The sequence below is a fragment of the Cynocephalus volans genome, chromosome 1, assembly GCF_027409185.1.
Source record: "Cynocephalus volans isolate mCynVol1 chromosome 1, mCynVol1.pri, whole genome shotgun sequence".
NCBI lineage: Eukaryota > Metazoa > Chordata > Mammalia > Dermoptera > Cynocephalidae > Cynocephalus > Cynocephalus volans.
Genome location: NC_084460.1, coordinates 51205451 through 51331233, shown reverse-complemented (window position 1 = coordinate 51331233; position 125783 = coordinate 51205451). Strand labels below are relative to the sequence as shown.

At 49.6% G+C, this 125783-nt stretch overlaps 3 protein-coding genes across 7 annotated transcripts in view; all 3 read right to left on the bottom strand.

Moving 5' to 3' along the window:
- Nucleotides 1-61194: 61194 nt before the first annotated feature.
- Nucleotides 61195-78610, bottom strand: RBM38 (RNA binding motif protein 38). 3 transcript variants are annotated; one of them, XM_063101318.1, is made up of 5 exons: nucleotides 78181-78610; nucleotides 77308-77431; nucleotides 76757-76811; nucleotides 64850-64919; nucleotides 62781-62966 (listed from the first exon to the last, which is right to left on the bottom strand). In XM_063101318.1, exons 1-5 carry the CDS (start codon nucleotides 78415-78417, stop codon nucleotides 62871-62873), a joined length of 582 nt encoding a protein of 193 aa, XP_062957388.1. In that variant the 5' UTR covers nucleotides 78418-78610; the 3' UTR covers nucleotides 62781-62870. The 3 variants fall into 3 exon arrangements, with proteins under 3 accessions (XP_062957383.1, XP_062957388.1, XP_062957394.1); XM_063101324.1 differs by having other exon boundaries at nucleotides 64850-64901; XM_063101313.1 differs by lacking the exon at nucleotides 64850-64919 and having other exon boundaries at nucleotides 61195-62966.
- Nucleotides 78611-94318: 15708 nt separating this feature from the next.
- RAE1 (ribonucleic acid export 1) lies at nucleotides 94319-119636 on the bottom strand. Of its 2 annotated transcripts, XM_063100992.1 has the most exons (12): nucleotides 119485-119636; nucleotides 116682-116778; nucleotides 116005-116109; nucleotides 113918-114010; nucleotides 111454-111540; nucleotides 110361-110447; nucleotides 110175-110246; nucleotides 109057-109164; nucleotides 99052-99158; nucleotides 98890-98965; nucleotides 98137-98331; nucleotides 94319-94772 (listed from the first exon to the last, which is right to left on the bottom strand). In XM_063100992.1, the coding sequence occupies exons 2-12, from the start codon at nucleotides 116769-116771 to the stop codon at nucleotides 94686-94688; spliced, it is 1107 nt and encodes a 368-aa protein (XP_062957062.1). In that variant the 5' UTR covers nucleotides 116772-116778; nucleotides 119485-119636; the 3' UTR covers nucleotides 94319-94685. The 2 variants fall into 2 exon arrangements, with proteins under 2 accessions (XP_062957062.1, XP_062957067.1); XM_063100997.1 differs by lacking the exon at nucleotides 110361-110447.
- A 5361-nt stretch (nucleotides 119637-124997) lies between these two features.
- SPO11 (SPO11 initiator of meiotic double strand breaks) overlaps nucleotides 124998-125783 on the bottom strand; it is a 14140-nt gene continuing 13354 nt past the window's right edge. For both annotated transcript variants that reach the window (XM_063115473.1, XM_063115474.1), the window contains 2 exons: nucleotides 125641-125752; nucleotides 124998-125117 (listed from right to left, as the gene is read on the bottom strand). In XM_063115473.1, the coding sequence (XP_062971543.1) occupies nucleotides 124998-125117; nucleotides 125641-125752 (232 nt within the window). The remainder of the gene's footprint in view (nucleotides 125118-125640; nucleotides 125753-125783) is intronic.

The following is a 125783-nucleotide window of genomic DNA, read 5'->3' as shown; positions in this document are numbered from 1 at the left end:
CACAACACTATGGTAAGTGGAAAACCACTTGTCATAAGTAGCATTAGATAGGTAGAGAGATAATATACATATCGTATATACTGATAATGAATATTGTTGTTGTTAATACTGTTGGGCATTCGCTCTGTGCCAGGCACTGTTCTGATACTCTACACGTCACGTCATTGAATCCTTGCACCAGCCAGCCCCTGAGGGAGGCACAATGTTGTCCCTTCGTACCGTTAGCCTTATTTTATAGATGAGAAAAGCAACTCAGGGCAACAGCCCCTTGAAAAGACACGTCACTACTAAACCCAAAGGCAGGGACCACCTAAACTGGCCTGGTGCACGTGGGGAAACGCCTCCAGTGGACTTGAAATCTGAATTTGCTTCATGCATTCATTCATTCATTCCCTCATTCATTTATTCAAGTGTTCACTGAGTCTCTTCTGTGTGCCCCACCCTGGGGAGGGGGCGAGGGGGATCCTGTCCCCGCCCTCGTCGGTAAGACTGGTCTGGCATTACATGGTGGGTGCTTAAGAGCCACAGTGGTGGATGGGGACAGGCATTCACCAGCCCAGGCCGGGGGGGTGATGCTGGACCAAGTTTCTACACTTTAAGGGATGAATAGGAGTTAGGTGAAATAAGGAAAGAGAGAAGTGGAACCTGGCAATCCAGGTACACTGAAAAGGTGGGCAAAGTAAGTTTCATGTCTTCATTGGATAACCCTATTGTTCACACACTAGGAGAAGAATTTCACTTCAGTTTCCTCCTCTGTAAAGTGGGAATAGTGGTGCCAGCTTCATAGGACAACATCCATGTACATGGTGCCTGCCAGAGAGTAAATGCTCAAAATATGTTACTACTAATAATGACTATTTCTGTTACTGTTTTTAGTAAGTGGTAGTGCTTTCCATTTAGCACAGCAGTGTTGTAAAGTTTATTTTTTTAGTGCATTTGATTTTTTTAAAGCAAGTTAAAAAGCAACGTGTTCACAATTCAATGTAAGTCAGTACCGTATGATCATTTTTGTCCTCATTTGCATGTGTCCTGGAATTTTACAAACTCAAAAAAATTTCTACCTAATTCCGCACATCCATTTTGTCTTCCCAATGCTTTATTTAGAAAGAACAGGAAAATCGAGACCATTCTTTTAAACTAATAGCAATTCATTTACTCTATGGGAGATTGAAATTCCTCAACCTTGTAATGCACAATATTTTGTAAGTAGCACACAGCATGGGACTTTCTAAGTCTGATCTAGACAGGCAAAACATTTTTCTTTCACAACCGAAGTTTCTCTTAGCAATGCAACGTGGCTTCAATAAAACAGAGTACCCTGACATCTGCATCCAGTCCAGCAACACCCGAGCCGCCACTGGAAGTCCCCTGGTCTCCTGAGAGGGGTGCCGCAGGCCTTGATCACGCTCCCTCTGCTTCCTCCTCCTCCCACTCTATTTTCCTCCCCTTCCTTCCTCCACCCCCCACCAACTGCCCCACACAGCTTAAAGGTGGAGCCAGAATTTGAACCTGGGCAGAGTGATGCCCAAGCCCACATGCTCAACCGCCCATGACCTGCTCTCCCAGCCCCCTTCAGAGGTCGGGTGCTAATGCTGGGACTCGGGCGAGGCAGGTGAGGCGCTTGCCTTGGGCACAAAAGGTAAGGGGGAGCCAAAAAGCTCATAAAGTGTCGTCAGGTGGGAAGGGGCTCCTTACAGACATTCAGAACTAGTTCAATTTGGAGCATAATTGCTAAATGACAATTCTGTTTCTGAAAACGGATCCAAAGTGTTACCTAATATACACCCAGGGGTTCCTTCCCGTGGTAGGCAGAATAATTTTCCTCTAAAGATGTCAGCCCTACAGCTGCACGAACTGAAGTCTTCCAGCAACCCACAAGAGCAAGAAACGTGTTCTCCCCCAGAGCCCCCAGAAGAAACACAGCCCTGTGCACACCTCGACTTTAGCCCGGTGAGGCCTGTGTCAGACTGCCGACCTCCAGAACTCTAAGAGAATACGCCTGTGTTGTTTAAACCACTAAGCATATGGTCATTTGTAATAGCGACAGGAAGTGAATACAGTTCCCATTTTGCTTTTGTTCATAAAATATCAATCATTTGCTAGTGGAGTAGGCATTGGTGAGTGGCATGCTGAGCACTAGATAGTCATTTAGTCCAAAGCCTACACCAGAGAAGGAGGGACCCAGCTTAGGGAAGGAAGGCCATTTCCCAAGGGGGATGAAGCCTGGTCAGTCAGACACCAGACACTCCCTGCCCAGGCAGTATCCACCCGTTTCTCTACATCTTGATAGAGTCTTCGGCTAAAAATGACACAATTCTTAGACCCACAAAAGGATTCTACTCAAACAGACACCAAAGGCCATTATATCTCACTTTAGTGATTTCGAAAATGAGCAAAAAGAGGCCCAGAAGGGTTAAGTGGCTTGTCCACGCCACACAGCTGATCAATCGCTTTAAAACGAATGATGCTGTTAAATCAAGATCCTGCCCCTCGTCAGACATACCTTTGAACAGATCTGATCTGGCTGATTCTAGCAAAGACAGTGGGCTGTCCCCCAGTGTTCATTCCCCTCGTTTGCTCCAGTTAGAAGATCCTCAATTTTTAGCTGGTTTTATTGCCACCCAAGATAGAGACTGTAGACTATTAATATTATTTCTGTTCCCTAAGATCCATTAACTCAGTGATTTCCATGTTTGGCTGTGCATTAGAATTCCCTAGGGAACTTTTAGAAAGCCTAGTGTTTAAGCTGCACCTAGACCAATTTCACCAGAGCCCCTGGGGTGGGGCCAGCTCAAGATTGCTAAAGCTCCCCAGGGACTCCAGCCAGCAGCCAGTGCTCCAAACCAGGGCATTATCAGAGAGCCAGAGCTCAGGCAGCCTGGAACTTTCCTCGGTGCTTGGGATAGACAGAGACAGGACAGAGACAGAGAGCTGAAGTCAAGGGCTGTGGTACAGACCTCGCCTCCCCAGCATCCTCCATAAACAGAGAGGAAAAGAGGGTGAAAGTGGAGATTGTGAAACTGTTCACGAAATGTGCACAGCTGCAACAGTGGTCCATTGCTGCCCGCACATCCGCTTCCTGCTGCGGACAGCTTAGGGCTGCCTGGACGCTTCTAGAAGCTTCCACCACTCCAACAATCCTTTGCAGTGACTGGTGGGGGCTCCTTAGACCAGTGCAGGGTGGACTCCATAGTTCCCTTTTCTTCTCTCTGCAGACTTCCTGGGATGTTCGAGCTCAAAGCCGAGGGCTTCTGATGCTCTGTGGGTCCTGGCTGCCTTCTGAGTGATGGCTGTTGCTTCCTGCTCTTTATTCTGGAGACGGGAAGCCACTGCGGCCGACATCTGAATGTTCTGGTAACGCAGATGCAAGGCCAAAGTGCAGTGTTGTTATCAGCGGTGGACAACAAGCCATGGCGTTTATTAAATGTATTGATCAAGTCAACAGATACATCCAGGGGACCCCCGACCCTTGGTAGAGCACAGTCTCAAAGCAGAAAGAGACTGTAAAGAAATAAGTGAAATGCCTGGTGGGGAAGTGGTGTCCTGCTGTGGAGAAAAACAAGGCAGGGGTGGGGGTAGGGAGTGCCTGGCGGGGAAGGTGGGATTTAGTAATGGTTTCTCAGGAACGATGAGTCATGTGAAGGGCAGCACGTGCAGAGGCCCTGAGGTGCGGGTGCCAATGTCCACGATGCTCATGTCACAACATCGCCCCGAGGTCAGCAGGATGATCGCTCTGACTTCACGGATAAAGAGGCTCAGGGTCCTGAGTAATCGGCCAAATTTAGCTGTCAAAGTGAGAGTCCCAGCTGGGATTCAAACCTGGGCTCCTGTAGCCCCACAGCCCAGGTTCTGCGCCCCACGCGCTCGTGGTTTTGTTTTGTCTCTGCTGAAGTCTGCACTGGCCCCTCTGCGAGTTAATAAGCCCCACAACAGCCCTCCCTGTGCTTCCCTGGGAGGGTCCGGCAGCCCCATGGGGGAGGGACAAGGGCTCGGCTGAGCCTGAGCCCTTGCTGGGAGGCAGAGGCTGGTGGGCCTTGCTCTCATCCCATCCAGCATTCTCCAGGGTCTTTCCATCTGCAGGTGTCCTTTGGAAAGTACAGCCAGGGCTGCCACATCTTCCTTCATTATTCCATCAGAAGGGCGGGGGACAGGTGAGCTTCCCGGGTGGACCCTGCTCTTCTTTATTTCCACTGCAAGGACAAGAGATGTTGCCTCCTCCCCGAGGGTCCCTCCCGGCCAAACCTCACAGAGCGATGGGCTTTCTACTCTTGAATCCCCCCAAACCAGGATGTCTTCTTGACCCTGGGGGAGATCCCACCTCTGGGGGCTGCTTGGCCCAGGGCCTCCCACTCAGAAGGCAGACACTGGGATGGAGGTGGGGGGCGCTGCTCCCATTGGCCTCAGAATTCTGGACAGATGGCCTTAGTAGGGAGGCTAGAGAATGACCCAGCCCACCCCCCACCCTCACCCCACAGGACATCACTCTGGAGATTAGAGGGGAGGGGCCGACCCCGTGGCGCACTCGGGAGATAGAGGGGAGGCCCTGGGAGTGCTGCGACCCCAGCCCCACCTCCACCCTGACCAGCCCTGCCATCTCTGATTCATTTGTTAAAGGAAATGGAGTGAGGCCAGCCCAGAAATGTAAATCCTTGTCACTGGCTCCCACCCCACCTGCAGTTTAGATCCCAGAGCCAGAGAGCTAAATGACTCCCACTCCAAACCCCAACTGGGCACCTGGCGGGCTGTGACAGCCCCAAAGATGAGGGGCAGATGGGAACAAGAGAGAGAGGAGAGGGGAGGAAGGAGAGAGAGGGATGAAGAGGAGGAGAGAACAGGAGAGAAAAGGGAAGGCAGGAAAGGAGGGAAGAAGGGAGGAGGGAAAACCAGCTGTGTCTCTCCCTCCATCACCCCAGGGATTCAGGCTTCTCTCCTGCCCTTGATGGAGGTCCTTAACTCAGCCCCTCAGAAGGACACCAGTGGCTGCAGCCTCCCCTTCCTGAGCAGGTGACAGGAATGGGAGGCCAGGGGAGGCAGAGCAGCTCCTTTGAATATGCAAAGAGGCTCCTGGTCCAGAAGGGAGACCAGGCTAGGGTCAGGCAGATGTTGGTGCAGATGTTGTGGGGGGTTCAGGGATCGCTGAGCTGTTTGTCCTCAGATTCAGGCAGGCCCTGACTGAGGCCGGCTGCTTGACCTTGGAGCTAAGCCTGCCAAAACATTTATGCTGCTTCCAGGAACCTTGCCTAAGGAGAGAAGAAAGGAAGGAGGGAGAGAGGGGAGAGAGGGGAGAGAAGGGGATGAGAGGGGAGGGGAGGGAGAGTGCAGAACTGCAGAGCTCTTCAGGGTAACAAAATAATATTTAAAACAACTTCAGTAGTTACAGGGGTGCTGAGCTAAGAATGCAACGTGGGGGATGGGCTCATTTAACCTCATCCTGCACTAAACCCTTCACATACATTATCTACCAGAAACCACACTACCACCTGTGAGGTACTCTGCCATTTCACAGATGGGGAAACTGAGCCTCACTAGTAGGAGAAAGAACACTGTGAACTCGAGAAGCCCCTGGGAACTTGCCACCATGAGCATCTCGGGACAGTGACAGCCACCTGGGCATGTGCATTAAAAGATCCATTATTCTCCCTGCAAGTTAAGATCAGAGGTGTGGCACATGGGTGGGACAGGAAGGGCATGTGTAAAACTGTACACAGTTGTACTATTGTGATGGGATGACACCTCATTCCCCTTTATTAAAAATGTCCTTATATTAGCTTGTAACATTTTTTAACAGAGAAAAAGAGAGCCTCTGAGAGACTGAGTTTGCTTAAAGGGAGAGGTATTTACACAGAAGGGGGGCTTTTCACCCAGATGAGATAGGATTTTTAAACGGACCTCACACCTCATTTTACATGTGAGGAATCGGGGTGTCCTTCTCCACCTGCTAGTGTGTGGCAGTCTTCCTGCCAAGACCCTTCTCATGCAACCAGACCCACCTGGAAGGGGCTGCATCGTCCCAGGGCCATGGCTCAAGCAATGGCGAGTGGCCCAGATGAGGGCCTGGAGGCAGCAGCAGGGGCCACACTTGCACATGAATATTCCCTGTTATTCTTACATATTTGCAATTTTTAGAAACACTCTTATTTGCTGGAAGATCTTTCTGCAGCTGGGTTTGCCTGTGGGCCTCCATCTCCCCTCGGGATTAGATGCTCCAGGTTCCCTTGCTGATCCCCTTGGAACAGGGTGTCTCCCCATGGCTTTCCATGACCCAAAATAGCCAGAAGCAGGCTATTTTTAAAGGACTCTGATAGCAAAGATCTGAGGAGTGTAGCCAGCCAGGTCGGAGCTAGAGTTGGAATCTTTTATCATCCAGCCCTGAGCCAGCGAAGAGGGGGTGACGGGGGCATTTGAGAAGCCCCAGAATGTTCCCTCTGGTGACTGACTGTCTTAGGAGAGTCATAGTAGCCTATGGCAGCTATAAATAGCACATCCTGGGCAGGTGGGGGCCACGGGCAGCTGCCCACAGGGAGGAAACAGGTCCCTCCTCCCACCAAAACCCCACAGTCTGAGCTGTTCCTGCCCCAGAGCCTAGAGGCCCATTTCCCTGACATTTGCCTGGCAGTTGCCTTGGGTCCTTAGTCAAAATACACGCAAATCCAAGTTCTGTGCCCCAAGGTTGACCCTTTTATAAAAAATAAATTTCATAGTGTATATTTAAGGTATACAACATGATGTTATGAGATCCATACACGTAGCAAAATGGTTACTACAGTGGAATGAATTAACATATCCATCATCTAACCTAGTTACCCACTCCCATCCCCCATGGCAAGAGCAGCTATAATCCACTGACTTAGCAAAAAAGCTCTGAAAAAATACACTATTATTAACTATAGTCCTCACATTGTTCATTAATTAGATCTTTCCACTCATTCTTCCTACATATTTGCTACTTTGTATTCTTTTACCTACATCTCCCCACTTCCTCCCCCACCTCCATCCCGATGCCCCTGGTAACCACCGTTCTATTCTCTATCACTAATATTTTACTTTTTTTTAGATTCCACATATAAGTGAGACCATGCAGTGTTTGTCTTTCTGTTTCTGCTGATTTCACTTAGCACAATGCTCTCCAGTTTCATCCATGTTGTGGTAAATGGCAGGATCTCCTCATTTTTAAGGCCAAATAATATTCTCTGATACATATGTACGAGTTTCTTTATCCATTCTTCCATTGATGATGCCTAGATTGTTTCCGTATCTTGGCTATTGTGAATAATGCTGCAATGAACATGGGTGTGGAGGTATCTTTAGAGGTGATCATTTTATTTCCTTCATGTGGACACCCAGAAGAAGGATGTCTGGATCATATGGTAGCTCTATTTTTAATTTCTTTAGAAACCTCCATACTATTTTGCATAATTGCTGCTCCAATCCACATTCCCACTGACAGGGTACAGGGGCTTTCTTCTCTCCACACACTTGCCAACCTTGCCTTGTCCCTTGTCTTTTTGATAGTAGCCGTCTTAACAGGTGTGAGGTGGTATCTCATAGTAGTTTTGATTTGCATTTCCCTGATGTTTAGTGATGTTGAGCACTTTTTCAAGTACCTGTTGGCCACTTTTATGTCATCTTTTGGGAAATGTCTATTCAAGTCCTTTGCACATTTTTTAATCGGATTATTTGTTTTCTTGCTATTGAGTTGTATGAGTTCATTATATATCTTAGCCATTAACCCATTATGTGATATATGGCTTATAAATATTTTTTATCAATCTGTAGGTTGCCTTTTCATCTTGTTGATTATTTCCTTTGTTGTGCAGAAGTTTTAGTTTGATGTAGTCCCATTTACTTATTTTTGTTTTTGTTGCCTAAGCATTCATGTAATATCCAAGAAATTGTTACCAGGGCCAGTGTCAAGGTTTTCCCCTGTGTCTTCTTCTAGTAGTTTTATGGTTTCAGGTCCCAGGACAGCACACCTGAACTCTGTGCCAGTCTGCCCACCTGCACCTGTCATCTTTTGAAAGAGCACGTGGGGTAGGCATGACCTCCGGGAAGTCAGACAGCTGTTTGTGCCAAGGTCTGATTTCAGCAAGGAAATTGGTCAAGTCAGATTGCAGGATGTCAGAAAAGTTTCCTCAAAAAGCATGTAGCAAGTGAGGTGGAGGTGAGGGCATCACACTGTCCAGGGATGCAGCCCTCGGGAAGGCATCAGAGGAGCAGGAGGACGTCAAATGCAGGAAGATGTCATTGTGTGCTGTCTACAGACTCAGGGACTTTGCCACTTCAGCTGAGATGGGGATGTGAATTTTGGTTGAGCAATAGGTAGAATAATAACAATCATAAACATCATGGCACCTGTAACTACCAAATTATGTAATTACCCAATCACTACAAACTAGGTTGCTCGAAACACTCTCTCACAGTTCTGGAGGCCAGAAGTCCAAAATCAAGGTGTCGGCAGGGTCACACTCCCTCTGAAGTCTCTAGGGAAGGATCCTTGCTGGTCTCCTCCAGCTCCTGGTGGCTCCAGGTGATTCTTGGCCTGTGGCCACACGGCTCTAGTGTCTGCCTCTGTCTCCACACGCCTATGTGTCTCATCTCCTCTTTTCTTCTAAAGACAATTATCATTGGCTTTAGGGCCCACCCTAATCCAGGATGATTTCATTGTGAGATCCTTAATTACATTTGCAAAGATACTTTTCCCAAATAAGGTCACATTCACAGGTTCCAGGTAGCCACCCTCATACCCAATCCCCATCACCCTCCCTCACAGTTAACCGAAGGGTTCACTTTGGTGTGGTGACTTCCACAGCCCTGAGATTGAGTGAGATATGCGTATAAAGGTTGATGCGTGTGTGTGTGTGTATCCATCAGAAGTACGTACTATTTTTGTTTTTTCCAGAATTGCTTAAAAGTAAAAACAATGCCATGTGGATAGTATTGTACCCCTTGCTGATATAATGGGACCAAAAGGACACTTCACCTCTGTGGTCTTCTTTCCAAAAACCCAGAACCCTGGTCTAACCATGAGAAAAATATCAGACAGACCAGGATTGGAGGAGGTGTCACAACACTTCCCCAGGCGGTCAAGATCATCAAAAGCAAGGAGCGATGGAGAAAGTGGCACAGACCAGAGGAGCCTAAGGAGGCACGAAGACTAAATGGGGTGTGGTGTCCTGGAGGGGATCCTGGAACAGAAGACGACCATGAGCGAAAAACTGGTGACCCCAGAGAAAGTCTGGAATTTAGTTAATAATGTAGCAGTGTTGGTTTCTTAGTTTGGGCAAATGTCCCCCAGTCATGTAGGATAACATTTCTAAACAGTCAAACCAACTGAGGGGCGTACAGGAGTGCTCTGTACCATCTTAGCGACTTTTCTTCAAAGTTCAAGGGCACCTTTTGAAGTGCAAAAAGAGCCTCAGGGAGCTTACATGAAGGTACTTCAAAAAGATTGTGAAAAAATGGAATTAAAAGACAATACAAATCTTTCCACGAACTTTTTGAAGTACCCTCATATATACAGAAGCATATAAAGCAAAAAATTGCAATTTCCTTTCCAGTCCTCCTAGCCCAAACCCCACTCACCAGTGGCTCACAGTGAGGTGTGTTTTTTCCTTGCTTTTAGGAGTTCTTTTAGAAGGATCTTCCAATGCCAGAAGACCTGTCTTTGGGGAGGAGTCCTGGATTGGGGGGTCCCTGGAAAGATCCAAACTTGGTTTTACAGAATTTCAGAGAACATAAAACCCACAGGGTCTGAGCAGGCACCAGGCCCTCTGCCTCCTCACACTACCCCATTGAGCATGAACTGTCATTAGCCCCATTGTCAAGAGGGGGAAACTGAGGCCCTGGGGCCCAAAGTCACAGCCCACAGTGCTGGAGCTGGGATTCAGGCCGGAGCCACCCTGTCTGCCTGGGGTATAAGCGCTTTCCCTCCCTTTGTCTCTCTCTCTCTCTGTCTCTTTCTTCACAAAAGTAGTGTGTTCTCCTGTAAAATGTTCAGACAACACACAGGAGCAAAACAAAGGCAAATCTCTCCCCCTCCCACCCTCATGGTGATGATTTCTCCACCTGAGCGCCCCGGTCCCCTACCCTCTCCCCCCGAAGCTTCCAGCCTGGTCTCCTCTGAGCCTCCCGCTGCTGACGGGGAGAGAGAAGTCGCTGGGTCAAGGGGCCCTAGGGAGCCTGCTGGAGATGCTGATCTGAGCCCCTTCCCCAGAGGCTGCAGGCCCAGGAATCTGCTGGGGGAAGTCCTGGGTGACCCAAGGCAGCCACCCCAGGCCCCGACCCCCACCCGAGGGACGCCACAGGCTAGGCAGCTCTCCAAGCGCCAACTGCATGGCAGCAGTGTTGATGCCGCTGGGAGCCGGCTGGGACCTGCGGCTCAGCACAAGCACCACCAGAGCTCCCGGGAAGCAGGGGCACCCACAGCTGAGAAGCCTGCTCAGACCATCTCCCCACAACGAGAGGTCCCGGGGCCCATTTGAGCCAGGAGACAGGGCTGGACCGGGGCAGGAACCGTCCTGTGCAGAGACCCCAGGAGGCTCCACCACTGGGCTCAAGGATGTTGAGGTCTCACCTTCAGCCAGTCTTTTAATCAGCAACTTCTTCTTTCCATCCCAGAAAGTGGCTTTAAAAAGCTCCCTCAGAACCCAGCTGTGGGAATGCTGGTGCGGTCAGCCGCTCATGTCCCAGTTCTGCCAACCTGGACGAGGCCATGGGGGATGTGTGCCGAGGCCCATGCCGGCTCCTGTTGCTGACCGCACGAGGATCCCACTGAATGTTTGTGGGAAACCAAGTGTTCTTCCCGTGGTGGGCAACCTTAGGTCTGGGACCAGCGTCATAATTTGCAGGGCCAAGTGAAACATGAAAACACATGGTCCTGTCCAAAAGTATTAATACTTTGAGAGGGAGACAGCAAGGCATTAGACCAAGCTTAGGGTCCTTCGGAGTGTAGGGTCCCATGCAGCTCCCTATGAAGCCAGCCCTGCTCAGGGGTCTGTGCCTTCAGAGAGCACAATCTGGAGACCGCTGTCAGTAGATGTCTTTACCCCAGCACCTAGCCTCTCCAGCCTCCCCCAGGAATCCCCATTGGTCAAAGTGCAAATCGATCTAGAGGTCAGAGTGGCCCACACCATTATCAAGAGGAGCAGTGGGAGGAGAGGAGGGGGTTCTGAGAAATGTCAGATTGTCACCAGGCAGCTACAAGAGATAAATCAATCAGTGACCAGTGTCTGGCAAGCTGCCAGACACTCACCATGAGGCTACAAATGGTACTTCTCTGCTTCTCGTGATCCTGGAAGAAAATCAGCTCACAAGCAGGGAATGTCCACTTCATTCTGGGCAGGGGGTGGCACTATGTGCATTCTACACATGCTGCAGGATGGAGCCCAGCACTGGGAGGACTCTACAGCTTAGGGAGACATTCCCAGGACAACCCTGGGACACCTCTGGCCAATGGCAGCCAGGACCACAGGCCCTGAGCCCCCAGACTCAGGGTGTGCACTGGGGAAGGCTCCTGCCTAAGGCCCACCCCAGGACCTGGATGTCTTCAGATCAGGTATATGGGAGAAGAGGAGGAGGCAGGCCCCTCAGCACAAAGCAATGGGACCCAGGCATGGGTGACACTGGGGAGACAGTGACACTGGTGGGTGGGGAGACAGTGGCAGGAGGGGCAAGGGAGTGCAGGCGAGGGATTAACTCCTCACCTCGCACCTGAGCCAGCCGAGGTGGCTGCAGATAGAGACCAGGTCTCATTTGCAGGGTGTCCAGTCCACAGGGTGATTACAGACGGACAGTACCTCCCATCAAGTATACCTCATGCCATGTAGAAGTTCTCCTAACAGTCACAGTGACCAGCCACATGCCCACTCCATGCTGCTCCATGCAGATTCAACTAACCTGGCAACTGATCTGTGACATGCTACTATCAATACCTACATTCTACAGAAGAGGAGCCTGAGGGTCAGAGAGGAACCACCTCTCCGCGTTCACTCAGCTGATCAATGTCATGTTCAGGTTCCCATCTTTGAACTGAGGGCATTGAGGCCCAGCAAGTCCACCTTCTCCCTGGCAGAGGCCAGCAGGGCTCTGTATCTCTCCTCCTACTGCAACCCTAAGAGGGCAGGGGCCCAGGAGAGGTGCCTGGGGTAACAAGGACACAGCAGCAGGGGCAGGAGGCATCAATTGACTCTATTTTTCTACGTCAAGTGAAATTTTATGTTCTGCAGGGAGATGTGGGCTCCCTCCCTCACTGCGGGGCCGGCTTCATGGGTGTGTGGCCTGCACAGTCACACAGGTCCTGAGCTCAGAAGTGTCTGCCTCGTGTTAATGCTCTCCTATCACTGTCTTGACATTCTTAATTTCTGAACCAGGGGCACCCCAAGTTCATTTTGCACTGGGCCCCAAAAATCATATAGCCATCTGCCCCTACTGCCTCCAGGTAATGTGAAAACCCAGTATCCTGCCCCAGGTGGAACATTCCAGGTGCCAGCTAGTCTTCACTCCACACCAGCCATCGTTGAAGGCTGGCGGCCCCTAACGCAGGGCAGATTTGCAGCCTCTGGCTGAGCTGGGGCTGGGCAACCTGGCAATAGCTGGAGCCGTGAGACTGGGCTCTGGCGTGACAAGGTGCCCTACGGAATCAGTCTCCCCAGGCATAGATCCTGCCACCTACGCCACCCACTGGAGGATTTCACCAGATCCCCAGTCCGGGGAAGTCTCCTTCTCCCCCAGAGACTGTAGCATTCCCTCTGTTCCCCCAGTATGCATCCCCACATCTCCTGGAAACAGCACACAGAATATTCTTAGAGGACCCCCACCCCACTTGAATCCCTGTAGTTTGGGCAGGGAAGGCTCCACTCCCAAAGTCCAAGGGTGGACATGTGACTCAGGCCTGACCAGTCAGCTTATTCCATCCCTCCTGGCCTCAGTGATTGATTCAGGGATGAGAGCATGACCCAAATGGACCCAATTGGAGTTAATTCTGTGAAACTATTGGGAAGAAAGAATCTAACTTGCTATTGGAAGGGGAGGTGGCAAGAGGTAAATCTTGACCTGTCAGGGGCTGACTGGAGGAGAAGGCAGAGCCAGAGAGAGAGAGAAATCAAGACCTGATGGCAACATTTGAGCTCCTGGATACAGCTGTGCCTAAAGCCAGTAAGAACCTAGAGTATTTCAGTTGCATAAAAATTGTTTTCCTTAAGCCAGTTGAGTCAGGTTTTGGGTCACTCATGACAGAAAGAGCTGTTATCAATATGCTATCTCCCTCGGTTGCAAAGATTACAGCCACACAGGAGTGAAATCTACACTTGGTTCCCAAACACAGTACCCAGGACTTGCAGAAATTCCCAAAACTGGCTGAAGGAAGGCTTTGGAAAGGAGCCATGCCTTTTGCTAACTTTTCTTTCTAAGGCTGAGAGTCTTTCCAAAGAGAGTCTTTATCTTCACTTGCAGCACAGAAGAGCCCCCATCTCTTGGGAGGCAGGATTTTAAGATGGCCCCAGAATCCTACCACCTGGTGTAGGCACCCCGTATAATCCCATTCCCTGGAGTGTAGTTGGGACTGTGAATATGATGGAATATCACTCCCATGATTAAGTTACTAATGTAGCTGACTTGCAGCCCATCAAAAGGGAGATGATCTTGGGTGGGCCTGGCCTCATCAGGTGAGTTCTTAAAAAGGATGAGCCTTTCCTAAAGTCAGAGATTTCAAGTGGGAAAGGGCCTAAGGAGGGAACCTCATGGGTAGAACCTGTGAGCAGTCTCTGGAAGCTGAGAGCAACCCCCAGCCCACAGCTGGCAAGACAACAGGGACCTCAGTCCTACAGCTGCAAAGAAATGTTTCTACCAACAGCCTGAGGGAGCTTGGAAGGGGGTTCTTCCCTGGCTGAGCTCCAGATGAGCATGAAGCCCAGCAAACCCATTGATCTCAGCTTTGTCAGATCCTGAGCAGAGGATCCAGCTAAAATGTGCCAGATCCCTGGCCCATGGAAACTGTGCGATAGATAATAGACGGGTGTTCTTGAAGCCACTCATTTGTGGGCTTTTGTTACACAGCCTAGAAAAGCAATCTACTGCTCCTCCAGCACAGCCTGGGAGCTCTTGTCGGCCACACTCAGAGGTCAGATAGATCAGCCGAACAGCTGGCTCCTCCACCCTCTCTCCTTCAGGGATCGTGTGGTATAGTCATGAGCTCTTGGGTCCTACGAGCAGATCATCTGGGATCTCATGCCAGTTTGACTGCTTGCTAGCCTCGTTTTCCTAATTTCCAAAATAGAATCTGAGAGAGCACTTACCTAATGGGTGTTGAGCACTTGGAACAATGCCCAGCACACAGCAAGTGTTTGGACAGTTATTTGCTGTTGCTAATGTTGCTGTTAGGGCTGTCATCATTCTAGCAAAATACTTCAGCACTCAGGTCAAGTAGCCTATGTCTCTGGGTTGGAGATCCAGCTATGAACATGGGCATCCCTTCAGCTCTGTGAGCCTCCATTTCCTCCTCTGTAAAATGGGATGCTAAAGAGACCCAGTTCCAGGGTATTTGCAGAGTGGAGTCCTGAGCCACTGTAGCATGGCTAAACTTACTGCCGGCTAGGTCGCAGGGCTTAGTCACAGAAGCTGGTGCACAGAGCTGCCCCTCTCCCCAGGAACATGGCAGGCTGCAACACAAGGCACCCGGGAAGCCTCAGTTCTATACAGTCACAAGAGATGAGGAACAACTTCCCAGAAGGATTTCAAACTTAAATCCCATGGTGTATCTGGGACATGCAGAGACACAGAGCTTTCCATCTAGAAGATTCATGTTTTTTTCCTTTCTAGAACAAAGGGTGAACTCTGCAAGTCCATCAGCTCTTCCCAGTTGACAAAGCACTTTCCCCTGCACTGAACTCAGCCTCTACAAAAGCCTCCCAGAGTGATCCTGACTCTGTAGGTAGAAACCTAGGCCCCAAGGGGCAGTCCCTCACCCAGGTCTCCCAGATGAGAAGTGGCGGAGCTGGGATTTGAACCTAGGTCTCCCTGACTCCACGGCCTGTGCTCATGTCCCTCATAGAGCAGCATCCCTACATTCTAGTAAGGAAAGAAAGTTAATCAAAAATAACAAAGGAGTCAAGTATGTCAGATGGGGATGCATAGTACGGGAAAGGTCAAGTGTTTATGGGGGATTGCAATTGTAAATAGTGGGAGGGAGTCGTCAGTGTGCACCTTGCTGAAAAGATGACATTAGAACAAAGACCCAGGAGGTACAGGGAAAAGATATCATCCACTTGGGGAAGAGCATTCCAGGCAGAGGGAACAGGTAGTGCAAAGGTCCTGGGGTGGGAATATGCCTGGCATATTTGGGGAGCACCAAAGAGGCTGGTTGACATGTCACCCTGGCCCGCCTCTGCCCCAGGAACTGTCAGCTTCAGGCCCTGCTTATATTCTTGGGGTTATTGTCTGCCTTATATTCTTGGTGGTTCTTAATTTAAATTCCCAAGAAAGATTTTGATTGGCTTGGTTCATCTGTCAGTGCCAATGATCAGCTGGACTTGGGTCAGGTGCCCACCCCCCGGTCCAATAGCTGTTCCTGTAGGGGTGGGATTAAGTGGCACCAAATATGGCTGTGGACCTGGTAGCAACAATTGCTGTGTCCAGTGGCTCAAGTGATTGGTTTATTTTCTTTACCAGATGCCAGCCTTCCTAAAATAGCTGATTCACCATCAGTAATGTCTCCTGACCTCAGGGCACCATCCCAAACCTTCCCCTCCAGCCAGACCCCTCTCTCTACCAGCAGATATTAGTGACTGGCTACTATGAGTCATGCCCTGTCATTGGTGCTGGGGGTACTGTGGCAGACAAGACAGGCAGAGTTCCTGTATCCTGGGATGCAGAGTATCTGTATTCTAGCAAGAGTCATACAATTGACAAATAATTGCAGAAATGATTGTTTAAATAGATTTTGGCATGTGCAATAAAGGAGAAGCATAGGAGCTAAGAGAACTTACAACAGGAGGACAAGCCCACGTTGGTGGGGACAGGGGCAATCATGGAAGGCTTCCTGGAGGAGGTGACAATTGAGCTGCTAACTGAATGATGGATCCCAATTAGTCAGGGAAGAATGACAGAAGAAAACAGGACCAGCATTTCCAGGAGAGGAAAGAGCACATTCAAAGGCCACCAAGGTTGAAAGGAGCTCAGCACAGGTGAGAACACCAAAAAAAGCCAGTGTGTGGCCAAGGTGTAGTTGTGGGGAGGGGAGGGAGCAGCATGAGGCCAGGCTGGAGAGTAATGGGGGGACAGAGAGCACTTTTCCTTATCATCTTATTTCTAAACCCATCCAGGGCTCAGCTTCCTTGGCGAGCAGAGAGAATGAGTTTGAGTGTTGAACCGCTGACCTACCCACCGCCCGTGCGCAGAACCCCTCCTGCCAAGGGCCCTGCCCAACAGCAAGGAGACCAGGGCACAAGCACAGCCCCTGCTCTGAGGCGGAGAAGGCCCATCAGAGTCAGTAGCAAGTGTCCACTCACTCCTGTCCTTCCATGAGGCACTAAACTACTTTCAGGTAACTACCACCATCTCTTTGCTGGGTCCTCCACATGAACCCAACTTTAACCGGGGGCACTCAACCCCGCTGCACATTGGGATCCCCTGGAGAGCTTTTACCACCTCCTCTCAAATCTGGATTTCTCAGGGTGGGTCGACACTCCTGCAGGATGCACAGGTGTTCCAAAATGCACCTGGTGAGGCCTGGGTTCTGCCCTCCTGCCACTTCTCTCCTCTGTGCACCTCGTCCTCCATGTCGCATCCAGGCCCGTGGTACTACACACCATCGCTAGGACAATGACTCCTGGTTTCTACTGCAGCTGGACCTCCCTGCTGAACTCCAGACACGAGGGTCCACTGCCTTCTCAGCATCTCCACACAGGCACATCATCGCCATCTCAGTTCCTAACACTTCTCTGCCAGGGCGAATAGTGCCCCCAAAAGTCATGTCCACCTAGAACCTCAGAAGAGGGTCTTTCTGATGTCATTAGGTAAATTAAGATGAGGTCATTTTGGATTAAGGTGGGCCTTAAATCCAATCACTGGTGTCCTTGTATAAGAAAGGAGAGACACATGCGCGGACTCACCCGGGGGAGCCACGTGAAAGTGGAGGCAGAGATGGAGTGACAGCGTGCACGGCCGAGGACTCCAAGCATCACCAGCAGCCAGCAGAAGCTGGAAGATGGACAGAGAACAGAATCTCCCTCAGAGCCTCCAAAAGGAAACAACCCTGACAACACCTTGATTTTGGATTTAAATTTCTGTTGCTTTAAGCCACCCCACGTGTGGTCATTTGCTAAGCAGCCTTTGAAAACTAACACCACATCTGAAGCAGAACCAGGGATTTTCTCTCTCTTACCTGCGCCTCTCCCACCTCCCACCTCCACGCAGCCACTCCAGCCCTGTTCAGGCTGGAATCTCTGCACTCATCCTCAGCTCCTGCCCTCCCGCCTTCCACATGCAACTGTCAGTTGGTGTCATCCCTGAATCTGGCCACTTCTCACCGCCTCCCCATCTCCACCCAGGTCTGGCCACCGTCTCGTCTCCCTCTTCTGTCCTCCCTGCATCTGTCCTCACACCCCAGGCATCACATTCTGACTGGCCCTTTCATTCCCCATCTCATTCAGAGTCGATCCAGGGTCCTCACAGTGGTGCACAGGCCCTGCCTGACCTGCCCACCCCTCCTGCATGACAGCCACCTCTACCCTCACCCCTCACCACACTCCCCCTCATTCACTCCGCTCCAGCCACACTGTCTACCCTGCTGCTCTCCCTGCTCCAAGGCCTTTCCACTGCCCATTCCCTCTGTCTCCCAGAGCCTGGCTCACCCCCTCTCTTCATTCTGGTCTCTGCTCAAATGTCACCTCCCCAGAGGCTTTCCTGACCACCCTAAGGCCACCTCCTGTCCCATCACTGTCCAGCCCCTTGCCCATTTACATTGTCTCGTTAGCCCTTCCACCTGCCATAGCTGATACACCATGTGCCGTGGATTCATTACCAGCCTCCCCTCTGACCTGGAGCTACAGGACGTGGGGCTGGGCCTGTCTGTTCACAGCTGTGCACCTGGGCCCGGAACCCGGCATGTGAGGCAGCCTCCATAGATATTGGCCAAGAGGCTGGCCGGTTAGCTCAGCTGGTTAGAGAGTGGCCTTGTAACACCAAGGGCAAGGGTTTGGTTCCCAATACCAGCCAGCCACCAAAACAAACAAACAAACAAATATTGGTTGAACACATGGAGGAGCAGGTGGAGGGGTGATTGCAGGGACTAGTAAGTGAACGAAGAGCCCGCCTGCTTTAATTGCTCGTGAGCACTGCCCAATTGCAACTCTTGTGGGGAGCAGATAAGAATGTGGTTTCTGAAGTTCCGGTTCCACGTTAGAAGTGGAGGGCTCCCTGTGACCTCTGTGGCCGGGGCAGTGACATCCCCTCTCACAGCCCATGGAAGGACAAGGCTTCCTCAAAAGAGGCATCAGGACTTAGAGCGCACAGGGAGGTCAGGCCTCAGTCTGCCCCCACAGGCTGTACGGCTCTAGGCTTGCTGCCCGACCTCTGCACACCTTGGTCTTCTTATCTACAAAATGGGTACAGCGACAATTTACCTGGCTCGCAAGGCTGTTGTGAGGACTAATGGAACTCAAACACGTCCAGGTTGAGAAGAGCCCCTCATAAGTGCTCAGCAAGTGTGAGCAGGTGTTGTCACTGAAACAAATCAGTGGCACTGTGGAGAAGGGCAGTCTTCTGCCAATATCCTCTACCCCTTTCTTTAGCCAAGGTGTAGTTTATGATTGTCCCCACCTGGGCATGGCCCAGACAGAGCAGGGGACACAGCAGAACCATCAGCATAACATCCCAGAGTTGCGGCTACAGTGGGTCCGTCTGCCATGTCGATGCCCCACTTCTGGGGTCACTGCCTGAGAGGAGCCATGGCCCTCCCCCTTTCCTGCCCTGAGCAGCCAGGCCTGGAGCGTCTCCACCCCCACTGCCAGCTCCGCTGAGGAGAATAGAGTGCCCGGGCCCAGGCAGGGGCCAAAGGAAACACAGCCCTTCAGGGAATGCAGAGCTGAGGGACGCCTGGTCTGGGGGCTCCTGTAGATGGCCCCAGGGCTGACTGGCTGGGGGTGCTGGGCCCATCCTGGGCTCATAGCCCTGCAGGGCCATAACCTCACACCTCTTAGCCGGGGCTCGACGGAGCAGAGGGGTCACGAGTATTTCTCACAGACAGTGGAGTGTGCAAACCGCATCCCAGTCTCCACCGCTGGCACCTGCTCCCTGGGTCCCCCATGCCACCTCCTTCTCCCTCTCTCAGGCTGGGCCCATGCTGGGAGTCCAGTGTGTGGGTGGCCCATTGCCTGGGCGGCCCCCTCACTCTGGCTGTGGGCGGCCACTGAGGCATTTCATCACCTGCCCCTGTGACATGCCCAGGCCTCGGAAGCTGTGCTCAGTGCCAACAGAGGAAAAAATGCCCACGAATGTGCCAGTGAACTGACCGAGGCCAAGTCAAACTCAGGATCAGACAAACCTTAAGTGGCTCCCAAGCAAGGAACTTAATAGTGCAGCACCACGCTCCCTCCCCTGCCCAGGCCCTCCTTGCCCTCCCTGCTCTCCCTACAGCCAGTTTGTCACCCAGGAGATATGATTGCCCCCCATGATCAGGCAAGGCTGGTGGACAAGGCTGGCCACGCTAATAGCTGGATGTGGGCTTGTCATAAATGAGCACTGAGTCCATAAGAGCAGCGGTCTGATGCAGGCCAGCTTATCGGCTGGGCCACAGGGAACCAGAGAGCCAGGCCACAGCCACACAGAGAGAAGAAATGGAGGCCTGTGAGAGAGGAAGGGATGGGGTCAGCGGGGGTCACTGGCAGCTGCTGGGTCTCAGTTTTATAGTTAACTGGGTGGACCCCTCCCCCTGTATTACTTAATTCTCTTTCTGTGTCCCTGCTGGAGGGAGGTTCATACCTTGGCTGCACCTTGGAGTCACTTGGGGATGCCAGGCCCCAGCCCAGAGATTCTGGCATGATTGATCTGGGGTATGGCCTGGGCCCGAGGATTTTTGAAAGACCTCTTTATAATTCTAAGGGTAGCCAAGGTTGAGAACACAGGCTCCAGGTTTAGGAGCAGAGCTGCGGCCGGTGCCCACCCAATTGCAAGCATCACAGACACTAAGGTGTGAGCAGTGCTGGGAGTTGTGCAGTTCACAACCCGTGCAACTGGACAGAGTAGACCTGACGGGGGCAAGGAAGAAACTGAGTGTCCATCCCCTTTTGTTAATACATGACACAGAGGTGCAGGTTCAAACCTTGGTCCTACTGTCTATTCAGGGAGTTTATACTCAGTGCCTCCTGTGTGCCAGGCAATGTGCCCCCTACCCCATTCATGGTGATGATCGTCATGGGTGGGAGACAGATAATAATAAACAAATAATGTCATGTATTAATAATAACAAATTTGATAAGTGCATATGATAAGAACAAGAAGGTACATGTGGTGGCAGAATAATGGCCCCCAAAGATGTCCACCCCAGTCCCCAGAACCTGTGACTATGTTAGGCTATATGGCAAAGGGGAATTAAGGCTGCAGATGGAACTAAGGTTGCTGATCAGCTAACCTTGAGATGGGAGGTTATCCTGAATTATTCCAGTGGGCCCGGTGTAATCACAAGAATCCTCCAAAGTAGCACCGAAGCACCGAGAGTTAGAAGGGAGACGGCAGAATGAAGACCCAGCCGGTGTTCCTGCTTTAAAGATGGAGGAAGGAACTGAATTCTGCCAACACCCAAGAGAGCAGGAAACGTGTGCTCCCCGGTGCCTCCAGAAAGGAGCATAGCCCACCAACACCTTGATTTGTGGCTGTGTGACACCCTGAACAGAAAGTCAGTTGAGCCCACCTGGGAGACTGCTGGCAAATAAACAGGTATTATTCCAGGTCACTACATTCGAGGTCATGAAAAATAGAAAACATACAGTAAGTATCTGAAAGGAGAGCGTAGTCCAGCTTGGGAGCTGGAGAATGCTTCCCAAGGAAGTGACATTTGAGGTGGGACCCACAGGCTGAACAGGCCTGGACTTGGCAAGGGCGGGAGCAGAGGGAACAGAAAGTGCGAGGGCCCCGAGGCAGGACAAAACCCAGTGGGGACGTCTCTGTCCTTTCCAAGTCTCAATTCCTCACCTGTGAAATGGGAGTATAACAGCATTCTTTCACTGTGAGGGTGAAATGGGCAGGAGAGCTGTCCAGCAAAGTCACTAGCCGGGTGGGATCTACAGTCAGATTAGACCTGAGTCCAAGCCTCGGGTCTTGAGGTGACTGCCTGGGTGACCCTGGGCGGCCACTTCCCCTACCCAAGTCTGTTTCGTCATCTGCCCACCTGCTGTGAGTCTTAGATAAGATCGAGTCTGAGGCATCCTCAACAAATGCTGACTGTTGTCATTGTTGTTAGGAGATGGAGCCTCAGAGACAGCAAGGAACCCACTCAGGGTCACACAGAGACCTGGTGGCTGAGCTGGGTGGGAAATGAGTGTCCTGTCCCTTGGCCTGGACTCTGCAAAGCTTCTTAGTCTGCAAGGCCAAGGCCAACTGGGGAAGCATAATTCAAGCCAGGTGAGCTGTGGCCCAGCATGGCTCAGGAGAGCTCTGTGTGTGTGCACGTATTTGGGTGTGTGTGAGTGCCTGTGAGTGTGCCCGTGGGTGTGCACGGGTGCGAGCGAGTGTGAATGAATGAATGCATGTATACCACCCCCCAAGTTCGCACTGGGAAGGCCATAGCGGAGGCCTGGCCGCTCACTCACAAGTCAGCTTAGCTCCAGACAGACAGCCATTGGCCAGGACTGGGAGAAGGGGGAGGTTTAGCTGGAAATTTGCACCAAATTAAGTGTTAAAGCTTTCAGATGTATGCACTTGCAGCTGTACTTGGTATTCCGGATGTTTTAGCTGATTCTCAGTGGCCACGTCTGACGTTTCTACTGGGATTGACACCCCACTCCACCCCGGGTGCAGGGTGAACCACCCACACAGTTCAGGGCTCTGCAGCCCAGAAGCAGAAATGACTAGGTAAACCCCACCTCCAGGAGTGGCTGTACCCTTGGAGGAGAACCCGAGGATCCTGCCCCTGCCATGCCTGCCCAGTGGAGGAGGCCCCTTTCCCATCCAACCAGACCTGGGTTCAAAACTTTGTAGCTTTATGTCCTGGGACAAGTAACTCATCCTCCTGGGCCTTTCCCCCTCTCCCCATGGTCTCCCTAAGAAGTTTTGTAGAATTGCTGCAAGGATGAAGTGCTCATAAAGAACTGCCTCAGGACTGGCATTTAGTAACCATTCAACACACGTGAACTGTTAATTAGGATTGAATATTATTATTAGGAGCTAGTATGTGAGACAGGCTGAGGTCCAGTTCCCCACCCAACCTAGTGGGATATGTCTCCATTCACAATTCTGTTGATAGCAAGAAAAAGGAACTGATGCCATATTCATCAAATATCAGAACTGTGGCCTGAGGTTCTTGCCTTGTTATAGGAACATAGACCTGAAATGGCATTTGTTGCTGTCATTATAATATCTGTTCTCCATGAAGACAGGACTGTATTGTCTTTTGTCACCACTGTATCCCCACACACCTAATGTGGCACTGGCACATAGTAGGTGCTTGGCATTGTTGAATGAAAGACTGAGGACACCAGAATGGCCTTCATTCAGAGGACAGACAGACAGCAGTGAGTCCTTATGCCTGGTAAATTCAGTCCTGACTAAATGGGAGCTTTTTGTTCCTACTACTGAAGCAGAGGGTGGACGAAATATTTACCAAAAGACTCTCAGTCCTGGTGGGTTACTTGCAACTATAGGTTCTCATTTTAGACAATGTTTCTCCAGATAGCAGCTGACCCTCTGGGGCATGTGTCATAGAGACAGTGGGAGAGGAGCAGGAAGTGAGCCCTCCCCTCAAGGAATCAGGAAAGCTTCAGTTTTTGAGCACTTTGCAAGGGCACTAAGCTAGCAACTTCATGTACATCACCTTGTCTAGTTCTCACGACAGCTATATCATTCACACGTTACAAATGAGGACACTAAGTCTCAGGGAGGCTCACATGTACGGTACAGTGGTTTAAAAAAATGACTCCAATTCTCCATCCCTCCCTGTATTCACAGCCCTTGGCAAAGTGACTTTGCAGTTTCCCCCCGTCAAAAGGCAGAGTTTATTTCCAGATTTGTGAATCTGAGTTGGTCTTGTGATTTGCTTTGGCCAACAGAAATGCTGGAAGTGATGGTGTGCCAAATCTAAGACTTCAGACAGCCTCACATTCTCTCTCTCAGACCCCTGTCTCCTCCAGGAGAACGTGTTTACTGGAGAATGAGAAACACATCACCCAGCTGTCCCCATCGCCCTAGACGGTGGTCAGAAACAGCCTCCAGCCAACCCAGCATGCATGAGGGATCCTGGCTCATGCTAAGTTATCAACTCTCCGAATCATGCTGTTTTAAGCAACTAAGTTTCGGAAGGATTTGTTACATAGCAAGAGCTAATTGATACACTCACACTCTTACAAGTGTTAAAGGCTAGGTCAGGACTCAAACCCAGGTCTGCTGGACTCCAGAATCCACAGCCTAAGCTTCCATGTTCTGCCACCTCCCAGAAGGGGAAGGACTAGAACAGGGCCCAAAGCTGTCAGAAATTCCTACCCTTGTTTCCCACCTTCTGGGGAACATGCCTAATCGCTGCTGTGTCCTGCCTGGGACGCTCCTGCCTGGGTCTAGCCCTTTCACCCCTTCCGTACTAGGGTCTGCTTGGGGTCAGAACACAGGCCACGGCCTCATCTTTCTCCTTGCCCTCCACATCAATCAGTATGATCCCCACCCATTTGCAAAGTTCCTTCAGAACGTTGGCAGAACTCAAGGTTTCTACAGTTCCTATCAGCAGCCATGACAAAAACCAGCTGTGAAATTTAAAAATAGCCTCTGCAGGTGGCCAAAGATGCCAGGTCTCTGGCTCAGAGAGGAGAATCCAGCCCCAAGGTAGGGCCACCATCTCCAGGGAGCAGCAGCTGCCACATGCCCTGGAGTCCTCTGGGCCAGGCCCAACAGGCTGGGGCAAGGGCTTGGCTGAGCCCGAGTCCCCGGAAGCAAAAGCTCCTCCAAGAAGCACAGACAGAGAGCAAGCCTTCTCCAAGAAGTTGGTTGGAAGGTAGCAGAGTATAGTTCTTGTAGGTTGAGGGAAACTAAGCTGGGGGTGGGGTGAGAGGTCCCACCCAAGTTCCCAGAGGAAGGATTTGAACCCAGTTTTCCTGGCAAATGACACCCCATTCTTCCAGCATCCTTACAGGCCAACGGCTGTCACACACGTGCCATGTGACCTTGACCTTAGGTAACTCATGCAACTTCGCTGAGGCTTGGTTTCTGCATTTGTAAAACAGAAAACCGACCTAGCTACATGCAGGCAGAATTCCCCTCCACTCATTTCCCTCTGTTTGTTCTCAACATCTAGCACTGGCTCTGGCATGAGGTCCACGCCAAATAAATCTCTGTTGATTAATTAATTGAAAGGACACATTTACTTTAGAGACTAGAGATCTGCTCAGAAGCTCTCTGGTTGGTTGTCTCTGGGAACATATTCCTTCTCTCTCCACTTCAAAGAAAGAAACTGCAAAAGGCAGGCGATGCAATGGGCATGCACTTTATGTAAGAAGGATGAGGGGGATCCCCGTCAGCAGACCCCTCCACTTAGAGAAAAAAAACATTTTTCCCATGTGAAAAAAAGAAAGAATGAAAGTGAACTTCCAGGCTTTCCATTAAGAAATATTGAAGGACTAAGTGTCTTGCTGGTGCTGACTCAGCCCAGCACTGACTTTGATGAACACAAACTCCTGGTCCTGATGGTGCTGGCTGGGAAATGTCCTGCTTTTCTCCACCTCTGCAGGGAGGTCCTTTGTTGCTTCTGCACCAGTGCTGTGCCAGGCTCTGGGACACCTGAGAAGGGGCTAAGCTCAGTCCCCACTCTGAGGGAGCAAATGTTATGTGGGGGATCTGGAGGTTTCCAACAGAACAGCTGTAAGTTCCCAGCAGGCATGTTCAAATGCCTGGTGGGGGGATGGGGGGGGGAGTCTGAAGATTCCAGAGAACTTTCTGGAAGGGTGGGGTTGCCTCTAGCAGTGTGTGCCCTGAAGACCAGAGTCAAAAGGTGGTGGCCATCTGAGGAGCCCCAAGGAGAGGCTACAGGCCACAATGGCCCTCCCCAGCCCCTCCCGTCCTCCCCATCCCAGGATTCCAGTGGAGCCAATCCCAGCCATCCAGGAGGTGTCCTGGTCACAGACAGCCTCACCTGCAGTGTCCCAGCCAGCAGCTGCCCACCTGGCTAAAAACAGAAGCAGCACTGGCCTCTGGTCCGTGAGAACAAGCCTTACCCAGTTTCAGCACAGCTGCTGGGAGAGGACTTTTATTAGGGGGTGTGGGTCCTGAAAAGGGGCTCCTGGCTGCTTCCCAGACTGTGGGGTGCAAGGGTGCCCCTTCTATAGATTTCTACAGATCCTTCCTGCCCATTCTGCCACCACAGCTGCTGGACACTGGAGGCCCCCATGAATCCAGGCTGACTGGAGGGTCTTGGCACCCCTCACCCAGAATCGAAGGCCAGGCTGGAGTGTCCAAGGGACCCAGACTAGGTCACACACATGTGAGCCTCCAGGGAGAGTACCCCACATTCAGAAGGGATCCCTCTTGGTTTAATGCCCTGCTATTGACATCTTGAAAGTCTTAAACCTCTTGAACAAGGGGTTACTCATTTTATTTTCGAATGAACCCCTAATTCTGAGAGAGGGGCTCTGAGGGCCCAGCAGATGGGCCCCATACCCTCCCCAGAAGATTCCCAGAACCCATGAAAGGGCTTCTGAAATGAGCAGCCACAGAACCACAGATCCCCCGCAGATCCCCTCATGCCCACACAAGGGCCAGGGCTACACCCTCAAGTGCGCTCACGTGCACCGGCTCTTGGGCCACATGGTCATGTTCCACGTGGCAGTGCTCACAGAGGCTCCCAGGGGCCTCACATATTCACTCACACGTGTTCACACATGCAACAGCTGGTCACCCCCACCCACACACTTCCTGTTCTGGGAGTGGCTGGGGAGACCTCAAGGAGCTACGCCATCACCCCTAGGATAATGAGAAAGAGGGGGGAAGGTGGTGAAAAGCTGGGGAGGGGATGACAAGGACAGAGGAAAGAAGGGACCCCCTCCCTCATCTTCAAACAGCACCTTGGCCCCTTGAATCCCACAGCCACCTTGAAATAGGGTTTGTGGTATACCCATTTTAAGGATGGCAAAACTAAGACTCCAAGAATCAAAGTTGCTTGCTAGAACCAGGACAGGCAACATGGGAGCTCCATGTCCCATAGTGGCTCCTGACCTGACCAGCCCCCAGCCCGTCTGGCCCCTGGGCTTGTCCTCCCCCTTTCCTGTCCCCGCCTCCAGAATGTTTGCTCCCTGGGTGCTGCTCAGGCTGGTTTATGGGGTGGGGGTCCTTCATTTCTGGCCAGTGCTCACATCCTTTCCTTTCCCTAAACACAGTTTGGGGAGGCAGGTCACTGCCCAGAGGCCCACAGTTTGCTCTTGAGCACTCTGTCCCCCTATCCAAGCCCCTCGGCCAGCCTTGCCCTTTGACCCCACAGACCAGGCACCAAGAAGGGGCTGACTGGGGTGATCCACAGATAATGCCCAAATCAGAACACCCTGGGGGGTCATGGGAGAAGAGCGGGTGAGTGTACCCCGGGGATGGGGCAGATCAGTCCTTGGCCTAGCATGGGGCTCCCGTGGCTGTGGCAGGAGTTGCAGGAATTTTCTCCACCTCGTCTTCTCTCAAGGTTCTAAATGGAAGCTCCTCTCGAATGCACCCCTGAAGAGTCCACTGATGCTTCTCAGGGTGGGTTCTCCTCCGAGCTGCCAGGACGGCGGTTTGCGGGGTCAGCTGGCTCAGTGGCAGGACAGCGCAGGAGGTGAACAGGCAGGCCAGATGCCGCCCGCCGCCTGCCGGCAGCTGAGCCTGTGCAGGCCTAGCTGCCCAGGCCTTATTTGGTAAGAGCCCGAGCTGGCCTGGACACCGGGGCTGCTGTCTTTTGGGACAACAGAGGCCCTGGGCAGGCCCAAGTGCCCGCCTACTTGGTCTCCTCCTCCAGCCCCTTGGCCAGAAGGCGATGGATTTGGAGGCGGGAGATCCCAGGGGTCAGGCCAAGGCAGTGGCCTCCTCTGCCAAGATCCCAGCCCAGGGAAGGGAGAGGGATTCCCCGGCTTTTGCCTATATAAGGCCGAGGAGAGGCAATGGGTGCTGGGGACAGGCCCACAGGCCCCGGAGGTATTTTCTGAAAAGGGTGTTTAGTATTGGGCGCTGAGACCTTGGACTCTTGTAAAAACCTGGCAGGGAAATTGTTTGACAGCTTTGACAATGTGCTGGAGGCTCTGAGGGGTGCCCACCCCCCAGAGCAGCTGGGGGCTGGGACATGTGACACGTCAGCTGCCTGCCCTGCAGTGGGAGCCGGGAAGCCAGGCTCCTCCTGGCGGGGGAGCCGGGCAGCGGTGCGCAGGGAGGGTGGCAGGCTGCCCCTCCGGCCTTGGTTGCCCCGTCTGTGTGGAGGGCGCCCAGTGGTGCCCACCACACGTGGGGGGGCCTGAGAATGCAGGGAGGAAGGTGGGCGTGGGGGGGTGCACCTGAGGTTCCCATGGGAATGCAAGTCCCCGAGTCCTACCACCTGCCAAGTGAGGTGAACAGACTCTGTCTTTGTCACCTCAGTGGTGCCTCCCAAAGACCAAATGTCACCCGGGGGCACTCGGCTCCTGGCTGAGGCTTACCAAATCTTATTGCCAGGCCCAAGTCTGGCTGCCTGCTCCAAATAAAAGCAAGCCACTCAGAAGTCAAACGGTAGTGATAATGGAAGTCAGCTTTAATTCAGGAGTAACAGTGACCTGAGGAGGGATGTTAGGCTGACCCATCTCTCCAGTAAGCCTGAAGGAGAACAGCCAGACCACAGCCATCTCCAAGACTCAGATTTATGATTTAAAGAGGGGGTTGAGGGAATAGAACGTGGGAAATGAAAAGCGGGAGGGAGGGGGTCTTGAGCTGCGGGGGCTCCGTGCAAGAAGCCAGGTCAGGTTCAAGGTCTCGCCAAGGCTCCATCTGGTTTCTGCTCTCGTCCTTGTGGTTAACTCAGGGTCCTGCTAGAGGGGTGGAATCAGCATAGCCTCACTGCTGTCTGCCTTGGTTTCTCAGGGTCTGGATAGTATGTGTCTCGTAGCAAGTCTGCAGCTCCAAGCTGACCAGAAAACAACTTTATATTCACATAAATAATGCCCTCTTGTCCCATAACCAAGGTTCAAAATATTAAATAACCATGGGAAAAGAGGGAACTCAGAGAAAAGCTTGCTAAGAAAAAAAACTGTGTCCTTTTAAAACCTTTTAGAGCCCATTCAGTTTTAGGTCCCAACATGGCTTCAGTCCTGCTCACTCCAACTGGAGGAGTTGGATGTTCCTCTCGCTCTGCTGACAGATGGGGAAACCGAGGTTCAGAGAAGGAAAGGGATTTAAGACTCTGGGTTCTTTCTCCAACCCACTGGGGACCTCCACAGGCCAATGTTCATTTATCCATCCACTCGATGCCCATATCCTGAGCTTTGCTCTGAGCCAGGCACCATCCTAGGTCCTGGGGCATCCACAGTGAACCAGCCAAGAGCTGACCTGTCCCCCTGGAGACAGGGATGTCCTCTCTGGGTATTGCTGGTTACTGTTGCTTTCCTTACACTGAGGCCCAAAGATGAGAAAGGGACAGTTGTGGGAAAGAGGAGATGACGCTCCAGGCAGAGGAAACAGCACATGCAAAGGCCCTGAGGCAGGGAGAAGCCCGGCCCAACCTAGGCCAGCCAGGACACCAGCGAGGCTGGAGTCGAGTGAACGAGGGGGAGCGGAAGGAGATGCAGTCAGAGACCACAGAGACACAAGAGCGTCAAGGGCCTGTCCGGGAGTTGGGTTTTATTCTAAGAGCAGTGGAAAGCTGGGTTTAAATCAGGAGACTTGACAATATAATCACATGTGCTCTGTGTATCAGACGTCTACCCTCTGCTAAGTGCTGTATGTTCATTTTCCCATTTGATTTCCCAGCATCCCTGGGAGGGGAGTGGAAGCCTCAACCCTATTTCACCAAAGAGGAAGCTGGGCTCCCAGAGGTGATGTGTTTTGTCCTGGCCACTAATATGGAATGGGACAGGGATTGCTCACTCAGTTCTGTCTGGTGCCAAGGCAGGCCCAGTACAGAACCCCACAGGAGGCGGGGCTGGAGAGGAGCAGCACATGTCTCAGGGTGGCAATGCTGTCCCCAACCACCTGCTATCCTACCCACTACTCCTGCATCCCCTCTTCCCCATGGGTCTCCTGCTGATATGGTGACCAACTTGCCCCACTTGGCTGGGACTTTCCCAGTTTTAGATCTGAAAGTCAGTCTTCCCAAGAAACCCTTTAATTCCTGGCAATCCACAATGGTTGTTCACCTGCCCTGGCTGATACCACCAGGAGCTTAGGGAAAGGAGAAAAAGTGTCCAGGTACACTCCCTGCCTAATTCTCCCTACTGCACACCTGGCGCCACGCCCACCTCCACCCAGACTGGGAAGGGGCCGTGGAGAGGAAGGTAAATAACAACCACGTGTGGCCCACCCCAACCCCTTGCCAGCCAATGCCAGGGCAATGCCTTCCGCTATGGGCAGTGCCAGCAGAACAAAGGGAGGGTGGGGACAGCCAGGGAAGCAATCGCGGGCACAGGCCCGGGAACTGGCCAAGCTGGCAGGGCTCTACCTCCAGGCGGAGACTCCGAGACACACACGCCTGCCTTTGAACACAGAGGCTCTGTGTTGAGTGTCTTCTGGGCCTTGGTTGCCTGGTCTATAGAATGGAATCAGTAACAGGAGATCAGGAGAGCAACAGTAACCAGCAATAGCCAGGGGTTTGTTGGATGCCAGGCTCTGTGTTAAGAGCTGTGCCAACCATTACTTCCTGGAATGCTCAGGGACCTTGGGAGAAAGAGCTGTTATTCTTAGCAGACAAGGAATAAAGCCCAGAGAGACTGAGACAGCTGCCCTGGGTCACACAGCTGGTAACCACAGAGCAAAGGTTTGAGACTAGAACCATCTACTTCAGACCCCTGCCCAGCAGGGCACTCAGGGCTCTATGGGGTGGAGTGCAAAGGCTCTGGGGCCAGCCCCCAAGGGCCCAACCCCAGGCTCCATCAACTGCAGGTCCCTGAGACCCCAACAAGTAGCTGAACCTTTCTGGGCCCGTTTCACACCTATAAAGTAGGGGAAATGGTGGTGCCACCTCATGGGGGTGGCCATTTCCTCAACAAGCATGTATCAGGCGTCTGCACCATGCACTGTTCTAGGTGTTGCGGGCACAGCAGAGAACAAAGCAAACAGAATCCCTGTGTGGAGTTTATGTTCTGAGCAGTGGGGAGATGCAGACAGAAAATAAACGTCTGCATCAGGGGAGGAAAGAGAATGACGGTGGGCTCTCTCTGCTGGGGAGGGCAGGGCAGGCCACTTTGAGGAGGGGACATTTGAGCAGAACCTCACCGTCCTCTCCTGCTCTGCTCTCCAACACTCTGACCCCTGCCACACTCGCTCTTGGCTGCCCTTTCAAAAACCATTCCCCATGTCTTCCTTACCACCAAAATGTCAATAGAGTTGGACCAGCAATGTGCCTTGCCCTAGGGATGAATCGTGGTTGGTCTAATTATAGCCATCCCACCACCCCCTGCCAGAAACTTGTGTTCCCAGCAGCCCTTGCAGCTGGTGGCTGCCATGTGACCCCATCCTAGCCAATGAGATAGAAGCCTCTCTTTGCCATCCTGCTTGTGCTGTTGCTGTGAGGGCAGGAGCCCATTTTGTGCCCACGAAGCAACCGGCAAAAGGACTAAAAGCCAACACACTGAGAGTGGCTGAGCAGAACTGTGGAAGGAACCTGGTGCTTTATGAATAAAGAAAGGTGGAAGCTGGGGACAGACCTGCATGATTAGACGGGTGCACAGGGGAGAGAACAGGGGAGTGGAACTGGGCTTTTGTGCTCTGTCCAGGTATTGTCCATCTGCCCCCACACGAACCCCGGAGTGACAGGGACAAGAAACACAACTCCTGTCAAACCAGGCTCCTTAAAGGGAGTATTAGGATACCCCAGATGGAGGTGACAAATGCCAGCCTACGACTCTCAGCATCTTTCAATCACACTGTGGGGATTGGGGTTGAGAAGGTCTGTTTCCAGGGGAGGGGCCTGGCCTGGATGCAGGGGAGCTGGGCCCCCCAGCGGGAGGCAGGATGGTACCTCACACCTGCCCAGGGAGCCTCCATCTGGGGGCTTTGGAGAATTGTGAGGAGAGGAAGGGACCCCTGGGATCCCCATGGAACCCCTCCATCTACTTCCTTTTCCTTTCACCACTTTCCGACCCTTTCCCTCAGGGTTCTTATCTCCTTACCCCAAGCAAGTAAACTAACAACTACTGAATAAATAAATTGTTAGCATGTGTGTGCCAGTTACTCTCACATGTAACCTTCCACCAACCTGGAAGGTAGTTGCTGTTACAGAAAGAGACTGAATCGTGCCTTCTAGAGACAGCCTTGTGGGGAAACTGAGGCTCAAAGAGCCTAAGTGACTCTCTATGGCCAGGCAATATGGGTTTTGCAATCAGAAGAGCTGGGCTGGAGTACTGGCTTTGGCCCTGGCTGGCTGTGATCAGGGGCACACCGCTGGCCCTCTCTGATCCTCAGCCTGCTCATGCACATCACAGGGAATGTGATAATGGCCGGCTGCAGAGGGCTGCTGAGGAGTAAGAGGTGATGTCCACCAAATGCCTACACAGGAAAAGATGGTCTATACCCGGGGTCACCAAACTGTGAGTCAAATCTGGCCCAACATCTGAATTTGTAAATAAAGTTTTATTGGAACAGCTGAACATGTTCATTTACATACCATCCATGGCTGCCTTTGCACCATGATGGCAGAGTCAAGTCATTGCAGCACACGCCACGTAACCCATCAAATGGAGAACATGTACTGTCTGGTTCAAACAGAATGAGCTTGTTGACCCCAATCTACACCCGCTTCACCTCGTGTGTGGTCCACACTCCTGCAGTATCAACAGCAGGATTAAAAATGCAGTCTGGGCTGGCCGGTTAGCTCAGTTGGTTAGAGTGCAGCCTTATAACAGCACGGACAAGGGTTCACATCCCTGTACTAGCCAGCGGCCAAAAAAATAAACAAACAAACAAACAAAAACTGCAGAGTCTTGGGCCCACCTCAGACCAGCACTGGAGCATTTTAACAAGACAGCAGCCCTGCAAGTGACTAACAAACAGCCAGGGTAAGAACTCGAGCACTAGGCAAACGAAGGGGAGAAGACATGCGAGGGCGACTCAGGAAACGGGAGAACCAAGGGCAGCCCACCCCTCCCCATATGGAAACCTCAGCTCAAGACAGGAGTGGGAGAGATTTGCATTAGCTCTGTAAGGAGCTTGACTTGGGAGGTGGGAGGAGGGAAGAGAAGGGGAAGGGTAGGGAGAGGAGTGAGGTCAGAGATCCCAGAGACTCAAGAATCAGCCACCAGGGACTGGGGACTAAGGACAGCATGGGAGCTGGAGGAGCTGGTGAGACCCACACCTTTCAGGACCCTTGCCCATGGTTCCCAAACTTCACCCATTTGGGGGCCACCTCTATGACTTTGACCATCTCCATCTGGTCTATCATTTGCTTCATATTTTTCTTTAAAATGACTCACCTTGTTTATTTATTTTTTACTTAAAGATACTTATTTTAAAAGGAAATTCTCTAGAACCAATGTAAGTGAAAAACCAGTATCACTTACAACTAACAGAAGATAACTCTAAAAATAAACACAATGAAGATAAATCCCATTTAATATTTAACAGTATTTAATATACTGTTGTCTGCCCAGTCTGTGAGCCCAAGGCCCACTCTTTTGGTTAAAAGGGGAGTAAATTGTAAAGACACAGAGCCCCAAGATCAACCAAGGATGGAAAAGTCCATGGCCTTTTTTAGGGGTGGAGAGACTGGGGCCCTAAGGACAGGATTCACTGTTCCCATGAGAGTTCACTGCATGTCAACACTCACACCAGCCTCAGATGTGCCACCAAGGTGTGTTCCCTCTCGTCCCCTTCTCAGGAGGCAGAGGATCCTCAAGCTCTGCCCTGTGCCAAGAGCATCTCCAAAATTTCCTCTTTAAGCTCCAGTGCCCAGAGCTATCGCTATCCTTCCAGCACCAACGGCAAGGCCCCTGGGACGTCTGCCCAGAAGGAAACACTGGGTTTTGGGGCATTGGTTCAACTGTTCAACTCCCATTAAGGCAGTGTGAAGGGTGTTGCCTCTGTTCCCTGAGCAAATACAGGGCATGTGTGCTGCCCAGGACTGCGGGCTGGGCCTGGACTCCTCAAGACCGGCCACCAACGGCAGGTCTCCAAGGAAGGGGCTCACCCGCATTCCAGAACCACAGGCCAGGGCATGCCTGCTGGGCAGCAGCTCGTATTTACCACCAGGCAGGAGGGGAGAGAAGCTCTTTTGTTTTCCGGTAACATCCTGGTGACAGCAAACCCCTACAGAGCTGCACGTCACCTCTTCAGTGGATGGCTCTGCCTCCATCTTACCGAGGAATAGGGGAAGGGAGCCCCGAGCCTCAGGTGGGGATGCCTGGGTTCAAACCTCAGCTCTGCTGCCTACCACCTGAGTGACCATGGAGTAAGGATGGGAAGCCACACACCACCTGGTCTTCTGCAAAATGGGGCACTCATAAAACACATATAAGGATCAAAGAGTTACTGTGTGTTTGACACTTCAAATAGAGGGAGCACTCCACAGATGTTCGCACAGAGTGCCTGGGGTTTTATTTTTTCCACCTCCCTCTTTTAAATAATGTCACCAGGAACACTTCTGTCCTTGAGGATTATTTTCTGGGGTGCAGTACCCACTGCTAGATGACATGCCGGGCCAGAGGACTGCTCGGGGCATGCATGTTTTATGTGGACAGAAAGATCTTCAGACTCTGAATCGGATTACAGCATTATGTGTTATTTTCCCCGCATGCTGCCAGCACTGGGCATTAGCACTTTATAATTTTTTTCTAATTTGACCAGCATGTAAAGGGGCTTTTGTCTGCATTTCCTTCTTGTCTACAAGACTGTGCATTCTTACATGTAACAGCTAACTGCGTATATATCCTCAGGGATAAACGGTTTGTTCACCTCCTTTGACTGTTTCTTAAGTTGCATTGGTGACAACCCCTCAGGCTGTCAGCTGGCAGTTCACACTGGGAGTATCTTCTGAGCAGAAAGGCGGAGGGGAGAGCTTGGAGCTGGAAAAGGTGGCGACAGCCTCCCAACCCTCCCACACTGTCCCCTGCTTTCCCTTCTCCTGAGTATCTTGGAGCCTGCCAGCTGAGGAACTCCTTTCCCGGGACTGGGATTGCAGGCACATGACAAACTGAAGTGTGCCAAGGGTGGGGATAAAGAAAGGAAGGACCAAAGGAATTGATTGCATTCTTGGAACAACAGGCAGGTCAGCGAGGCACAGGTGTGGCCGGCACCTTTCCTTAGTCCAGCGACCGTCCTCCCAGCTCTCCTACAAGCCCCTGTTGAGGACAGAATAAATAAACCACTCCATCAACTTATGATAGTGGGATAATTATATCCCTTTATTCCTTAATCACTCAGGCACCCAAATTCTATATCAACAAGAAGCCCAGAACCTCTCTAACTCTGAATCATAAAAGGACCCCAAAGTCTTCCTGAACCCACAGACAGAGGGAGGTGACAGTCTGCTGCCAAACTTCACTGCTGCCCTGGCATCTTGCCCCCACATGGGGGCGCTGTTGAAAATCGGTCTGGAACAGTCCTGTGGACACTCGTCCACTCTGCAGTGGTGTCTGTGCTGGCTGGACCCTTGTCTTGGAGGTCACCACACTTGGGACTTGAGTTTACAGCTCTTGTGGACCACTCCTAAACACTCTGAGTAAAATGCTGAGTCACTTTTCACTCTCCCTACAAATGTGCTGGGTCTCAGCACCCAGCACAGCATTGACCCTGCACAGAAGCCCCCCAGATGATATCAATGCCCCCACTTTGGACAGAGGAGACAACTGGTGGCCCCAAAGAGTGATTTTTCAAAGCACTGTCTAGTTTCCGGCCAATTCAAGTCTGAAGCCCAGTCTGTGGACTCAGCACCTTTGCCTTTAGAGACTGCCAGTGACACTCCTTTTCATGACCCACAAAGCCCTGCAGGATCTGACTCACCTGCCTCCCAGGCTTCATCTCACTCCTCACCCACCTGCTCCCCACCCAGCCCCTGTTCTGTTCTCAGATGCACAAACCATCTGCCTGGAAGCTGCCTCTCCTACAAAATTCTCCCCGGATCTCCCCAAGGAGGTCACTCATCACACAAGCCTCCCTGAGGCCTTTCCTGAGCTGTTCCCTCTTACACTCTTTCTCAATAATGCATGCATAACCATCAGAAGTCAGCCTGTTCTGTCAGCTCTACCTTCAGGACACACCCCGGATCCCTGCCCTCTCCTCCCCTCCACCACCAGCACCTTGGTCACCACCACCTCCTCCCAGCAGACCAGGCTTTCTCAACCTTAGCATCTTTGATGTCATCGTCGGGGTGGGGACTGTCCTAGGCACTAGAGGGTGTTTCACAGCGTCTGTGGACTCCATTCACTAGATGCCTATAGAACCATCTACTTGTGACAACAAAAGATGTCTCCAGACATTGCCCGATGTCCCCTGGGGAGCAGAATTGCTCCCTGTGGAGAACCACCACTCCAGACTGTTGCAAAACACCTCCCAGCTGGCCCAAGATCCCTCGCCTGACCCCTTGCCCCCTCTCTTGAGGCTGCAGCAGGGGTGAGTTTTAGAAAACCAAGGTGGCTCATGTCACTCAAGGTCCAAAGGTGTCTGGTGGCTTCCCTTGATATTTGGAATCCACACCCGTCTCCGTGGCCCACGGGGCCCTGCCTGACCCCAACTCCTCTCCAGCTTGCTGGCTCTGCCACCCTGGGCACACCAGCCCTGCCGCTGGCACTGGCACCTGCCTTTCTGTCTGCCTTAAGCTATCTTCAGTCTCTCTTCCCAGTCCAGGCCCTTCCACAGCCTCAGGGTCCAGCAGAGGCACCTCTGACCACGCTCCTGGAGTTGTTCCCACTCTGTATCCTTCTCGGTCCTACTCCTCGATGTAGCATCCTCATTGCTTTCTCTTAAATTATCCAGTTTCTGTTTTTTATTTATTTACATGTTCATTTCCATCTCCCCCATTGGACTGTCAGCTCCATGAGGGCGGGGACTTTGTCTCGTTCACTGTTGTATCTCCCCAAGTCTAGAACAGCACCCGTGGCATGGGAGACGCTCAGCAAACACTGGGTGCAGGAATAAATGAATGACACGGAGGTGGCTTCTCTCCTGGCCTAGAGTGCATCCTGTCCACCCCCTGGCTGTGGTGGGGGGAAGGGAGAGCTGCAGGAATCCCCTCGTGTGGGCCCCTGTGGGCCTTGGGGGTCCCACACACTCCCTGTGACTTGCAGGCTCCAGGTTCCTGGGAAACAGGTGGGAGCTTCCCTCCCCAGGGCCAGAAGCAGCCACAGGCCCAGCCACACCCCAGCCCTGGCCCAGCTCAAAAGTGAGGCCAGGGTCTAAATATAGAAGGCGGGCTGTGAGAGGGCCGGGTTTCTTCTCTGGTGAGAGGAAGTGGTTGCTCTGATTAACACCCTGGGGTTTGTTTAGCCCTCCTTGAAACAGATCCCCCCATCACCCCCAGGGGAAAGGAAATGTGGTGAAATGAATTCAGACAGTCAGGCCTTCCGGGCCTTCCGGCAAGGCCAAGAGGCAGCACCCAGCGGTCAGGCAGACTCCGCTGCTGGCTGGGGGTGGCTTGGGACCTGGCCCTGCCTCATGTGGGTTGTGTCCCCTTGAGCGAACCCTAACCTCTCTGGGCCTTGGTTCTCAAAGAAAGGGGGTGGGACCATATTTGATTTTCAAGATTGGTGTTGCCTGCTATTGCATGAATCAGGAGCTCTCTGAGTCTCAGTTTTCCCATCTGCAGAATGGGTTGGATCATTGGGAGGATTCAGTGTGGCTGTGCTTGTCAGCTTGCCCAGGACAGGGCCTGGCTCGGGAGGTGTTTGCTTCTGTCAGATGTTGTCAGATGCTGTTGGATATTGTTGTGATGTTCAGGCTCCTGTGCAGGATGAATGGAGAGCCCCATGTTGAAAAGTTATGAAGAATTTCAAGATGGTCACGGCAGAGCATGAAACCCGGTGTGAGGCCCTCCCGGGCCCTGTGACTGCACAGGCCTCATGCCCTGAGCCAGCCCTGGCTACCACGACTGGCATGACTCCTATCAGAGGAGCTTCGGGGCTCCCCCACCCCCACCCCCACTCCTCTGTTATGGTTCCGTAGATGGTTCCACTTGAAGAAGGCACCAAAAATAGTAAAAAGGTGATGGCCAAATGATGCTTAGCAGGGGATGGGTGGCACAGGGCTGAGAGCAGGGGGTGGGGGAGGTATGCTACTCCTTATGAGAATGGGATGACCCTTATCAGTGGACCTCAACTTGTCATCAAAGCCCTGCACACAGTACAGTATCACTTGCACTGAATGGCACACATGAAACAATGCCACGAATTGGCTGTAACCATTAATATGCAGGTGAAAACCTGACGTTAGCTGGCGGGGGGGCCGTTACAGCACGATGCAGCTGTATGTGTAACATTTTGTTTATTAAAAAATAAAAAAAGAGATTTGTGACAAATATGACAAAATCTTGCTAATATTTAATTCTGAGCAGTAGGGGCTTGCTTTTATTATTCCCTGAAGTTTTCTGTATCTTTTCATTCTAAAAAATAGACTTCACTGCTTTAAAAAAGCTTGAAAGCCAGTGAATTGGAAAATAGCTGTTCTTTTGCTAACATCGTGTAAGGTGCCTAGGAAATGCACACGCATTAATTGAGCACCTACTATGTGCCTGGCCTAGGGAAATAAAACTGAGCACTCTCCCTCCAGGAGCCCAGAGCCCAGCAGGGGGGAGAGAAAGGGGCATGCTCATCCTGTTCTGGAACCCACCTGCAGTGGTGCCCCCTGGCATGGGGCTGCTATTTTCCTGTTTTTACGAGATATGTTTTCCTCTTGCAGAAGGATGGCTGCAGCCTTGCAGAAATTTGTTTGCGGGCACCAAGGGCTGTCGTGTCAGGGGTGGCATCCACAGGTACATTCAGACACAGGCACAGGTGGAGAGGGAGCCCCCTGGGCTGCCCAACCACTGCTGAGCCCCTTAGATGAACAGTGAGAGGTCGCACTGCATTTTCTGCAGCTTTTGCTGGCAACCACAGGGGTCTGTGCCCTTGGGCAAGGAAGCAGCCTCTTGGAGCTGTCACCCTCCCCTGGGGCTTCAGCAGCCTCTTTGACAGATGACAGGCAGAGGATGGCACCAGGCAGGGCAAACCCTCCCCTTGCCCAGTCCAGGGCTCACCCTGAAGGGTGGGGCAAGCCTGACAAGAGCCTTCACCCAGACCTGCTTAACCTCTGTCTCCTTTAACTTTTAATTTCGAAATAACTTTAGACTTACAGGAAAGGGGCAGATTAGTACACACAGTTCCCATGTACCCTTCCCCCAGGTTTCTTAATGTTAACATCTTACAAAGCCTCAGGACAATTAACAAAACTAAGAAATTCACGTGGACACAACGCTAATAACTAACCGATAAACATTGTTCAGACCTCCCCAGCTTTCCCCTGAATGTCCTTTCACTGTTCCAGGATCCCACAGCAACTGGGGCAGTTCCTCGGTCTTTCCTCCTCTTTCACGACCTTGAAAGGGAGGGATGCTGCTCCTTACAAGAAAGGGATGACTTTCGTCGTGGACCTCAACTTGTCATCAAAGCCCTGCACACAGTACAGTATCACGTGCATGCGAGCTGTTTAAATGGTGCAGACAAAACAATGCCACAAATTGGCTGTAACCATTAATATGCAGGTGAAAACCCGAGGTTAGCCAGTTGGGAGGGGCTGTTACAGTTGAGGTATTTTGCAGCCTGTGCCTCAATTTGGGTTTGTCTGATGTCCTGTTATGTTTTAAAATGAGATATAATTCACGTTCCATAAAATTCACCCTTTTACAGTGTACGACAGAGTGGTTTTTGGTATGCACGCAAAGCTGTACAACCATCACCCCCATCTAATTCCAGAACGTTTCCATCAACCCAGGAGCATCTGGCCCCTGTACCGGCCTCCTTCTTTGTTCACATCTGGGTTACTTCCTTTCTCTTGCCCTGTCCCCGTTGCTCTGTGTATGTGTCCCCATCATTCTGTGCGTCTCCATTCCTGTTTTATTTTCGGTTTCTGTTTGGGTGGCTGCTTCAAGTCACTCCGATCTCTCCATTTTTGTGTCTCTGCATCTTGATTCTCTGCCTCTGTTTTCTCCCTTCTTCTATTTTGCTCTGTGTATGTGTGTGCATCTCTCTCCTTCTGAAGGGGACACAGGAAAAACCCAAGAAAACAAGTGAAAAGCAACGACAAGCCATGCTCAGTGCTTTGAGGAGCCAGATGGTGAGGGAGAGAGACTGTTGAGGGCTCCCCGCTAGACGGGCAGTCACGGAGGCCTCCTGACGAGGTGATGCTGAAGCCAAACCTGACAGAGAAAAGCAGCCAGCCCTGCCTGGAAGAGCCTCTGGGAGACATCCAGGCAGGGGCAGCAGGAGCAAAGGCCCTGAGGCAGGAAAGACCTGATGAGGGCAAGCCAGGGAGAGACGAGGAAGCTAGAAGGAGATCCCTGTGAGCCAGGGACCGCCAAATTCTTCCCCAGGCTGGGCTTGCTGGCACTGAGGCAGGAGCCCCAGCCAGCGCAAGGTGAGGCTTGTGGGGAATAGGTCACAATGAACCTCAGAGAGCGCTCCAGCCTCTCCCTGGGAGGCCAGGCCATGTGCTCAGCACTGGGGACCCTGAGGCAGGCACAACCCCACCTCTGCTGTGGAAGAAGCCCTCAGCGGAAAAGCGCAAGCCAGGCTCAAAAGAAGTTTGTGTATTGATTTATTCAAGAAGCACGCAGTGAGCACCTGCTGCATGCCAGGTAACGTGCTGGGAGCCAGAACCACAAATGGGCATGGGCAGTGCCCCGACCTCATGGGGCTCAGAGTCTGGAAGGAGAAGCAGCCGCCCACTCATCCACCATGTAGGGCAAAGGGGCTCGAGTGCAGATGGTCACTTATTCATCCAGCACACAGCTATTGGCACCCACTGTATGCCAGGGCAAGCACAGATGACAGGGGATGGTCCATGTTCACAGCACAGTTTCTAGGGTAGAATGACATGTGTTCAAGCCCCAGCTCTGCTGGGTATTAGCTGAGTGGCCTTGGGCACATCATTCACTCTGTCTGAGCCTCACTTTCCTCCTCTGTAAAAGGGCTGCTGTGAGAGCTAAAGGAGAGAATGTCTGTCAAGCGCTGAGCCCCGCCTGATGCACGCAGCTGAGTTTATTAGCCTGACGACCGACTGCTGCTCTTCTCGGCTGGTGGCGAGGGAGGAAGAGTAGCATGTTCAGCAGCTGGACCCTGGCCTGTGTCCTTAGGTCACTGAGGGTAGCCCCAGGCTGGCTGGCCAGTACCCAACATCCCGGTGGAGTCTCATTTGTGATGCAAATGGCTGGCAGTGGCTGGGAGAGGGCCGTCCCCACTCCAGACCCAGAGCTTTTGTTCTGAGCAGAGCTCAGGAAGGGATGGGGGGCCACCCCAGCCAGCCCCAAGCGACCTTTCCGAGTGGGTTAGGGGTGAGCAGGGACCCTGAGACAGGGGTGACACATTCCTGGGGACTGACATGGAGGTCTGGGGCCACTGGAATTAATGGGAAAGTATTGGCTGGCAGAGGGCTCAGTTCTGCTGGAACCCAGAGGTCATCTCACCAGGCTTTCTCCCTGGATCCCTTGGAAACCAGGGCCACACCAGGTCACATTCATCACTTCCTGGCTGGACCTCACTGGGTGTCTAGTCCCTCCTCCATTCCCTGCCAAGCTGCAGCCAAACAGACCTTCTTTCCCCGACTCTGTGCACCTTGGAGCTTTTCTAAAGGCTGTTCCCTCTGCCTAGAATGCTGTTCCCTGCATCGCCAGTCTTTCTTTAGGTTTCAGCTCAGATGGTTTATCATGAGGCTATTGAAGCTTTAGCTTAGGGGCAAGGCCCTGGCCCTAATTCTGTATATATAACTATATGTTCTTTCTCTTAACAACTGAACCCAAGATTGTCTAAACTTCAGTCCCCATAAAATCAGGGTCTGTCCCCAGTGGCAGGAAAACATCCCCTGGACATTCCCTCTGGCTGCTGAATAGTTGAATAGGTTATGTTAGGTGATTCATTCATGATGTATTTACTGAGCAGCTATTATGTAATGGGTACTTTTTAATGGGGGCTAGTGGCAGTGATCAGAGCACAAGTGACATACAAGTGAGAAGTGGCATGCAAGGTAACCACAGGCTGTGAGGTGTGCTGAGAGCTGTAGGGAAAAAATGAAGCAGATGGGGGGGAGGGAGCTGGGATTTTGAATTGCGTGGTGAGGAAGCCCTCAGTGAGAAGGTGAGACCTGCAGGGGGAAAGAGGTGTGGACACCTGGGGGAAGAGCATTCCAGGCAGAGGGAACCACCACAAGGGCAAAGGCCCTGAGGCAGGAGCATGCCTGGTAGGGCTCAGCACTTCACTGCTACCTTTATCAGACTGAATTAAATAATTATTCCAATGATGACTTACATCTTTTCTGTCTTCCCTTCTAGGACCTTATATTTAGTAGGTGTTCAGTAAGTCAATGAGGAAAGATTGAATGAATGAATGAATTTACTTTAAAGAAGAGGTGGGGTTGTGATGTCATAATGGAGCTCCCCACCCTGAGGCATGACTGGCCCTTGCTAGGATGGACATCTGTCTCCAGCCCACCCTACCCCCATAGGCCCACTGTTTCTGTCAATGCCCCTGGGAGTCTTGTTGGGGAGCAGGGAGGAATTGTGGGGGTGGGGTAGCAGTGAGGTAAGTGTAGTGATGGTCAGTGGGGGGCGGGGGCGGGGGCAGAAAGGCTGCTTGAGGGCTGCACATCAGGAAGGGGGCTCCCTTCCCTGTCTCCTGGGGACCTGAGCTCTGTGGGCACGTGCAGGCAGAGACCTTGGCATGGGCCTCAGTGTCCCAGGATAGGAACACCAGGCAGCCTTCTCTGTGAGCCTCAGGCAGCTGGCCTGAGCAAGTGAGAGCAGAACAGTAAAAGAAGAAGAGGGGACACCCCATGATGACCTCCATCCAAGGCTGGTTTGGGGCATATGCGAGCCTCCTTTGGAGACTCCAGAAATAACCATGAAAACATTTCAGGGGGTCACTGATTTTGGGAAAAGAGTCAAGGACGTGTGGCTTAGGCCCCATTCTGTTACCCCCTTCTCTGTACCCTCCTGGCAGTGCTGCGTGAGGACTAGGAATGAGGATGCGGATGGAACCCCTGCATACAGCAGGTGCTCACTGAGAGATAATGCACAGACCAGCACATGCAGCTCTGTTCCAGGTGATTCTTTCCCCCGTCCCCTGAAATAGCGCAAGACTGGAAATGACTCTGTCTCCATCCCAGCAGACAAGGAAGCAAGTCCACCCCACCCACACTGTGGAATACCCTTGGCTGATGGACGAGTGGGGCCCGCTCTGTGTGTGCTCCAGGGGCACAGCCGAGACACATTCAAGGGAACAGAGGCAGGCACCTCACAGAGCAAATGACATGAGCTTAACTTGGTGGAGAATACACACATATTTGTGCAAAGTGCAGTGTGTCCAAACCGGAGGCACTGGGTGCCTCGGGGGAAGAGAACTGGATAGAGACAGGGTGGGAGGGAGACTTTCCCCTAGAGACCCCTTGATACCTGTTCAATACACAGACAAACAGCAGCTGAGTTAGTTACCTGTGTAAAAATGCCATCCCCATTAGGAGCAGGAAGCAGACAGCTGGTGGCTGGAGAGCCCAGGAGACTGAGGTGCAAAGGGGGCAGTTATGGGGTTCACCCTTCAGGGGGACTTGTCTGTCCTTCCCCCTTCTCACTAAGTCAATCATCCCAGCAACCCCATCTCCACCAAAGAGCAATGATGCTTCCCGTCCTCTGGGAGAGGAAGCTCTCAGCGATACAGCCTGCAGGGCTGGGGCTCCAGGTGGAAACCTCAATGAGGTGCCAAACGCTATTCTGGGAGGCTGGGCGGAAGTGAGAGCCCAAATCACGCAGCTGTGGGGACTGGGTGACAGCTACCTGGGAGTGCTCCAAGTCAGCCCCATGCCCCCAACCCACAGGAAGCTATTCTAAAGCCTCTGCCCCTGTTTCTGTTTTGCAAGAGGGTGGGGGGATAGGAACTCATTCCCACCTGAACTCCTGCCCTCCTCTCCAGATTTGACCTCCTCTCCCTGCCCACACTCCTGCCCTCCTGGCCTTTCTCATTTCCCCAACCTGGCCGAGCATATCTGACCCCAGTGCACTTGCATGTGGTGTCACCTCCTCTGGAATGCTCATTGTATGATTTCTCCCCAGCAGGCTTTCAGCGGATCCACCTCTCACCTGAACCCTCCTATCACTCTGCATCATCGCACTTGCCCATTTCCTTCCCAGTCTGTCACTTGGTGATCTCTCTGCTTGTGCTGCTGAACAGTGAGGTCCTGTGAGGGCAGTCGCCACATCCGCCTTTTTCACGGCTGCAGCTCCAGTGACTGGCCCAGGGGGGAAGCTTAGGCATTATTTGTGGAAGGAACAGGAGGACAATCTTTTGTTCTGAGGCTTATTAAAGGGACAGCCAGAGTCCAACCCAGGATGGGGAGTTATAGATCTAAAAGATAGCCTGCCCTGCTTGGTAAAGGATGTAAACTTTGTTTTAGGGGCCAATAGGAAGGAGGCATATCTTCATTCTTATGGACTAGCCCAGAGGGGAGGAGCCAGGGGCCATCCATAGTGCCTGAGCATAAAACCAACATAGGCTGAGAACAGAACTTTTTAGCTGCATGAGCCAATCGAGCCCAACTATTCTCCAGAAAGAGGTTGGGTCAAGTCTAGATTCTTTCCATTACAAATGACAGAAAACCAAGTCAAACAGCTATGATGGGCAGAGTAATGTCCCCGACTCCAAGACACCTATGTCCTTGTCTCTGGAACTTGTGACTATGTTAAGTTTTATCTCAAAAGGGACTTTGCAGCTGTGATCAACATTATGGACTTAAAATAGGGAGATTAGTCTATATTATCCAGGTGGGCTCAAGCTAATCCCATGAGCCATTCAAAGCAGAGAACTTTTCTCCAGCTGGAGGCAGAGAGAGGCAGTCAGGAAAAGAAAGTCAGAGAGATTTAACCTACCATTGCAGGAGGGGCCACATGGAAAGCATGAGAACGAATGTGGCTGCCTCTAGGAGCAAAGACCAGGCCCAGCTGACGCCAGCAAGAAATGGCAACCTTAGTCCTACAAATGTGAGGAACTGAATTCAGCCAGCAACTAGTGAGCCTGGACATGGATTCTTCCCCAGAGCCTCCAGGAAGGAACTCAGTCCTGGTGGTACTTTGATTCTGGCCTCTGAGAGCCCAGCTGAGGACCCAGTTCTGTCATGCTGTACCTGAAGTTCTGAGCTACAAAACTGTAACATGACAGGTGAGTGTGGTTTTAAGCCATAAGTTGGTGATGATTTGATAATTGAAAACCAATACACTGGATTAATGAAAAAAAGAGAACAGACTGGCTCTCCCGCAGCTCTAGCTTCAGGAATGGTTGGATCCAGCAGTTTAATCAGGACTTGATTTCTCTGCTTCCTCTTAAGCTGGTGTCACACCCAGTCTTCATGGGGTCATGCTGGCAGCTTCAAGCTCAAACTCCCTGGGTTAAAGTCCATGGAGAAGGGGCCTGCCTCTCTCCCAGCCACCCCAGCATAAGCTTCATTGTATCCCTGGGTCCTGTGCCCATTCCTGAACCCAATACTGAGTCCAGTGGCATGCAGTGTTTTTATTGGCCAGGTCTGGGTCATATGCCCACCCTGAGGTGCCAATGCTGGATGTGAGGTCAAGGACTGGGAGTAGGGAAGGGAAGGTCCCCAGGGGAAACCCTGGGCATAGCTACAGGGAGTCTTGTAAATGGCCTCTCAGGAATCCCTGGAGCAAAGGGGCAGGTGGGAGGTCCATGCTCCAAGAGAATTTGCCTTGTTTTACTTTCTGGAGGCAAAGTGCTCTGCAGGGTGGAAGACCACCCCCAGTCCATCACACCCCCAAGCAGGCCCCACAAATGACTCCGAAGCTTTAGAAAACTCCCAGCCCAGCCTCTGGCCAAGCAGAGCCTCATACCACAGTCCGCTGCCCTGGCCACATTTCCAAACTTGTTCTCTAACAAGCAGGGAAGCCTTTTGTTGCTCTGAGCATGCTTTACTGGAACACAGAATAAATAAACTGATATGTATACCATGGCCCCACAGGGTGGCCACTGGGCTCTGAGGCAAATACGGTCAAAATGAACTCTGTGGCCCTTGGAGGAGAGCAAGGCTCCAAGAGGAGCCTGAGGGGGCTTTCACACCCCACCCTCCCTCGGGCATCATTGAACTCTCTGGAAGACTCCCCACGGGCGGGGACAGATGTGTGAGGGACCATTGCAAGCCTTCCTCCACCAGGGCCACCAGCATTCCCATCAGCAACAGCCTGGCCTGTCTGTGTCCTGCTCTGAAGGCCACAGTGACATGAAACCGTCTTCAGCCTCGACAGACATGTCCCGTGAACAAGAACAAACTTCAGCTGCATTCCACTTCTAAGCCCAAAACCTAGCCTGTGACTACTGTGATCCCACCTGTCCTGACCCATGACCCCCGCCTCACGCAGGCTCACACGTCCCACCCCCCCTTGCACGTCTGATGGCCTCCCCAAGACAGAACTCTCCTCTCCCGCCCCAACCCTGCTTCCATCTCCCGAGTCAAGTCAGGGGCACATTCATCCTTCTGGTTGCTCAGGCCAGACAACTTGGAGTGGCCAAGTCACCAGTCACTCTCCCAACCTCACGTCCCATCTGCCAGCTGAGCCTGTCATCTGTCCCTTCACAATAACCCCCCTAATCTGAGCTGTTCCCACCCCCTACCATTGCCATGCATGGCCACCATCTCCCCTTGCCCTCACTTTCCTGCTCCTGGTCTGTTATCCACCTAGCAGCCATGGGGGTCCTCTAAACAATGAGCCATTTCACATTGCTCCTGTGCTCAAAACCTCCAGTGGCTTCTCTTTCTGTGCAAGAAATAAACCCACACTTCTTCCCCTGACCACGAGGCCCTATGTTATTGGCCTCTGGTTTCCCCTTTGACCTCTCCTACCACTCTCCCTCCAGCCACAGTGGACTCCTCTCTGTTCCTCCAATATGCCCAGCAAGCCCCTACCCCAGGGCCTTTGCACATGCTGTTCTCTCTGCCTACAAGCTCTTAGGCCACATATCTCCATGGCTCACTCCTCACCTCCTTCCAACCTTCATTCTAAAGTCACCACCTCAGGGAGGCCTTCCCTGATTACCCTTCAGAGACGAGAAGCAAGCACCTGCTTCCAGGCTGTCCTGCCCCCTCTGCTCTGTCTTGCTTCCCAGCTCTTATCACCATCTGACATACAATTTTGAGTTACCTGTTTGGGAGAACAGATGCTCCTTAAGTACAGGAACAGTGTCTGTTTTGTCATGGCTGTATTCCCAGTCTCTAGAACAGCGCTGGTACATTGTACGTGTTCAATAAATATCAGTTATTTTCATTTCTATTTTTATTCTTAATGGTGTGCTAAGATGCTGGCTCCTCTGCAGCATCTCTGAGCGACTTGGGTGGGAGTCCTGGGGTGACCAGAGCACCATTGACACTCATCATGGTCAGTTAAAAAAGGAACCAGAGCTATGCCTGGCCTGTTCCTCTGCCTTCACACCGCTGTCCCCTGGGCCAGCCCTGGAGGCGTGAGGTGAAAGTAACACCCGAGATAACTGCACCCTGTCTGCAGGAAGTGGGCCCAAACCATCCATCCCTCTGAGACTCCAGCCAAAGTGGGAGAGTCTTCCAAAAATTGCTCTCTGTTCACCCACTGCACACCAGGTCTGTGTTGGGAGTTTCCAGGGGAGCAGAAGACAGCAGAAGGCCAGAGACATAGAGCCCAGTAGACCATGCTGGAAGCCCAGTGGGGAGGAATTAATTCTGAAGATAAAGTTTTAGGGAACATAAGTGCCGCATTTGAACTGGGCCCTCAAAGGTAGACTTTTAAGACATTTTATGACCTTTCTGTATTGTTCACTCAATCTAGAAGTTTCTTCCCTACATCTCTCAGCCATCTGTTTCAGTTATCTGTTGCTGCACAACAAATTACCCCAAAACTTAGTGGCTTAAAACAATCACCATTTTATTAATGCTCATGATTCCATGGTCACCTGGGCTCAGCAGGGTGGTTCTTCTGCTCATGTTGCTGGCGGTCATCTGGGACTCGGCTGGGCTGGAGCATCAGGGCACATTGGCAGGGATGAATGGAAGGTGGGGTCCTTCTCTCTTTCTAGGTAGTCTCAGGTCCTACTCCCTCTCCAAGTGGCCCTCCAGGTGGTCTCTCTATGGGATGTTCCCAGCATGGTAGCTGGACTTTCTCATAAGGTGGCTTAGGGCTTCCAAAGAGTGGAAGCAGAAGCTGCCAGGCCTTATCAAGGGTCAGGCTGAGAACTGACATGCCTTCAATTCTGTTGCAACTGGACACATCAGTCACAGGACAGCTGGGTCCAGGGGAGGGACACTAGGCTTCTCCTTTTGATGAGGGGAGTGACAAAGCCTATGCAGCCATCTTTAACCAGCACACCATCCTGCAGGTTTCAGCAAGGGTGGCACTTCCTCCAGGAAGCCTTCCCTGACTAGCCTGGTCCAGGAGAGGAGCTCTGCCATAGACACCCGGGTTCCTTTCCATCAGAGCACAAGGCTCCCTTGGTAATGGATCATCCACTAGTATGATTATTGGCAGGGCAGCCCCTTGTACAACTCAGGGGCCCTACCCACTCTGCCTTCTGTGTGAATAGTGCCCCAGAACCCCTCCACCCCCCAGCCACGTGAATGCTGCCCCCAGGGTTGTGGCCCTGCATATTTCACTAAGGTCTGCCTCCCCAACCATCTTCCCATACAAAGTCCCCCACTTAGCACTCTCCAGCCCAGCTGAGAGCCCCCAGCCCTTCCTGATCACCACTCCCCTCCTGAAGTCCCCCAGTGGCTCACCTCCTCACAAGGCCAGGGTGACCTAGCCCTGGGGACCCCCCTCTCACAGTCATTCTCTCCCTGCTCTCCCTGCCATGGCCACACTGGTCAGCGTGTGCCTTCCTTGTCAGGGCCTGTGCACAGGCTGGCTTTGTGCTTGAACTGGTCCCCAGCTGGTTCTTCCCATGGCCAGTGCGGTTTCATTCTCCTGGTCTCTACTCAACTGTCACCCCCTCAAAGAGGCCTTTCTAAAGCGGGCCCACCCACCAATCCACACACTTCCCACCCACCAACCAGCTACCAACCTTCCGCCAACTTACCTACCAACCACCCATGAACCCAACAACCAATCCAACCACCAGCCCAATCACCCATGCAACCACCCACCCAACCAACTCACCCAACAACCACCCCCTAACCTACCTGCCAACCCACAGCTCTCACCTGCTATTATTATCTTTCACACCACCTGCTGATTCTTGCCCAGTGCCTGTCTGATTCTGTAATTATGTGAGTTACTTCTGTCCTTGTTTGTTGTCTGCCTCTCCCAGTAAACCAAAAGCCTGATGCAGGCAGGAATTCGGCTGCTTTGTTCCCTGCTGTATCCTCAGGGCCTGAACAGCTTGCACACAGTAGTCACTAATACATACCAGTACAGCGAAGGCAGAAATGGCCAGTGGGCTGTGAGCTACGTGGGTAGGTGCAAAAGAATGTTGAAAACAGCAAGATCACACTTAGAAATATTTATGAAGATGTCACTCCATAGCTAGGGGAGAAATCTGGAGCAATAACCCCACACATTACCTGCATGGGATGAGATTAGAGGGAACAGCCCTCTGGACTGTACAAAGTTCTGTGAACTCCCAGAGTTTTACTGTGAGATTGTATTTCTCTTTAATCTTTATTATGTTTTACAACACACATTTGTGGTGCCACAGTCTAACGAAGATGAGTATAAAGCAAAAAGTCCACATTTGCCAGACACAGCTGCCCCCCCGACCCCAACCCATCCTGAATTTCCACAGCTCTGCATCAGAGCCCCCTGCCCTGGGGTTAAACCTGATGTTTGGGGGAAGAGTTTGTCACTGTGTACAGCCACAGGCCACAGAGCCAGAGGCGAAGGGTCAGGCATCAGTGTCAGGGGAGGCCTTGCAAAGGACTGAACCCCCTCCCCAGTTTGGTTAAGCTGGGAGCTGAGGCTGCTGGTGTGGCCTGGGGACCCGGCTTAGCACTTCCTTCCTGGTGAGGGCCGTGCCTGGCCCTGGTCACGGCCTCTGCCCCTGAGTCCAGCCAAGTAGAGACTTTGGGTACAAACAGCGAAGAGGATGAGGCTCTCCACCCTGCATACCATTCCAATGAGAAGAGATGCTAAGCTATACACAAGTGCAGGTGCACCCACACATTTCTCATCTTCCCACAGTGACTTTTGTTGCTGTTTTGGAATATTCTGTTACAGTTTTTTCTCATTTTCTCAAATCTCCTGCCTTGCTGGTTTCTTAATACCTGCTTGGTGAGGTGTTTCTGGTAGGGGGCAGACCACACCTTCTCCCCTAGCCCTAAGCAACCACTACTTTAATTTCTGTCTCTATGTATTTGCCTATTCTGCGCATTTCACATGAATGGAATCATATAAGATGTGCTCTTTGGTGTGTGGCTTCTTTTATTTGGCATCAAGTGTTCAAGGTTCATCTGTGCTGTCACATGTCAGAGTTCCCTCCCTTTTTATGGCTGAGTAATATTCCATTGTATGAATGCAGCACATTTGGTGTATCCATTTTTCCAACTAATGAACGTTTGGGTCGTTTCCACTTTTCGTATAGAATAAATAGTGCTGCTAAGAACATTCATGTATAAGTTTTGGTGTGGATGTATGTTTTTATTTCTCTTGGGTATATATATATATATATATATATACACACACACACATACACACAAACACACAAACACCTAGGAGTGCAAGTTCTGGGTCGTACAGCAGCTCTGTGTTTAATCATTTGAAGAATCCACCAGACTGTTCCTTTTTCCATTCCCACTGGCGGAGTGCGAGGGTTCCAATTCCGCCACATCCTCCGGTACCTTTTTATTCCAGCCATCCTAGTGGGAGTGAAGTGGTATCTCATTTTTTGGTTCGGTTCACATTTAGTTTTTTTCTTTTAAACCAGTTTAAATCATAATAAAAATCAATCCCATGCTATACTTGGGGAAGAATTTCAGAGCCCCATAAAGGAAAGAGAAGGTGCTCCCACCCCCCTACTCTAACCAGCTGTACCTCAAGGGGATTAACAAAAAAAATCTTTTATATGAAACCATCAAAATCCTAAAACAAACAAAAAAAAAAATGTGAATTTTTCATCCAGCTGCAGAGAGCAAGGTCTGTTTTCACTGCTGAAGAAACTAAGGAGAAAAACAAGGGGAAAACAGACAGATAGAAACATATTAAAAAATTAAAAGGAACTAAACACAGTGATTCTTAGGCCAGGCTTCACATTAGAATCTCCTAGCATTTTAAAAAAATACCCATTTCAGGCCCTTCTTCCAGAGACTGGGTCCCAGGCATGGGGGCCAGGCAGCACCGTTTTTACCAGCTTTTTAGTGTTAGGGGCCAGGTTCTGAGGGGCAGCCAGAACTGGGAAGTCCTGATAACAGGGATTGTTCTGGGTGGGGCTGCGGGGACTCTTCTGCTGCTCACTGTAGATGCCTCTGTGGGTCGGGACCGGCTATGAGAGTCTGGCTGGGGTTAGAGCCGGCAAGCAAGAGGATGTTATTGATGGTGACACTGGTCCAGCAAGACCCCGAGATCTTCAGACCTAGGGGTGGGGAAGATGCCAAGTTTCCCAGACTGACCCACTCAACACAAAAGGATCTGGAAACAGGAGAGGGAATCTTCTCAGGACAGGGCAGGCCAGGACAATGAAAGCAGCGCTGACAATGACAACAGGTGGCATTCCTTCAGCTTCCACTTCATGTCCCATGAGGCACTATGAGGCTTTGTTATCCTCTTTTTACTGATGAGGAGACTGAGGATCAGAGAAGGTGAGTGATTTGCCCAAGGTCACATAGCTTGTAAGGAAAGAAACAGATTCAAACTCAGATCTGTCTGATTCCAAACCCTTGAGTTATGGTCCCTTGCACTAGACCATCTCCTGAGGCAAAGCTAATTTTGGAATTGGAGTCTGTCCTTCCCATCATCCCTCTTTCCCTTTACCCAGCCCTCCGTCCATCCATTTCTCCATTCACTTGTCTATTTATTCTCCAAGCATCCCTCCTTTCCTCCATCCATCCCTCTTCCATTTCTGCATCCATCTGTTCTTCCTTCCTTCCTTCCTTCCCTCCTTCCATCCCTTTCTCCCTCCATCCATTCTTTCTTCCCTGCATCAGTTCACCCCTCCCTCCATCCATCCATCACTTAATTACATGAATGTCCTGTAGTCAGCCACCGAGGGGGAGAAAACAAATGTGTGTCTGATGTGGCACCTGCTCTTTCTGCCCACTTCATGCTCTCTCATGGCTCCTACGTGACAAACGAAAATGCCCACCAGGGCTTGAGAGGCACAGAAAGGACTGGTGGGACTGCGGGAAACTGGAGAGCAGGTATTTAATTGTTGCTTGAGGGAATGTGGGCCCAGTGTTGCCGGAGAAGCTTCTGTTTGTAGCTGCTTTCTCCTTTCCCCAATACTCGGTGACCATCTCCTCGTGTCAGTAAATATAGTCCCATTGCATTGTTCTTTGTGGCTGCATGGCCTTTCTCCTTGTGGATGCACCACAGTCCCTGTCACCAAGTCCTCCAGTGGAGACCCCAGCAGCAGGTTAGAAGGGCAGCTTGGGCATCAGACTCCCCAGGGTTTGGACCCCAGCTCTGCCAGCCACTTGCTATGTGACGACGGGCAAGCTCCTTGGTGACTTTGAGCCTCAGGGTCTGCTTCTATAAAATGAGTTGTTACATGGATTCAGTGAGCTGTTGTAGGTGAGTGGTGGGCCCAGGGCCTGGCACAAGCCAGGTGCTTGTAAGTACAGGCTTCCGCATCTGGCCACACAAGGATGAAGAGCGCAGCTGCTCCACGCCCCTGGCTACCGTGCAGGCTTTATCAAACCTCAGCTCTAGACTCAGGACTCTGGCCTTTGCTGGCCGTTCCCTCAATCTGGGCCTGTGGGAGCCAAGCAGGCTTATGTGACATCTGCCTCTTCCTTGGCTCAGAAGGTCACATGCTTGCAAGCAGGACAGAGGCTGTCCACACTCGTTCAGGGCCATGCTGACCACTGGGGACTAGGGCTGAGGGCCCGGCTACTGATGTAGGATGGGGGAAGCCCAGGGTCAGGCTGGGGCCAAGGCCCACCCTCCAGGAACGGGGCTGTCAGGCCCAGGGAGGAGGTGGGGGGAGCAGGAGGCAACCTGGACTCACGCCTGTGACACTCCGGGGCCAGGCCCTGACCCTGTGATGGCAACAGAAATAGCAGCAGCTGTTGGGAAAGAGGGATGAGCAAGCCAGGATGGGGCAGGGAGACAAGAAGGTCCCAGAAGGCATCTCCAAAGGTGACATTTGAACTAGGGTTAAAGGACAATTAGGGGAGAGACAAATCAGAGCAGGTACAGGGCCAGTTTGCACCAGCCAGGGAGGCTACAACTCCAACAAAATGGGGTTTTATTCCAGGGCTATGGGGAGTCAGAGGTTTTCTGCCAGGAAACAGTATGTTCTGAGTCACATTTTAAAAGATCAAGTGGGTTACTATAGACAAGAGACCACAGGGGCCAAGAATAGTGCTGGACCCTGCCCAGCTCAGGCTTTGTCAGAGGAACCTGAAAGATCCCACAGAAGCTGGCCGAGACACACAGAAATAACCCCACCCTGCTAGTGTCTGCAGTGAGTGCACACGAGTTAGCATCAGGTAACCAGAGCGGGCTGGTTAGCTCAGTTGGCGAGAACAGTGCTGATAACACCAAGGTCTGGGGTTTGATCCCTGTACTGGCCGGCTGCCAAAAAAATTTTAAAAATTAAAAATCAAATAACCAAATGTTAAACTTCACTTTCCAGTTTTTATTTCTCAGCTGTCAGCAATATAGAACCATGTTAAGAAAAAAGTAAAACCCTCCTGCAGTCCTACATTATTGACATCTGGTCTATATCCTTCCTGCCCTTTTTGTATATATAATGTTGATTATTTCAATAAATTTCCTTTATATTGAAATATTTTCCCTAGCAGTGCTAGTTTTATAATTTAGGAAAAAATACGTTTATTTTTAATTTCTTTAAAAATGCCCCCATTACTGGGGCAGGGAAGCCAGCAGGCGGCATATAGAACCGATGCACCAAGCTCAGCTGCCTGGTGGGCTGGGCTGGGGAGAGGAATCGCCATCACTGATCTCCAGGCCACTGTGCACCCCGATGTGTACGCCAAGGCTTGGGGCACAGGCAGGACAACAGGGCTGATAAGCAGAGCCAGGCACTTATCGGCCACAGCAGGAGGCCCAGGAGGTGTCTGGAGGGCCGGGTGCCCACCCCATGCCATGCCCTGTGCATCACCCCACCTCAGGCCCACTGGGCAGCTGCCCCTGTTATTCTCACTGCATTGCATGGCCCCATCTGTGAACTGGGCACATCCACCTCCCACAGGCTGCTGGGAGGGTTCAGGGAAATAATGGATGTAAAGGCATTATAAGTGTTAATGAATGTCAGTTTTCCTGAGTTCTGGGACTTTGAGGACAACCTCAGTTCCAGAGGTGAAAGGCTAAGGCAGGTGGGGTGGGGTTGTCTCATGTGATTGGAAACATGGGTCCTTCATCCACAGGCAGGACCCCGAAGGGCAGTGGGTGGGTGTCACAGAAATCAAGGTGGTTTTCTCACCTCCACCCTCCATCGCTCACCTGCTTTTTTCTGCTGCAGGATGAGAGAGCCAGAGGTGGTCGAAGCACCTGGCCTTCCCACTGCACCAAGGTGGCCTCTGCCTGCAGCAGGCCTGGGCTGGGGGTCTGAACGTCTGAAGGAGGCATGGCCAGGGGGTGGAGGGACTGAGCCCTGGCCTGGATGTTCCACCTCAAGCTCCGAGAGGCCATGTAGCCAGAGACCAGCAACACAAGTGTTGGAGGAAGACAGGCCAGAGCTCAGAGCTTGGACCAGATACGTTTAACCACCACCTCACCTGTCTGAGCCCGCCTCCCCTCTGTGAAATGGGACTATTTGGTACTAATGAGGAGGAAATGAGCACACCAGGAAATATCAAAGAGCACTTCCTGTGTGGCCCCAGACCCAGTGTCCCAGGCAGGGACCATGAATACAACAGCACTCTGGGCCTCCAGTCCCTCAGGAGCGTGAAATGCCATGTCCCATAAGGACAGTTTACCAAGCCTGCAACACGCTGTTGAGGCAGAACTTAGCTGTTGTCACAGAACTGCTTCCAAGAAACCAGGCAACCTCAGGTCAAGTTTGGGAGTGCTCTGAGCCTCAATTTTCTCACATGTGAAACGGACATAATGATGGACGCATCTCAGCCTGCTGGTGTGACTGTGGAGCAAGATGACCTGTGCAGGCCTGGTCAGGAACGGTCTCCACAGAGCCCCATGAGAATGGGACATTACCATCATGCCTCAGTAGTGATGGAAAGCATCACTGCTTGAAGGACCTGAGGTGGAAACTGCAAGTTGTCTGCACAATGGACTACTTGGGCTGTTGCCTCCTTCTTAGTGACAGATGGCTTTCTGTATTGCAAGTAGCTGTGTGCCCAGCCAAACACCTGCATCCCCCACCCTCCCTTGAAGTCAGGTATGGCAATGTGGTTAAGCTCTGGCCAGTGAGATGGAAAAGGAATGTTGTATGCAACTTCTGGGAAGGCTCCCTGGAAGTCTCAGTTTGAGGTACTCTGGTCTTCTCCCTTCTTCCTTCTGCTACCTGGAACTTGGATGCGATGGCTGGAGCTCCAGCAGCCATCTTGGTCCATGAGATGGTCTTGAGGAAGGAAGCCATACACTAGAATGATGCCCTGGGAAAATAGAAGGATCCTGAGTTCCTGATCACTTGTGGAGCTCTCATCCAAGCTTGGACTGCCTCATTCAGACTTCTTTTACATGAGAAAAATAAAAATAAATTGGAACTAGCCAAGAACCACTATTATTTTGAATTTTCTATGCTATGTCACTGAACCTAATCCTAAGTAATGCAGATTCTTTGAGATTGTATATGTCCAGAGTCTTGGTTGAAAGGGACATAAAAACCAAATTCAGTAGGCTTAAATAGAGAGAAATGCATCAGCTCTTGTAGCAAAGAAGTCCAGGGTCTCGCTTCAGGCATAGCTGGATCAAGGGATCTCAAAGATGTCACCAAGACCCTCTCTCCACTCCTCTCCACTCCTCAACTCTACTTTCCCTTGTGCAGGCTTCCTTCACAGGCAGCCTCTCCCTAAGCACAAACTCCTCCCTTTCCCCAGCAGCTCCAGGCTTCTCTGCTCTAAGCATGGCTTCTCCCACAGAAAGATAGTTTTCCTTCCCCAGAGCTACAGCTGATATCCCAGGAATGACTCCCATTGACACAGACTGGGTCACACACCTATCCCTGAGCCACTCACTGGGGCCAGGGGAGTAAAGTATGCTAATTGTCCAAGCTGCAGAACCAGGGGGTGGAGGTGGTCCCACTGAAACACCTGGCCCGAGGGTGGGGCAGAGCAACTCCCTGAAGAAAAACCCGGGTGCTGTTACCCAAGGAAGCAGGTGGACACTGAGCAGGCAGGACCTACAGGTGCTACCCAGAGGTCAACCTAATCTACACAGGGAAGAAACAGAGGCTCAGAGAGGGCAGGAGCTAGGCAAGGCCCCCTGACCCAGGGCATAGGGAGCAGGCCTGGGGGCGGTGGCGTGGAGGTGACGTCACCACTGTGTGGCTCCCTCCCATGGGCCAGGGTGGCTGTGGCTCCCACACCCTGTCCCAGCCAGTCCCTTTGTGATTACAACCCCTGAAGGGGAGTGATAGCCAAGTGGCCTTGGAGAAGCCCCTTCTTCTCTCTGGGCTTCAGTTTGCTATCTAGAAAGTAGGGTCATATGTGGCTCCCATCAGTCAGGGATCACCGGCCATTGCCCCTCCCCAACTGGACATCTCCAAATCAATGCTGCTGAGTAGGGGTGGGGTCTTGGGACCCTCTGGACCTTGCGTGCCTCCCCCGACACCTCAACTGGAATCCCCTATGGCTCACAGGGCAGCCATATTCCCTCTGTTCCTCTCTGGGCATCCTCTCCCACCCCGTCCTCCTGCCAGCTCAGAGGGGAACAGCTTGGAGGTGGCTGACCCCTGAGCAGGTCCAGCTGGTGGCATGGCTTTGGCCACAGTACTGAGCCTCTCTGAGCCTTGTTGCCTCCTTGAATGGGGAGAAAACAGGAGCTGCCCAGGATTCACGGGACTCAGGGGCACCTCCAGCCTGGGAGGCAGTGAGTGCCAGCCTGGCTGCAGCATTGTGCCCACTCATGGTGGTCTCAGCCGCGGGTGCAAGCCCCACAAGCAGCAGTTTATCCCAGGAAGCCCTGCATGGAGCAGGGACAGGAGACCGGGAAGAGAGGGCATGTTACAGAGCTAGTCATCGTCAGGAGCAATCGGAACTCCACCCCGCTGGGGATACAGGAGCAGGACAGAGTGATCCCACTATGGGAGGGAGCCGGTGTTTCCCTGCAGCTCCCATCCCACGCTGCTGGAGGCCTGCTCCACCAGATGCTAATTCCCCGGCCCTTCCTGTCCACCTGTGCACCTGCCCAGCTCACTCCAACAGCCAGAAGGAAAACCCTAAAGCAGAACCGAGTGTGCCAAGAGGCCGTGGGGAGACTGATGGCCCACGTCTGCTGCCACCACCCAGGCTAACTGGGCCAGGCATGGGCCACCTTCCCTTTCTGACCCAGCACAGACCCCCTCTCTCTTCACCTCCCTGCCCCCCAAGCCCTCCTGGCCCAGCGGGCCTGGCTCAGGCTCCACCTCTCTCTTCCCCAGGTCACCCCACCCTCACAACCATGGCGGCTGCTGCCACGAGTGGCCCACACATGGTATGGAGCCTCGGTGGGGGTGGCAGCTCCAATCATGTCACTGCACACCTGTGTGTCTGGGTGTGAATGTACTTGTGTGTATATATTGGTGGGTGTGTGCACACGTGTACCTTTGTGTGTCTGTCTCCACATGTGTACACGTGTGTATACCTCTGTGTGTGCCTGTAGATGTGTGTGTGTGAGGGTGTCTGTGTACGTGTGTATATGCTGTGGTGTGTGTGAGTCGGTGTATACGTGTACAAGTGTGACTATGTCTGTGAATGTCTGCATGTGTGTCTGTGTAGACATGTGCATGGGGGTGTTTTCCTGTGTATCTCTGTACATACGAGAGTGCAAGTGGCCATGTACAGCCTGTACATGTATGAGTGTGTCTGCACATCCATGCGTGTATATCTGTGTATGCACGTGCATGTGTGTCTGTGTCAGTGTCTCTATGTCTATGTGGTTGGGGAAGGGAGAGTGTGTGTTAATGTGTGTGTATGCACATACACGTGCATGTGTGCATGCATGCTTGTGTATGTGTCCGGCCCTCTGGGTATGTGTGGGACCAGGGCCAGGGGCAAGGGGATGATGCACGTGAGGAAGGAGCCCCATGGCAGCCCAGCCCCAGTCATGGCCCCAGGGCGCCTGCTGCATGCCAGGCCTGGGCTGGCTGCTAGGGACCCAGTGGAGTGGAAGAAAGTCCCTGCCCTCAGGATGATCGTGACCCCTTGCACAATGAGGCTCAGGGAGGAAGAAGGCCTGGCTGAGCTCACCCTGAGGGTCAGGCCCACACCCTTCCACCCCAGGGCAGGCCACCTCTCACTGCGCCTCCTAGGGCCTGGCCAATGGCAGCTTCACTCCTCGGTGTCTCAGTTTCCCCATCCGTTAAATGGGGACCTTGCTGGTAATTGAGACCTCCCGTGGAAAGCACCTGGCACAGAGCCTGTCCCGGAGTCAGTGGCCACAGATGTTAGCAGCCGTGGCTACTACCGTTATTTATGATTGTTATTGCCATCACTAGTGGCCCCACTCTGGGTCCTTGACGCACTGAGCTCGCCCCTGTGCCCACTCAGCACAGGGGGCTTCCGAAATTTCTCTCCTGTGCTTGCCACCATCCAGAGCCCTCGATCCTGGGACCCAGGAGAATGTTTTCAAGGCCCCGAAGCCTTCAAAGGCCTGTCCCAGAGGCTGCCACCAGCTGATAATACAGGAAACACGCTGACTGCGAGTGGCCTTCTCGATAACCCTGGCAGCGCCTGTGACCCCCTCCCTGCCCTCAAGCCCTTATCAGCTGCAGCAAATGTCTTCTCCCGTGGGCTGCGAGCCCATGCTGACCTCCCTGACCTCTTGCCAGTGTTTGCAAACTCAGCCACAGCAGGCAGGGGGATGTGGGGCCTGGGAAGAAGAGCAGACCCTGTAGGATCTCACCTGACTTGGCCCTGGGAATCCTGATCCTACCCTGGGCAGAGGCTGGGGGTCCTGGACCACAGAAAGGGGCTATTCGCAAATCTCAAGGTCAAATTGATTGAAAAAAGCCAGAGGAGGCCCTTTGGGGACCCCCCAGGGACAGTGCAGGAAAGGTTGCCCCAGGTCCACCCCGACATCCCATCCCTCATCAGGGTGACCAGTCTTGCTTCAAAGCCAAGGGCTGACCAAGGGCTGACCATCATGGGTGGATTCTGAGGTCACACCCAGCTGGAGCAGAACTGGCCACACATCTTCCTGGCTGTGTGGTCTCGGGCAAAGCACTTCATCTCTCTGCACTGTTTCCTCCTCTGTGGGATGGGGAAGCCACTGCCGATCCTCTTGCCACGGCTCTGCAAGGCTGCTCTTCTCCCCATGCGTCTCTCTTCCTGTTCCCTTTGGATGTCCCTCTGCCTGTTCCACTTGGATATTGAGGTGACTCTGGTCTCTGTCCCCTTGATCCATTCCCCTGCCCAGCTTGTCCCAGCTCAGCTCTGCCCGGCATACTCCACCCAAGTGGATGGTCCTAAAACTCCCGCTGGTGTATCCTGGGGCTCGTCCTCTGCCAGAATCGGCTGAATCAAGTTCAGACTGCTTGTGGGCCTCAGTTTCCCAGTGGTGTGTCCGGCACAGCACTTAGGTGTGGGGGACATGGCGGGAGACAAGGCAGAAAGCCCCTGCCCTCCTGGGGTCATGTTTTAATGGGGGTGGGTCAGGGATAGAAGGGGAGGTAGATGAAGGGAAGAGTTGAAGGAGGCGCTGGGCTGGTAAAAGCAAGAAGTTCGTGGCAGAGGGACTGCAGCTCAAAGGCCCCGAGGGCAGCCATGCCCGGTGTGTCCTAGGAGCAGCATGGAGGCCAGCGGGGGCAAGAAGTGGGCACAGTGACACCTTCATCTTCTCCTTGCGGGATGAGGGTGACCATGAAGGTTCTGAGCTGAGGGAGATGTGACCTCATGTCCTTGGCTGCGTGTGGAGAACAGACTGCAGGACAATGGCAGAAACACTGAGGTGGCTACTGCAAGGGTCCAGGTGAAGGGAACAGACCTGTACTGGAGTTGGGGGCAGAGGAGTAGTGAGAAGGGGCCAGATTCCAGACAGGCTTAGGAGGCAGAATCTTCTGGACCTGCTGAGTTGGATGTGCCAGTGAGGGGAAGTGAGGCGTTTGGGGCGACCAGTCTGGCTCAGCCACCGTGCATGGCATGAGCAAGGGAGCCGGGACCCACTGCATCTGCTCACGGGCCATGCTCTTTCTGTGGGGTCAGGGGAGGACAAGCCTGGTGTCTGGAGAGCGGCTGGCCCAAAGGAGGTCAACCCCACAACCTCCGAGCCTTTGCTGAGACACGCCTCTCACAGGGAGCGTCCACTCTGTTCCCCCTAGACATCAACAGTTCCTAACAGCCCTGCCGTCTTGCCAAGCTCAGCTACCCTCGTTGCCTTCTCCCACCTATGACATCCTCCTGTCCCCTCCCCCACGAAAGCACCCATTACGCTGTGCTGGGCCTGAGGGGGTTCGTGTCTATGCACTAGAATCCCTCCCCAGACTGCGTGCTCCATAGCAGGGCTGTCCCGGGTCCCACCTGCCTCCCTAGCTCGAGCCCTGCCACCACCCTAAGCTCATCTACCACCTTCCCCTCACTGCCCCTTCTCCAGCCACACTGGCCTTCTTGTCGTGTGGACCCCACCTCAGGGCCTTTCCACTTGCTGTCCCCTGCACAGAACCCTGTCATTCCCATCACCGTCACATTTCTTCCCCAGGGACGATTGGTATCCTAGACCATCTGTTTGCTTGGTGGGTATGTCTCCCCCACTAGATTGCAAACCCCACAAAGCAGGACTGTGACTGGCTCATGACTGTCCCCAATGAAGGAAAGGGTGAATTAACATCCTCTCCAGCCAACGCCTCCTCTGTGTAGCCCCTGTGGTTTACTGACCCCTGAGTTCTGAGAGATGCTGGCACATCCCTGGGTGTGGGGCCATCCAGCCCCACACCTCCCTGAGATCCTGCCCACCTGCTGCCAGCATCCCTCAGGCAGCTGCCACAGACACCTGCCCTTCTGCCCTCGCAGCAGCCCTTACTCAGGGTCTTCTGGTGGCTCCCCCCTTCCTCTTGGGGAACTGCCCCCAGTTCCATGGGGTTCTGGTGGAGCTGCCAATCACAATGGCATGTCCTGCCCCCACCCCAGCCACTGCTCACAGAACCTGCTCTGAGAAGGGGCCTACATGCACCTGCGTCCTTCCCTGGGACTTCTAGCAGACTGCCTGATGGGGACGCACCTGGGGTGGGTCCCCAGTGCAGGTACAGGGGGGCTGCATCTGTCCTGTCACCCTGATGTCCAGTGGCCAGCAAAGGCTGGCACAGGGCAGGTGTTCGCTGAACAGTTGCCGGGGACCCCCGGCTCCCAAGCCAGGAGGCCAGAGGCTGAGTGTCGCCCACAGTCACTGTGGGATAAACATGACAGGCGAACTTTCTCTTTAAAGAAAACAAGTTTTATTTTTATAATCAGAACATTCTAATAAAAATATTATTATAACATTAGCTACCTGTATTTTCTGGGCCTTTACTCTGCACCGGGCGTGCCCCGTGACACCTGCACGCTCAGCTCCCTGAGGTAGGTCCGAAGGAACACCCTGACCTGCCGCCCCCCCCGCCCCAACGGCTGAGCTGAGCAGCCCCCAACTCCCCCTGTAGGAGGCCCCACCTCACCTCAGCCCCACAGAAGCCCAGTCACTTCTCACCTCCCCCCCAGTCACTTCTCACTGGGCCCCCAGGAAGGCAGGGACCTGTCTCAGGCTGGTATACAGCAGGCAGCAACAAGAGGGAGAGGGCAAGGGCACACAATCCTGCAGGGTCTAGACCCAGAGCAGCATGAAAGCCTCAGCCCTGCTCTCTCTGCTTTTCCACAGTGGTGGGGGGAATGGAGAAGAGGGGCAGACAAGCATCACAGTGTCACAGTGTTGCAGTGACAGACCCGAGACAACCCATGGTTGCCGCCGGATACCCTGTGCCCACCCAGGCAGGCGTTACCAGACAGTTGCCCCAGGCAGGCCCACAGGGGCCTCCTGTCTGCGGAAGCCCACCCTACCGAGGGGCTCCTGGCCCATGCCCGGCAGACGGCAGACGCTTCATTATACAGAAATACTGTCGTCATCTCCGCAGGGGGATCCATCAACAAAAGCAAGTCTCAAAGTCAAAAACAGGTTTTGGATTCTTGGTGGCGGCGGTCTCTGTTGAAAAAATAGACTGAAATTCTGAAATCGTCTTAGTAGCAAAACAATTACAAGAAAAAAGTTGCAGTGCTTTGACTGAGAGGGATGTTGGCGCTGACCAGTCGCCAGTGGCCCTCCCGCACCTGGGAGCTCTGGGGCACGAGGAAGCTGCCCCCTGCAATAACTTAGAAAATGAGAATTCAACACGGAGAGTTTCCCTGTACACCCGACTGTGGCTCACAGCTTGTGCGGAAGGAGTTAAAATAGTCAATTCACTTCTCTTTTAGATTTTCCTGGAGTAAGGCATCTCTGCTGGGGACAAAGTTTCTGCATGGCTGGAGGGTGGCTGGAGTCTCTGAAGGTCTGGGAGGGTCCGGGAGGGACCCACCCAGCTGCTGTGGTGGAGACAGGCCTGTGGGCACCTGGAGTGTGGACAAGGACAGGAGAGGTGCAGAAAGAGGGCTGCCAGGTGTGTGAGGAATTTGGGGTTGCATCTTTAAATAGCTTCTCGGACGTTCTTTCTTCCTAAAGTCCTCCCTCAAATGATGGGACCTAGATTTAAAGAGAAGCAGTCTCTTGGATATCCTGGGTACCCCAGGGGTCTTCGGAGGCACAGGTGCTGGTCACCCCTGAAGCTCAGCCTGGACAGCCGTGGGCCCATGGTGGCTCAGCGGGTCTGTCTGCTGTGTGGGTGACACTGTCACTGTCCCTGGAGTAGAATGCCCCTCACTGCATCCTGTCGGGCTGCAGCTGCGGCGCCTGGTACTGCACGAAGGTGGTGCCTGTGGGGGCCGTGGCCGAGAGGGCCTGCGGCACAGCAGCCGGGTAGCTGTAGCCCACGAAGCTGGCAGCTGTGGCCGGTGAGGCGGCATACGGGTACTGGTCATAGGTAGCAGGAGGGTACTGGGCGTAGGCTGGGCTGGCCGGTGTGTACTCAATATAAGGTGAGGACAGCGACGGGATGGGGGTGGCTGGGATCACCACGCTGGGCTGGACGATGGCTTGTGGGTAGATGTAGTGGGGAGTAAGCCTGTGGGACCAAGCAGAGAGAGTCAGGGGCAGGGACAGAGTGGAGAAGCAGCTGGCTCGGTGGTGACCCCGCTGTGTGCCTCCCCCGAGTGTAAAACGGGTGTAGCAACACCACCACAGCAGATGCGCTCCTACCCCAGGGCCTTTGCACAGGCCGTTCCTCTACCTGCAACACACTTGACCCACCTATCCACAGGGCCCTCCTCCCCTCCACATCTTCTCTTGAGGCCTTCCCAGACTGCAATCCCCACCCCAACCCTAGATCCCACACCCATCTGTCTCCCACAGTACTGACTACATGACTTGGGAGGGCTAGAGCAAAAATAAAAACATGGGTCCCCTGTTTAAAAGATTAAGAATTTCAAGACAGTGAAAGCAGAGCCTCAAATCAAACATGGGGCCCTGTGCCAGCACCCAGGTGTCATGACTGTGAAGCCCACCCATCCCCCCTGCCCTGCTCATCTTCCCAACATTTGCCACCCACCCAGCAACACCCTGCACAACCTACTCATTTACTACATCTGTCTCCCCCAACTAAGATGTCGCTCTCATGGAATTTTTCTGTCTTTCTCTGCCAGCACAGAATCTGGCTCACAGCAGGAGCTCAATGAATAATTGTTGAGTGAGTGAATTCATGAATGATGGAATAAAAAAGTGTGACAATGATGGTGGGGGCGAAAAGAAAGACAACAGCAAGGGGAGCCGCCCTTGGTAACACCACCAGCCAGAGACTGCCAAGCGCTTACCAGTGCCCTGCAGAGCGAGAGACATTTCCCAGGCAGTAACTGGATCAATCTGCCCCATTGAGTTGGTCTTCCCATTATTATACCCATTTTACAACCAGGAAATCTGAGCTTGGAAGAGTCAGGTGGCCTAGCCCAAGGTCCTGCAGCTGAAGAAGCCAGGGCAGGGAGCCCGGCAGTGACCTCAGAGCTGTGCTCTGACCCCCGCCCCACAGGCTACTGTGGAAAAGGATTAAGGAGGCACTGCTTACTACAGGCCTGCTGTGGGCTCCCTGCTGTGTGTGCAGCACACCCAGCCCTCCAGGGTAGGGAAAAATGATCCCATGCTACAGAGGGGGAAACGGGGGCTCAGGGAGGCAACGTGGGGAAGGGGGACAGATGGAGGGCTCTGGGGGCAGCTGCCTGGCAGGTGCTTGCTCTACCAACCAGCCACTGGGAGGCCCTTGGCAAGCATCTGAGCCTCTCTGAGCTCACGGCCTGTCTGCAGCAGCAGCGCCCACCGCAGCGGCATGGGGAGATGCTGCGGAGTGTTGGGCACGGAGTGACCACGTCAGGGCAAGATGCAGCTGCCATGGGAATCAGCGTCTCCTCTTCCTCCCACGCCGGCGTGGGTTACACAAGACCTGGAACCTCAGCTTCCTTCCGCACCTGTAGAACGGGCCCAGGTCCCTGCCCTACCCCCACTCCAAAGAGAAGCTGCTCTGAAAGAAAAAGTAAAACATTCTCCCAGTACACTCATCCGCTTGGCAGGGACAGAAACTGGGGCAGCTTTTTGGAGAGCATTTTGGCAACACGCCGGCCACTGAAAATACATGCTCCCTCCCCTCCAGCCAGGCCCCCTCAGGGTCTAGGGAGCCCTCACTCCCAGCACAAATATCAGCTGATCCCAGCAAGACCTCCAGAAACAGTGAAAAACCAGCAAAAACCGAAGTGTCACCCATGGGGGATAGAGCAGTACCCAATGTCTCTCCAGAGAGCAGAGATGTGAGAGAGCCCCATCCTTCTCCCCACCACCAAGCAGCAGAGTTTGCTTAAGCTAAAACAAAAAAAACCCACGTATTTATACCCGTGTTAAAGATGGATGAGGTTAAATCTCACAAAATGATCATCTTTACGGGCCTGAGAGATGACATGTCCTCACCTGGTGCAAGGAGAGGAACAGAGGAGAGGGCTGCAGGGACAGTCGGAGGGTCCTGTGTGGGTGTGAATATCTTTAAAAAGAGAATGGGTTTACGTGCATAATTAAAAACAAAAGGAACACTAGTAATAATAGTCAAGAGGTAGAAACAACCCACATCACCATCAACTGATGAGTGCGTAGACTAAACATGGTCTATCCATGCAAGGAATGTTCTTCGGTCAAGAAAAGCAATCAAGCACCATGCTACCCCGAGGATGAACCTTGAAAACATCACGCTAGTGAAAGAAGCCAGTCACAAGGGCCACATATTATACAAGCCCATTTCTACGAAAGGTCCGGAGCAGGCAAATCCATGCAAGTAGATTAGTGGTAGCCAGCGGATGGAGGAAGGGAAGTGCCTGCAATGGGCTTCCTTTGGGGGTGATGAAAAAGTTCTGGGATTAGACAATGTTGATGGTTTATAATTTGTGAAGATACATAATGCCACTGAATTGAACACGTTAACATAACTAAAATGGCAGATTTTATATTATGTGTATTTTACCACAATAAAAACACACAAACAGATCAGTAGCAAAATGTGAACCATTGGATGATGGCCACTGACGAGCCACCGTGGTGAGGTGGCAGAGCTGGGGGTGGATGATGGGGTGCGGGGACCCTGCTGTTCCCACAGATCTGGCAGCCAACACCTGGGAGGCCCCAGGTCCCCCTGTCTGGGGCATTCCTAGGCCACGTCACTGTCACCACTGCTGTGACCTTCCCAGGTGGCACCCCTGCACCCCACTGGGTGACCTTCTGCTGTGTCTGTCCTGAGGCCCAGGTGGCTTTTGCCAGGAACCTGTGGTGGCATGCCCTCTGTCCCCTCTTAGGAGCCTCTGCCATCCAATCACACCTCCTCCACGGGAACAGGATCCTTCAACAGAGGAGGACTGGATTCAAATCCTGCCTCATGAGACATGTGACACCCTTCTTGCACATATACCAGGATGCTGAGGTGAGCCGACCATATGGCCCTGGCCCTTGACAGGCTTAGCTTCTATGGCAGGAGAGGCACAAAAACATGCCATCCCATGCACCAGGGCATGGGGACTCCCAGGAAGACGAGAGCACAGGCTGCGATGTGCAGGGGAGGGGTAGGGAGGTGGAGATGACCGCAGTGAGACCTCAGGAGGAGATGGAGCTGGCCGTGGGGAAGAGCATTCCAAGCACGGGGAGCAGCAGAGAAGGGGTGAGGCAATAGTGAGTGTGCAGGTCTGAGGAGCTGGGCGAGGGCACCCGCTGCCCTCTGCACACAACCCTCCAACAATCCCTCCACCCCAGACCAGATCCCCAAACCCTGCCGACCCCATGGCCTCTGCTCCCCCAACCTGCCCCAGCCCATACCACGCAGCACCTCAAACACTCAGGTCCTTCCCACCTGGGCCATGTACCTGCCACTACCTCTGCCTGGAGACTGTGTCCCCGTGAGGCCGCCCTGACCCCACGCTGAGGCTGGCCTGCTGCCTCCCTGTGCTGCCGGTGTGCCCTGCCCAACTCCCCCACTAGATCCCAATCTCAGAGGGAGGGTTCTGCCTGGATACCCCACTCCTCACCAGGGCCTGGCTTGTAAGAGGTGCTGGATCCATGGTGCTGATGGGACAAAGGCCTGGTAGACAGCCATGGATCCCGCTGAGAAAGATGAGGGGTCGTGGCTGGGTCTATGAGGCCTCCCCAGGGAAGGGGCAAACAGTGAAGCCCATCATGGTGCTGAGCCCAGCATGCCATCCTGGCACTACTGGTGCCCCATCACCGTGAGCCCTCACCCGGCTCTCGGAACCTCGGATACATTCCTTAGTCTGAGGCTATGGAAGCTTTGAGCCCAGAACTTCTCCAAACATGGGCAGTGGTGCCCCTGCCTCAGACACCCCCGAAGTATTTGCTAAAAATGTGGATCCCCTGCAGACTGCAATGTCAGATAGGGTCCAGGAATCTGCACTGACAGGCCCTGGGGATTCTGACACAGAGCCACGTGCAAGAACTGCTGCCCAGACCAGAGCTGCAGGACACATGCGCCCAGGGGCTTAGAACATGGAGGTTTCTGGTCCCACCCACCTCGAGGGCCCAGTCTGGCAAGGCAGCTGTCACTTCTACCAGGTTTCCGATGCCTGACATCATCAGGACCAGAGCTGTGCCCTGGCCACTGAAGAGCTGCCCTGATGGGGGATGCGCAGATGTGGTGTGCGCAGTTTTTAGGCTGGGGAGGAAGGGGCTCTCCCATTTCCCCTGGCAAATTCCATGAGTCTGCACCTACTCATCTTTGCTTCTTTTGAGGGCTCTGTCCCAGCCCCGCTCCTTCTGCAAAGAGCTTACAAAGCAGTTTTGAAGCCACAGAATAGGAGCTGTTACCCCATTTCCCAGAGAGGGAAAGAGGCTCAGAGAGGCCCAAGTGACCTATCTGGTCACCCAGCAAAAGTGCTGCAAAGCAGAGTCCGCCCACTTGTCCTTCTGCCACCTGGCATTTGCACCCATAAAGACCAGCTGGGGCTCCAGGCTTGGACAGAAATTAAAGGAAGGAACAAAGGGGAGGTGGTGCTCACCCTGCCACACTGCATGGCCTGAGGAAAGAACGAAACACTGGCCAAAGTCACATGGAAGGAGCCCAAAGCCCCAAGGGGCAGGAAGCGGGGCTCCAGCACTTTCTCTCCCCAGGTCTGCACCTTGGCTCTGCACTTGGGCAAGTTACAGAACTTCTCTAAGCACCAGCTTCCTCATTTGTGAAACGTGTCTTACAGAGACGACCTGCGGAGCATGGGCTAGAACAGCATTCTCACCCAGAGAACAGTGGGCAATGCTTGGGACATTTCTAGATGTCACGACTGAGGGGGGCAGGGGGTGCTACTGGCAACTAGTAGGTAAAGGCCAGGAATGCTAACATCCTGCAACGCAGAGGACGGACCCTACCATGGCAACGATCCAGACTAAACGTCAATAGTGCTGAGGTAGAGAAACCCTGCTGTATGGTTTCATAAACTACAAAGCAAAGGGCAGATATAAGGAATTCTTACTGCTTTACGACCACATATGCCCAAGCCAGAGGGACTGGAAAGGGGGCAGGCAGGGAGAGAGGGACGAAGGGGTACACACGAGTGTGCACACTCATGAGTGTATGCACGCATAAACATGCACATGCGGGGAACCACTGCACTCTTTAAGTGAGAAACAAAAGCCAAATCACTGGTCCTCACTGTCCAAGGACAGCCCCTGCCCGAGACCGGCACATGCTATAGGCCCAAGGCCGGACTGTCTGGTACCGGGGAACTGGGCGTGTGTGCCCGGTGGGTTCCTCAGAACCCCACCTACTCCCTGACCCAGGCTCAGCAAAGCCAGGGTGTTGAAGCTCCTGTGTGCCTGATCTTCAGGCCCCTGAAAAGGACACGGGCCTGCAGGCCACAAGCCACCACACCCGCCAAGCCCCAGTAATACTGCGTCCCCTGCATGAGCTCGCCTATTTGAGTGTCCGTCTACCTGGCCATGGCCAGACTCCCTGCCATCGCTGCCCCAGTGAAGAGACCACCAGACCACCCCAGGCTCCACCCTGCCACATTCCATCCCCTGCAGCCCATGTCCATGTCTACCCCACCCACTGGGCACTCCCTGCCTCCATCCCTTAATTCTCCAATTCTCCCTCTTTCCTGTCACCGCCTCTCTGGGCCAGGCTTCCACCCAGGGACACCAAGGCAGGGCCGCAGTGCAGGTCTCCCTGCTGCATTCTCCTTCCCTAAATCTCTCACCTGGCAGCCAAAGTTGTCGTAAAAACATCAATACTATGTCACTCCTGGGACCAGAGCCCTCCAGCGGCCTCCCACTGCTCCTGGAATTAAACCCAAACCACTCCCCCTGGGGCTTCCTGCACGACTGGACCTCAGCCTACCTCTCCAAACCTATCTCCACTCGCTGTCCCCTCACCGGCCACACTCCCTGCACCCCGGGCTCCTTCTGCTCCCCTGACTTGACCCTTCCTCCCACACAGGGCCCACATACCTGCTGCTACCCCACCTGTATACTTCCTCTCACAGCTCCAAGCTTACTTCTCCAGGAGCCCCCCAACCCCCGGCTTTGTTTCCTTCTAACCATCTGAAGCCACCTCATCATTCACCTTGTGTACCGTCTTGCCCATGAGAGCAGGACCTTTGCCTTAACCACTGTGTCCCAAGTGCCCAGCATAGCATTGTCCAACATCAAGCATCTGAGGCAGGCCCCATCCTTGCAGGCATCGCTGTGGCAAAGGAGCCTCCCCCAGGGTCACTAGCTGCTCCCTGGGCCAGGAGTCCCAGCCCCAAGAGGGCAGAGTAAGCATAGCTTCGAAAGGCCAAGGCAGGGCAGGCTGAACAATGGGCCAGCATGGCTCCACTCAGCAGATCCACAGCTGGGCGGCCCCTGGGAAAGCAAGACCCACTAGCCTCGGTTCACCTGCTGGGTACCTGGTAGCCCGGAATATCCTCGTCATTGCCTCTGTAGGACAAGACACCTTACGGGCTGTGCGTCCCAGAGACCTTGGGCAGCACCAGGGACCCCTCCTCGGGCCTGAGCAAGGCCAGGATGGACAGAAGGTCCTCCCTCTCCCAGGCTATCTTCCCACAGAGCTCAGGAAGCAGGGGTGGAGGAGCCCTGATGGGAAAAACAGACCAGCGGCCAGAGACGATCAGGCTCAGAGGGGTTGGAATCCAAAGATCAGGGTGACCCAACGCCCACCAGGGTTGCTCCTGCCTGGCCAGGGTCCGCTGGCCCCTGCAGGGACGAGGCTTTTGCTCTCTCTTCTCAAGGTCGCTCTGAAGTCACCTTCTGTAGGCCCATTTCTACCCCAGGGACATGGAGCCCGGTCGAGCAGTTCTTCTCGTAGAACAAAGGGCAGGCCTTCCGCCCCCTCCAGTTTCTCCAGAGGCTCCCCACAGAACCTCTTGGTATCTGTGTTTCCTCACCCTCTTCAGAAAACCTCTTCTGTCCTTACACCAAGTGCTCCAGTGAAGGGGCCTTCCTCTAACAAAAGGCATTCATGCAAGATACCAATCTGTTTCGCAGAAGAACCAATCCCACCTCTTGCTGTGAAAAGCCCAGGTGGAGGGAGAGAAGAAATCCTGGGGGCCCAAAGGCTCAGTGCACAGGGTGGCCTCCCCCACCTCCTGCCACCTTAAGATGCAGCACAATGCCAGACACAGATGCCCAGATGGGTGGCAGAGGTGTCTGAGGAAGGACAACCCAGGGACTATGCTCCCTCTGCTGCCGGGGCTACACCAAACCCTCAAATCATGGATTGGCTGCAATAGGCCACCATTAGGGCTGAAAAGGCAAGGCCATCCCAGGAGGGACGTGCAAACCCAGTAGATGCCCATCTCTCCTCCCAGCAGGCAACAGCCCCTTCACACATGGTCCGGACAGCGTCTGAACCCCCCGCTGAAAGGACCCCAACATGTCCAGGATCAGCAATGCACAGCCATGAGCACCCCAGCTGACTCGGCTTGATGGACACCCAGGGGTCCAGATCCTGGCTGTGCACGTCCAAGCCACACAGACAATTACTTGGCATTCTCTGGCCTCAGTTTCCCCATCTGTAAACTAAGGATGCCAGAGAGCCTGATGGAACCTCCACTAAGGTCCTGGCTGCCCTTTAGAAGGCAGAGGGCTTAGGACTCTGAGCTGGGGAGTCTGAGAACCCCCGGTGACAAGGGGAGCTACTGACAAGAGTCCAAGGCCGACAAGCCCAAGAGACAAGCGCACCCACCACCCACACACTCAAAGCAAAACTTCTGGCAAAAAATAACTGGCTGCAATCCGGGAGGACTCATTTTCTAACACAAAGCCACCTATGAAAATAAAAATGAAAAAGGCAAATGAGATCATTTCACTTTTTCTGATCTCTAGGGGCCTTGCCCCACCATGCCGGAGACCCACGTGGCAGCTGCTCTGGGGGTGAGAGAGGCCCCTGTGCACAGCTGCCTGCCTGGCAGGCAGGAAACCAGGACACGGCCACGGGGGCCTCCTGGGAATCCCTGGTGATTGTGGGGGGCATTCAGGTTCTCTGGGGCCATCAGACGAGCCGGGCAGGTATGTGGGGGTCGCTGGTCTCGGGAAGCAGGTAAAAGGCCGTCTCTGTGGGACAATCCCAGCCCTGCAACAGCATCTCCACTGGAACTTCCCCCAAAACTGTAGCCCGCACAGCACCCCGACAGTCAAGGCCAAGCCAACCTTCCTTTTCCTCAGGCCCAAAACTCCAAATCTTCTTGGATTTCTCTTTCCGTCACACATCCTTTAACATATGTATCATCCCTCAGAGTCCCCTGCTTCTCACCATGGCTGCTGATCCAGGTGGCACCATCGTGGGCACCATTGTTGCTGCTGGGATTGCTGAGCAGTCCCCCAGTGCCCAGAGCCTGCTGCAGCCCTGTGTCACTCAGAGTAACACACTGCCGTGCTCTCCTGGGTCAGCAGGCCCAGCAGGAGCAGCGGCCACCCTGGCTGGCCCTGACCCCCTCCCCGTCTCCCTCTGCCCTGTCCCTTGTGTGGTCTCGCTAGCCTCAGCCACTTTTTTCCCCTCCACAGCTCCTGGTGCCATCAGAGGCATGATTATCCCCTTTTCTCTTTGCTTGTCTCCATCCTGCTGCAGGAAGTGCGGTCGTCACACGATGGCACCAGGTGTCCTTGGCGTTCCCAGCCCGGCATATAGCAAGCAAACATCTGTTGGACAAACTGGCCCAGCGAATGCATCGGGAGGAAAGCCCAGATGTCCTCAGCACTCTGCAGAGCACGCTTCATACGCACAGGGCCAAGGGGGAAACTGAGGCCGAGAGGAACGCTCAGGAGAATGAGGGGTCACACAGACAAGTCTCGAGAGCGGCTTCCAGAGTCCTCGGCCAGGGCTCTTTCCACTGTAGCACACAGGGGTCAGCCTGGCCCACCAGGAAACCTCCACCCCTGCTCTGGAACATACAGTGGGGGTGTGTGTGACAAATTCATGCGTTGGCCTTTGTCTATGGTCAGGACTCTCCCCAAGATCAAGGGCCTGGCCCTGTAGCCCAAGGCTTCCAGGAGAGATCCTCCAGCCCCAGCAGAAGGGGCCCCTCCTGCCAGGGCAAGTGGGGCCAGGGTGAGGAACTCATCCTTGGAGAGGAACCCAAGAGCCACCCCGCAGGCTGGTTTCTGTTACAGCAGACAGGGACAAACAACAGGTGCGGCACGGGCCAGCGTGGGGGAGGGCCCGGCGCCAGCCCACGCCTCACTCCAGACAAGCCACAAACAGGAAGCTACAGTGGGGGAAGTGGGCAGGGCCACCACTGTGACACCCTGAAGGTAAGTGACGACGCCACGAGGGGCAGGGAGGTAGCCGGTGCCTCCCCCACTGTGGGCTCATGCATCTGCTGTTCCCTGGGCCTGGAATGCTCTTCCCCCATGTCCTCACTCCTCAGAGGGGTCTTCTCCAACTAGACTGTCACACACACACACTGCCGTCACCTGCAAACCCCTCCTCTAGCATTTCTACTTTGTATTATGAGATAATGATAGACTCCAAAGAAGTTGCAAAAACAGTACAGAGACGTCCTGTGTGCCACTCCCCTCTGGCCGCCCAATGGCGACATCTCACATAAGTAAACACGCTACCAAAACCAGGAAACTGACATGGGTACAGTGCTGTGGGCTAGACTCTGGGCCCTCATTAGATTTCACTATTTTTTGCACGGGCTGACTTCTTTTGCATGCTGTCTATAATTCTATGGCACTTTATCACATGCATAGATTGGTCTACCCACCATTATACTCAAGACACAGGACTGCTTGGTTCCTACACAGGAACTCCCGTGCCCAGCGTCCTGCAACTGCACTTATCACCTGAGAGCACAGACAGAACATGAGCGCCCTGAGGTTGGGGACCAGGTCTTTCTTATTCAAAGGATTCCAGGCACAGGGCCTGGCATACAGCAGGTGCTCAATAAACACTTGATGAACAAATGTTTCTGGGAGTGATTCCATGCTCTCAGAGGAACCATTCTCTTGTCATCCTTTCCCCAGCTCCTCTACTTGCCCTGGGGACAGAGGTGCTCTGCACAGGCCCCTCAGCGTGCACACACACAAGGCCTGGGGGTGGCAAGGGCAGCGTGTCTCAACTTGGGCACCAGGGACTGTCACAAGGAGGATGTACAGGTCTCTGAAACAATACACCCTCTGGGGCATTGATACACCCTGTGGTCCCACAGCCATTGTCAACATCAGGATGTCAGTGCTCTCATTCATCCAAGAGCTGCCACGAAGCCAGAAGAAGGTATAAAGGCCTCATGGAGGAGACGAGGGCCCCAGAGCCTCCAGCTCAGGCCTTGCCACACCCAGATGTGGGAGCTCAGGTAAGTTCCTCTCTTGCACCGAGCCTCAGTTTGTACTGGCAGACGATTAACAGACCTCTCTGCAGGACTGTTACAAGACACTCCACTGACAAATTCCAAGCCTTCTCATGGCCAGGCCCTGACAACGGCTCTGCACACAGGCCCTCCCTTGGTCCTCAAGTCAGCCCTGTGAGGATAGCACTGTCACCATCCCCACCAGACAGAGATGAGCCTGGAGAAACAGCTGAGCCATGCATCAAGCCCAGATAGACCCCAGAGCCCTTGCTCCAGCACAGTGTAGCCTGATACCCGGCATCCCTGGGGACCCTGTCCTGTTGGTTCAGACTGCCTGGGCCTGGCCCTGTGTCTGGCAGAATGAAGCTCTCAGTGAACGAGCACTGAGCCCACAGCAAGGCCCCCTTAAGAACAGGAGGGGGACCTGTACCCAGAGAAGCAGCTGGCCCTTCAAAAATAACCTAAGGAGAGGCTCCAAGTATCACCAGGCTCAGGACAAACCTCAGTTCCTGGCTGCCTTAGGCCCAGGAGCAGACAGACACCCTTGACACACAGAGGCCCTTCCAGGCCAGACCAACGTTCTGCCTGGACACATGCCCTCTCCAAACTGCTCCAGGACCCTCTCCCGCCTGAGGCTGCTGACTGTGCCATAGCTGGCAAAGAGACGCTTAGCTGTGGGGTCTATGGTCGAATCTGTTTCCTCCTACAGTTACTGTTCAGGGTCGTGGGGCTGGTACAAGCCACTTGCCACCCACAAAGGAAGGGTCTCCAAACCCCAGGCCTTGGCTACACGACAGAAACACACAGGCTGAGTGAGGTCCCGAAAGAGCCCCTTTAACTCAAAAAAGAAAAAATTGGGGGCAGGATAATCCAAGCAAACACCATGAAGTGTAGAGGTTCTTTGGTAAATTCTTATAACTGACGATGTTTATGACCCAGCCAGGCAAGGATTCCACAGTGGTCTAGCCTAAAAATGGGGCTGTGGAATCTTTAGAACTGCCAAAGGCATGGGATTGGGCCAGCAAGCCTGGGAAAAGTTCAGCCAGGCAGGAGAAGGGTTAACTGGTTTGCAAACTCTGAGCTGCCCAGCTCCTGGCCCCCACCATGCCCTCGGCCAGCGCAGCCCAGCCTTGCTGCCAGCCCAAAGCTGACAAAACTGACCGCTGAGTCAGGCCCGGCTGCGCTCCCGGGGCCTGATTGTTTGCAAAGACAAAAGGACTGCTCCGGGCCCAACTCTCCAGGCCGCTGGCACGGAGCTGGGAGCAGACAGCTGAGCCCAAACACCGCCTCTCTGTGGCAACACCCCGGGGGCCCTCCTGCCACCCCGGATCTCAGCAAGGCTTGGGCTGGGGCAGGAGGCAGTGAGACTCTTGGAGGTGTCAGATCTACGCTCACGAGAAATGAAGAGTGGACAGTCCCTCTGACCCCTTGTCTCTGTTTGGGTCTCCACCCCTTGGCAACCAACAAATAGATTTTGAGGCCTCTTCATCGTCACAGGTATTAAATGGCCAGCCAGCAGATTTAGTTACAAAACACTGTCGCCTGAAGCCGGGTGCACACAGTGGTAAAATCTGTGACCCAACTACCTTTGTGGGGGGGGGGGGGGGCACGCTCATGGGACTCCAGGATGAGGATGAGAGGAAAGGAAAGGTCGGCATGCCCTTCCTACCCGCCCCAAGAGAGCAGCGGTTGACAGCGTGGCTCCTGGAGCGAGCACCTCCCAGACATGCCTTACCTCATTAACCTGGACAGATGGTTAACCTTCCCTCAACCTTCCTTTGCCTCAGTTTTCCCATCTACAAAGCAGAAATAATATCAGTCCAACCCCAGAGGCCTGCAGTGAGGATAGCAGGGGACACACAGTGAGCAGGGCGTGCCCAGCCCATGTGCCGTGCATTGTCCCTGTTTTCCAGATGAACAAACTGAGGATGATGACACCACTTGCCAAAATGGGCCTAGCTGGTAAGTGCAGAATCAGGACAGGCTGTGAGCCCAGGTGTGGGGCTGCACAAGCTGCGTCCTGTGTGTGCAGAGAGCTGCAGGCGCTGGAGGGTCCACTGATCTCCGCAGTGGCCCCACTGCAGGCCCTGGGCACCATGTGGGGACCTGGAAACAGAGCCAAAGTGAGGGGAAATGAGGAATGCCCTCATTTGGCCCGACCCCAGACAGAGAACTTAGGGTGATGGCACAAAGGTTGGGGTTTCCCCAAATACCTTCACGACACTCCAGACATTTATGAAACAGATCTTGGGGCGAGAAGAAGCCCAGAACCACCTGCTCCCGCCACCCTCCCTGCTCCCTTCCAGGAAGACAGAGACACCCGGACAGGCTGGGAAGACTCAGGGCACGTCTAGCACCCCATGGCCGGTGGCTCCTCCACTGTTGAGCTCACATGTCCTCCAGTCCTTACAGAAGCCACTGTGAAGCCCCTGGAGCTGCCTCTCAGGGCCCGTAGCAACCCCTCCTGGGTCATCTGATCAACCCACCATCAGCTATGAGCTGGGCCCCAACTCACTCCACAGCATTCCTGTCCACACTGCTCCAGTGAGGCAGGCTACACCTCAGCTGAGCATCTCTCCACAGCCTGCACACAAATGCGCATGCACGCACACACACACACACATCCTCGACTTGAGACACAAAACCCAGAGGAGGGACTTGAACTCAGAAAGCTCAGGGAGCGCTAACCTTCTGTAAGGAGCAGCCTGTCCTGTTTCGGAGCCATCCTCTCCCCCCACCCTCCCTCCCTCATCAGCATGCTCCCTGCACTGGGGCAAAGAGCCCACATCAATCATGGGCTGGGAAGTCAGACTGCATGGCAGGGCCCCTTGTGTCTCTGAAGCATCCGTGTCCTTCCCCAAGCAGCTGCCAGGCCTTATTAAATGTTTAAAAAACAAAGGAAAACAAAAAGGCAAGAAGTGGAGGACTTTTTAGAATGAAGGAGGGTGGGACACGCTGCTCCAAAGTGAGCCAGACAGAGGGCCCATAGGCCGGGCCCACGCACACCCTGACATCTGGCCCTGGTCATATCTCACTTGCTGCAGCTATACAAACAGGGAACTCTGGCTGGCAGTGACCTACTGCCACCATCTGGCACTGCAGCAGGTTGGAGGGGTGCTGGGGAAGCCCCACCCACTATGCTTACCTGGACCAGGCCCATTCTAAGCCCTCTATCCATAGAACTCAAAGGTGCTGTTACCACCCCATGTTACAGGTGAAGAAACTGAGGCACAGGCAGCTGTGTAAGCTGCCCAGGGTCACACAGCTAGTGAGGGGGAGCCAGGTTTGCACCCAGGCAGGCAGGCAGGCAGGCAGGTTCCAAGTCTCATACTTCCTTCTGCAGCGTGGCCTCTGCCAGGGATGGAGAAATAAAATCTCCCTTCTCCACCTTCTCTGGGCTCCTCCCTCCCTCTCCACCCACAAAATGCAATGCAATCACATTTCTGAAAACCATCATTTCCCCAGACTTTCAGACCCAGGAAGCTCACGGCCGGGTGCACCTCATCTCCAGGGACTGCCCAAGCCAGCCACATCCACTCACCCATAAGTCCGCTGGATCAAGGTGGGGTGTAGCTGCTGCACGCCGACAGCAAAGCCTAAAACAAGGAAACATTTAGGGACCTGGCCTCACTGCAGGGGCAATATCCCTGGGGTTCTGCACGAGACAGAACCACATGGCCACACACCTCTAGTCCAAAGGGATAACCAGCCTCCCCTCCTAACTCCCAGGCCACCCCCACCTCACGAACCCCAAAGCACCCAGCCAAAGCAGGCCAAGGGACTCAGCTGGTAGCAGCCTTTAAATGTCCATAACTCCAACTTCTGGCCCTGGGGACTGACTTCCTCCCTCCAGGGAAGAACGCAGATAACAGGGGTGATGTACCCCCAACCCTGCCCCTTGGGGCACATGCTGCTGTGGAGGGGTCTAAGAGTACAGCTCCCAAGCTGGGGAATGACAGCCCTGTGATGGCTCTGCAGGCACATGATAGCTGACTGCCACTCCCGGGGCGGGGGGGCCTTTTCCACCCCACAGATACCGACGCTGAATATAGAAACTGAGAAGAGCCAGAAGAGGAAAACAGAAGCTCTCACCCGTCTGGAGGCTCCGAGGCTTGGCGCCCAAATATGCCAGGTTCACGTTGGCCTTGCGGCCGTCAATGATGGGGTTGGGGTCTTTGCAAGCTCTCTCAGCTGCTGCCCGGTCGGCCATGGTCACCTGGAGGAGCAGAGAGGCATCAGGCGTTTTCCCTTGCTGGGTAGGGAGTGCCAGGGAAGGCACGCGAGGTGGGGGGCTCTGCCCAGCACTGGGCACTCCCTTCCCACTTTTGCCTCCCTCTGAGGGTCCCTGTTACCCCCAAGCCTGGGGCCCCCTGGATTCTAGCTCCTCCCCTCAAAGTTCAAGGGCTGAGAAATCTTGCCTTCAAGGACAGAAACAATCCCCTGGGAAGATGGGGCAAAAGTGAACCCCAAACGGAGGCAGGGAGCCCCAGCCTGGCCAACTCTGGTGGACCTCGAATTTTCTCATGGGAGTTTGGGGACACTGTAGTTGGAAGGGAAGTGAGAAAACGAGTCTTAAAGCCTTTTTTTATTTAAGGTGATGTTTACTTGGGGCGGCTGAACGGGCTGTTGGAAAATATGGGGGGGTGAGGTCAAAGGACTCCAAAGCACCCTCAGGTGGGGCCTTCCCTCTTCACCCGCCTGCTGCTCCAAGAAATCCTAAGAGTGGCCGTCTGGCCCCAAAACCTGTCCACAAACTTAGGAGTCCTAACTGAACACAGCGGATCTCCCTCTTAAACCGCGGGTGGGGGCGGGGAGACGGGGCCTGGGGGCCGTGGAGACGGGACCCCGAGAGCGAGGCGGCAGGTGCGGGCCGGCTGGGCGTGCGCCCGCGAGTCGACTCAGCGCCGCGGGCCGCGATAAGGTGAGGGGGCGGAGGACGCGGGCCCGGCCGCGGGGGCCACTTACGAAGCCGTAGCCGCGGGACTTGCCCGTCTGGCGGTCGGTGATGACCACGGCCTCCTCGATGTCCCCAAAGCCCTCGAAGTACTTCCTGAGCGAGGCGTCGGTGGTGTGGTAGGGCAGGCCGCCCACAAAGATCTTGGTGAACGTGGTGTCCTTCTGCGAGCCGTGCATGGCGCCGGGGACGGCCGGGGGCCGCTGGAAGCCCGCGCTCGAGGCGCACGGCGCGGGCTGCAGCAGCATGGGGGGCGCCCCGCCGCCTACGGACCCGGGCCGCACGGGGCTGCGCTCATGGGGGGCGGCGGGGAGCGCGCGGGCTAGCGAGAGGCGCCCGTCCAGCCGCCAGGCCCGTCCACACGCACGTCGCTCCCACCGTGCGCGCCGACTGCACGGCGCTGCGCTCGGGCCGGCGCTACGGGGACTCTGAGCCCTGGCGTCCGCCCCCGGGCTTTGTAGCTGGCCCCGCCCCCGCCAGCTCGGCTCCGCCCCGGCCGGCCCCGCCCCGCCCCGGGGCGCGGGGGCCGCCGGGAAGTGTAGTCCCGGCCCCGCCCAGCCGCGCCCTGACGTGCCGGGGATGCCCTGGGGCGGGGAGGTGCGCGCAAAGGAGGGGGGAAGGAGGGAGGAGGAAGGGGAGGCGAAAGGAAGGGGAGGGAGCAGGGAGGTTGGCCCTGGACCTGGGTGGGTCACACCAGGTAAGCATTTCTTTCCAGAGCACCTGCTATGCACCCATCCGGTTCCAGGCACAGGGCACAACCCAAAACTAGGCAGGCCAGGCCCTTGCCCTCGTGGAGTGCATAGTCTAGTGAATTAAATGTAAACAACTGTTAGCATTGTGTTTATTGGGTAGATATTTATCCCAGGGCTACTTGTGGTTCAGCACCATATCATACTAAAAAGGTAAAATGATTTTTGTTTTATGTATAAATATAATTCATTCAGTGAATATTTTATCAGGGCCCCCTAGGCATTGGGGTTACAGCAAAGCTCAGAACACACACTTCCTGGCCCCACGGAGCTTCTATGAGTGACATAGTAATTCAACAAGTAAATATACAATATACAATTCACAGGAACAAAGTCAGGGTGCTGGGATAGAGGTGGGGCCAAAGCCATCCCAGAAGTCCTTCTGAGGAGGTGAGGTGGCTGAGGACGTAGTTCTGAGCTCTTCAAAACTCCATCTTCATTTGGGGCTGGTGTCAGGGATTCCCGTATGGGCGACCCTTGGGGAACAGTAAGCGGAGAGGATCACCATCCCCTCTGCCCCATCCCAGGTATTGAGGCTTCTGTGAGCTTCACACCAGGTAAGACAGGATACAGAAATTTCCAGGCCCAGTGAAAAATGCAACAGGGGCCTCTTGTTCTAAAGTTATTAGGAATTTCAAGTTGGCAAGAGTAGGGCATAAAACCAAGCACCAGGCCTTTCTGAGCTTCGGCTGTGTGACTGCGCAGGCAGCTGGCCCTTGAAGCCGGCCTTGGTGCCAGTGTCCCACACCTGTGGGTCACACACCCCCACCTTGCAGAGCCTGGTCTAGGGGCCTCAAACCTTCCCCACCTCCAGGCACCACTGTTGTGACTTTCTGTGCAGTAGAGGAACTGCAGCTCAAAGTGGGTTCACTCCTGGCCCCAACCTAGCGGCCTCCTCTCAGCAGAGTGGGACATTGTGGAGACTGAGAGTAGCACCCCATGGGCTGAGAGGGACAGGAAGGGGGAGAAGAGTTCACTCGTTGCTCAGGTCTGTCTTTGCAGCGTTTATCCAGCATCTTCTCTGCCTCCGCCTGGTTGGCTGCAGATGGAGATGAACCTTCCTAGAAGACCCCCCAGCCCACTTTCCACGCAGCACCCACTGAAGTCTTGTCCTCTCCCAAGACCCCACCTTAGCCCCCTTCACACTGAGAAGAAACCCCGTCTTCAGAAAGCTTACTGGGACACACCTTTCTGGTGGAACTCCTCCTCCCTTCTCCTGCACTCACGTTCCTCCAGCTCCTGCCGCCTCGGGACCTTTGCCCCTCCGCTTGGCTTTCGTTGCGTTTCCTTTCCTGTCCCCCCTACTTCTCATTTCCCCAAGCGCTGCACGTGTTGGCCTGCTGGCCTAAAGATCTCTCTCCCCCGCGGGGTGGGCGCCATGAGTACAGGGACCGTGGATGTTTTGCTCAACCTATGGAGCCTGGCGAGCAGAGGGCCCTCGGGGAATGTGTGTTGAGTGAATCCACGATGGACCTCCTGACCAGCTAAAGGCCCCTCCAAGCGCCCTTTGAAAACTTTGAGTAAAATGTGACTTTGACTTGCCCCCTAGAGGCCAGGGAAGGCGGCCACTGCTCGGCTGCGTGATCTTGGGGCAGCTAGTCCCCTCACGGGGCTCAGTTTCCCTTTCTGTGCCACACAGCGCCCCTCAGAGGCTGTTCCCAGCCGTTGTCAGGGCGGGGTGGCAGCACCCGTCACACACCCGGGGGCGCCGGAGGCTCCCGGCCTACAAGTCCCGGCGCCGCCCAGGCAGCCCCTCCCGGCGGGACAGCCGCGGGAGCGCGGCTGGCGGGCGGCTGCGCAGCACGTGCTGCGCCGGGGGGGGGGGGGGGGGGGGGGGGGGGGGGGGGGGGGGCCGGGCCCGGCGGGTGGGCGGGCGGACTGCGCTGCGGGCCCCGCGGGCTCCCGCCCGGCTCGGAAGGAGCAGGGAGGAGCTTCAGTGTGGGCGAAAGCGGCTGCCCAGGGACGCGTTCCGTCACTCCCTGGCCCCCGGCCCGCTTAGGTTTCTGCATCACCGACCTCTCCGCCCGCCGGTGGCCCCACGTCCCCACGTGTCACCAAGTCCTGACAAGCAGGCATTCACCCAAACACACAATTAATAATGGCCCGGGCTCTAGGCCCCGGGGGTACAGCATGCAGGAAACAGAAGTCCCGAGGAGCTTACGGTTTAGGAGGGGTAGAGAGACAGTGAATGGCGGAGGTGTATTATACTCGTGGTTATAATTAGGCAAACTTTCCCAGGCAAGTACTAAGTGAAGTGCAAAGAGGATGGGCAGGGGACGGGGCCCAGAGTGACCGGTGTTCTTTAGTCAGGGACGGCCTCTGGGAATTGGTGACAGCAGGAGGTGTGAGCTAGAGTCCTGAGAACATGGAACAGCGGAGGGAACAGAGAATGGAAAGGCTCAGAAGCAAGAGATATAACCGTCGCTGTTTAATGAGTACTTTTTGAGTGCTGAATACTTTTATGTGGTTAATTCTTCAGACATCGCTAATAACAATAAAGGTCAGTTGCCTTAGAGTGTTTCTTTTGGGCCAGGTGCTGGACTGGGTGACTTGCATGTACAGTATTAGGTGATTTAACCTTGAAACAGCCTTTGCCATAGGGGTACTATTAGTCCAGTTTTAGGAGGAAGGGGACTGAGGCTCGGTGGCTCCTCCAAGGCTATTGAGGGCAGTAGATGGCAGGCCGGATCCAGGATCCCATTTTGTCCTCCCAACAGAGTTTAGAGGAGGACCTCTCTGCTTGGAGGGCCGGGTGAGTGGGACTTCAGAGAGGTTAAGTGAACTGCACAAGACTACCTGGCCAGGCAGGACAAAGCAAAGTCAGGCCTAGAACCCCAGGGCAGGGAGTGACTGCATCCACCCCAGCGGTCACCTGAGCTGGGCTGGGGGCACTGGCAGCTCTAGCCCAGCTGGCCTGATTCATAAATCATTAAAGGACAGTTAGTCCAAACCCCTATTTCCGCAGATGGGCAAACCGAGGGCCCAAGAGAGGAGATTCTTTCTCAGTGAGCTTAGGACAGGGCGGGCTCTGGGCTCTACAAGTCCAGGCTACCTGCAGCCACGACCAAGGTGACAAAGGCCATTTATGGAAGGCCCTCAGGGGCCACAAGCCACACTGACTTGGTTCTTGGTGTGGCCATGAGCCGGCTAGACAGAGGAGAGAGGAGGGGCAGAGCTGGAGCCAGGGGGCCCGGGCTCTCAGCCCCTCCCTCACTAGCTGTGTAGACCCGGGCACCGTCCTTAACAACCCTTCTGTAACATGAGATAATTATAGTGCCTGTCACATGGTCCGTGAGAGGATTCTGCACCGGCAGCCAGGTCTCAGGCACCCCTGCAGTACTGTCATTGCAGGACGCTGACCCCGGAGCCTCTTTGGATCGCTGTCTAGCAGAGGACCCCTGGCTTCTCAGTCTGAGGGCAATCCTGTCCCAGGAACCAGAAAAGGCTGGAAGAGTGTCTGTGAATGAAATGAATGAGGGGAGGGAGGGGGGCAGGTGAATCAGGGAGGAAGCAAGAGGCAGGCCTGAGATGCACACATAGAATTTACAAACAAACCAGACTTGGAAAGACATTCCCAGGTCTTAAAATGTTCCACTCAGCCCCAGTAAAGTGACATAGTCTTAGTTTGGGTTTCTCCCTTGTTTATGAGGCACCTCCTGTGTCCTGCCTTGAGTAGGTCAGACATGGCCATCAGCCTTGACAGTTAATGTTGGTGGAGACAGGAGCCCTTTAATGAAAGTCCTGGGACTATGGGGGCACTGTGGGCTGGCTGACACAGCAGCCACTCCCACTCTCTTATTTCTTACCCACTGCCACTACAGAGGTGGGAAACATAAATAGTTGTTTTTCCAGCCTCCCTTGCAGCAAGGGGGTGGCCATGTCATGTCACCCAGTTGTAGCCAGTGAGACCTAGTGGAAGTCTGTTGGGGCCTCTGTGAAAGCTTTCACTTTCCAGCTAAAAGATAGAGATGCTGAAAAGATAGAGAGGCTTGGTATAGTTCCCCATCGTTCTTTCTTTCCTGACCATGGGTGGGATGTCAGGAGCTGTGGTAGCAATCTTGTGACCATGAGGCAAAGTCCAAGAGTGTCACAGACACTGATTCTGATACCATTAAACCCCAGAGAACATTTGGCAATGTCTGGAGACATTTTGGGGAGTCACGACTTGGAGGAGGGAATACTACTGGTATCTAGGAGGTGAAGGCCAGGGATGCTGCTAAACTTCCTACAATGCATAGGACAATCCCCACAAGAATTATCTGGCCCAAAATATCAGTAATGCTCAGGGTGAGAAACTCTGTGTGCTAAACCAAAGCCCACAGTCAGACTCCCTGTAATGTAAGAAAAATAAATCCTAAAGTGTTTAAGTCACTGTTAGTTGGGTTTTCCACAATGACACCAAAAACATTCCAAATGATGGAGGTGCAGCTTGATGACAGCCACTAATGGGGCCGGTGTGGCCTGAAAACGCATCTTCTCTCCCCATTTCTCGTGGTTGGCATGGCATGGTGGGTTGGAGGTCAGCCTTGAGTTTAACCTTGGCCTTATCAGTTTGTGACCTTGACCTTGAGCTGGTGTGGCTCCCTCTAAGGCTTCAGCCTCTTCCTAATGCATGGGGCAACAGCACTTGGGGGTTGGGAAGCGGAGATGAAAGTGCAGAGGTGTGATCGAGGCTGGGCTCCCACGAGTGAGCACCAGGACTCCCGCTGCCCGGCTCCCTTGTGGCCTAGCCTCCCCGAGGACTACTGGCCTCTCTGAGGACTGCTCTGGATGTGCCAACGGAAAGGGCAACGCGGCCACCTCTTCGTTGCAGAGGAGCAGGGCTGCACGTGGGGGTGTGCAGGCCACCTCGCCAACCTCAACCCCACCTGAGTCCCCGAATTCTTGAAATAAAACACTAACACAACAAACAAAAAGAGGAAGCTCGAGACACGGGGTTCTCAAACAGAAGCGAGCCTGGGTTGGGCCCCCCTGTTTCAGCTTGGCAGGACAACAGCCTCCTCCATTCCTTCTGGTCATCCTTGTTAGGTGACAATGTTCACTCTCCCCTCCCTGCAGGGTGGCACCAGAGCCCTGCACGCAGCACACATTTCCCAGTGACGACCTCTCTGGGCTTCAGTCTCCTTAGCGGTAAAATGGGCATAACGTTAGTCTCTTCTTCACAGGACTTTTTGTGAGATGACACAAGATAATGCGCAGAGAGTGCTGAGCTCACCCTCGCACCCATGGGGGCTGCGTGAACGCAAGTCCCTGTTTCTCCATTGTCTCACCCGGCACACACGCTTCCAGCCTCCCTCCCTCTCCCAAGCCAGTGCTGAGGGGCCTGAGTCACCTCCGCCCTGCCCTGCTCCCCACCCATTCCCTGCAAATGATGTCCCCCTCCCAGGGGTCTGCTGAGACCCCAGGACCCTTCTCTAAGTGATGGTTTCAAACACTTAAAAGTGAAATGCCCAGATTTTCAAAGGAGAAAAAAAATCATATTACAACACAGCTATTGAAATATTAAAAACAAGTGTGTGATGTCGGAATGTGTATGCTTCTTCATGAACGTGTTAAATAACAAGCCCAAGCAGTGGCTCTGATGATGCTGTAGTTTCAATGTACTGATGAGCAAAAACACTTTGTCGGGTTGTCAGTGACAACTGTATGTAGGGGTGCAGAGCCTCTGTGGCTTCTTGTGGCTTCAGAGCCACAGCCGCTGCTGACAGCATGGGAACTGCTGCCCATGTTCACGATGGTCCTCACCTTAGCAGGCTCTGGTTGGGGAAGTTAAAGATCTTTTTTTCTCATTCAGTCCACAGATCCTGAATTCAATCCCTGAGTTCTGTGGGGTCCGTGGGCCCCAGGAAAGAACCCCTCTGGATTAGTTTCCTGTTGCTGTAACAAAGAACTATACTGTTAGTGGCTTAAAGCAACACAAATTTATTGTCTTACAGCTCTGGAGGTTGAAAGTCTGAAATGGGTCTCAGTGGACTAAAATTAAGGTGTTGGCAGGGCTGCATTCTTTCTGGAGACTTTGGGGAGAATCCATTATTTCTTTGCCTTTTTTGGTGTCCAGAAGCTGCCCGCATTCGTTGGCTTGTGGCCCCTTCCTCCATCTTTTTTTTTTTTTCTAAAAGATGACTGGTAAGGGGATCTCAATCCTTGGCTTGGTGTTGTCAGTACCACGCTCAGCCAGTGAGCGAAGTGGCCATCCCTATATGGGATCTGAACCCATGGCCTTGGTGTTATCAGCACCACACTCGCCCGAGTGAGCCACAGGCCGGCCCCCCTTCCTCCATCTTAAAAGCCAGCAACAGCAGTGGGTCCTTCTTACGCTGCATCACTCAGGTGCTCTCTGCCTTGTACCTCCCTCTTTCACTTCATGAAGCTTGTGACTTCATTGGGCCCACCTGGATAAACCAGGAGATGCTGCCTGTTTCAAGGTCCATAACTTGTTTACATCTGCACAGTCCCTTTGTCCTTGGAAGGTTGCATATTCACAGGTGGGAATCTCTGGGGGCTGGGGGTAGGGATCACTCTGCCCACCTCACCCTTCTCTCTGTGCTTGTCTCTTTCCTTCAATTTTGGGGTGCTTTTCATCCCCTGGGCCTGATAGTGTGACCAAGTCACATGAGCTGAAATTATTTTCTATTTCCCAACTGATTAAAGGAGTAGAGAGGCCAGCTCTTTTTACAGACAGAATTTAACTGGCTAAGGGGGGTTCCTCTGGTCATTCAATCCAATTAGGGCTGAATGTAAACCCCACCTCTTGCCAGCTCCTCCGGCAAGGCAGGACCATGGGGACCAGCTGTGCCCACCTCCATCATAGAGTGCACTGGCTCGTTTCTCCATAGGGGTCCAGCCCCCACTCCCTTGTCAACACTTCCACTACCAACAACCACCCAACTGCATGATAACCCTCCATGGCAAAGGCCGCCTGTGTCTCGGCAGCTCCAGTTCCCCAGGGATGGGGCTTCTTTTTCGGGAATAGTAGCATCTGTGGATCCGCCTGGCTGGTTCTGGTCCAACAGTACATGCCCTCCCTGGAGGTTTGGTGGGAGTTTCACCACTGTACACTTCTAAACCAGAGGAAAGAAGGAAAAAGCCCAATAGCTGTGGATACACCTACCAGGGGGATCTCATAGCCTCCCACCCCACCAGGCAGCCCTGGACTCCAGGGCCGAGAACCCCAGGAAAATATCAGGTCCCAAGGAAATGTTTCCACATGGCATCATGTCATCCTCTAACTGCTCTGCTGGCCGAGACCTGTCCCCAGTGTGGACCTGCACAGAAGACTCCAGACAAGCAGGGGTCTTGCTAGGATAGGCCCTCTTTAGTCAGGGCTCTGAAATGAATGTCTATGGCACCTACACACCTTCTGTGGAATGCCCTTAGGGGTCTTCACACTACTGGGCATGAGGCCAAAATCTGCCAGCAGGCCTCTGTTGCTGGGGAGATGAAAGGCTCCCCTTCTCTCTAGGGTGACTACAGAAGAGGAAATAGGAGATGTGATCACGGAAGCAAGAGGTTGGAGAGATGTGGCCACAGCCAAGGATTGCCGGCAGCCACCAGAAGCCGGAAGAAACAAGAAATGGACTCTCCCCTGGAGCCTCCTGAAGGTATCATTGCTGATACCTTGATTTTAGTCCCCTAAGACTCATTTCAGACATCTTGGCCTCCAGAACTATAAGGGAATACCTTTCTATTGTTTTAAGCCACTAAATGTGTAGTAATTTGTTGTTATAGAAGTAACAGGAAACTCATACCACTTCCATTTAAAGCCAGGCTTTCATCAACTAGGGAAAGGGAGACACTCCAAGTGGCAAATCAGGGATGCAGCAGCATGAGAAAGTGGGAAAAGCCTGCCACTCCCCTTGGATAACGAAATCACACAATCGGTCTCCTGGCCAGAAAGCTGTTCCCACCCCTGGGGCTTTGCCCATGAGAGAGGGTGGCAGTCATTACTATGCAGTATGGACAGGTGCATCTGTGAGGGACAGTGCTGTGCAGAGGCAGAAGACACCGCTGGAACCCACCCACACAGTGACACTGTCCCCTGGGCTTGGGTGCTTAGATGCTTTGATCTTGTTAAGGTAGTGATGGAAAAGCACATTTTGCTCTAGGAAGAAAACGCCACAAAGAACAAGGATTCTCCAGATGGGTCACCATAAGAAGTCAGGTGAGCCAGATAGCTTGGGACACTGCCTCAACCAATCTGAGAAAACCAGCCACTGCTGTTCAGAAGATGTGGAGTATGAACACCACATGCCTCACCTGAAGACTACACGCTTTTGATTTTGGACACTTTACAGGTCAGCAGGTTGCTATGGATTAAATGTGATCCCAAAAGTTCATGTATTGGAAACTTGACCCTCATTGTGACAGTGTTAAGAGGATGGGAAATCCAATTATGGTATTTGAAAGGAGAGGCCTTAAAGAGGTGATTAGATTGTGAGGATCGTGCCCTAGTGAATGCATTGATCCATTCCTGGAGAAATGGATTGATGGTTTAATGGATGGTTATGGGTGTGGTTCTGATGGCCTTATAAGGAGAGTGGGTGAGCAGGTTAGCTCTCTTGCTCATGCCATTCTCACCATGTGACACCCTGGATTGAAGAAGACCCTCAACAGATTGTTCCCATACTCTAAAACTGTAAGAAATAAATTCTATTTCTTTACAAGTTACCCAGTTTCAGGTATTCTGTTATAAGAAACAGAAAATGAACTAAGACACAGGCTAAGGGAAGCCTGTGTTCACAGTGTGGGTGCAGCTGATCCCGGTGCTGTGAGCCATGTGGCTGTGAGAGCCAGTGCTGGGGAAGGGCCGAGCTTGACCGTGCAGTGGCACCGAGGGCTCAGGAGGGCCTCAGGGACCAGTGCCAGCCAGGGACTCTGCCCCGCAAGTGCACAGTTGGCAGGAGAGCCAGAACAGCCTGCCCCGGGAGCCTACCCACGTGCTGCGACCATTCCTGTAGATTGGTGGTCACCAAGGCGGGGGCACCAAGTCACACAGCTGAAAGGCAGATGCCTACTGGGATGACTGCAGCAGTCAACCGGCTACTGTAAACGGACGCAGGGTGTAATGACAGAAATTAATTTTCTTACAGTTCTGCAGGCTACAAGTCTGAGATCAAGGTGTCGGCAGGATTGGCTCCTTCTAAGGCCTCCCTCCTTGGCTTGCAGATGGCCCTCTTCTCCCTGTATCTTCACTGTCTTTCCTCTGTCCTTGTCTATGTTCAAATTTCCTCTTCTTAGAAGGACACCAGACCTATTGGATTAGGGCCCACCCTTGCGACCTAATTTTAACTTAATTACCTTTTTAATGACCCTATCTCCAAAATTTGATACTGATATTCTGGGGGTTAGGACTTCAACATACAAATTTGGCGGGGACACAGCCCATCACAAATACCTACTTTACTTTTGTAGGCAATTGTCAGTTGTTAAACAGAATCGTGCTTAGGGACTTCCACACTGGTCAGGGTGCCCTTAGAGCAAGGCCCACTGATGCGGCTGAGTAGTAGGTTCAAGTTACATGAAGTCCCAAGAGATGAGATGAGGTCAAAAGGCGATTTCCTGGGCTCCCCAGCACCAGAGGGAAAGCTGCCACAAATCCGCACACAGAGGGAAGTACCATGCTGCAGGTAACTGTTGCTCAGAGAAAACCAGCCTCTGCTGCACCTGTTTTAAAGGCCAACCCTGGTGCCAGAAAGACCCACCAGGGAGTGAAGATAGTGGCAAATACAGCCCCCTCAGAGACATCCACAGTCGGAGGGGGTCCGGAGTTCAAGCTGGAAATTCAATCTGCTGGGCTAAGGAAGGAAGGCAGGAGGTCGTGGCCAGGAAGTTGGTGCAGAGAGAACAGCCCAGCCCCTTCCCTGTCCGCAGTCAACCTCGAGAAACCTGATTAATGATCAACGCCTGCAGATGGATCTGCAATAATGTTGACACTGAATTAAAGGGCTATCAGCTGCATCTTAATAAAGGGACTCATGAGCAGAGGAAGATAACTATCATTCTGACTGGGAGTGGGGAAGAGAAATTAAAGATGCGAGAGAGTGATGCTGCCCCCGCTAGTGATGTGCAGGTGGAAATGTCGGTGTGGATTTTGGCCTGTGGCGTGCTGGCGATTGTTCATTTCTTCTCTGAACTTTTCTGCTTCCTACCCCCGCTGCCTCCTCTGCCCTACACCCAGGAGGGAAAACAAGTAGAAGAAAAAGAATGCATGTCAGTTATACTTTAGGAGCTGATTTACACCTTAAGCAGGTATGCAACAGGTGTTTCTTATTTTTTCACCTTAAAGAGTATTTTTCAATACATGGATGCAAAATTCACAATAGACTCATAGATTGTGGTGATGACTTCATGGGTGCCTATGTATCTCCAAACTCATCAAATTGTATACATTAACTGTACGGCTCTTTGTATGTCAGTCATACCTTAATAAAGTGGTACAAAAAATTCACCATAGACTTACACACAACTGGCTATAACTGGCTGTATTCCTCTGCACATATTTGCCTTGCAGTGACCTAATGCCTGTCATAATGAAAACCCTCAAAGAAACAGCCACATGGATCTCCTGCTTCCTTCCATCTCTATGGGATAAAGGAGATCTGTGAAACGGTGTAAACACAGTCAGCAAGAAGTCCCCATGGAGCTATGAAATGCTGTCAATCTCTGGATTACAAGCCAGCACCTCTCAAGGAAATAGAATGCTTGGCTGAAACTACCCTTCCTAAACATGTAGCCAGGACCTGCTGTCTGGGGCTTATATGGCTTTTCCAGGACCTACAAAAATGTTGAGGGCAAGAGAGAGAAACAGAGAAAATTGGCTTCAAAATATAAAAACAACAACCCACAATTAATCAGTTTAATTAAAGGTCTACAAATGTAATACTGGAGACCTCACAAACTATTTTAATATTTCAATAGTCAATACATTTGAAAAGAATTTGTAGCTTTGTAAGATATTAGTGCACTTTGTGAGAAATTTCCAGTATTCAAGATGATGGTTAAGAAGTCATCACCAAGTATAATTGAACTTTGTGCCAAATAATTTCAGAATTATTAAATATAAATTATTATAAATTATAAATTATTATTTTTATTTTTTATAAATTAATTTTTTTATTTTTATTAAATTATTGTAAATTATAAATTATTTTAAAGAAAAATTTGCCTTTAAAAAAATGTGTATTTAAGGTAGGATGCGGGTGCATTTTAACATTTGGTGTAGTTAAACCACCAAAAGTCAGGGAGGCCATTACAGTGATGTGCCAGAGATACAGAGTGAGCTGCAAGTGTCATTTAAAATTTTCTAGTAGTCACATTTTAAAGAATATAAGCAGGGGAAATTAATTTTAATTTTATTATCCAAAATACCGCTTCAACATGTAATCGGTACAAAATTAATGAGATATTAAGGTTTTCATACTAAGCCTTTGAAATCCGCTGTGTGTTTTATATCTACATCTCAATTCCGATGAACCACAGAACCTTCAAAGTTACTTAAAATGACCCTGCTTGCTACCAATACCTATCCAGGATGGAGATTTGTGCTTCCTAATCTTTCCTTCCTAAGGCAGGGAAACTGCGAAAGAGTGAGTGAGTGCTTGGAGTCCTCCCCAGACACAAGACTTCAGTGTTCTATAAGGAAACTAATGACGTCATTATTTTTGAAATAGAAAAATTATGAATCTGACCTCTGACAAACTATCTCCTTTAGTGTTTTCTAAGGAGGCCTTCAATCTTTCTAAAAGTGTATTATTTTTAAGAATATTCTTCTAGCAGGATAAGCAATCCTTCAATTCCACTCTCCAAATATTTTAAAACCTTAGTAACAACAGCAAACGGAGGGGGACAGCCAACACTCTTCATCTCTTTTAACAAGCTCTTCTGAAATTGAACACAGAACTCGCTGTCCAATCTTGGCACAGGGGTCACTGGCGCCATCTGCTGGCCTGACCGAAACACAGCCTCCCGGCTCGGAGAATCCTTTTGAGACAACCAAGATCTCAAGACAGCTCAGTTTATAGCAATTTTTGTCCCCACTGTACACCGACAGTCCATGGAACTTTCCGTGGATACCATCCCACCTGGAAGTTATAGCAGTAGCCACTAACATGTGAGTGCTTATCATGGGCCAGCCAGGAAGCACTTTTTGTGCTTTAACACTGACTACTCACAAGTTTGTGATAGCTACTTTTAATGTCTCCCATTTTACAGATGTGATCTCAGAGGTTCAGGCTTAAATCACATGCTCAAGGTTATAAAGTTGGTGACAGAGCTGGGATTTGAAAGCAGGCAGTCCTACTCCGAGCACGTTCTTAACTGCAAGGGGATACAGATATTTCAAATGTCATATTAAGATCAATATAATTACCCCTCCCATTTTGAGGAGAATGCAAGGAAACAGTTATGGCTAGTAATTCTGGAAGTTCAGGCTACTGAACCTCAAGAACTTATCCTAAACCACGTAAGAAGTGAAAGGGACAGAGAAAAATCCCAATGCAGGATATATATAATATATACGTAACAGGAGCACAAAGTCACAAAAAACAATACCATTACTGTGACATACTCAAAATATATTCTGTACTTTTTTTTCAGCTCCATTTTAAAAAATGGTAGTCACAACCACACTAATTTCACAACCTATGAATGGGTCATGATTTAATTTGGAAAATGCTGGCTTAGGTGTTCCTACATGTGTTCAAGAGCATGTGCGGATTTCCTTCTTACAGAGCCGCTCCTTCAAAGGAGACTCAAATTTTGGTTGAATGAGGAACAAATTATTTCTCAGATCACTCCCCAAATGGCAGATGGGCTCTATCAAGCAGACTAAGACACACAGAATAACGTCACCTTAACAGAATTTTCCAGTGAGGTATGTTTGTCCCTTGAAGACTACTTTGGGTATGTTTTCACTTCCATCGTATTATTTCATGTCTTATTTTTATTGCTTTAGTTTCATTGTGTCAACTTTTACTTTCCACTTTAGACAAAAGATACTATTTTTCCATATACTGATTTTTTTCTATAATTTATGGCAGCAACAGATTTACATTTTTAAAAAGTGGATCAGTTTAAAGAAAAGTAAATAACAGTGAGGGGGGCTGAATGGGCGTGCGTGGGAAAGTGCGCTGTAACACACATTGTGTGTGCAGAGCTTCTTTCACTGGGTGATATCGTCATTTCCTGGTGAAGGGCAAACTGCTGGCCACTCATGTTTTTCCACCAAATCATCCTCTACTAGAGGATCCTCGGGCTTGGAGCGACCCTTAAATGGGGCTAGGCAGATAGGGTTCAGTTGGCCTCCTTGACTGAAACAGGATTTCAATAGACAGGCTCCAGGCGCATAGGTACACACAAGGGCACATGTGGATGGGCTGACAGACAGGCATTACATCGAAAGCCACCACACTTCCATGCCACTTAGAATATCAGTCCCTGAAGTACCCAGGGTCAGACCAACATGACAGGGTGGGCGGAGAAGTGCATCTTTCTGCATGCAACCCCCAAATCCATGAAGTGCCTTTATACACAGTTCTCACCATCAGGCCCTGCGTCCACAGTTAGTAACCAAGGAAGCGATGTGATAGACAAGGAATGGGAGAGCAGTCCAGCAAAGCCAAGCAGAAAATCAAGTACAAGAATCTAGATGGTAGATAAGTATTCACTGCAAAATTCTTCCAACTTGTTATATTTGAAGATTATCATTAAAGAATGTTAGAAAGAATTAGGTGAAAGAACACAGCTTGTTTTCTCTATGAGGTGTATATGCTCACTTGCAATTAAAGCAGCTCTATTTTTAACAGTGTACGGTAAATATTTAATAGCAGAATATGACTTGACATTTATTGAAACAGTCAAGATTACAATGATATATTTTTGAACTAAAAGAGGCCATCATATTTACTAGTACTTATTGAGTGCCTACTGTATGCAGCACAGCACAGGTGCTTACAAGGACAATAAAGCTTAAAATGAAGACTTCCTCAAAACTTCCACATACATTTTAGGAAACATGAAAATATGTATTTTAAGTGTAATGATTTCAATGAATACTTACTGGCTCACCATTAGCAAGCACGTAGCATGCCTCTGTGCTCTAGGTTCTGAGCAGAAGGGTAATGAGCCTTGGCTCAATTACCAGGATTCACACCTGTTGAGCAATGAAGCGCTCCCTCACTCCTGGTTCCAGACAGCCCAAGTTCAGCCTTTGACTTAGGCAAATGCTTTAAATTTGCCAATTACAAAAACTACCCCCTTGGTGACATGGCAAGGCCCAATCCTGGAAGAGAACACTCTAAAAGGCCCATGCTTTGGACTCATTATTTTGGGTCATTTTCAACCATAGCCAGTTAATAGCTGGTAAAAAGAATAATGAATCTCTAGCTAAGCTAAAGTTGACAAGTCTATTCCTACCTCAAATGAAAGGTGGCCACTGACTGAGATAATCAAGCTTAAATCTCTCCGAACAGCAGTCTTTTCTACTTGCTAGATTTTCCCATAGGTACAGATCATAAAACCACAGGGCTGATTCATAAAGGGAAGGGAAAAATTAGCTGTAAACGGTTAACTTAAAAATTCAAATTTCTTTTTCTAGTGCACCTGTCATATCTCTAAAAAATAAAACTTCAGGCTAAAAACAGGGCCAAAGAGTTAATGAGCCTGAATTCATCTGCGATCTACCAAAGAATTTAGACAGCTTAGTGTAGACAGTCTCTTCCAGTAGAAAATTTTATGAGTAGGCAAACACACCTTACAATATTATAGACACCAGATTTTTACACCCAGCAAATTAGAGTTTACACACCAGCCCCAAACAATAGGCATAAGAAGCAGTTGGGATGACAGGGTAGGAAAACACAATAGCCTCAAAAGTTGAACATTGAGTTTAATTCTGAGTACTTACCAACCAGGAATTTTAAATTACATGATACAAAAAATCAACACCCCCAAACAACCACTCCTGGGGTCACAAATTCAGAGCAATTCCCATGCAAGGGACCCAGGTTCTAATTGAAGGCCATACAAATGTCACCTCCTTGGGCCTTGCAGGGATATCCCACAAAAGGCCTGTCACTCAGCACAAGGAACGGCCCCTATCTCTGAGTCACTAGGAAATCTGCCCAGCAGAGCCAGAAAGCACTGGGCATGTTAAAGACAGAAATGAATAAAGCAAAAAAAAAAACAAAACCACATTCAAACTTGGAGAATCTGTTAGGACATATCACATGGTAGAAATAATAGCAGCTCAGGATTCCCTTTCTCCTAAGCTGCAAGATTTCTGCATTTCCCAAAGGGTGTCTGAAATCACAATTAAAACCCAACGTTCAGTGCTGAGCAGGATGACCGCTTCTGAGATTACAGGGCGGGGCAAGGGACAGAAGGATGAAGGAAGCTCAGGAGGCAAACTTCAAAATATTTTATTACAAAATACAGCACAGGGTTCATAGACTGTTTTCCAATATTCTCTAACACATACACTTTTGAATGAAGCTCTGCGAAATACCTGGCAGTCACCCACAAGAATCTAACTTCTAAAATCATTTAAATCCCCTTAAGAGTTACAGAAGAACTCTGCAGCAGGCAGTGGAATGGGCATGGTGGGCCACCACACCGGTGGGCTCTCACCTACTGAGCATGGCATCGTTTCCTCCAGGGGTTGAGATCCATGTCCATGGCTGACAACCCACCAAAGTTGGGACCCAAATTCGTACAGTGACGAGGCAGAGTGAAGAGAAAACAACTCCAGGCAACCCAGAAGTCTCAGGACACTACTTCTTATTCCTGGGTTTTAGCTCTTCGGCTGCATTACGCAGGAAAATGTAATTTTTCTTTTGGGGATTATAAAACTCATGTCCCTAGAGAGGAAAAAAACCCCCAATAATTGTATCATTAAAAAGCAACAGTTACCATTTTGTGGACACTTTTTATATGCCGGGTTCTGTGCTATGTGTTTGAAGCATGATCTCTCTGGGGAGAAAACTAAACAAAGATGGAGAGTAAATAAAAGTCAAACGTTAAACAAAAACTTCAGTCCTCAAAGGAAAGGCTAAAGACTTGCTGCACCGTCTGTCAGCAGTGTCCTACTGAGATGGGTGGTCTTGTACTTATTTGTCTTTTTGGCACTGAGCCCCCTTTTGGCCCCCCAGGATTTCAATGCCAAGATGGCTGCCCTGGAGTCCCTCAGTCAGGACTGGCTCTGACCTGAGAAGGTTTCACAGAAGAGAGGACATCTGATCTGTGACATGTCATGACGATGAGGGCCCAGGATGACCCATCCCACACAGGTGGAGGAGCACAGACCCGGGGGGCTGTGTGACATCTGTAGAGCCCAAAAAATCAGGATGAGGCAAGACTGTAAAGGGCTATGAATGTCAGATTAAGGCCTGTGAACATTATCCCACAGGGAAAAGAACTGGCAGCCACAGAGGTCATGAGTGGTCAGAGACATGATCAGATGTGAGTTTCAGGAAGACAGTGGGTGGCAAGGCAGATAACTGGGAAGAGAGACACAGGCAGGAAGTGCGGGTGCTTAAAAGGCCTGGACGACAGAGGCAGGCACAGCTCTGGGTGCGCTCTGCACCCTGTACTGCAATGACATGTTTTTATCATCATCCCAACAGGCAAGCCTAGAAGGTTCTAGAAGGTTTGCTCAATGATGGTCATTAATTCTCATCGTAACATACAAAGTGGAGCTTTTCTGAACGGTTATGTTCAAGCAGCAAGCTAATAACATTAGTCATACATGATCATGATTTCATACTGTAAATAACTGTCCTTGAACTTAGAATAATGAAAACTCCCTGAAGCAAGTTTTTTTTTTTTAAACCAAAAATATTTATGTAACCCCCGCTATAAGATGACATTAACTACTCAGATGTATTTTTACATTTTCCATTTTTAGGCAGCACTCAAAGCAATAAGCTCTGTAATTTCTTTCTATTTACTACTATTTGTTTTTTTAATGTTTCTAGGGCATAGAGCACAGGGTGTGACTTAAGTCAAAATGCAGCATTTCATGCTTGGCTGAGCACGTGAAGAAGAAATTCCATGAAGGGCCCAGGGGGGCCAAGGCCTCAGGCCTCCATGCAGGCCACCACCTGTCCAACTGCAGACAGGCAGAACCAAAAATGTGCACTTTCCTTGCAAAACTGGGTGTGTGGCTTCCACAGGTGAATAGATAAACAAATGGTGGTCCATCCACTCTGTGCGCCTCAGCACTAAAAAGGAACAGGTAAGTGATATACTTCACAGCACGGGTGAATTTCAAGATCACTAAGTTGAGTGAAAGAAGCCAGGAAAATAAGAGTACATAGTTTACAACTCCACTTATATAAGATTCTAGAAAACGCAAACCAATCCACAGTGACAGAAAGATAGATGATTCTGTGCACGTGTCGGGGAAGGTTTACAGCTATGCACACGGAAGCCTTTGGGGATATGAAGTGTCTGTTATCTTGGCTGCAGTGATGCTTTCATGGGTATTTTCAGATGATGAAACCAAATTGCACACTTTAAACATGTACAACTTACTGCATTTCAATTGTACCTCAATAAAGTTGCCTGAAGAAGAAAAAAAAGAAAGAAGCCATATGGCATGCATAAGCAACCTTTACAGAGCGTGAACTGCACAGGCAAGCATAGGTATCAATGACAGTGTGCTTAACAGCCCCATGTATTGGAGGTGCAATGGACAGAACTTGCCTGGCTATTCCAAGAATAAGGGAGAAAGAACTAAAGGTGATGCCAAGACAGACGCCCCAAGTGACAAGATGGTGCTGGATTCAAAGGAGGACCACAGGAGAAGCAGTGAGCCTGGAGTGGAGCGGGAGAGGGTGGGCTGGGAATGAGTTGGACTTCTAAGTTAAGAGCCTCAGGGGATACCTGGGTGCAGCTATCCTGCCTGAGATTGGTAAATACCGAAAAAGAGGTGGGGAGAGAGGCCAGGAACTGAGTTAGAAACCGAGGAGTCGCTGGCTTATGTGGGCAGAGCTGGGGCCTTCCTGGAAGAACCCAGGAGGACTACTCAGGCTGGCCTGGCAGGAGGCGGCCAGCATGTAAGAGAGGCCAAAAGACCAGGAGCCAGCAGGGAAGATGGCAAGCAGCAGTCCGGAGTAGGAACACACCAGGGAACAGAAACCGAGGGAAACTGAACCCTGGTGAAGAAAGGGATAGACCACAGTGCCTGACACAAACAGAAATGAAACTTCTGGGTTGGATAAGGAGGATGTAGCCAACGAGACTCAGTACAGCGTCAAGGGTAGAAGGTACCTGGCAGTGGACTGAGAGGAGAGAGCAGGAGGGTTGGTGCTGACCTCTCTCGACAAGCCTAACAGCACAGGGCAACAGGTTTCCTAAGGCTCGCTTGTGCGCTCAGACAGAGCAGAGGGGGAGGACCTGGTGGACAGGGACAGAGACAGTCCGAAAAGGGGCAGAACAGAATGGCATCAAGAAACTGGGATGAGTGACGGATCGCGTGTGGAGTGGGTGGGAAGCGGTAGGGCCTGTGAAGTGGGCACACGAGGAGAGGAAAGGAAAGGCACATGGGCAACCAGAAGCCTTTCCTCTGTGAAGCTGGCAACCTCCCCAGCAAGGGCAGGGTAGGGAAAGGTCTAGAAAGCTGCTGTGGAGCAAATGGTAGAAGGCATGTGGCAAGAGAAAGATGAAATCCACAAATGCAATGGAGACATTCTCCAGGACTAACAGTTGAGAAGCAAAGCAGCACGATAGCAGGCCGACAGACAACACACTGTCCTCGGTGGTCTGGTGCCCGAATCTGTACGCTACACCATCCCGCCTGAGTGCTCCAACAATGCAGCCATGACCCTGTCAGCTCCTAACTACTCTCCCCAAACACAAAAACCAGTGCTCCCAGGTGAGAGCTCCATGATCTGGCCCGCCACCCCTCTGTTGCCATGCCCCTTCACGCTCTCCCAGAGTGCAGGCCTCCAGCCTGCCCAGCCTCCATACCCAGTGACAAGAGTGGCTCGTAATGGCTCACTCTGACTGGGCACTTTCTGTGTGCTGGGTTCTCACTAAAGACTACTGAATCCCCACAACCTGAAGGAAGGCCCACTATTTCCTCTTACACGGAGGTGACAGTGACTTGCTCAGGGACACACAGCGAGTGCAGAGAAGAGTCCCAGCTCAAGCCCGGGCCTTCCAACCCCAGAGCCTGGCTTTGCTCGTTAGAGCACCCAGAGCGGGCCTGAGAATGCTCACCTTCGACCAGTCGTAGCTGGAAGCGTACGCAAATATGTTTCCATTGTGATTGAAGCAGCAGGCTGATATTGGCTGATCTAACTGTTCTGAAGTTTTTAGTTTTGTTCTGGCATCTTTGTCCCAGAAGCTGAATCTACCATCAGATCCCACCGTTGCAAGGGTGCCATGAACAGGATGAAATGCAATCCCATTTACCTGCAGGGATTGATATGCACAATGAGAAGCAGGGAAGGGCAGGGAAGCAGGCTCTTGCCAATGCATGCTTCCTGCCTGAGTTAGGAGACAAAATGCACAAAACACACATTTCATTAGAGCTGGCTGCCCACTGCTCACAGAAGAAACTATCTGTGCTTCCAGCCGGGAACCCAATCTTGTCCCTTGAGATGAACACAAGTCAGCAGAAGGTAATGTGTATATGTAGCTAGTAACACCAAGGGGCACAGCTCAGGAAAATGCCTTTTTCTTTTTTAGCAAACAGCAATTTCTCAGCCTTAACTTAGTAAACTGTATACCAGCACTCATAAAGGAGGCAGGAGGCCCCCCCAAAAGTCTTAAGCTTGAATTCAGAAACAAACAGAAAATAAATACGTTCATAAAGATAGAAAACTGCAGCATAGGCCATCTGTCTCCAGACACAAACACACACAGCTTCTTCAATGATTAATCTTTTCTGATCTCGTAATTGCTCAGGTAGCCTCTAAGTCTAATTTCTAGATATATTTCAAGGTTAAAGTTAAGTTTCTAGTAGCATACCGCGTAGATGTCTTGAGGAGCTGAAGTATTGGTTCCATTAGATCGATGGCATTTAAAGGTAAAGTTATCTTTAGCACTGAAAAACAAAGGCCCATCTAAGTTTTCATTCTTTTAGAAAAAAGTTTCCAGTGAAAATTCGCAAGTTGACTGAGTCCCACTTACGGATTTGGGGGATTGATGTAGTGAATAGCAACTCTCCCCTCGATACTTCCCAGGGCAAAACCAGTCGGCTTGTTCTGCTTGTCTTTAAAAATAGCCACACATCGATGCTACAGTTAAAAAAAACAAAAAAACTAATATCACAATGTAAAATATAAGATTTTATAACTAACGTGAAGGTAAAGGTTTGTTACCCCATTTTCAGGTTTTAGAAGAACAGAAACATATTACTCTAATACAATTAAGAAGGTATTTTTATTCCCCCAGCAAGAACTACTTTCCAACTTGTCAACAACTGCATTTCTCAGCCATGTGACCTGACTGCACACCAGTGCTTCCTTCCGGTCGCCCCTCCATCCTCTGCCACCCTGGAAGGCCACCTTCACTCCAGCAGAGCAGGCATCCCTCAGGGCCCACAAGGGCTCCGATGCAGGCCCTAACTCTGCTCCTGGGGAAGAGAAAGACACTCCCTCAGATGAGCCTCCTGTCACTGGCGAGGTGGGCGCCTTTCAGGAGGTCCACCAATGTTTCCATGCTTCTGCTTCCCCAGCTGCAAGCGGGAAGCAGTGTCTGCTGGGCCCATCTCACAGGGAGAGGGGGGAAAAGTCAGGGCATGTAGCAGCACCTTTTAAACCGTGGATGTGCTACGCATGAGCCAGGCAGCACACTTCATCCAGCACTGAGTTTAAAAGGCTCCAGGGAGGGGCTCCAGACTACAGAAGTGACCACAAAGCACCCACCACCCAGCCTCAGGAGAGAAGCCAACTGCCCTGAGGAAAAGCCAACCTTTTGGTTGTGATGACCTGGCCAAACCCCAGAGGACCACCCACACTGCCCAAGCAGAACACTTTAACTTCTCTGTGAATTCAGGAGGAGTCAGAGCATGATCTGGGCCCGGGGTCTAAGCTATGAAAGACAAAGGTAGAAAGCAGTTTCTGATAATGTGATACTTGCCAAGTATGCAAATTTCATAAATAAAAGAAAAGGTGCATGCTACTTCTTTTTCTGTGCTGTCTGCTTTTTTTTTTTTTTTTAAAGAGCCAGCCCATTACTTTTGTTTTTTTTCTGGTTGAACTTTTTATTAATTAATCAATTAATTAGTTAATTATTTGGAATATTCATGATACAAATTACCAGAAATTGCTTTTGTAGCCTGTGTCCCCACCCAATTATCCCCCAACCTCCCTCTGCCTCCCCTTCTTCACCCAACTCCACTTTGTAGCCCTAGGAATGTTCCCTCCCTCTGTGAGACCACTGCTCTACTGTGGTCTTTCCTTCCTTCCTTTCTCTCTTAGCTCCCACATATGAGTGAGCACATGCAGTTTGCTTATTTCTCTCTGTGCTTTGCTTATTTCACTCAACATAAGTTTCTCCAGGTTCACCCATGTTGTTGCAAATGGGAGTATTTCATTCTTTCTTATGGCAGAGTAGTATTCCATGGTGTATGTATACCACACTTTCCTTATCCAGTCATCCATTGATGGACATTTAGGTCAGTTCCACATCTTGGCTATTATAAACAGAGCTGTGATGAACATGGGAGTGTGGCTATCCCTTTGACACGATGATTTTCATTCCTCTGGGTATATACCCAGAAGAGGGATTGCTGGATTGTATGGAAGATCTATCTGTAGTTGTTTGAGAAACCTCCATACTGTTTCCATAATGGTTGTACTAATTTACAGTCCCACCAACAGTGTAGGAGTGTTCCTTCCTCTCCACACCCTCGCCAGTATGTTATTAACTGTCTTTTTGATTATAGCCAATCTAATCGTGGTGAGGTGGTATCTGAATGTAGTTTTAATTTGCATTTCCCTGATGACTAGTGATGTTGAGCATTTTTTCATGTATCTGTTGGCCATTTGTATATCTTCCTTTGAAAAATGTCTATTCAGCTCCTTTGCTCATTTTTTAATTGGGTTTCTTTTTTTTTTTTTACTGTATAATTGCTTGAGTTCTATGTATATTCTGGATATTAATCCCTTGTCGCATGCATGGTTAGCAAAAATTTTCTCCCACTCTGTAGGTTGTAGTTTCACTCTGTTGATTGTTTCCTTTGCTGTGCAGAAACTTTTTAGTTTGATATAGTCCCATTTGTTTATTTTTTCTTTTGCTGCTTGTGTTTTTGGGCTCATGTTCATAAAGCCTGTGCCCAGACCTAATTGCTAAAGTGTTTCACCTATATTTTTCCTTAGTAATTTTACAGTTTCACGTCTTATAGTTAAGTCTTTGATCCATATTGAGCTGATTTTAGCATATGGTGAGAGATGCATATCTAGTTTCATTCTTCTGCATATGGATATCCAGTTTTCCCAGCACCACTTGTTGAAGAGGCAATCTTTTTCCCAATATAGACTTTTGTTGCCTTTGTCCAATATCAGATGGCTATAAGCCTGAGGGGTGATTCCTGGGTTCTCAATTCTACCCCACTGGTCTGAATGTCTATCTTTATACCAGTACCATGCTGTTTTGGTTACAATAGCTTTGTAGTATAACTTGACATCAGGTAGTGTTATGCCTCCGGCTTTGTTTTTTTTTGCTCAGGATTGTTTTGGTTATTTGGGGTCTTTTATTTTTCTATATGAAAGGTGACGGAGTTTGGATGTATTGTCCCCTCCAAAACTCATGTGGAAATTTGATCTCCAATGTGGCAGTGTTGGAAACTGATTGAGTCAAGGGGGCGGATGCCTCATGAATGGATTAATGCTCTCCCTGGGGGAGGGGAGATTAATGAGTGAGTTCTCACTCAATTAGTTCCCACAAGAGCTTGTTGCTTAGAAAGACCCTGGCACCTCCTCTCTCTCTCTCTCTCTTCCTCTTGCCATGTGATCTGCTTGTACCCGCCAGCTGCCTGCCACTTTTCTGCCATGAGTAGAAGCAGCCTGAGGCCCATGCCAGATGCAGCTGTACCAGAACTGTAAGCCAAATAAATCTGTTTTCCTTATAAATTACCCACTTTCAGGTATTCTGTTATAGCAACGCAAAACGGACTAATACAAAAGGTAAGATTGTTTTTTCCATTTCTGTGAAGAATGTCATTGGTATTTTGATGGGGACTGCATTGAATCTGTAGATTGCTTTGGGTAGTATAGACATTTTCACAATGTTAATTCTTCCAATCCAAGAGCATGGAATATCTTTCCATCTTTCTGTGTCTTTAATTTCTTTCAGATGTGGTCTGTAGTTCTCATTGTAGAGGTCTTTCACCTCCTTGGTTAAACTGATATCTTATTTTCTTCGTGACAATTTAAATGGGCTTATTTCTCTTTCTGTTAATTCATTATTTGAGTATATAAATGCTACTGATTTGGGGGCATTTATTTTGTATCCTGCAACATTACTGAAGTTATTAAGCAGCTCTAGGAGTTTTTTGATAGAGTCTTTAGGTTTTTCTATATATAGTATCATGTCATCTGCAAATAGGGAAAGTTTGACTTCATCTATTCCAATCTGGATTCCCTTTATTTCTTTCTCTTGCCTGATTGCTCTGGCTAGTACCTCCAGTACCATGTTGAATAGAAGTGGTGAGAGTGGGCATCCTTGTCTTGTTCCTGTTCTTAAGAGAAAGGCCTTCAATTCTTCCCCTTTCAGAATGATACTGGTGGTGGGCTTGTCATAAATGGCTTTTATTGTGTTGAGATATTTTCCTTCTATACCTAATTTGTTGAGTCTTTATCATGAAGGGATGTTGAATTTTGTCAAATGCTTTTTCAGCATCTATTGAGATAATCATATAGTCTTTGTCCTTGAGTTTGCTGATGTGATCTATCACATTCATTGACTTTCATATGTTGAACCATCCTTGCATCCCCGGGATGAATCCCACTTGATCATAGTGTATAATTTTTTAAATATGTTGCTGTATTCTGATTGCTAATATTTCGTTGAGGATTTTAGCACCTAGGTTCATCAAGGATATTGGCCTATAATTTTTTTGTTGTTGTTGTGTCTTTATCTGGTTTTGATATCAGAGTTATGTTGGCCTCATAGAATGAGTTTGGGAGAGTAGCTTCTGTTTCAATTTTTTGGAACAGTTTGAGGAGAACTGGTGTTAACTCCTCTTTAAAAGTTTGATAGAATTCAGCTGTAAAACCATCTGGACCCAGACTTTTTCTTGTTGGAACATTGCTAATTACCACTTCAATCTCCTTGCTTGTTATTGGTTTGTTCACGTTTTCTATCTCTTCTTGGTTCAATCTTGGAAGTTTGTATGTGTCTAGAAACTTACCCAAATCCTCCAGATTTTATTTGTTGTCAAACAGTTGTTTATAATAGTCTCTAATGATTCTTTGTATTTCTGTGGTATTGTTTATAATGTCTCCCTTTTCATTTCTGATTTGTTATTTGGGTCTTCTCTTTTTTTAATCTAGCTAATGGTTTGTCTATTTTATTTATCTTCTTGAAAAACCAACGTTTTGTTTTATTGATCTTTTCTATTGTTTTTTGGGTCTCTATTTCATTTAGTTCTGCTCTGATCTTAATTATTTCTTTCCATCTACTACCTTTAGATTTGGACTGTTGTTGTTTTTCAAGTTCTTTGAGGTGTAGTGTTAGATCGTTTACGTTAATTCTTTCCATTCTTTTGATATAAGCATTTATTGTAATAAATTTGCCTCTTAGTGCTGCCACAAGTTTTGGTATGATGTATCTTTATTTTCATTAGTTTCTAGAAATTTTTTGATTTCCTGTAATTTCTTCTTGGACTCATAGGTCATTCAGGAGCCTATTATTTAGTTTTCATGTATCTGTATAGCTTCCAGCATTTTGCTTATTGTTTATTTCCAATTTTAGTTCATTGTGGTCTGAAAAGATAGTTGGAAGGATTTCGATTTTTAAAAATTTGCAGAGACTAGATTTGTGACCTAATATGTAATATGTGGTCTATTCTGGAGAATGTACCATGAGCTGATGAGAAGAAAGTGTATTCTTTAGTTGTTGGACGAAATATTCTGTATATATCTGCCAAGTCCAGTTGGTCTAGGGTGTAGATTAAATCTTGTGTCTCTTTGTTGACTTGTTGCCTGGAATATCTGTCCCATTCTGAGAGAGGGGTGTTCAGATCACCCACTATTAATGTATTAGGTCCTATTTGGTTCTTTAGATCTAAGAGTGTTTGCTTTATATATCTGGGTGCTCTGGTATTGGGTACATACGTGTGATTGTTATGTCTTCGAGCTGGATAGATCCCTTTATCATTATATAATGGCCTTTTTTTTTTTTTTTTTTAAATATTTTTTGGTTTAAAGTCTATTTTGTCCAATATAGGGTTTCCATTTGCATGATATATCCTTTTCCATCCTTTCACTTTTAGTCTGTGTGTGTCTCTACAGGTGAGGTGGGTCTCTTGAAGACAGCATATACTTGGGTCTAGCTTTTTAATCCAATCATTCAGTCTGTGTCTTTTGAATGGGGAGTTTAGTCCATTCGCATTTAGAGTAGTTATTGACAAGTGCTGATTAATTCCTGTCATTTAATTGCTTTTTGTTCATATGGTTTAAATATGTTTTGATCATTATTTCCCCTTTTACTTCTCTTCTTCAATGTTAGTTGGGAATATAAGATGGGATAATTTAACTGTGGGTTTTGCTCTTCCTTGTGTATTCATGATGATGGTCAGCATTACTCAGATTCCAGATGAATGACTCCCTTGAGAATTTCTTGCAGGGTTGGTCATGTGGTAGTGAACTCCCACAGCTTTTGTCTCTCTGGGAAATACACTATTTCTCCCTCATTTCTGAAGGACAGCCTTGCTGGGTAAAGAATTCGTGGCTGGCAATTTTTTTCTTTTAGTATTTTGAATATATCATTCTACTTTATTCTGGCCTGTAGGTTTTCAGTTGAGAAGTCTGCTGTTAGTTTGATGGGGGTTTCCCTATAAGTGACCTGATGCTTTTCTCTTGCTGCTTGTAGAATTCTCTTTGTCTTTGAGCTTTGCAAATTTAACTACAACATGTCTTGGGGAGGATCTTTTTGGATTGAGTCTGTTTGGGGACCTTTGAATTTCCTGGATCTAAAGGTATGTATCTTGCCCTACACCTCCAAGGTTTTCTGTTACTATTTCCTTGAGTACATTTTCAATACCTTTCCCTTTCTTCTCCCCTTCAGGAATACCAATGATTTGGATGTTAGAGCACTTGAGGTTGTCTGCTATCTCTCTTAGATTTTCCTCATTATTTTTAATTCTTTTTTCCTTTTTTTTTGTCTGCCTGAGTTATTTCAAAAAGACCATCTTCAAGCTCTGAAATTCTTTCTTCTGCTTGCTCTACCCTACTGCTCAAGCTCTCAGTTGTGTTTTTCACTGAGTCTTTCATTTCTAGAAGTTCTGCTACACTCTTTTTAAAGGTATTAATCTCTTTGTAGATTTCCTCCTTCATATTCTGGATATTTTTTCTTGTTCATTGTGTTCTCTAATTGAGTCTTCCTTTATTTCTTCACGTTTTCTTAAGATCATTGCTCGAAATTCTTCTTCACACATTTCAAGGATTCCGTTCCATGAAGTCTGACTTTGGAGCACTACTGTATTCTTTTGGTGGTGTCATTTCTTCTTGATTGTTTGTACTTCTAGTATTTTTTTCATTGATGTTTGGTCATTGGTAGTGGGTTTGTTTCTTCTATTACACTGAGGTTGGCTATGGAGTGGCCCTGGTTGCTACTGTGGAGATGAATTATCTTTGCTTGACAGTAGGTATGGTGGTGATGTTAAACCACCTTAGTTCCTGTTCCAGAATCTGTGGATGTAAAATAAGCCCCTAGCACCGCGTGGTTCTGCTGGGCACACCTCAGTGGGTCAGAACCTGCGGGGTGGTGCTCCCCACCCTCCAGTCCAAGGAGGGCAGGGAGGGGCCACCTCTAGCTGCGCAGTTCTGCCACTGCTGCTGCTGAGCTCACCTCAGCATGGGTCAGGGCGTGGGACAGGCTGGCACTCACCCCTCCGGGTCCAAGGAGTGGGGAGGGGCCGCCTCTATCTGCACAGTTCCGCTGCCACTGCTGCTGCCAGGCTCACCTCGGCCCAGCCCATTACTTTTGAATAGAAAGAAATTAAAGCAGAGGGACAAAAGTCTAAGTTCTTAGAGGACAGAATAGACCATGGCTGGTTCTCAGCAGTGTCTACTACACAGCACACAGATGAGGAACTGCACAACTAACTCCAGGGGGTGCCATTTACAGCCACATACAGTGACCCTATCCTAAGGCTATGGCATTCAATAGCAGAAAGGCCAGAATGACTGGCACAGGGTGGCAGGAAGTGAAGCCAGACCAGACTATGTCTTACAAGGAGTCTGTGATTCATGCAAAAGGAAAGGGGGAGTAAAAGGTTGAAGCAGGGGTATGGCAAGGTCAGATGCATCATTACAAGAAATAGCTCCCTGCCTTATTATGCAGGGATAATGGACTGGAGAAAGGCCAAGGTCTAAGTGCTCGCTTTTTAAAAAAAAATTTATTTTCTTGTGGTAAAAACACTTAACATAAGATCCATTCCCAAAGTTTTAAGTGTACATAACCATTGACTCTAGCTATGATGTTGTAGGCAGATCTCTAGAGTGTATTCATCTTACTTAACTGAAATTTTATGCCCATTGATTAAGCAGTTCCCCACTTTCCCCTTCCCCAATCCCTGTCCACCACCATTCCACTCTTTACTTCTACTAATTTGACTGTTTTAGATACCACATAATAGTGGAATCACATGATATTTGCCCTCTGTGACTGGCTAACTTCACTTAGCAAAATGTCCTCCAGGTTCATTTACTTTGTCACAAACGGCAGGATTCCCTTCTTCTCTAAGGCTGAGTAGTAACTATTGTACGTATACATGTTTTATTCACCATTCACGTGGCTACTGTAAATACTGCTGCAATGAACACAGGAACATAAACATCTCTTCACAATCCGGATTCCAGTTTTTTTGGATATACACCCAGGACTGCTGGATCACTGGCAGTTCTATTTCACTTTTTGAGGGTCCTCCACGCTGTCATTCTACAGTGGCCGCACCACTTTGCACTCCCTCTGATGTGCAAGTGTTCCAATTTCTCCACATCCTTGCTAACACCTGCTATCTCTCGACTTTTTAATAACAGTAGTCCTGAGAGGTGTGAGGTGACGTTTCACTGTGGTTTTTATCTGCATTTCTGATGAGTACTGATGCTGAGCACCTTTTCATATCGTTACTAGCCATTTATATGTCTTCTTTGGAGAAATGTCTATTCAAGTCTTTAGCCCATTTTTTAATCAGGTCATCAGGTTTTTTTTGCTATTGAGTTGCAGGAGTTCCTTATATATTTTGGAAATTAACCCCTTGTCAGATATATAGTTTGCAAATATTTTCTCCCCTCCCATTGGTTGTCTTTTCACACTCTGTTAATTGTGTCCTTTGCTGTGCAGAAGCTTTTTAGTTTGATATACTTCTACTTGTCCATTTTTGCTTTTGTTGCCTGTGCTTTTTGTGTCATATCCAAGAAATCATGGGCAAGACCAATGTCATGAAGTTTTGATCTAAGTGCTTTCTAAGAAGACTTGGATTAGACGTGGCAAAGGGAGAGAGAAGAATATTTTCAGGATAGAAGTAAGGGAGCCTGGTGATTAATGAGATAAGAGGAGGAAGAAGAGGTGTAACCTGGATTTCTGGCTTAGACAGCTAAGCAGATAGAGGTCCCATTTAATGAGACGTGGAGCACATCAGAAGGAACAAGCTGGGGGTGGTGGGAAGAGGCAGGTTAAGATAAACTGTTCACTGAGCAAACATTTACAGAGCGCCTTCTACATGCCAGGCCCTGGTCCAGGTGTTGGGAATGGGGCAGCAACAAATACAAACAATATCTCTGCTCTCACTTAGTTTACATCCTAGTTGGCAAAACAAGACAAAAGAAGTAAAATACTCGGCATATATACATACATATATACATATATAAAATGTATTGGGAGCAGTGGCCAGGGAGAATCCTGAGGAGAGTAACATTTGAATAAAGAAATACAGAAAGTGGTCCTGAGTTTGGCTTTGGATAATGCTGGGCTGAGATGTCTGGGAGACACACGAAGGAGCTGTCACATTGTGAGTGTTGCCGTCAGGAGCACGGAAGCGAGGTCTGTTGGGGATCTGAGTTTCCAGCACATTAGGTGTGAGTGAGCGACACAATGGATGGGAGATGAGACTGTACTTGGGCAGAGAAGGCAGCAGCCCAGGGCAGACGTCTGAGCACAGAGCCAGCAAGAAAGACGCAGCAGCAGCCAGAGGAGGAGGAGGAGGTAAGAGGCTGGCATTACAGAAGCCAGGGGGGTCAGGGGAGTTTTGCTTTCTAGGATGAACTAGACCTGAGTGTGTTTCAGTGCTAATGGAAAAGTACTAAGAAGAGAAAGAGACTGAAGCTATAGGAGAGAGGTGATGAACAGCACAAGGTTCCTGAGAAGGCTGGAGGGCACGGGGTCCCGCGACAAAACTGGTCTTTGGAGAACAAGGCCTCCATCTAATGGAAAAGGGGTGGGAAGGTGGGGAAAGATGCACGTGCAAACAGATTTCTAGATGTGGAAGGAGGAAGATGAGGAAGTGCCCAACCATTAGCTTCTTTGTTCTCTGAGCAGGAGCTGATCTCATCTGCTGAGACAAAACCTAAAGGAGGGGGGTCTGGGAGTTGCACCAGAGTGAAGAGGGTCTAGCCGAACTATGGCAAGTGGAGGACTGAGCTGCAGAAAAAATCCAGTAATTGGGAATAGCGAACGCACAGTTGAAGTTGGAAGGTACGAATTTACACTGGAACCAAGCCATCCAGATGTTCACTTTTATTCAGAGGCATCCAGCTACTCAGGGGGATATTTGGAGAGAACAGGTTAAGTTGGCTCATCCAGGGATGCAGAGTATTTACTCACTAAATACTTGTGCTTGTATCCTTAAATTCACCCCTCTGAAAATAGTAACAGCTTTTCCAAAGTACAATTGTATTCCATACACAAGCACCATCTTGTGTATAACAGGTGCTAAACACAGGCTTCTTGACTTGACTTAAGACTCACCTGATGTTTCAGTGGAGAGTCTATCCTCCTGAATTCAGAAGGCTGATTCTCTAGCTGATAGACAATCAGGCCCCTCTCCGCAGTTGCCACCACAGCCATAGGATATATCTAGGGATGGAGGAAAGCAAAGACAAGCTTCAAATGAAGGAGTGGGTATTAGATCAACATATTAGATCGATTGTTTCAGTCCCAAAATTAAATCTGAATTTTCTTAAGTTTAATAATACAATGATATCAACGTTTCAAAAAACCTAGAGAAAACATATTTGAAAGTAGAACATTATGTATTTTTAAAATACTCTTTTTAAAGAAACTAACATAAAATATGTGAATATTTATAGAATATACTGAGGAACTGAGAAGAAATGAAAATCATCTATGCCACCCCTTCAAATAAACGCTAAAATTATGGTATATTTTATTCCAGTCTTTTTTCTGAGCAAACTTGTGTATGTATATTTCTGTATAATTGTATCCTTTACTCAGTTCAATATGTTTTGTGAGCATCAGCCCACTTCATACACTTCCCTGGGAACACAGCAGTGGCTCTCTAACAGTCTCTCAAATGAACATATCACAGGGTTCATTTAACTGTGCCCATCTCATTGGCCCCATTAGGTCACTTCCAATGTTTCGCTATATTACATAGAACAAAGACCATTTGCATCTTTGATTATTTTTCTCATGACAAATTCCTAAAAGTGGAATTGCTGGGGCAGGTAGTACAAAACTCTAAGACTCATGACTAAATGGATGGAGAAGGTTCTGCAGTTTCTATCCCACTCAGACAGTCCCCAAAGACCTAGTCCCACACCACCAAGTTACTGCAAGTTTTCCCACCACCACACAATAAACATCACACTAGAGATGGCATGTAGCCAAATGCACATGTTCAAACAGTGGCCCTAAACTTCACATCCGGTATTTAGTAATTCCAGAACATGTAGCACAAAAATCTCCCAATTTAAGATTACTGAGGCAATCTGAACTATATGTCCTGAATCTATTATTAGAGTTTGAGGAATTTTTAGATTATCTGCTAATTATAAGATGCCACAGGTGACAAATGCTTTTTTTTTTTTAAACAAGGAAACATATACTAAGCTGAAATTCCTTACCACATCAGCACAATAACACCTTTCAGGGAGTTGTAGAACCATCATAGGATTTGATGATCGGGTATCCCAAAACTGAAAGCAAAAAAGAGGAGCCAATAAGTAACTATTCAAGAGCCGAAGTCCAAATGGTGTAAGAATAAGTGTCCATCCTCATGGAGACATACACTCTCTCAACTGCTATTATACCTTTAAAGTCTTATCCCAGCTCCCGGTCATCACGCAGCTGTAGTTTGGAGCTTTGATCCAATGTATGGTTTTTACAGGTGCATCATGCTTTCCACAAGACCAAAACAAAACAGATCAAGGTGAATGTAACACTGTGCTAAACAGCTTTAGTACTGGAAGTTCAGAGAAGGAACTAATTTAAATATTGAGGTCATACCACACAAAAATCAAAGGGTATTTTAGTGCTTTCCCAGGACCAAAATATTTAGTTTAACACAAGAGCATGGATCTACCTTCCATTCTAAGAAACTTTAATCTGATTTTTACACATAATTAAGTGAGAAAGCCCCTCCCGAAGGAGATACTGAGAAATAACCAATAAAGAACTCCACCACAGCTTTATTTAGCTATTCAGGTGACATGAATTAAGAAATCAAGGAGGTGATTCTAGTCCATACCACCGTGATCCCAGAGTATGTAACACCTTTCTGAAAATGTTTCAGTATCAAGGGGCTCTTCCTGGACCCCCCTGACCAGGCTGGACCCTCTGGGTTCCAGGTTCTCTCATCATCATCATCACTTCTGCCCTTTCTCAGTGTTCTTCTCACCAGAACCACCTGTGGTCTCTGAGTAGACTCAGAAGGTTCATGGGTGTGAGGAAGTGTTCCTCTACTCACTGCTTTATTTCTAGCCCCTAATGACAGTGCCTAGCATACAGCAAGCATTCGGTTAACACTTGCTGAATGATTGAGTCACCAAGTGAAGTTGGTAAAAGGCAAGTCACACACAGGTGTTGGAATGTCAAACATAAATGTCAAGGACCACCTGTCACACTTGTCTTTTATAGATTTTAATATCACTAACTCCTCATGATGCCACCTACATATATATGGAAGACCATAACAAAACAATCTGTGAAATATTAGCAAGAACAAGAGTGGTTATAAAGCTTGTGTTATTTTTATGCTAAAGGGCTTTCTAGTATACATAAGTCTAATTGATTCAATATAGTCAAACTTTAGTTTTTCTATAATAAAGAATTATTATAATTAAAGAATCATCACAACCCTGGGTATCAGTCTTGCTCAACCTTTCTGCAGAGGGCTATTATTACCTGTGCAATCTGTATTGCTTGATTACTGTTGAGGTCCCACATTTTGGCAGTTTTATCACATGATGCCGTAAATACTTTGCTCCCATCCTAAAACAAAGAAAATTTGTCATTCTAAGAAATATTAAATTTCTATGTGCACACTTAGATATTAGGTTGAACATACTGAGGGAAGTTTTGTTTTGCAATTTTTATTTTTTCCAATTATTTGAGGGCCAGTATATTGCAAACTACAGTGTTGTTCACAAAGCACATTATCAGTTCTATATTTTATTACTGATTTCTAAGAGATAATATAAACACATTAAAAAAAAGGCACTTAAAGTTATGTAATAAAAACTAAGTCTCTCTTCTATCCCTGATCCCAGCTTCTCAAAGGCGACTATGGGCCACTAAATTTTTTTCTTATTTTGATAAACTTCAAGCCTTCAGCAAACTGCAATAGCATAATAAACACCCATAAACATTTCACCTACGTTCACCAATTGCAAACATTTTGGCATGTTTACTTTCACTCTCTCTCTCTCTATATATACACACACATATATCTAAATCATTATCACTTCTGCTCAACTCCATACTTAACAGCACTCCAAAGTATATGCAATAAAATCACACTAATTTACACTAATCATCGGTCCTATCTGAACTGTAGAATAGTTTTTAAAACAGTCACATAAAGAACTCATAAAGTAGATCTACTCTGTCACTGCAGCTTGAAGCGCCCATACACATTATGTAATGAATGAGTATGGCTGCATTCCAATAAAACATTATTTACAAAAATAGGGAATGGGCCAAATTTGGATCATGAGCCATGGTTCGCTAACCCCTGGATTAGACTATTTCATGTCTATTTCCAGAGTTCAAAGATTTACCACCATACTCCCCCGGTAAAAATTTCTTTCTGTCTGAAGTTACCAGTCCTCCATCCAAAAGAAGAGATAAAACCTGCTCCTCATTCTATTAATAAAGTTATAAGGATAACTCTACAAATCCTTGGAAATACAGCAATTTGACTGGTAGATGGCTGAATCAATGCTGATACATCCATATAATGGAATACTACTCAGCAAGGATAAACTACTGATACACACAACCACCTGCATTATGCTGAGTGAAAGAAGTAGACTCAAAAGGTTACATACTACAGGATTCCATTTATAGAACATTCTTATAAAAGCAAAACTATAGGAAAAGAAAACAGAGAAGTGTTTCCTAAAGGCCGGGAGTTGGGGAGAATTTGACCACAAACGGGCAAGAGGAAATTTTGGGGCTGATGGATCCATTTTATATCTTTTTTTATTTAGAAAAAAATTTTTGGCAGCTGTCTGGTAAGGGGATGGTAACCTTGGTGTTAACAGCACCACACTCTCCCAAGTAAGTTAACCAGCCAGCCTATGGATCTGTTCTATATCTCGAACGCAACTTTATGTGCTTCTCAAAACTCACAGTGTACACTAAAAGTGTTCAGTTTTACAGTATGCAAATCAAACTTAATAAATCTGACTGAAAAATATAGGTATGAAACCTCAGAAGGGGCCTTGAGGCTTAGCTTTCTTGGCATGGCGGTACACCTGCCTCTGGCAGTCAGGCCCCTTTGTATTTTCACTCCTGTTGGGTTCGGCCAGCAGCAGCAGTGGTGGGAGGAGGGAGGAGAGAAAGGCTGGCATGTGAATCCCTGGGCTCCTCCACGCCAGGCCGAGGCTCGCTGCTGTGCTCTGCTACTGGGGCAGTGGCCTCTCCACAACTGCAGCTCTTGCTGTGCTCCTGTAGTCCCACCCCTATGGCCTGCCACAGGTATTTCCTCTTCCCTGCTTTTTCTTTGTAATGGTCCATTCATCATTAAACTATCCTCAATCAAAAACAAAAGAAAGAAAAACTCAGAGCCAAACAAACTTGAGCACATTTGCTTATATTGCTGATGTTCAAGATCTGGGGAAAAAGAGAATTCCAAAACACCAAAAACACTTCAAGTGTGTAATAATAGAAATGTATTCTCTTTTTTTTTTTTCCCTCTAAGATTTTCTGGGATAGTAAATTCCCAATTTTAAAATTACATAAGGCTGAGTGGTCAGCTCAGTTGGTAAGAGTGCAGTGCTATAACACCAAAGCCAAGAGTTTAGATCCCCATACCCACCAGCCGCTAAAAAAAAAAAAAACTTACATAATATAACAAAATAAAATAACATAACATAAGTTCACGGCATATTTAGAGGTAGGAAAGGCCTCAAGAAATTAATCACTTGCTCATGGTAATATGTCAATAAAATAATGGATTTTTTTAATACGAGGAAAGCTTTCAGAGAGTGCCTAACTAAAGCTAACATTAAGATCAATAAATTACTCTACATTCAGAAACTTAGAATTCCTGCAATGTGGATACATACATGCCATTTGTGTTCAGATTATTAAATGTGCTAAATTACAGGGTAAAAGAGAACACCAGAAATAGAGTGAAACATACATCACTCCAGCAGACATCTAACACAGGCCCGGTGTGCATCTGCTGGGCTTTTGGAATGGTTTGTCCACTGTCTTGAACTTCCCAGCAGCGAACCTGTAGTGGCAAGACAAATTAATGCAAACAAGGCAATCTGCGATGCACTACCTACATTTAACACCTAATAACTAATGGGGTGCAACTGGTCTATACATGGACTTCTCATATAGACCTAATTATCTAACTTTAAGAACAAAACAACTGAATTGCATACGCAAGCAGCTATTTTTCTACTGCTAAGCCATTAAAACATAGAAATTCTACTGCTTACACCTAAAACTGCAGAGAATTTTTTCATCACATCTATGACATATCTCACTTCTAAAGTAGAATATCACTTATCCATTATCAGAGAATCAAGACCAAAGTGGAAACTCACCTTTCTTCTCTGAACATCTTACTCCAATTTTTAATATATCTTCCCTCATTATAAAAGTGATGTATTTTAGAAATTTTAAAATATGACAAGAATATAAGAATCACCCTAACGCCACCACAGACAGCCATGGCTGATAGTTCTATGTGTTTTCAGTCTTCTATGCACACATAATTTTGGAAAAAAAACTAGATTGTGCTACATTATACTAGATTGTATGTATATCTTCACTTTTGTAACTGCACCATTAGCCTATTCATCTTTAAACATTCTTCTAACATTTTTAGCAGCAAATCAATTGAAATCTTTCCAGAAACTACATGTAAAAAGCAAACTTGCTCAGCCTTGACTACCCTCTTCCCTACTGTTCTTTCCTCATCCCCCCACCGCGCCACCCTGTCTCCCTGTTACAGGCCACAGTTTGAAACCTTTTCCAGAAACTTACAATGGTATCCCATCATGTGAACATACCATAAATTATCATCATTGTTAGATACTGCAGTATTCAAATTCTCCACTAGCATAACAACTTCTTTTGTGGGAAGCCTATCGGGCAGCGGCTAGGAGCACGGACTCAGAACTGGACCAGGCAGGTCTGCACCCTGCCTTGCTGCTCATTCAGACACCTGACCTGAGGCCAGGTATTTCACTTCTCTAAGCCTCAGCATCCTGATTCATAAAATGGAGATGACAAGAATTCCACAGTGCTTTAGCTGTTGCAGATTAATTCAAATAATGCATATAAAGTACATTATCGGATTTCCTCCTCAAGTCCCAGAAGAGGAATCAATGACACAAAGGGTATAAACTTAAGGATTTCTGATAAATATTGCCAATTACCCTCCAGAAGAGCTCCACCAATTTACATACCTACCAGTAATACATGTAAAGTTTCCGTTTATCCTTGTTGGCACTACTATTCCTTTAAACTTATTTTAGTTGACTTGGTAGAAAAAGGAGTCTATCATATAAATTTACGTTTATCGGATTACAAGTGTGGTTGAATGGTTTAAATTTACCCAAATCATCCTCTTGTGCTCCTTCTTTTGTGAAGTGCCTCTTCCCATTCTTTGCTTATATTTGTACCAGAACTTTTATCTTTCTTTTCGTATATCATAATTTTTTGTCTTTCTTTTTGTACACAATGGGCAAATGTAATGTCTATGCAGGATTTGTGCTATTATCAAATGCTGAAAACATTTAATATATGCCTGAAGGACGTTCTTACAGGACACCAGGAAGGGTAATTTGCTTATGTCTGTCATCATGGATAATATTCATGCTCAATGAATATTACATTTGACTTGGGAATACACTTCAAGATACTGAACTACAGTAGGATTTGGTGGGGGAGCTACTGGCCAGTACAAGGATCGAACCCTGGATCTTGGTGTTGTCAGCACCAGACTCTAACCAAATGAGCTTACTGGCCACCCCTAGAGAAGGAATTTCTGAGAAATGCACATAATTGTGCTTTCTTAACAAAAAAAATCAGTGTAAGAACAAGTGATGTCTGACATTCAGAGGGGCTCACATCTTCTAAATTGATTTCTTTAAAAAGGCCACAAATAAGCCTTAACTCTGATTTATTCACTTGACAAAGAACAGAGTGAAAGCTAACCTTGACCATACAAAGAAATACGATTTACAGAACACCCATTTAAGGAACACTTACATCATTAGCCCACGATCCTGCAATAAGGAAGTTCCCCGTCAAGGTTGGTGGGCTAAAAGATAGACAACCAATGCTATCATCAGGAGAAGATGTTACTTCAATATCCTGGGGGGAGAAGTCAGTGTTAAAACATATGCATCATCACAATTTAATTCAAAATTGCTTTCTTTCTCACTAAACACCTCATGGTGGACTTTCCTTGTGCTCAATGATTAAATGAATTAGACCTTTCCTTAATTTGATCAAAAAGGAGAGTAATAAGCCAGCGAAAGTACTGGCACTGCTGGGACTAGAAGCAGCACTGTAAATAAAATGCCCACAGCCACATTTTCTAAATGATGGCCCACTCTTGCCCCAGTGCTTAGTCATAATTACCGCCTGCCCTCCCCTCTCCCTACCACAGAAATTCTGATTCAGCAGTCCTAGGCTGGGCCCTGAGAATGTGCAATTTTAACAAGCACCTGGGGTGACTCTGGAGAACTGTAAAATCAAGACACCACTCCAGAAGACACACATTTTCTGTGCTCAAGTGTTTGAGAAAGTTAGGCTATGCAAAGTTTTAGAGCTTTCACCCCCAAAAGAGGCTCCCAAGCCATCTTGGTTTATTCTGCTACCACTGATATGGAAACTCTAGCCTGAACTCTTCTCTACAAACCCTGTGAAGCCTTATGTGGTACCTTCATAGGGTTGTGATTATCTGTGGTTGTGCTGCCAAACATGCTGGTCCCACCAGTTCCAAAACCCGAGGTTGTCCCAAATAGACTCATTTTGGCCCTAAAAAATAATAATAAATATTAAGGACAGGTCCTTTCTTAAGTAATAAATATCACTGAGAGGCAATACAAAGATTAAGTCACAGAAGGAATATACTCTAAATGGCTTGATACCAGCCCTCTCTCTTTAGAATAGATCTAAGAATACCACAAGCTGATTGCTTTTTTAAAATAAGCTTTCTATTTTAGAATAGTTGAAGGTTTACAGAAAATTGGAAAGATAGGGCAATTCCCATACACTCTATATCCAGTTTCCTCTATTATTAACATGTATATCAGTATGGTACATTCGTCACCATTAATGAACCAATATTGATACATTACAGCAAAGTCTAGAAAATAAATTTGCTCATTTTTCACACAGAGACACTAAGCATTGCACCAGAGATACCACAGTAAATTAGACAGAAGGTTCCCATTCTCTCAGGTTTCCAGGTAGTGGGACTTCACTTTCTTTTTACTAGTTTCTGCATTCTGGTTTAGCGCAATATCTTTGCATGAAATTAGGTATAAGAACAACCAGTCCTGGCAGTAATTTAGAAATTACTTTTTAAAACTCCTTCTACATAATCACTTTGGTCTCCTTGAGTACCAAGAGGTCTGGCATTATGTTTTGGACGTTTACCCAGAAAAAAACTTCCCCCTCACCCCCTGAGTTTTTTCCTGGGCATCATCCTACTCCAGCATGCCCACCAGGGTTTGAACAGGGCCTCTGCCACTCACCAGAGTGGGGACCCTAATCTCACCCTCACTTTTCTGCTCTGCAAATACAGAGAATATTAACACCTTCTCCAGGGTTGCTCTGAGATCAAATCAGGTTATGTAGAAAGTGTAGTATCTAGCACTAGTGGGTACAATAAACAACTTTCCCTTCTTTTTTCCTTCCAAGGAGAAAGCCTATGTATTATAACTCCCTGATGATTCACGTATATAGATGCCACATATTCAATTCTATTATCGGTTAGCAAAAGTCTACCATGTCACTCACTTCTCCAAAAGGAGCCTAACACTGAGTGGCATACTTGCTAATGAGGGTAACATCCTTAAACAAGACAACACAGAATGGAGAAACTGCAAGAAGTTTTGGGAAGGCACTTGAGCTTCCCCAGCTTCATGAAAAATAAGCAAACAGTCATATTATGTCAGAGCAAAAGCTATGAGCACATTAATATCTCAGAAAAGTGACTTCGTGGGAGGACATGGTGCTTGCCGACCACATCTCTGCCCTCAAACGTAGAGATGTACTTGAAACACCAGTCAACTGCATGAGCGAACAAAGGAATGATAAGGCTTCTGCAATCAGAGTCCAAGAGCTAGCTATATAGCTTTAAGCGAGTTATTTAGCCTTGATTTTCTCATCTGTAAAACAGAGACATTGATATCTGCTTTATAGAGTTATAAGAACCAAGTGAGGTCGCATACACAGTGCCTGAATCATGATAGGTTCTTAATAAACGTTACTTCCATTCCATTCCCTCTCCTCAACCTGGAAGAGAACATTTCTGCCACTAGGGATAATCTTACTAGACTCATAGTCTTTCAAGTATTAATCAGCAGGTGTGGACCACATGTTATGATGGGTGTTGGGAAGCCTCAAGATCAGAAGGCACGGGTACCTGTGGAACCTACCTAATCTCTTCCTACTCTGTCCCTCCTTGCTGAATTCCAACTACACGGAATCTGCTGGCTTCCTTTCTACCGGTAAACACAGCAATTGGAGCATTCCTACTAGCTGTTGGCTTCAGCCTCAGATGGTTCACCAGTCCCCCTCCCCAACCCCCCAACTGCGTCCGTTTGAATATTCAGATCCCAGTTAAAAAGTTGCCTTCTAATAATTTTTTGGATGATGTTTTACACAACCGTGTAAAAATTTTCAAATTCATCATAACGTACACTTTAAATGGGTGAATTTTCTGTTATGTAAGTTACACTTCAATAAAGCTGTCAAATGCGTTCTTTTTAAGTCACCTCCTCAGAAGCTTCCCTGTCTAATCTAACGTATCCAACCTTGGATCACATCCCCTTGTTTTCTTCATAACACTTGTCCACGATCTGGAATTTCTCATTTACTGTCAATATCTTCCCCACATAATGCCAGCTCCAAGAGGGCAAGGGCCTGTATGGATTCTTCCCTTAATGTGCACTTGGTCCCACAGCACAGCGCCTGGCTGGTATTTAATAAATACTTGCCTGGGGAAAGTGTGTATACGTACGTACGTATGCGTATATATAGATACACATACACACATATGTATACAATAATTTCTTGGCGGGGAAAGAGAAACAGCCAGCTTTAGAGTAAGCGCTATGAAGAAAACTAAGCAGGTCACCGTGGGAGACTAAAAGGGGATAGTTGCCTTTCTGTAGAAGAACGGTCAGGGAAGCCTTCTCCGAAGAGGTGACACGTGTCTGATGAGAAGCCAGACGTGTAAAGGGGCAGGACAAAGGCGAGAAACGCTGCCACTAACTCGGTGTGACCTTTCCCGGGGCCTCAGTTTCCCCACAAGAAAAACGACGGGGTTGGACCCTATGTGACCCCTAAGGCTCCTTCCAGCTCTGACCTGGCTTCCAGGGGCCATTAATGAAGCTCATTCAACAGTCTGGCTCGCGCCCCTACATCTCCCAGCTAAGCGCACCCCGCAGGGAGACCCGGCCTCCGCGAGCGCCCATGGCGGCGGGTAACGAGGGGACACGACACGGGGCCTACCTGAGAGTCGCGCCGCGGCGGGAAGATGGTGACGGGAACGGGAGGGACTAGGAGCCTGCGAGCCTGCTCAGGCGCGGAGGAGAAAACGGTGAGGGAACGCGGTAGGAGTCCCCAGAACCCGCAGTCCGCTCAAGCCTGCGGCGGAAACCACCCCAATTACTGCGGAAACACCGCGCATGCGCCCAGGAGCCACTTCCTGTGTCGCCCGGAAGGCGGTGAAGAAAAAGGCTCCGTCTTCCGGGAGGCGATGGCACATGCGCAAAAGCGTTGTTGTCGTCGAGAGGAAGTCCTCATGCCAGCAGTTTGCGAATTGGTCGAAAGTTAGTCTAGCGGCTGCAAGTTGCCAAGCAACCGCTTTTATAAATCCGCAACCAGGACTAGTTGGCTGCTTACGCTTGTGAATTAATTATCGTATTTATCTTGTTTAAACGATTGCTGCTAATTCAAGTCCAAGTCCATCCTCGAGAAGCTGCTGTGATGCCAACTTGGATGTCTTGAGCCACCCTGGGGCTCTTTGGGCCTCAGTTTCCTGCTACATGTTGGGGATAATGATGCCTAATTTCCAAGGCTGTTCTTAATTAGGGTCAAGTGAAATAACAAGTGAAAGACTTGCTAAATGTCCCATTCCATAGAAATGTTAAGGGGCTATTATGACTCACACATGCTCACACCCAATATATCGGCTGGTTGTTTTCCCCCCTTTTAGGAGTGTCTGAAGAACAAAGAAAGAAAGAAAAGGATATAAGGGAGAGAGAGAGGAAGAAAGGCTGGCAGGCCCCGAGGAAGGGATTTTGTACATGCGCTGGGTCCTCTCCTTCACTACTCAGTGTGGCCTGCGTGCCTTAACCTTCTCAGGGAGATTTAGGATCTGTGGGATCTTGTTATAAAGCAGATTCAATTGGTAGGTCCAGGAGGGCCGGAGAACCCAAATTTCTACCAAGCTCCCCACTGAGTTTGCTGGGTCACACACCACAGTTAAATACCAAGGATCTAGATCAGGCATTTAGAATCACCAGAAGTTTTGAAAAACTCTTATGTCAGGACTGTCACTCTCAGAAGTTTGGTAGGTCTGGGAAGGAAGAAAAGGAATTAATAGGTTTTAAAATCTCCTCAGGTGATTGTAAGATGCAGCCAAAATTGAGAACCTGTAGTCTAGATGATGATAATAATAATAATAATAGTTCTTTTGAGCACTATGTGCACCACTTTTTGCTAAGCGCTTTGGATACTCCATCTTTTGTAATTTCCAGAGGAGCCCTATAAGGTGGTATGGTAACAATCTTCATTTTGTAGATAAGGAAAGTGAGGCTGAGAGAGGTTAGGTGACTTACCAGAGATCACACAGCTGTGAAGCAGTAGAGCCAGTGAAGTCTGCCCTGTACCTATCTCTCCTACCAGCAAAGCTTTAGCGTCGTCTCTGACAAGTTCTTCCTCCTCAACGACCTTTCATCCTCCTTTCACCACGGATCCTCTCATACCATCTCTCCTTTAAATCCTCAGAAACCCTCTCAAAATTCTCTCAAGGCTTACAAGGCTTATTCTGCTTCATGAAGTAGTGCGTGTTTATCTTGTCTAGCTTCCTAGATTTTAAACCTGTGTCTACTCCCATGTATATCCTTTGTGGCACCAAGCACAGTGTCTTACATATATTTGGTATTAATATTTGTTGAGTTATGTTGTTCGATGCCCAAGGAATCTTCCAGAAGCCTCTATTATGATACAGACTCTTCTATAATACAGGTTATTCCATATACTTTAAAAAATCTTGCTGTTTCGGGATCTATAACTGACAAGCCGCTTTTGCATATGCCATCAGTGGAACAAGAGCAGCAGTATGCTCATCCAGATGTAATAACTAACATTCCTTGACTCTTTCTGAAGTGTATTATTCAAGCGCACACCTTATATGAAAAAACTCACTTGTTCCCCACAATGCCCCTGTAAGGTCATTAGTGTTGTTATTATCCCTACTTTATGGTTAATGAGATCAAGATCAAGTTGTGACTTGCCCCAGCCACAGAGGCAGTGAGTAGAGGTGGAATTGGAACGGAATCAGACTGCCCCCAAACCCGACTCCTCCACAGATGGCAGGTCGTGGCGGAAACAAGAAGAAAGATCAATGAGATTTGTATCCATGGGTATCATTGTTGAGCCTTAATATGGGTGGAAAAAATAATTAAGAAATAGAAAATAATCAAAATTAAATTTTGGTTGTGGCTATCATTCACACTGGTAAACTTTTCTGCCATTTTCACTGGGGGAAATATTTATGAAAGATTAGTTTATATTCCATTTCTAGGTGAATAGAAACTGAACAGGTTTATTATTTTTGTATCAATTACTTTTCATTTAAAGTGATCTTTAATTTTGAAATTTTAATTAAAAAGTTCTAATATGTTGGTTTAAAGTATTGTAAATAGCTTGATTGCAGAGCAGCACACATTCAGTGTAGGTTTACAGGGAATTGGGGCATCCAAAGCTCATGATACAAAGCAGATTCCTGTCAAGAAGTGCTCAGTCTCACAATGAGATCCTTATGGTTTTCTTCATCCTCTTTTGTTGTGTCTCAGACTTTTCCACTCCTTTCCTTTAGAAAATTATTTGAAAATATTTTTAAAAAATATCTACACAAAATAGTGGAAGGATTTGAGAGAACAATGAGCTTCTGCCAGCAGAGGGCGACCTTGGCTTGTTTTTACAGTATTGTTTTCTTGGGATACATACCTTTAATGATTTAGCAAAGTAAATGTTTCTCAATATTTTATTTAAAAAAATTTCCATTGAAAATATTTTTAATGTACGTGTACGTGCACCTTAGTTTTGAAAGCATCTGTTCTTTTCAGCGGCACTGAACATATCTGTGTCAAAGTAACAGTTCAACTGAGATACTCGTTAAGAAAATCATAGATGGAAATACTGGAGTGTTGTGTCTATTTTTGGAGAAAATGCAACGTTGGTTGTTTTTTTTCTTTCCTATGAAATTATGACCTCTGAAATCACTTAGCATTACCAGTGATGACAGTGAATTTCCCGCAAAATTTGGTATATTACAAGCAGCTTTTATTTTATAAGGGTCATTTTGAGCCCTTAAGGAAAAACCAAAAGTATCTGAATATCTTTTTGTTGAACTAGTTTTTATTCACTTTAATTATAAACAGATTCCAATCCAATGTTCCTTCTTGATTAAAATTATGGAAATATTTCAAATAGATACAGTAGATGATGGTAGAGGGGATGTCTGCTGTCAGTTGCCATTTAACATAGCTGCCTATTTTACAGTAATCCTTTTTAGAAACAAATCTTAAAAATCAGAATTCTAGACGGTTCCCAAATAGTTACTAGCATTAATTTTTCACCTGCTTTTAATAAAGACAGGTAGTAAAGCCAAACTATGGCGTATTTGGCTCTCCTTCCATTTTCACTCTCCATATAATTGAAAATTATTTTAGGTAAATTTCTAATCATAAACTTGAGATGATTTAATAATCCAAACTGAATGTATCTTCAAGCCTTTTTCAAATTTATTTTCAAATTTTAATGGGTATTGTACATCTGTCATTCCCTCCCATTTTGACAGTATATCCTAATGCAGATGTGTTATGGGTTAAACATGTCTAAGTTGGTAACTTCCTCCTTTACACAACTTGTCAAAGTTCAGTGATATTATTATGTGTTAAGAGGGAGTGAGTAAGTATGGTAGAAATTTAAAGGAAAACTTTTGCAATTTATAAAAATATTTTTAGAATTTCTGATAGTCTCTCACATAAGTCAAATTAACAGCATGCCAGAATGTTCTCAAATGAAATGTTTAGTTGCAGTGTGACCAGGGAACATAACATACTTATTAATATCACAGGCATGGCATCAGGGTGACCTTGATTTGACACCTAGCCAACAGTAGGAACTGTAGACCTTTCCAAGTGTTCACACCCGGCCATGTGTGAAGTACTCTACATGTACCAGTGTAGTGGCACCCAGATTCTCTGGTTCAAGTTCTGGCTCCACTGCTGGTTAGTTTTGTGACCTTGGGAAAGTTACTTAACCTCTTTATACCTTTGTTTTCTCATCTGTAAAATGAGGGTGATAATAAAAGAGCCTAGCTCATAGAGTTTCTGTGAAGATGAAATGAGTTGTTTGCAACGCATCAAGAAAAATATGTGGCACATAATAAGTGCTATGTTAAGTATTTTCTTATTATAATACCTTATTTAATCCTTACTACAATCTCTTGGGCAGGGCCAGCCTCAGGGGTGAGTAACCTGTGCAGTCACACGGGACCTCCAGGCTATGCAGGGCCCCTTGCTGGATTTAGTTCTTGGCTGCTTGCCTTGAAATTCTTAATAACTTTTGAACAAGGTACCCCACATGTACATTTTGCAGTGGGACCTGCATATTCTGTATCTGGCCCTGCTCTTGAGGCAGGTAGTATTATTGTCCCCTAGTGTTAATTACAGCTTCGGACAAGTAACATCCTCAATGTTCACACCTGTACACTATAGTGTAATCACTGAGTAAATCACAAGGTTCTTGGGAGAATTAAATAAGATCATGTATGAGCAATGATTGGCATAAGTTCTCATAAATGGTATATATTATTATTATTGCCATTTATCTTTATAAAATAACTAACTCAACATGTCTGTACTTCTGTAAATACATATTCTTGCTTACAATTACAAGAAACATTCAGTGCAGTTTAAGGGTTTACTGAAAGTACAGAATAAAATCATAAAACTCATCTCTGGCAAAATTAAGATAGGTTTATGAGGAGAAAAGATCAAATCTTTACTGTTAGAGAAGTGCCTTGTTAAAATGTGAGGCTTCTGTAAATCTTACAACTGAAGAAGTTCTCTGTTCTACAGACCTAGACTAGAGAAGAATTCAGCTGCCTGAATTTGGGCAACAAACCATAAGACACTGGAGAAAATTTTCAAGTAAATAATATCAATAAAAAGTATGCCCGAAACAAAGCAAAACACTGAAAACTCCTTCAACCCAAATATTTATTCATAATAAATTTTACTAAATTCACAAGTGAATTAATGGGGCAAGACCCCTACACTATGGCCCCTACACTATGAAGGCAAAGGAAAATGTGGAAGAAACTACAGGACACTATAATTCACTTGCAACATCTCAAATTTAGATTATTATTATTTTTGTTGCTAATGAGATACTTCATGCCTTAATATTAGTTATAGTGTAGAAGGTAAATAAAATTTTTTGTAGACTTTGATGACATGTATAACATATTTTTTCAAATAAAATGTAAAAGTCAACATACATTCTTTTACAATTTATTTTAGAACATAGGATAGAAATCAGTCTCTACAAAGGATAAAATAAAGCCTTCTAAAAATTAGAGTATACCATTTATTTTGACAAAAATTATAATTAATGAAAATTATTTTACCTTTACAGATTTAAGAATATATGTTGTTTCCACAACAGTATTTACCAATTAAAACAAAACTAATGAAGTCTCTGGCAATCACAAGTTCTTCTAATATATTTTATATCCATCCTCCAAATTTTAATTTGTTAGGTAAATACACTCTGGAAAGATAATCTGATGATAGAAAGGTCAAAGCTTGAATTTCTGCCTTCATTTTAGAGTCTGTCATTATTTCCATCTGTCAATAAAAGTAAAATATAGTCATACCAGAGTTATTTGCTGCAGTTCTGTCAATTCGAATAAATTTGGTAAATCTGGACTTTGTTTATTCTCCAAAGCCACAAGCAATGGCCAGAATATTCTAGAGCTGCTACAGCTAATAATATCAGGAGTGAGAATATCAAGTACGGATGCCTTCGATAACTAGGACTGGCCTGGGATCTTTATAATGATTTCTCTTTCTTCCTTTTTTAATCCCACAAACTATGATACAGCCATTGACAATGGTTATATAACTATCATAAGGATAAAAATAGGCCAGCTCCATCCAGCTGATCTCATTTATTATCATTTGTATGATTCAATTTCAACAACTATTTACTGCCAAATGACACTAACATCAGTTGTTGGTTATATAAAATGTAAGGAGGGATATTTAAAAATATAATATTCATAATATTCACATTACATGAATAGCCACTAGTAAAGTAAAAGGCAATTAAACATACAGCACTTTAATTTTAAAAAGAAACAACTTATACTTCTTTTCTCCAAAACGGTTGGCAGGTAATGTAAGGTCTCTTTAAGATACTGTCAAGTTTCATTTGGTCCCGTCTTGTCAGTGGAATCAAACTATCTTTAGGTATATTTAACCTGGAAAAAAAAACAGATGAAAAAAAAAATC

Bases quoted from the DNA above. Each gene is read 5' to 3' on its own strand.
- RBM38 (XM_063101313.1), bottom strand. From the start codon at position 78,417: ATGCTGCTGCAGCCCGCGCCGTGCGCCTCGAGCGCGGGCTTCCAGCGG. The intron at 77,432-78,180 runs GTAAGTGGCCCC...CTGCTCCTCCAG, and splicing joins AGTCCCGCGGCTACGGCTTC to GTGACCATGGCCGACCGGGC. The intron at 76,812-77,307 runs GTGAGAGCTTCT...TCCTTGTTTTAG, and splicing joins GCCTCGGAGCCTCCAGACGG to GCTTTGCTGTCGGCGTGCAG.
- RAE1 (XM_063100992.1), bottom strand. From the start codon at position 116,771: ATGAGTCTATTTGGGACAACCTCGGGTTTTGGAACTGGTGGGACCAGC. The intron at 109,165-110,174 runs GTAAGGAATTTC...CTCCATCCCTAG, and splicing joins GGTGTTATTGTGCTGATGTG to ATATATCCTATGGCTGTGGT. The intron at 98,966-99,051 runs GTAAGTGGGACT...TTTGTTTTTCAG, and splicing joins TACATCAATCCCCCAAATCC to TGCTAAAGATAACTTTACCT.